General features: G+C 40.7%; 3 protein-coding genes across 3 annotated transcripts in view; all 3 read left to right on the forward strand.

Annotated features, from left to right (window-relative positions):
* Window positions 1-3312: 3312 nt before the first annotated feature.
* taf1b.L (TATA-box binding protein associated factor, RNA polymerase I, B L homeolog) lies at window positions 3313-64793 on the forward strand (the record flags this gene model as incomplete). The annotated part of the gene is given in 15 exon segments (NM_001085985.1): window positions 3313-3443; window positions 6381-6479; window positions 7930-8020; window positions 8613-8710; window positions 9624-9719; window positions 12985-13102; window positions 15837-16008; window positions 17608-17707; window positions 37284-37431; window positions 42424-42601; window positions 43572-43615; window positions 44721-44811; window positions 47740-47810; window positions 52434-52659; window positions 64236-64793. Coding segments are annotated over 15 exon segments (1749 nt in total). The 3' UTR covers window positions 64435-64793.
* Window positions 64794-92451: 27658 nt separating this feature from the next.
* On the forward strand, window positions 92452-119102 carry grhl1.L (grainyhead like transcription factor 1 L homeolog). The gene is given in 16 exon segments (NM_001095602.1): window positions 92452-92548; window positions 100007-100193; window positions 101049-101119; window positions 101212-101575; window positions 103266-103342; window positions 104309-104465; window positions 104807-104918; window positions 105265-105359; window positions 111569-111727; window positions 112233-112284; window positions 114105-114244; window positions 114517-114557; window positions 115108-115196; window positions 116549-116634; window positions 117108-117172; window positions 117510-119102. Coding segments are annotated over 16 exon segments (1830 nt in total). The 5' UTR covers window positions 92452-92528; the 3' UTR covers window positions 117625-119102.
* Window positions 119103-143045: 23943 nt separating this feature from the next.
* klf11.L (Kruppel-like factor 11 L homeolog) overlaps window positions 143046-144179 on the forward strand; it is an 8873-nt gene continuing 7739 nt past the window's right edge. Inside the window, 1 exon segment of the mRNA NM_001092541.1 lies at window positions 143046-143239. Within this exon segment, the coding sequence (NP_001086010.1) occupies window positions 143228-143239 (12 nt within the window). The 5' untranslated portion in view covers window positions 143046-143227.

A 144179-nucleotide genomic window follows, 5' to 3' on the forward strand; every position in this document is an offset into this window, starting at 1 on the left:
AAAGGCTGTGCAAAATAAAAAATGTTTCTAATATAGTTAGACAAAAATGTAATGTATAAAGGATGTCTAATATACAGCTACAACACTACTTCCTGCTTTTCAGCTCTCTTGGCTTCCACTGACTGTTATCCTGGTTACCAAGCAGTAACCAATCTGTGACTTGAGGGGGGGGGGGCAAATGGGTCATATCTGTTGCTTTTGAATCTGAGCTGAATGCGGAGGATCAATTGCAAACTCACTGAACAGAAATGTACCATGTGGCCCCCCTTCAAGTCGCTGACTAACTCAGAGTTATAGAGCTGAAAAGCAGGAAGTAGTGTTCTGGCTATTATGTTACACATCCAGTCACTCCAGTCTTTATACATTACATTTTTGCCTAACTAACTATATTAGAAATGTTTTTTATTTTGCACAGCCTATCTATTTACCCAGTTTTTATTTTCACGCTGAACTATTCCTTTAACACTGAGCACTTAATCTGCAATTTAATTATATTTTATATTTATGTGAATTGTATTTATAATAATGTATTATTAATGCAGTAAACCCTTGTTTGTTACTACTAATTTATTGTTTTGCTGTAGAGTGCTTTGCCCTCAAGGAGCCCTATACAAATAAAAATATACATACATACCTACACCTGAACTCTCTCAATTCCCTAACTGGCACACAATTGCCTCGTGGCTCTACCCCCAAATCCTCACTCCTCTTTGGGACAACAGGATGTCCTTGCTAACTAGCCTCTAGATCACTCACTGCTAGACTGAGCTCACACCCCACTACTAGCCTTTTACTAGTCCTGAAGGAAGCAGCTTCCCACCTGGTCTGGCCTAACTATATTCAGTCCTGCCTGCTTGACATTCCTAGGCCTAAAAGAGGAAGTTTTCGGCTTCTACCCACTTATATCGGTTCCTGAAAGGGAATTCCCCTACAAGCCAAACTTAAGGGTTGGCTTGGCAATATCTGCTGGCTGAACTGTAATGTCGTCCAAACTGTTTACATTTGAAATAAATCCTTACTTCGCCTCTTTACAAACTTATCTGTCAAACTCAGATCCAATAGAAAGATCTATAGCTATAAAATTCAAAAATGATTCAGGTTCTGCTGTGAGGTCCACCATTTGATAGTTATAACAAGATTATAAACATATGAAAACCTTGTTAAATTAGCAATTCGAAAAATCTCAGACAATACATAAGCATTCATATCAAATCGAACGGACCTTTCGAGGTGTTTTTTTTTTTTATAAATATCAAGTGGAGCAAATTGGAAGTCTCCCAAAATCCCATGCTAACTGGCCTTCAGGCTGAGCCCTCTACCCACAGCTCTGTGTACCCTAGGGACAGCCAGACCCAAAACCTCATGAAAATGCAGAGTCTCTGCTGCCTAACAAGAGGCAGTAATTGCAATTATTTGTAATTCGTTAATTCTTTGTTAAGGCAAGACTTGGAAATGTAATGATCCATTTTGCAAAATTTGACTTGGCTGCTTTTTAGCGTTTTCGGAGTTTAAGTAGTAAGATACCTTGCCAAACAAGCATATCTTTCAATGTATGGACAATTTTAGGTGGGTTTCATTAGACCAAAGTGTTGAACTTGATGGACGTGTGTTTTCCAACTAAACTACGTTATGAAAGAATCTTAATTTTTTTTTATAATATGCGGTTTGTGTAGGCATTCAGTCTCCAGAATTTAATATTTCAGAGAGTCACATTTTGCATCAACACCACAAGTCTTGTGTAAGTACAAACCATCTTTGCACACGGTTTATAAGTGATTATGATCCATTAGCCCATGCAGATTTTCTGTAGAAAGAGAGGCCTAGTAAGTAAGCTGGTGCACATCTGTAGTTAATATGCTGATTATCCTTTTTATGCAGTGATTATACTGGTATGTCTGTGGTTAAAGGGTTTCTATTTATTATTATGATTAACATGTATTTTTAGAGCGCCAACATATTGCACAGCGCTATCACGGTAAAACATTTTTTTTTTATCAAAATGCACCAGTTAATAGTGCTCCTTCAACAGAATTCTCACTGAAATTTGTTTTTCAAAAGAGCAAACAGATTTTATATTTAATGTTAAAATATGTCATGGGGCTAGACTTGTTACTTTCCCAGGTGCCCTCAGTCATATGCTCTGATAAACTTAAGTCACTTTACTGCTGCACTGCAAGTTGGAGCAATATCAACCCCCTCCCTTTCCTCCTAGCAGCATAGCAAGAGAAAAATTGGAAGATAAAAGGATATCATCTCCCTCACACCTGCATTGTTAAGTGCAGATATGAGAACAGCAAATAGTAAAATGCCAAGCCCCATAGCTCCCCATTTTTTATTGGACAGTCCAGATTTTGACAGCTAAGTCCGCAGTCCCTGATCGTTACTGAAACAGACAGGCTATTGTTTCTCTTACTCAATGTAACTGAAGGAGTAGCAGTGGGACAAGGATTTTTACTATTGAGTGCTGATCTTAGATCTACCAGGGAGGAGTTATCTTGTGTCTGGTTGCTGTAGGGTTGCCACCTTTTCTACTGGTGGAGACCAGGCAGGGCTGTGACACCAGGGGGCGTGACTGATGAAACGATAGCCGTGTCAATCATAGGGAATCAAAATATTAAATTCAAATTCCCGGGCTGTCCAGGTCAAAACCGGACAGGTGTCAAGCCTAGGTTGCTGCTATCTGGTTGCCTTCCCATTGTTCGGTTAGGATGCTGGGGGGTGGAGGCCTGGAGGGGGTTGTTATAGCACTCAAATTTGCAGTACAGCAGTAGAGTGACTGAAGTTTATCACAAGTCACATGACTGGGGGCTCCTGGAAAACTGACAATATGTTTAGCCCCATGTCAGATTTCAAAATTAAATATTAAAAAAAAAGAAATCAGTTTGCTCTTTTGAAAAAAAGGGATTTCAGTGCAGAAGTCTGCTGTTTTCCCATTACAGTGTCCCTTTAACAGTCCAATACACATACAAGCAGGCTCCAATAACCCTGTTACACCTACCAGAGAGCAGCCACAGATCCTCAGCCTCCACTGAACAGCAAGTGCCCCAGGCTCATCCGTTCTGCTACTGCTACATGTATTCTACTAAAGGAAAACCAAACCAAACTTCTCCAACATTTAATTCTGCCCAAGAATGAAATACTAACGTTTCCCAGCACAACCCAATACCGACTTAGAGGAGCTTAAGTCACTTTTTTTTATTTTTTTTTTTTTTAAGTCAGCCATTTAAAGAAGGCGCCGAATGTCACGTGTTAGAGACGTTCCACGCGTCTTAACGTCACGTGTTCGTGACGTCACCCGAGGCCTATTTGCAACTTGGAACCAGCGGCGATCGGGTATCTTTGTACAGATGCTGCCGGCGCCACATTTATTTGTCCCGTAGCGGAGAAAAGTATTTTAAGCGTGAGCTTCGGGCACGTCACGCACTATGGAAGCGGAAGATGGGGTGAGTAGGGGCGTGTGACGTCATGGCCAGCGACGCTCATCCAGTCACGTGTTGACTTAATGGCAGGAAAAGAGGCATTGGATTAAATGGGTCTCCCAAAGGCTGATAAGCGATTTAACCAGTGGTGTAACTACAGAGGAAGCAGACACTGCTGCTTCAGGGGCCCAGCAGCAATAGAGGACTCCATGAGGCCCTAATTAATGAGAAATAACATATATTGGTAAAACAGGTCAACCTCTGGATTAGGGTTGCCACCTTTTCTGGAAAAAAAAAATATTTTTGTAAATATCCTGTATATTTAACTTTTTTTTCTCTATTAATAACATTGGGATCAACCATCATTTTTACTGGCCAGGTGGCAACCCTACTCTGGATATGTTGGGGGCCCTAAAATTAATTAGTCTGGCCCAGTATCATCTAGTTACCCCACTGGATTTAACCCACTCGCTTGTCTCCCTTTATTTCTTTATTTGAGCGGAAATGTGTTGATTGAAAATTATACCCTCAAAATGAGTAGTTAAAGGGCACCCGTTGGGCAAAAATTATTCCCCAACCAAAGGTGCTGTCTAATAGAGCCCACACTCCAGTTAGGGTTGCCATCTGGCCGGTAAAAATTGATGGCTGATCCCAATGTTATTAATAGGGAAAAAAGATAAGTATATAGAAAGGCCTGTATTGTTTTCCAGAAAAGGTGGCAACCCTTACTCCAGTTGGGGGTTAAAAGTTTTTTTGTTTTTTTTTAAAAATCCACTTGCCAACACTTGACCACTCAACCTGGGAAGAAGCCAGCCATGTTTGGGCACACGCATCATGCGTAGGAAGGCCGGTATTTTTTTCAGAAAAGGTGGCAATCCTAATCATAATGAGTAAATGGTGAGAATGAGAATTGCTCTTTATGCGCGTGATGTCAGAAGTGCATTATGTGCATGCTCTATGTACGACATGGCTGCTCCCATCGGGAGCTCTCTCACAGTGCGAGTGTCTTAGTGCTGGTGGTGGTAGTGTTGCCACCCAGCTGTTATTTTACTGGCCTAGCCGGTAAAACACCTGCCAAGGTTGGGGCAGTTATTACAAATTTACCGCCAATTTAGTTGCCAGTAAATTTGTAATACCCTTAACAAAAGCCCTTGGCCCTCCAGTGGAAACTTACCTTTTTTTTTCCCGTCTTCTACCCATCACGCGACGTGGCTCCGCCCTATTTTGCATCACGGGCTCCGCCCCTTTTGTTCCCGCCAGGTTTACATTTCAAAACCAGACAGACTATAAAAGTAGCCAAAAATTTTTTTAAAACTAGCCCAAAACTAGTCCAATTCATACACTGCCAATTCCATTTCCCGTACCTTATACAGGTAACACATTCAGAGGTTTCAGACTTGAAGTTGAAACCACAGCAGGACTTCCAGGAGGTAGTAGTGTTAGTGGCAGGTCTGGACTGAGGATCAAAATAGGCCCTGGCATTTCAAGTACACAGAGGTCCAATCAGCCCCCCACCAGCCCTTTAAATACTGACTTTCTATTGCACCTTATAGCAGCAACTCTGGAATTTGCCAGAGCCCACAGATTGCCAGTCCAGGCCTGGTTAGTGGGCTTTCTCAGTCAAGCAGATTCCTCCAGCAGTAACAATCAATCCAGCACAGCGGAATGGGAGCTGGGGCGGCCCAGCCAGCATCACTCTAACTCAATTTATTAAATCAATTAAAAAATTGGTCGGGTTTTAAAAATCCAAACCCGCGGCAACTTCCAAAACAAGCCCAAATCCGTACCTTGGCGGGTTTGGACTTTTAAAACCCGCCAATTAGTTTTAAAAAGTAGCCCAATTTGGCTATAAACCTGCCAATCTGGCAACCCTGGTTCCTGCCCCCTCTACTGGTCGGAAAAAATTTGCTAAAAAAAGGTGGCAACCCTAGGTGGTGGGCAATTTTTTAAAAGAAAACTACTGTTAACCCTGAATGGAGTGTGGGCTCTATTAGCTTGCACCTTTGGTTGGGGAAAATATTTTTGCCCAACAGTTGCCCTATAAGCAACAGATAATTTAAATAATATTAAGTGGCATATTAAATTGCCAAACCATATATAATATATGAGTAAATATTGCCCTTTTACGTCTTTTCCCTTGAGCCCTCATTTTATGATACTCTCTGTGCTCTCTCAGAGATCACCTGCAGAGTTGTCAACTCCATCTATTTTATCGGGAGTTACCACATTTGAGTGTGTCCCCCGGTCTCCCATCTCCCCCAATCCCCCAATTTCTGCCGATTGATGGGAAAAATTTGATGTTGCGCATGCGCAGACTACTTTAGCGATGGCAGTGGAGAGGGTTCTGTGACTTTAGGAGATGTCACTTCCTGCGACACCACTTCCTACTAAGTCACACTCCCAGAAATTTCCATAGCAAATCTACTGGTTATGAAGTTCTACCCATAACAAGAAGAAGCTGGAAGCAAAAGAAAGAACTTTGTTTATTATTTGGCTCATGTGACCTAAAGTGTTTGTGTGCACCATGAATCGTAGGATCCCAGGGGGCGGCTCTGATTTGCTAAAATGGCAATTTTCTATTTATTTATCCAAATAATCAAAACTTTTAAAAAAACGATATCCTTTTTCTCTAGTGATAATAAAACAGAACCTTGTGCTTGATCACAACTAAGATAAAATTAATCTTTATTGGAAGCAAAACCAGCCTATTGGGTTTATTTAATGTTTACATAATTTTCTACTAGATTTAAAGTACGAAATCCAGATTATTGAAAGATCCGTTATATGGAAAGTCCCAGGTTCTGAGCATTCTGAATAACAGGTCCCATACCTGTACCACAGAGTCTGTATATTCTTTAAGTGTGCAAGCCCATTATAGGAAAACTACACTGAATTAGGCAGTGCAATAATGTGTACCCTTAACCTTGTCCTACCTTCTGTTTCATTTTATATCTTCAACAGAGAGGCTACAATGTGCCTTGCCCACAATGTTCTGAGATTAACTGGGCAATAAGTGATGAGGGCAGGTACTACTGTATGAGCTGTCACACTATCATAGAGGTATGTACATAGAGAAAACGCTTTTTATTCCACTTGACTTTTCTTTTCTTGCTCTTTTTCAGAATTGCCTTCCATCTAGATGACCCTTCTCTGTGACTTGTAACCCTATGCTTTACTGAATAATACTCTACAGTTCAGAGAGTTTATTCTAGGGTTCCGTTATTCATTAATACATATGCATATTGCTCCATTATTCAGGCGTAAACAACCCCAACTACATTTTGGACATTCTCATTGGATGCTCTTTTTATGCTTCTCCATTTATTCCTCCTGCTATCTTTATAGACCCTACCTCCTGTTAACTTCATTTATATGTTCTTTAAGGCTCAGAATTGTGTTATTTTATTGCAGTTTTATACTTTTGCTCTGGCTTGCATAATTAGCAGTTAGGGCTTTCTGTGCCATCTGTGTAGATTCTCACCAACATTCGCTCAATTTGTCCTCACTTTAGAAAACCTTAGCATGCTATTAGTATCCTAGAGTTTGGCCTTACTATGCACAAGGTGCTGCCAAATTGTTTATATCTTGACTCATTGTGTCATGTCTTAAAGGGGTGTTTCACCTTTAAGTTAACTTTTAGTATGTTATAGGATGGCCAGTTCTAAAGAAACTTTCAATTGGCCTTCATTATTTATAGTTTTTAATTAGTTGTAGTGATGGGCGAATAAATTCGCCTGCCATGAATTTGTGGCAAATTCCCGCATTTCGCCGCCGGCAAATACAGTTGCGAAAATTTGACGGTGAAAATTCGCCGGCATCAATTTCCGATTTTCACGATTTTTGGAATTGCTTGATTTTTTTTTTTAGTGAAAACATTCGAAATGCTCAATTTTTTTGTGAAAACATTAGAATTTCATGATTTTTTTGTGAAAACGTTAGAATTTCACGATTTTTCACAAATTAGTTTCGCGAATTTTGTGGGAAATTCGCAAATCTTTCAACGAAACGGGAGAGATTCACCCATCACTAATTATTTGCCTTCTTTGTGACTCTCTCCAGCTTTCAAATGGGGGTCACTGACCCATCAAAAAAAGCAAATACTCTGTAAAGCTACAAATTTGTTGTTATTGCTACTTGTAATGACTCGGCTTTATATTCAGGCCTCTCCTGTTCATATTCCAGTTTCTTATTTAAATCAGTGGTACGGTACTTTGGAATCTAGCAACCAGATTGCTGGAATTGCAAGCTGAAGAGCTGCTGAATAAAAAGCTAGTGCTTGCAGTAACTATTTTTCCTCCAGAGATTGATGGAAATTCTGGTTCTAAATTAGAAAGTTATTGGCAGATTTGTAACTGTCTGATTTGCTATTGCTAATAGTGAGCCCAGTGCAGAGGTCCTGTGATATTTCTAATGCTCTGGTCATGCACCTTTCTTCTATCTCCACAACTTCAAAGACCGTTACATATATGCAAACAAATCGAACACAAATTAGATTTGTCTGATCTTACAGAAAACCAGAGAAGTTGAAGATTCAGAAGTATTTGTAAACCTTGGCAAAATTCAGTATATCTCTAGAGGCCTCCGAAAAAAGAGAAAACAAGGTAAAGAAGTTAATGTACTACTGGAAAAGTGTTTATGGTAGTTTGTTATGAATTATGTGCCACATTTATTAAGATGTCTAAGAAAACGTATAATTTTATTAAACCATGACCAGTTGGCTATTTAGAATTGCATAGTTAAGTTGGGTTGAAAAAAAGACAGTCCATCAAGTTTAACCCCTCCAAATAAAACCCAGCATCCATGCACACACCCCTCCCTACTTTCATATAAATTCTATATACCCATATCTATACTAACTGTAGAATTTAGTATCACAATAGCCTTTGATATTATGTCCAAGGATTATCAACGGCCACTGTGTTAAACTAAATATTTATTACAAGCAAATACTAGTAACAAATAATCAGCCCTAGCAGGCTCATACCTACCAAGCACAAGTACAGGAATGTGCCATTGGGCCTGTACTATTGAAAAGAGGAAGCCTTCATGCATTGTGATGGATTAAAATCTGGTTCAAGAGAGCTCTGTACTTAATGGCTGACATAGACTCCATAATGCTTTGTGCATTTCTTTCAGGCAGGTGGAGAAACCAGATGACTTGTTTTTTCACAAATATTTGTTTCTTTTGTACAGAGAAGGGCTGGGAGTGGTACGTTTGTGAAGGATTTCAGTTCATTCTCATTAAGCAAGCTGAATCACTGCAGGCCTTGGGAGTGGCCCCTCAAATTAAGGTAAGTACTTATTTTTTTTTGGGGGGGGGGGAAATAGGACTGTTTCTAGTATTTTCAGTAGGGATGCACCGTATCCACTATTTCGGATCTGGCTGAATCCTTTGTGAAAGATTCAGCCGAATACCGAACCGAATCCTACTTTGCATATGTAAATTAGGGACAGGAAAGGAAAATGTGGAAGAATTTTTTTTACTTCCTTCTTTTGTGACAAAATGTTATGTGATAACCCATCCCTTTCTTAAGTTACGTATGCAAATTAGGATTTGGTTCGGCTAGGAACAAAGATTCGGCCGAATCCAAATCCTGCTGAAAAAGACCGAATCCAGGATGAATCCCGAATTGGATCCTGGATTCGGTACATCCCTAATTTTCAGCAAGGACTCAATGCAATTTATGAAGGGCAGTGGAAGTAACATAATGGCGCCAATACTTTGGTTGCCTCCAGTAAGGTTAATGGCATATGGGGTGTCATGTCAGTTGCTCCCGTCCAGTAGAAGAGAGAGGCTGTCCCTGATGGAGAAAATGCTCCTGTCCACTTTGCACTTTCCATTAAATAACATTAGGAGCAGTGACGGACACATTTTGACTGCCACTGTTTTCTTCCAGACAAACAGCAGCAGTTAAAACCCCCACATAAGCCTAGGGCAGAGGGCATATTGTGTGTTTTCTCTGCCAGCAGAAAAATCTCCCCTGGCACCTTCAAGGAACTGTTTTGTGTGCTTCCATTTTCTCATTCGTGAAAGGTAGGTGCAAAAGGCACCATAGGTGTATTGTGTCAGCTGCCTTATACTGTCATTTGTACCTATGTGGGTAGAATTGTCTGTGTCTATTTTGTATTCATCTGATGTCACGTGATTTACATCTGTTATGAGCATTATGCATAACATTCATTTTAACATTGATTTTACAATAGGATGAGATCATCTGTACATTCTGGAGGCGTTATCTTCAGAAGACAAATCAGGCATATGTCAAAAGGCCAGTTTACAGAAACACTCTGAATCTTAGAGTAAGTAATATGGAATATTTTTAAGTGGTTTATAAGGTAAATAAGGTAATATAACACATGTATGTCATACATTAACCAGCAACTACCCGAGTACAGTCATAAGTAGTGGAAAAGTGAAGCAATATAATATATAATATCTCCGCTTCAATCGACTAATTTATCCTGCCCACACATACCAGGTATAATGTCTGTCTTTCCTAAAGGGGAACTTTTGCAAGAAAATGTAACATACACTCCAGCATACTGATAAGAATCTTTCTTAATATAATCAATTTAAAATTCTGTACTGTTCCTGAAATAACTAGGTTACTCTTCACTATCTCCTTCTCTGCATCTGTGTTTCTTAATTCTCTTCACGCAGGAGTCAGATTTTGTTTGACAGTTAGATCTAATATACCTTTTTGGGGCTCCATTTCCTTGCAAATGTATTGGGTCTCACTCAAATAACTGATTCCAGCACAAACAAAATCTAGTAAACTAACTGACTCTGGCACAAATCCTGCATGTAGAGCGACAGGATTTCTCGTGATTGTAAAAGAGTGATCTCTAATACATTTTATAGGCAATAGGAGAACCTCCAAAGGCTGTAAGAGAACTAACTATCAATCCGAATCTGACTCCTGAATGAAGAGAGACAGATTCTGAGCAGAAGATAGTAAAGAGTAACTTGATTATTTCAGGAATAGTACAGAATTGTTAATTGACTTATATTTGTAATATTTCTTATTTTAGTGAGATGATCCTTACAGTATATAACATTTTTATTTTTGAGATTTGTTCCCTTTAAACTATCACACTATACATATAGGTGACTGCCATAAGCATTAAGAAGGTTATGTATTATAATGTGAAAATTTTGCATCATCTCAACCAGTCAGCAGTTGCCAGGCACCTGTTTGAAAACATCAAACATCTGATTGATTGTTGTATGTTAGAATTTTATTGAATAGTACAGCACTCTCTAATATATTAAACAGACTTACACTCTACCCTATAATTAGGGTGGTGCAGGAGATAAGGCAATTGGAAATTAATTAGTAGTATAAAGTATCTCAAAGTCTGCACTCGGTATTTAGTCTATAATTTGTTATATTACATTTTGATTCTTCTCTCAGCCACCTGATTCAAAAAGTTTATATTAGTACAAAATAATCACCTTTTATTTACCACATATATTAAAAATTCCACACATAAATATATATCAAATATTAATCAATATCAATAGAATGAATTGATTCATATTAAATTTGATTATTTGATGCTGTTAATCATCATTTCATATTTCAATTTGATAATTATGGACCAGTTGCTGTGAATATGATAATTCATTAGTTGGTTAATTTATTAATGTCCCGCATGAATTCATAAAAATGTCCACGTGTTCCTGTTAAAATTAAAACACTGGGGAAACGCTAGCTCTATTTTTTCCTTCCTTCTGCTGCTGTTAAGTTAATCGCAATGCCAATTTCTTCTGTTGCCACTTCAACAAGTCATCCTTCCAATTGGAAACAGGGTGGAAACAATTGTAACGATTAATGGCCAAAGTCAATCTTACCGACCCACTTGCTACAGCCACTTGGAAATATAGCAACAGTATGGAGTAGTTGAAACAGTTGCTTAATGGATATCTTGTGCTAAGATTTTTTCAAAGCCCATAATATATCAAGGAGTGCTGTGCTTCTCACTATTGCTAGAAAAATAGTGCAGAAGTAAATGTCGGTATACGTTACCGCTTCATAATAACTGAAGTGATTACTCCTGATTGTGCGCTTAACAGTCCGCGCCTCACACCTTGGCCATCTTGCGGAGCATTTTCATCGCCACATATAACATTCGTCTGGGCGACACTTGTACAATTGTCCTTTTTTCGGCTGAGGGTGTTTGTTATTTTGCGCCAGTGTATAGGGTAAAAGCAGGCAGAGAGGGGAAGCGTTTTTCCTCGTGGATGCACGCCACGTTGTATGTTACTAGACCTGCTTTTAGGGCAATGACACACAGGGAGATTTGTCGCCTGAAAAATTTGCTACCGTGGGTGACAACTCACTGAAAATGCCTTGCTTTTCACTAACATTGTAATCCCTGCAAGTAAATGACATTACTAGCAGTGATTCAGCTTAATTATGGGAAAATGTGGAAGCATCTTCCCGTGTGCCTTTGCCCTTAGATAATTAAGCCTTTCAGTGACAAGCTGTGGCTGGGCATATAGTTAGCCTGGTTATTTTACCTTCTCATCAGGTTAAAAAAACTTGACAGAAGGAAGAAGAGGATCACTTAGAATGGCTTTCTGTTGATTGGCAGTTTCCCTAAGACTGTGATCTCCAACCAATGAATCGTGAGCAACATGTTGCTCCCCAACCGCTTGGATGTTGCTCCAAATGGCCAATCACAGCCCTTATTTGAAAATGTTTCATGCTTGTGCTGCTCCCCAACTTTGTGTATATTTGAATGTCTCACTGGTAAAAAAAAAAAAAAAAGGTTGGAGATCCCTGCCCTAAGGTGTCCTTATCTGGGCAAATCCAGTATATTACTTGACTCATTGGCATGCAGAGTTTGAGGGGCCACACACCATACTCTAAAAAGTGCCTTAAAGAGATACTGACATCTGTCTGTTTACATCTATTATAATATTGGCTTTGCAAGCTACTTCTAACTTTGCCATAAAGTATTTGCATGATGCTTTTACATTACCTGTCTGATCCCCCATGTTCCTGTATGAGGGGGCTGCCATATTTGTGCAGCAGGAGTCCGTTAGCATTAGAAACTGTAACTGACAGGCTGAGATGGGACAGTCAGGTTGGCAAAGTCAGAGTGTCAGAGAGTCAGGCTTAGGAACTTCAACTAACAATTATATACAAAAACAAACCCCTCAGCAACAAATGATCAACAGGACCTATAGTTTAATGTACATTCATATGCTAAAATTCATTTTTTAGTGTCAGTATCACTTTAATGTTAAATAAGAGTTTCATGTACTGTGGAGTGGCCAATCATTCCCACTCTGTGTATATCTGTACAGACTTTGAAACATAAACAACAACATTTTTGGAAGCCTTACACCAACAATCACGTTTCTCATTCACTGCAGTTTCTTTCTGAAGTGATCAGAACGTTTGCTTTATGTCCATATAAGTACTTCTGAAATGGGTTCCATTATAAGCTTATCAAAATATGTTTGTGTTAGTACTGGTCAAGGGTTCTACACCATGGCTTGCATATGGAGTGTACTTCGCTCCTTTGTCATTCCTTCTTCTTCTTGATACTTTAGGAATCGGACAGCAGTGCTACTGAGCTGGATAGTGAGACAGACGAATTTTCTGATGGGATTACCACTGATGCTAGTGATAGGCTTTCTGTTGCAACTGAAGACATCGCCTCTGGATCAGGTAAGCCTGGAGTTAGGAGGACTTAACTTTTTTTTTTAAAGGGGAACTATTGCGAAAATGATACTTGAATACAAGCTTCTGCATACTGAAATAAGACACTTTCTAAATACAATCAATTTAATATTCTGAAATAGTCAACTTCAGTTTCACTATCCCTCTCACAGCATCTGTGAGAGGGATAGTGAAACAGCGGTTGGGTATCAGATATTCATTGACAGTTAGATCCAATATATCCTATAAAGGGGGGGGGGCTTCCTTTCCTAGCAGATGAATTAGAGCTCACTCAAATAACTAAATTCCAGTACAAACAAAATCTAACAAAATAACTGCCTTTTGCACAAATTCTGATGATTTTAATAGTGAGCTCTAATACATCTTCTAGGCAAAAGTAACCCCCTATAAGATATATTGGATCTAACTGTCAATGATTATCTGACACCCAACTGCTGCATGAAGACAGAATGAATAGAAGCAGATGCTGAGAGATGGATAGTGAAGATGAACTTGATAATTTTAGAAACGGTACAGAATTGTTAATTGTATTTAGAAAGTTTCTTATTACAGTATGATGAAGCTTATATTAAATTTACTTTACAGCTTTTGCGTGGGTGCATACCTCCCAACTGTTTTTTGCGGGACAGTCCCGATTTTGAAAGCTCAACCCACAGTCCTGGACTGTTACTGAAATGTCCCAACTTTCTCTTTGATCTCCTGCACTGAACAGCCAGAAAAAAGTTTTTACAAAGTTTTTAACTTGCTTTTGGAAGAGAGCCCAGAATACTGGCAAGCGCATTTTGATAATTTTGTAACAATTTAAAATAAGCAAAGAAGTAATTGTAACTATTTAAGATAAGCAGGTCTCTTGGGGAAACTGTACCTTGCAGCCTAAAGGGCAATATAGCTTCATTAGCAAAACTGTAATAACACATAAAAACTACAGAAATGTGTTCAAACTTTCATAACCTGCCAAATTTTGTAAAATGAACATGGTGATTAGGGGGTGTGGCCACAAAAACTGTAGTGGTTAAAAATTGACACTGTGCTTCGCGCAGCAAATCTTTTTGTCCTTCTTTCTATTTCCAAAATTTTGAGAGGTATGTGGATGTGTTTGCTATATTGGTGTATTATAAGACACAATAAAAATTTTTAGTTGCACAGTTCCTTACTTGTGCACAGGGGGTGCATTTTTGCTTCTATACACGTGAAAAAAAGCCATGTTACTTGCATTAGCCAAGGTGTTTGGCACAATATATTTATGATAGCAGGGGTTCTATTCTGTTACTGCCTTTAGAGATGAGATTGTCCTCTCAGGAAGAACTAAGGCCTATAACTAAAAGTGGATGCAAGTGCCAGGCATTCTATTACCTACTTGAAATAATTCATTTGTTTTAGTAGCTGTTGGCTCAGTTCAAATCCTACTTGAAAGCCTTAAAGGAGAAGCAAACCCTAAAGTTAAAAAAACCCCTACCCTACCTAACTGCTACCCCGGGCAAATGCCCATAAGTCTTTATTTACCGTCATTGCAGATTCTGTCCAGCGGAGTTCACGGGCGCCATCTTCTGTTTGGTAATCTTCGGGAAGTAAGTGCCGTATTGGCGCATGCGCAGTTGGAGCAATTATCTGTTTTGCGACAACTGCCCATGAGCCCAAGCGACAGGAGAAGACCCAATGATTACCGAACTGGCTGAAAATGGCGCCCACAAACTCCGCTGGACAGAATCTGCACCGAGGGGTAAGTAAAGACTTAGGGGCATTTGCCCAGGAAAGCAGCTATTCTGGGTGGAGGGGGTTATATGTAGGGTTTTTATAACTTTAGGGTTTGCTTCTCCTTTAAAAAGGTTGTTCACCTTTAAATTAACTTTTAGTATGACATAGAGAGTGATATTCTGATACAATTCGCTATTTGTTTAAATTTATTATTATTTGAGTTATTTAGCTTTTTATTCAGCAGCTCTCCAATTTACCCTAGCAACCATGTATCGATTGTGATAAGAGACTGGAATATGAATAGAGGGACTAAACAGAAAGAAGAGTAATAAAAAGTAGCAATAACTATACATTTGTAGACTTACAGAGGGTTTGGTTTGTTTGTGCACAAGAATGGGGGACCTGATGTCCATCCCCATGTCCTGGTCACACAATTAAATGGTTAAGAGAACTGAGGGAATATGGGGAGAGCAGCGATATCTAGAAAGTGCTGAATGGAAAGTGAAAGTAATTGTCTGCCCTGCCTCTATGCCTAAGGCATAGAAGAGGGGCAGACAATATTTGATTGACAGCTGAGATTTTTAAATGTGTTTACAACAGCTATGAACACTTTAATTAAAAAAAGAATTTGTATTTCATATTTAATTTGAAAAGGACTTATATTATACAGCTTTTTAGGTCTGGGTGACAGGTTCACTTTAAGTCAGGGATTCAATTAAAGGGCTGACCTTCGCTCATAAAACTGCCTTTCAAGCAAGCTTTATGGGAAGGCGACCCCCCACGGGTTGGCTCTTCACTGTCCTAGATAGCTATTGGCCTTAATTCCATGCAGTGCAGTAAAGACTGTTGCACAAGCACGAATGATAATTTCACTTTTACAGTTATTATTGCCTTAACTCTAGCACTAGGTATCTAACCTCTGGGGCATATAGCTGCATGTGAGATACAACAAGTGATTTATCTTAGGGAGGGTTAACTGAAAGGCCTTGTATGGGACAAAAATGTTTTTGTTTTTTTTTTTCGACAGAAAGTGCAGTGAGCATACAGTCTGGCTCTGTAGATGGTGTGTCACACACGAAGATGAGTAAAAATTGGAAACCATGGAATTACGTAAAGATGTCCATGCCTATGACGTTGGCATTCTGTTATCTTGCTTTGCTGTGGCTGAGAGCTTCTATAACACTCTCTGATTTATTACGGTAAAATATTTTGCATATGTCATAATAGAAAAAGTCATCTTTATTGAAAGGCAAATTAAATGTGGCCCTTATTAGAGTTAAAATCAAGGGGAGTTACAGCAGAGCTTAAAGCATTCCCACTGGAGCTGGGGGCTGGAAAAGTGAATGCCTGCTATATGGATAAAGGGAGTTACAGTTTAGCAGTAAGTTAGATATATCATGGAAAAAATTTTTTTTTTTCCAAAACGCATCGGTTAATATTGCTGCTCCAGCAGAATTCTGCACTGAAATTAATTTCTCAAAAGAGCAAACATATTTTTTTTTTATATTTAATTTTGAAATCGGACATGGGGTTAAACATATTGTCAGTTTCCCAGCTGCCCCCGTCATGTGACTTGTGCTGTGATAAACTTCAGTCACTCTTTACTGCTGTACTGCAAGTTGGAGTGATATCACGCCCCTCCCTTTCCCCCGCAGCAGCCTAACAACAGAACAATGTGAAGGTAACCAGATAGTAGATCCCTGACACAAATCAACAGCTGCCTGGTAAATCTAAGAACAGCACTCAATAGTAAAATCCAGGTCCCACTGTGACACATTCAGCTACATTGAGTAGGAGAAATAACAGCCTGACAGAAAGTAGTTCCATCCTAGGATTTCTCTTTCTGAAAGCACATGACCAGGCAAAATGACCTGAGATGCACCGACACACCAATATTACTAAAAAAGAATACACTTGCTGGTTCAGGAATGACATTTTATATTGTAGAGTGAATTATTTGCAGTGTAAACAGTGTAATTTAGAAATAAAAAATAAATCATGACAGAATCCCCTTAAAGGGATACTGTCATGGGAAAAAACATTTTTTTCAAAATGAATCTGTTAATAGTGCTGCTACAGCAGAATTCTGCACATTCATTTCTCAAAAGAGCAAACAGATTTTTTTTTATATTCAATTTTGAAATCTGACATGGGGCTAGATATTTTGTCAATTTCCCAGCTGCCCCTGGTCATGTGACTTGTGCCTGCACTTTAATAGAGAAATGCTTTCTGGCAGGCTGCTGTTTTTCCTTCTCAATGTAACTGAATGTGTCTCAGTGGGACATGGGTTTTTACTATTGAGTGTTGTTCTTAGATCTACCAGGCAGCTGTTATCTTGTGTTAGGGAGCTGTTATCTGGTTACCTTCCCATTGTTCTTTTGTTTGGCTGCTGGGGGGAAAAAGGGAGGGGTGATATCACTCTAACTTGCAGTACAGCAGTAAAGGGTGATTGAAGTTTATCAGAGCACAAGTCACATGACTTGGGGCAGCTGGGAAATTGACAATATGTCTAGCCCCATGTCAGATTTCAAAATTGAATATAAAAAAATCTGTTCTTTTGAGAAATGGATTTCAGTGCAGAATTCTGCTGGAGCAGCACTATTAACTGATTCATTTTGAAAAATTTTTTTTTTCCCATGACAGTATCCCTTTAACTATTCCTGTTCTAGATGCATATAATCCACTTGCCTCATTAGGCCCAGCACTGACCAACTTTATCCATGCAGACTGACCTTCACATAATTAAGGGCCAGATAATAATTATATTAAAATTTTGCTTTTTTTTTTGCACTGTGTAGATTTGTTTTTGAAAAACGCATTCCATACTTCAATGCACATCAATATCTGCCGGAAGAAATAAAACTATATGGACAAGATGTCAGAATATTCCGAATGCAGGTAGGTCTTCAAGCTGAAACAGGCATTGGGCTTTGCCTCTTACCATTTTGTTTTTTAAAATAATATTACACCAACATTGGATTAAAGGGGTGGTTCACCTTTAAATTAACTTTTAGTATATTATAGAATGGCCAAGTCTAAGCAACTCTTCAATGTATCTTCATTATTTTTTTTTTTTCTATTTCTATTTTTTAATTATTTGCCTTCTCCTGACTCCAGTTTTCAAATGGGGGTCACTGACCCCATTCGAATTTCGAATTCATGTGAATTTCTTAACTCTCATAAATTCAAAATTTGAATAGTCAAAATTTATTAATAAAATCAAATTTTTTGTACTCGAACAAATTTAAACGACCCGAAAACTTAAATCGAATTCGATCAAACTCGATTCAAATTTTGTGTCCCTGAAAAAAAACTTGAACGGCAGGAAGACTGCAAACTTTTCCAAATTGATCCTTGAACTTCCCCCATTGACTTAATTGGCTAAATTCAAATTCTTAAAGGGCCAGGGTATGATATAAAAATCAAATTGAGTATGGAAAAACTCCCTAGACGAATTTCACAGTTTTGACCATAAAAAAAATTTCATAATTTGAATTAGATTTTTCACTTCAACCCTTGATAAATCTGCCCATTAATGAGCTGCATTTCAAAGCAACCTGGGAGATCTCACAATGATAATTAGATAAACACTGCATTAGAATATAGGTTATCCATTTAATGGGAGAAAAAAGAACTGTGTGCGCCAGGAAGCCATAACATTATAAGAAGGGTTATGCACTTGCCATTTCCTCTCTCTAATGAGAGGACTGCATCTCGAGATTCTTTTAAAGCCCCCATCATGTTTTCCAGTAATTATGCTTTCTCCTCACCATTAATATAAGATGTAGTTTTGCAGATAAATACTAAATAGTGACAAAGCTACAGGCCTGGAAGCAGAAGTGTTATTACATGTCATCTTTCCCCAGATGAAAGCAAACTTTGGCTTAAAGGAGAACTAAAGCAGTAGCTAGAAATGTTGTACATTATGTTTTGTTATTTTGTATCAGCCCAAGGCAACTAAAGCCCTTTAGAAGTAAAAATCTGTGTCTCCAAAGATGCCCCAGTAGTTTCCCATCTTCTTTTCTGCTGATTCACTGCACAAGTTCTGTGCTGCTGTCACTTACTGAGCTTAGGGACCCACTCACAATATACAGTACACATAGAATAGAAATGTCACAATATAAGGCTGATTAGTAATTAATACAGATAATTACTACATGGCAGCACAGAAACCAGTGCAATTAGCATCAGAATTTAATAATCAGCCCTGTAGCATCAGCTTATATTACAGACCAACCTCATTTTCTGCTGGATAATTAGTGACGACCCCTAAGCTTAGCTTCTCAACAGCTGCTCAGAGCCCACTGAGCATGTGAGTGTCACAGACACTTTCCAAGATGGTGACCCCCTGTGACAAGTTTGAAGTCCTGGATCATTGCTGCTAATGACAAGCTGAAACTTTAGGCTGGTGCAATAAGTTCAGTATGAAAAACATGGCATTTTTAGACATATTTATTTTTAGTGTTTAGTTCTCCTTTAAATAGAATCAAAAGGCTGCAAATGTATAAACGTTGTACTTATTTACATGTTGTAAATAAGGGGGCTCAGTCTTATGCCCCTTTTCTCTAGTTTTGGTTGTGGTTGTAAAGGCTGGCGTAGGATCCACATATCAATAGAAGTGTTTATTGGTTCTTATTCCTGGATTTTCTCATTGTGTCATATCATTTACATAGCTACCCCTCCTGCTGTCTGTAATTATATAGGTGTATGTACGTTGTATTTAATTTGCCTTTTTTTATTGTACACACATGTAATTAATTTTTATTAACCGTGATCCATATTGTTCAACCATGTGGGCCTGGTGTAAGTATGGAATATGTCCGTGCATGTTGTTTAGTGCTTTCCTGGTTAATATGCAACAGCTTCCACTAGAGGGCATTAGATATCTGGAAAATTACTCCAAATAACTCCAAAAACACCTGCTATGAACTACTAACCAGAGTGAGGGCATGCAGTGAAATATTTCACACGAATTTCAGCTACTGCTGCATGTTTCTATGCCTTTCGTTAACGGACGATGCATTCCAAGCAGCATGCTGGTTTTTTTTTTTTTTTATTTTGTTTTTCATTTTGGTCCATAGTCTATGCTTCTTAAAGAAGAAGTCAATTTGGGCTTCCTTGTATGTACTGATCAGTACTATATTGGGGACCAAGGAGTGAAAGCGCCCAGTGCAGTCGTTCCCTATGTTTTTTTAGAAGTGGTAGTGGCTCTTTGTTATATCCATATGTAGGTGTATTTGTGCATTAAGGTGGCCATACACAGGCAGATTAAAGCTGCCGATATCTGTCCTTTAGACCGATTCAGCATCTTATCTGCCCATGTCTGGGGTCCCCCGATTGATACCGGGCCAAAAATCGGGCAGATATCGATCGGGCAAGTTTGATTTTTTTTTTTTTTGTTTGATGCAGGACGGCATCAGCTAGTGGATGCGGTCCTGCGACCCATCAGCACCCATTCACAGCCTAGTAATCCGATCGTTCGGCCCTAGGGACCTCACCAAGCGAGCGTATCTAATAGTGTATGGCCACCTTTACAGCTATGGGGGGCTGAGCTTATATCCCATAGGCAAAACACTATCATTATACTGAAAGAAGAAGAAAGATTGCCAGTGCATGATTTGCCTTTAAAAAAAAAAAGTATAACAAAAAAAAGGTGTTAGTACCACACTTGGGACAAAATATGTAAGCTCACGTGTCACATCAAGGCACAAGCCTCATTGTATAGGAGTCCTTCACTATCTATTAGCAGTCTGTTTGTAGTGCATTTAAAATCAATTCCCCCGGTAGTAAGACCATGGTGTACTTACCCTGATATTGACACCAGAAATGACATTTTTTTACATATATCCTAACATTGTATGTGAATGCTATTTATAATTTTGCCATAAAAGTGTTTGCCTGATGCTTTCTCATTACCCATAGGGTTGCCACCTGTCCAGTTTTGACCCGGACAGCCCATTTTTTTGAAGTGCTGTCCAGGTCAAAACCAACTGCCTGCCTGGTTTTCCAAATTAGGAAAACTAGGCAGGATTCCCTTAGATTGACGCGGTAATCGGCAAATCAATAATCACCACGTCATAGCCTCGCCTCCGGCTACGTCACAGTCCCGCTTCCTGCCTGGAGTTAGTTGGGAGGAAAGTTGCCAATCCTAATTACCCATCTGATCCTCCATGTTCCGCTATGAGGGGGCTGCCATATTGATGCAGCTGTAGTCTGTTAGCATTAGAAACTCTTAACAGACAGCTTGAGAAGGGACAGTCAGCTTGAAAAACAGTCAGGTTTAGGAATTAACAGTTACTTAAAAAGCAGTATGATTAGATGCAAATTGGGGAGCACCAACCACATCGCTTCAAAGCTGAAAATATTTTCCTGGACTCATGGTTTTTATGAAATTCTTTAGTAAAAGTAAAGTTTTAATTTGTTCCTTGGGTTATCGTATCCTATGATGGGGAGGTGCAAATTTAAGGGTTAGCTTTTTCTCTCTCCATTTACTTAAGAAGCAGCCCTGTCCGTGAAAAACGATCAATATGACCTATAGGTAGCTTTTAATGTACATAATACGTACATTAAACATAACGTAATATTTTGAAGAGTAGTTTTCAGTGTCAATATCACTGCCTAGCTCTAGTGACAAAGCAGGGAACTTTTATCCCCCAGCCAATTAACATATACCTGTACCTGTAAATAAACCCTTGGTTTAAAGGCTAAATGGCAGCTAAAGGCTAAAGGCAATATCTGGCTACAATTTGTACACAAAACACAGAAGAAATCGCAAGCGCTCAGTCTAACCCATGCTGTGGCGTTGACCAGCTGCTAGAAGCACTCTTGTGCCATCGCTCGGTCTAATCATTATCCTGATCCAAAGCAAAATCAGAAGTCTTGTCTCCACTCACTAACTTAATTTGTTAACGGCTGGTGGGCCAAACTGAACAGCAGCTGCCGTTGTTTCAGATTCATTATATTAGCAGTGTAAAAACTGCAAGGGTAGGGACACACTGGGCGATTTGGGGAGTTTTAGTCGCCTGGCGACTAATCGCCGCGACTTTTCTCCCCGAATGCCTCCCCTCGCTCTGCGCCTGGCTAAAATGAAAAATCGCCTGCGCTAATCACATGCGGCGATTCGTTTTCCGAAGTCGCCCGAAGTTTCCTCGTGAGGCAACTTCGGGCGATTTCGGAAAACGAATCGCCGCGTGTGATTAGCGCAGGCGATTTTTCATTTTAGCCAGGCGCAGAGCGAGGGGAGGCATTCGGGGAGAAAAGTCGCGGCGATTAGTCGCCAGGCGACTAAAACTCCCCAAATCGCCCAGTGTGTCCCTACCCTAAAACTAGAAATAAAATACTTCATGTTGCAAAAGTGCTCAGAAGAGCATTCTAAGCCGAGCCATTGTACATTCATTTGTGTGTATAGATCTCTTAAAGGGGTGGTCCACCTTTAAGCAGGGGCGATCCTGGCCATTTTGCCGCCTGAGGCGGCCTTCCTTTTGCTGCCCCCCACCCCTCCCCACGGCACTCACCTTTTCAGCACCAGAGGGGGTCAGGAGCGGTCCACGTCGCTAGTGCAGGGAGAGCAATTGCACTCTCTGCACTAGAAGAGCCGAATTTCCGGGTTGAAAAAACGGAAATTCGGTTCTTAGTTACCAGGAGCAGCATTTTTGCCGCCCCTGGCAACCAGGGGGGCGCTGCCACCTGAGGCGAGTGTCTCAACTCACCCGCCCCTGCCTTTAAGTTAACTTTTAGTATGTTATAGAATGGAAAGTTCTAAGCAATTTTTCTATTGGTCATTATGTATTTTTTTTATTTGCCTTCTTCCCAGCTCTCCCCAGCTTTCAAATGGGGGTCACTGACCCCATCTAAAAACAAATGCCCTGTAAAGTTACACATTTATTATTGCTACTTTTTATTTCTCTTCTTTCTATTCAGGCCCTCTCATTTTCATATTCCAGTCTCCTATTCATATCAATGCATGGTTGCTAGGGTCATTTAGAGTCTAGCAACCAGATTGCTGAATTTGCAAACTGAAGAGCTGCTGAATAAAAAGCTAAATAACTCAAACTTCTCAAACCATAAAAAATGAAAACCAATTGCAAATGGTCTCAGAATATCACTCTCTACAATCATACTAAGTGAATTTAAAGCTGAACAACCCCTTTAAAATTTCCCCCAAACTATCAAGTATGACAATATAAATGGCTGCACATTTTTTTTTATTATATCTTGTATTGTGAGCAGCTGAATTTCCATCCAGAATGCTGGGCCCTGTGTTAGGTTTGGTGAAATACTTCCATATTTGTTTTTGCAGAGCATCCCATACTTTTACACTTACAAAACTCTTATGTCGTGTTCAGCATAATAGTCTATGAGCAGCCAAATGATTGTAGCGTAGAGCATATTTATGTGTATACACGTTATATTTAGATAAACAAAGTATGTCGTTCTCACCAGTGTGTTCTGATCGCATTATGGATACTGCATGGGGCATGAGTAAAGACTGTGGGGTTTGCAGAGCAAACAACTGCTATTTGCAAAGAGCTGTCACACCAAAAACAATATGTAGGAAACAGTAGTACTTAGAATATATAAAGCTAAAAAGCAAATGGATCTGTGTGTTGTTCTACACTACACTTCTTAATAATGAGATTCTGGATCTTGCAACAGCAACTTATTTATTAAAGGTGTGGTCCAGCTTTAAGTTAACTTTTAGTATGTTACAGAATGGCTCATTCTAAGCATCTTTTCAATTGGCCTTCATTATTTTATTTATTTTTTATGTTTTTTAGAGTTTTGTTTTTAATTGCATTCTTCAGACTCTTTCCAACTTTAAAATGACCCCATCTTTAAAACAAATTCTCTGTAAAGCTACAAATGTATTGTTATGGCTAATTTTACTACTCCTCTATTATTAAGGCCTCTCCTATTCATATTCCACTCTCTCATTCAAATCAATACATGATTGCTCGGGTAATTTAGATGCTAGTAGGGATGCACCGAATCTACTATTTTGGATTCGGCCGATCCCCCGAATCCTTCCCAAAAGATTTGGCCAAATACCGAACCGAATCTGGAAAACGTTTTTTACTTCCTTGATTTGTGACAAAAAGTCATGCAATTAGGATTTGGATTCGGTTCGGCCTGGGAGAAGGATTCAGCCGAATCTGAATCCTGCTGAAAAAGGCCGAATCCTGGATTCCGTGCTAGCAACAACATTGCTGATACTGCAAACTGGAATGCTGCTGAATAAAATGCTAAATAACCTGAAAACCACAAATAATAAAAAATTAAAACAAATTACAAATTGTCTCAGAATATCACGTTCTAGATTAATAATACATTTATTTAAATACACTGCATGAAAGAAGCATGGCAGTGTCTTCTCACTCTGTGTGGAAGGGTTGCCAGATTTAATTTTACAAAACCAACAAAAAGTCCGCTACAAAACCAGCCGAAAACTAGCCAAGAGGCACTTCAAAAGTAGTCCCAAAATAGCACAATATGTGCAGTGAAAACAAAAGTCTAAAAAATAAATGAATATATGTAAAAATACTCCTTTTTAAAATTTTCACATTTTTGCAAATTTTCCCATGAAGCAAAATGGGACAGATTCGCCCGTCGCCAGGGATGTACCTACAGAGGGGGGCCCAGGAGATATATTGGCCCCATAAAGCCTTAATACTTATACAATTTCAATAAACATTGGCAAAACAGGTTAACCTCTAGACATTTTGGTGGCCAGCAGATTTTTACCCCAAAATTGTCTGAAATTGAGGAAAGTCACCGGAAAATGCGAGAATGTGAGTGATGGGAGACTGGGGTACAGAGCCCAAAATCTGGTAACTCCCGACTTCTACACAAGTCAGTCCCATTGCATGCTGGGTATTGTAGTCTTACATTAAACTTACATTAAAGGACAGGGAAAGGGCATTAACAAGTAAAGTTCTGTTAAAAGGCCTACCCATAAGGATGACATCCGTCCATGTAATTCCCCTCTTCAATAAGCTGTGTGTCAGTTCACGCTCAGCAGCCTACGCAAAACCACATTTAGAAAAGTCCCATGTTTCATCTTAATTTCACCAAACTCTTGATCATGCGCACTGTGTTAAAATAATAGTCGGCACATGTGCATTGGCAATCTTCGGGAGTGCTCCTTGGATTTCAAGAGAACTAGCGCTTACCCGTGTATTAGTGATTGTTGGATCAATACCCGGCGGGTGGCGGGTCCAAGTTGAGCACTTCTTCCAGCCACCTTGTACTGCCTGTCTGCCGGTTTCCGGCTTCCTTTTTTTATAGACTCGCGCTTTATCACCCCTTCCCTTTTTGTGACATAATTGTCGGGTCTATAAAAGGAACCCGGCAGTCGCGGACGGGCGCAGGCTCACGGAGGGCGGGTTGGGTTCAACCTCGACCTGACCATCACTACTGTGTATAGTCTTGCCCCCATCAAAAGCGCACCAATCGGAACTGCTTACTGTGGTAACCAAGGTGACGCGTAAAAATAGTTAACAAAAAGCACCAATGGTCCGAAACTTATTACTAAGTCCTGACTGTGTATTTCACAGCAGCTCCTGCATCTTGCAATCTCAATGCTTGCGGTCCAGGGGTAGGAATATTTTTGGCACATGCGCATTTCGTTTGCCAGCACCGTCTTGTTGACATCACTTTAAAGAACATGGCGGCGGTGAGTAAGACTAAATAGCATTAACTTCGAGTAGGCACTACTTGAGACAGGAGCATTTTCTGGAAAAATTATTTCAGCGACTAGGTAGACCAAGAGGCACAAAAGAATCAAAAGCCTTTCCTTGTCCTTTAAACTTGCCAGTTGGCAAATTGTTAAACAAAAACTACATTACCCAACATGCATTGGGAGACGTAGACTTGGCACATTAGATCAACAAAAACTTTGGCTGATTTTCAAAGTGCAAACCAGCCAAAGGCCCAAAAAGTAGCCCAAATCTGTACCTTGGCTACTTTCAAAACCCAGGAAACCCGTCAATCTGGCAACCCTGCTGTGTGACTGGCCCCACCTCCTGCTCCCTTGCCATAGCAAACTTTATTAACAATTATTGACACATTCTGTCGGATGCATGACTTGAGAGAGACTCGTGATATTTATTTTTATGAAATTGTGTACGCAAAGTGTACATGTACATACAGTGCTTTATTACATTGGCCTTGAATTAACTGCCTTTTCTATACTTTAGCAGTTTTATTCTTTTAGTTTAGTGTAAACCTTAATGCTTTAGGCATATGACTTAATAGTGAGCTGGGGCTTTTTTACTCTGTGTTGTCCAAATGTCATAGCTGATATTGCTATATGCTTCACAGGTTCTGAGTAATACAGATATGGGATCCGTTATCAGGAAACACGTTATCCAGAAAGCTCAAAATTGTGGAAAACAAACAAATAATTGAAATGAATTTTACCTTTTCATTGTAATTAGAAGACAATACCCTATACTTTATCCAAACTAGGATATACTTTATCCAAACTAGGATATATTTAATCCTTATTGAAGGCAAAACAATTCTTTTGGGTTTAATTATATGTTCAAATTAGGTTTAGATAGATTTATGGTACAGTTATCCAAGTTACGAAAGTCCTCTTATCTGGAAAACCACAGGTCCTGAGCATCCTGGATAACAGGTTCCATACCTTTGTGTTTGTGTGACTGCTGAATTATAAGATCCACCTGGGCAGGGACTCGTGACTGATTAAACATTCATTGTAAAGCTGCGTGATATGTCAGTGTTGTGTAAATGATGATTTATAATATCATGCCGTCTTGTGCCAAATCGGGTTCATCCCTCCCAGTTCTCTGGCGTGTATGAGTGTTTTCTGGTCTTGTATGTGTCTAAGTGGCACGCAATCTTCTGTCCGAAAAATCCTTTAGCTGTTCTTGAAATACAGCGCTTTGGATCCCATGCCAACCAAAGACCGTCATGGGATGTATGTATTTGTAGATACTTAATCACTTAAAGGACAAGGAAAGTCTAAAATAGAATAAGGCTAGAAATGCTGTATTTTGTATACTAAACATAAACATGAAATTACTGCACCACAAGCCTAATCAAACAAATGATTTATGCTTTCAAAGTTGGCCACAGGGGGCTGTCATCTTGTAACTTTGTTAAACATCTTTGCCTGACCCTGACCCTGCACATGCTCAGTGTGGTCTGGGCTGCTTGAGTTCTGCATGGCTGGTAAGTAAGGCTGAGGCTCCCCCTGCTGTTCATAAGTATGATTGTTTCCCTGCTCAACAGTTAGGGACCGTCTGATAATTCCTATCCACAGCAGTAAATGAAGGGAGAATTTCACTGCATACAGTCAGGTTTCTTATAAAAACGGTACACATTTTTTAATTTTTAATTAAAGTATATTGGAGATAGGTTTCTTTTTTTATTAAAGAAAGTAAAAATGGGATTTTATTTTTTTGCCTTTACTTGTCCTTTAATGTTAAGTATGTCAATGACTTGACTTAATTACCCAATGGAAAATGCAGATATATCACAGCCCTCACTCATCATGGGGAGGCACATTTATCAAAGTTTCAATTTCGAATTCATGTGAGTTTTCAAAAACTCCCATAAATTTGTAATTCGAACATTCGAGATTTATTTGAATTCAATTTGAATTTTAAAAACTCGAATGTCAGGAATGCTGCAAACAATTTAAAATTGATCCCTGGACCTCTCTCATTGACTTAAACAGCAATTTGGCAGGTTTTAGGTTCCGATTAGTTGAATTCGAGTTCTTAAAGGGACAGACTATGCTAAATCTCGAAAAATCGACCATAAAATTTTTTTTTATAATTCGAATTTTCAATTCGACCCTTAATAAATCTGCCTCTTAATGTTAAAAGACCAGTAACATCAAAAACATTCTAATTAACATCAAAAACATTCTAATTTTTTTTTACTTTTTTTTGATGTTACTGGTCCTTTAAGTTTGTCAATGACTTGACTTAATTACCCAACGGAAAATGCAGATATAGAAAAGCCCATATATACTGATATGTCACTTCTGATCTGGACTTGTCAGTGGGAGTAAAGTTTTTCAAATATCCCACTGAATATTTAAAGATTATCCTGTATAACCAGGGCCTTATTAATTTATTTTTCTTCTTGGCCTTATTTATATATAGGCATCCAAGGCCCATTCCAAGGGTTGCAGCTTTAAAGGTGTGACGCTCAGGTCCCTATATATTAAATTTAAAAAAAAATGGCAGGTACCGTCCTTTTTTGCATTTGGCACATGGGCAATAGGCAGATTGTATTGATCACCTAGGTTGGTGGCAGGCAGGAAAGCAAAACCACTTCTGATTGTATCCCTTAGGAGCAGATTTATTAAGATTCAAGTTGTGTTTTCCAAGAAAATTCGAGTTTTCGAGTTTATTTTTTTGGTCAAAATTCACATTTTCGGGTTAAAAAACCCCCCCTCTAATTTTAACTCTAAGATTTATTATACCCCGACCCAGGAAATAGCTTGAATCTGAAAATACACCATCTAAAACTTGTCCCCATGCACCATTTGAAGATGTTAATAACCTTCATAATGTTCAAGTTTTTTTTCCTGAGGGTTTTGCCTGAAACTTTACTCTGGTACTTTACTGATTTATTCCCCCAGACACCCCCTGCTCATGGGCTTAAAGGAAGTGCCATCAATATGGAGAAGCAATATGGGAGAACTTGGGCATCCTTTTAATAACAGGCATTATATAGCAGATTATAATGGAACCTGGAGCGGAGCTTTCTCTCTTTTATTGCAAATTTCAGTGAAAGTTCCTCCCTTTAGTGATGCCAGTCTACCTGGGCCAACAAGAAAAGATCGATGCAACAGTTAATCTTTCCATGGTCCGTTCTTTTTAAAAAAAGAAAGACAGTGTTTAGTTGTATCTTTACTAGAAGCACGTAGGCTACACCAGATAATAAAGGTTACGTTTGCTAGTAACGATGTATAGAAATCCGGAATGTTTTTGAGACACAAAAAATGTTGAACAGCCTGTTTTTCTGTTCTTGGTTGCAGTGAACTTTACGGTATTCATTGTGTCTTTAATTCCAGCATTCTTGGGCTCCTGTGACACAAAATATTGTTTGGGGCAAAACAGCATATTTTTTTTTCCACTTCTGATCTGTCCATCGTACTGCTCATATGGGGCAAATTCACTAACAATCGTAGTTTTGCCAGGCGCAACTTCGCCGCGATTCGCCAGGCGTAGTTACGCCAGTGCTTCGCAAATTCACTAAAATCCGAAGTTGCGCACAGGGGTTGCGTAAGGTTGCGAAGTTGCGCTAGCGTTGATTCGCTAAGTAAAGCGAAGTTACGCTAGCGAAGGCTAATTTGCATAGGGCGCCAAATTCAAATTTCAATGGAGGAATACGTATCAGCACTACAAATGCCTAGAAAACCTTCAATTCATCAAATAAAAATTTTATTTTGCCCTACACATGTGCCCACTGTCTAGGTAAGTTGCCATGAGTCAGGAAATGTAGGGGGGAAGGAGGGGAGCCCCAAAAAATTTTTCAATCTTTTTCAGCCTATCACCCATAATGTAGAAAACACGCCAGCGTTTTTTGGGACTTAGAAAAATTTTTTACTTTTTTTTAAACAATCCCTATCTTCTCTATTGCGCTTCGCCAGGTCTGAGGTGGCGAAGGAAGTCTAGCGTAAAGGGTAGCGTTCAGTACACTGCGCAAGTTAGTGAATTTGCGTAGTTACGTCGCTAGCGAAAATTCGCCAGGCGTAAGGGTGCGAAGTAACACTAGCGAAACTACGCCAGCGTTTGTTAATGAATTTGCACAGTAACGAAAATGCCAAACGCTAGCGAATTAACGCTAGCGTTCGGCGCTTCGGCGCTTAGTGAATTTGCCCCATAAATTCTGGGTCAGAAATAATGGACTTTTGTAATTGTCAGGTATGGTACTCATAATTGGCATTCATGCTGCCAGCAGCTCTCAGAACTGTTCAGGTCTGACCAACATCCAATCAAAATAAGACAGGCAACCACTTGATCACAAATACAAGCTGCCACAAGCAGTACCAATCCTAATATCCTGGTGATTCCCAAGTAATAGACCCAATACAACCGTCTCTCTTTCCCATAAATAAGGCAGCAATAAATAATGTTCAGGTGGACATATATTCTTAACAGTGGAGAAGAAATAGCTGTAATGAGCAGAACTCAAATTTTATATCCTGAACTTAGGGGCAGATTTATTAAGGTTCGTGTTGAGTTTTCCATGAAAATTCAAGTTTTCGAGTTGATTATTTCAGTAAAAATTCAATTTTTGGGTTAAAAAAACCCTCAAATTTTTCAAGATTTTTTATACTCCAATACCGGTAATAGCTTGAATCTGAAAACTGTCAAGATCATGTAGGAGTCAATGGCAGAGGTCCCTTCAACCATTTGAAGACATTAATAGCCTTCATGATCGATTTTTTTTTTTCCGGGAGTCTTTTGCCCAAAAAATCGATCTATTCTAGTTTTCGGATGGTTAACCCCAAACTCATTTATTTTGAGTTTTTTCCATTCAAATTTTCTTAAATTAGAAACCATTCGATTTGTGAGTTTCTCAGTTCATTCAAGGTATAAAGAAACTCTAAAATTCGACCTTTGATAAATAACCCCCTTAATGTACCAGCCCAGAGGTTGGTACATTAGCTTCTCATCGGCTGCCCTAAGCACACTGTGCATGTGCAGTGTCAGTGATGATCGTGACACTGTAATGAGATGAGACTGTAAATATCCTGTAGTTGTTGGTTGGAGTGTGTTTTAAGCCTCGGAATTTCAGATGCATGTACATATCTGTGTGAGCTTTGTGAGATGCTGTGATAGTTGATAGAGATGTGCAGGTCAGGAAAAACGTAACCCAAAACCTACCCTAAGTTACAAAACCTTAGCCAGCATCCAACGGGTCCTGCCATTGTAGAGTTGTGCCCAACTCATACATGTGCTCGGTAGGCTTCTTCTGTGCACGACTCTCTGGTTAAAAGATTGGGAATCTTCAGGGCCAGAGAAAGAGTGTACTTCCACCCAACCGTAACCCGCAATGATTGGCCAAATTTCAACCCGAACCTGTCCAACCGGGGTCAAACACACACATCAGGATAAGTAAACCTAAGGATTTGTGCCAGTTATAGTCATGCCCCCATATGTAATAAATAGCACGGTTTGCCCTGGAGCAGCAACCAAGTAAATTTACTCTAATCAGGTGACCAGTAAATGCTTCTTGCTGATTGGCTGCTATAGGTTACTGCTCCTGGGCAAACTTAGGCGGTATTTATCAAAGGGTTTAATTTTAGAGTTTTATAATACCTCAAATGAACTCTAGTGAACGCACAACTTGAATGGTTTCTAATCTTGATCAAGTTTTTGGGCAAAACCTTTCGAAAAAAAAAATGATGAAAGCTATTTATATTCAAATGGTACAAGGGACCTCTGCCATTTGCTCCTACATGGACGAGAGGAAATCGGAGGACCACTCACCAGATCATTTAAAAGTTTGTGTCTTTATTCATCAAACATTAAAATAAACGCATGACATTATGGGCCTGACATGTTTCGGGCTCTTCCGCCCTTCTTCATAGGCATAAAGAAAAGTTGACAAGAACATCCGAATATATAGGGCCATTCCACAGCACCCCCTAGTGGTGACTACCAGGAATGAACCCACAAACGAAATATACACAAATCTCATAGCAACAGAAAAAATGGGTGAAATTAAAATCAGCAATTCATATGAACAAAATATGGCTCCTGCATGACCGCGACAGGTTTTAGATGGTGTGTTTTCAGATTTGAGCTATTTCCAGGGTCAAGGTATAATAAATCTCTTATAATCTCTTTTTAACTCGAAAAATGTGTATTTTGACCAAGAAAAATAACTTGAAAACTCAAACACAACTCAAACCTTAATAAATCTGCCCCTTAGTGTCTTTTATTTCCTAATCCCATTAGAGTGGTGACATACAGCTGTCCTGCTGTGCCTCACTACTTCAGCCTTCTTGGAATGGGATTACATGACCATTGGAGGCCTTCAGGCCCGGACTGGCAATCTGTGGGTTCTGGCAAATGCCAGAAGGGCTGCTGTATGGTTCCATAGAAAGTTACCATAGAGCGGGCTGGTATGGGGCTGTTTGGGCCTCTGCGTACTTGGAATGGCAGGGCCTATTTTGACTCCCAGTCCAGGCCTGGAGGCCTTTGATAATGAGGTATGGCTGCAGAAATCTTCAAATAAAACTTGCACTTTACAGAGCAGTGATAGGCAAACCTTTGCACCAATATGTTCTTTATAAAATATGATGTAAGCATGGTTTCTCTTTGGGAATAATATGTGTTTGCTGCAGAATCTGAGATATTTTTCTATAAAAATCGTGACTGCAGGCTGAAATGCCTGTGTATCAGGTTTCAGGGAACAGGTTTATTCTTCATAGTCATGAGAAGACCTAAACCCCCCTTTTATCTGTTCCTCCTGGGGGAATAGTTATCAATAGTCTTTAACAAGGGTAAGCTGTTAAAGCTTGATACAACTGCAATGTAAATTGCTAGAATACTATGTTAGGGCAGGACTACATGGCCGATTCAGCCTCAATCCGACGCGCAAAATCGCAGGCATCACGTCGGATGCGACAGAAACAAGGTAAGTAATGGCAGTGTCGCATTGTTGACACGACTGTCGGATGTAGACGCAGCGTGCAGCGTCTGCATCCGACAGTCGTGACGTGACGCATCAATGCTGCTACACGATGCAAAAATTGAATTACTCACCTTGTTTCCGTCGCAGCCGACATGACGCCTGCGATTTTGCGCAGCGTGTCGGATCGCGGCTGAATCTGCCATGTAGTCCTGCCCTAATACACAGATTTGTCTGAAGATGCAGCATGGTTCACACCTGCCAAATTTCACTTTCTATGGAAGCTTCACATTACACTGACTCTTAAAGGGCAAGTCAACCCCAAAATAAAATACATTTGCCTAATAAAAGAAAACATAATTCTAGGCATCTTTCCAAAATACATTTATTAAAAATTTTCAGTACTTAGTTATTTGTAAAAATGTTTGCTATTAAAAGCACTATTTGCTTAACTCCTGCTTGTTAATTGTTAAACAATGTTGTAAAAGTCTTGGTTCCCCAGCAAAGGCAGGTCTGTTAATCAGTTACCTTGTCTTACATTGTATCAACAGTCTTTAGCCGCCAGGACAGAATAGAAAGGGACAGACACTGCTTTCAATAGCAACACATATTCAAATAAATTAAAAACCATTAAAAATGTGTAATGAATGTATATTGCAAAGTTGCTTAGAATAATATTTTTAGGGATGCACCGAATCCAGGATTCGGTTCGGGATTCGGCCAGGATTCAGCCTTTTTCAGCAGGATTCAGATTCGGCCGAACCGAATCCTAATTTGCATATGCAAATTAGGAGTGGGGAGGGAAATTGCGTGACTTTTTGTCAGAGAACAAGGAAGTAAAAAATGTTTTCCCCTTCCCGCATATGCAAATTAGGGTTCGGTATTCGGCCGAATCTTTCACGAAGGATTCGGGGGTTCGGCCGAATCCAAAAAAGTGGATTCGGTGCATCCCTAAATATTTTCTTTTATTAGGCATTAATTAAGTTTTTATTTTGAGGTTGACTTGCCCTTTAAATACAGCCTGAGGGTTGAGGCTCCCATTTTGGCCAGTCCCTGCACAGTAGTTGTGTACATTTTAGAATGGGGTGTAGTGTTTTCCTTACTCTGCCAAATATGTTCATATATGGATAGATATAGAGTCTGAACTCAAGCAGAGTAGAGTTTTACTTTCTCCCTTGAAGAATTTCCCACTCACAACTCCATGGGTTTATTTGAAGTCCCACCGTCAGCCTGGGTGAGGCCTCTTTATTCACCAGCAGGTGAGCAGGTAGTTTCTTTCAATCTTATTGTCAGCTCATTTGCCTGGGAGTAAGGCGTTGTGCAACAGAAACTGCGGCTTGTCCTTACTTGTCTCTGACATGACCTGATCGTAGAAACAAAACCATGATATATTTTGTGAGATTTCAATAAAACTTTTTTCCCACCGTTTCAAGACCTGCACATTGAACTATCCATTTCTCTTTCAAAGAAACCCCTCTTAATGAGCAACTAACACAAGTGCAGCTTCACTTATAATTCCATATGCAGAGTAAAACCGCTCCTGGAATTTTCCTGCAATGAATAGGGTTATTTGCTTTCTTTTCCTATAAGGACTATGTCAGTAGAATAAGAGAAGAAATTTTGTTCTATTAATTTAAAGCCTAGACTATCAGCCCACATACCTGCATTTAATTAGCTGTGTCCGTGTTCATTAGGGAGGAACTCCACGATGCGTTTGGTGCCGGCATGTCGCCATGCGACGAAACGCATGCGTGAATGAAGGAGAAATCGCAGGTAACAACTACATTTATCCGACTGTCAGATGAAAACATCCGACACGTTGCATGCGTTTCGTCACATGGCGACGTGTCGGCACCAACAGCATCATGGAGTTCCTCCCTTAGACTCTAAAGGGGCCATACACAGCTGATAAAAGCTGCTGACGAACCAAGCTGTCAGCTTATTGACAAATACAAGAGGTCCTCTGCACTCAACCCATTTTATATTTGACATTCTGTGCCTTGAGATACTAAAATGCCTTCCCCTTTAAACAAAGGGATTGTTTGTCCATATATTGCAGTATATTTAAGATGGCCAACTATGTCAGTCATCCCTGGTCTGGTCCAGTCCTACACTCCTACAATCATCATCTGATTCATTAAGAATTCTATTGCTTGATTATACATTTTATACAGGGACTACATTTTACCTGCAACTCACTTGCTTTCAAGGTTAAAACTCCCAAACATGGCTGCCCTTTTATTGGCCACCACTGGGATCACCTGTCTATAGCTGGGAAGGGTGGGAGCTACAACATGGAACAGGCCACTGCTCCTGTATAAACTATAACAAACAAGGGAAAACTTAGTCCCTGTGTTAAATGTATACTGAAGCAATAGTTCTTAATGAATCAGATGAAAATTGAGTGTAGGACTGGACCAGACTAGGTAAGATTTTGATGTAGTTGGCCATCTTAAAGGGGAACTATCGCAAAAATGTAAATTTAATATAAGCTTCAGCATACTGAAGTAAGGAACTTTCTCAATACAATTAATTAAATATTCTGTACTGTTTATGAAATAATTAAGTTTATCTTCACTATTCTTCTCTCTGCATCTGTTTCTCCTATATGATATATTGGATCATTCATCTGAGACCCAACTGCTGCATGAAGAGAAAATGAATATTCTGAGAGAGGAATAGTGAATATAAACGTGATTATTTCAGAAACAATGCAGACTATTTAATTGATTATATTTCAGTATGAGGAAGCTTATACAGTATTACATTTTTGTTTTTTTTGATAGTTCCCTTTTAAAGGAATAGTTCAGTGTGAAAATAAAAACTGGGTAAATAGATAGGCTGTGCAAAATAAAAAATGTTTCTAATATAGTTAGTTAGGCAAAAATGTAATGTATAAAGGCTGGAGTGAACAGATGTCTAATAAAACAGCCAGAATCCAACTTCCTGCTTTTCAGCTCTATAACTCTGGGTTAGTCAGCGACTTGAAGGGGGGCCACATGGTACATTTCTGTTCAGTGAGTTTGTAATTGATCCTCAGCATTCAGCTCAGATTCAAAAGCAACAGATATGACCCATGTGGCCCCCCCTCAAGTCTCTGATTGGTTACTGCCTGGTAGCCAGGGTAACCAGTCAGTGTAAACCAAGAGAGCTGAAAAGCAGGAAGTAGAGCTCTGACTGACTTGTTATACATCAAATCACTCCAGCCTTTATACATTACATTTTTGGCTAACTAACTATATAAGAAACATTTTTTATTTTGCACAGCCTATCTATTTACCCAGTTTTTATTTTTACACTGAACAATTCCTTTAATTAAATTGTAATATATGGACAAACAATCCGTTTTGTTTAAAGGGGAGGGCATTTTTAGTAACGCAAGGCACAAATGTCTCAATGTCTTAAATATATTGATAAAGGGTTGAGTGCAGAGGACTCTTGTATTTGTCTGTATGAATTTTGTGGTCACTGCCTCATTGCACCCCTCGCCTAATGTTTTTAAAAATAAGTGGTGAGCACAACTTTCTCTTGTTTGTTGGCAGCTTATTGGTCCATGTATGGGGGCCTCCAACAGGCCTAAATAAAAAAAAATCTGCAGATGTTTATTGGGCAGCTTTGATAAATCTATCGGGCAAGGATCTTTGATCCGATCCTCACCCTGATGGCCTGTATCGCCATCATAGTGATCTGATTGTTTGGCCCCTGGGCCAAATGATCAGATCAACCTGGTATCACCCACCTTGAGGTAGACATATTGAGGAAAGATCCTCTCATTGGGTGACCTCACAATGCTGTGGGTTAGCCTGAAGGCCAGTTAGGGAAAGATTTGGGTTGAATGCCCATTTGCTCCTCTAGATACACCTGAAAGCTAAGCTTCAAGGTCAGTTTGGTAAATGAGTCACTGATAATGTTTTCCTTTATCTGTAACCTTGTTGTGAGCTTATTGGGGCTATAACCAAAGGTTGGTCTTCAAAGGTGGACTCTTAACTGAAAAAGTGCAACAACCACTGCTCTCCTGTATATTGTAGGTAGCGATGCACAAATTGACAATTTCCCAACTCTAACCCTTCCCTGTCACATTCTTTTGCAACCCAGGCTGCTTATTCCAATGACTGCATTTCAACTTCTAGGGTGATATATGAACACCCCTGGACAACAACTGGACTAGTGATGTGCGGGCTGGCCTAATACCCACAGGACCCGTGGGTCGGGGCAAGTTCGGCCTTCCAAATGCCAGCTTCCAACTTCCAGTTTGAACTTTTATAGATGCGCGTCTCTCGCCCCGCCCCTTTTGTGAGGTCATCGGTGGGGCGGGTCAGCAGGGTCTGGATCTATAAAAGGAACCAGGAAATTGGGGGCGGGTAGAGGGAGGTCAGGTGCCTTCTACTGTTTCCAGCTTTCAAATGGGGGTCACTGACTCCATCTAAAAAAAACTATGTTCTGTAATGCTGAAAATGTATTGTCATTGCTATTTTGTCATAATCATATTTCTGTTAGGGCCCTCTCCGTTTCATATTTCAGTCTTATTCAAATCAATGCATGGTTGGTAGGGTAATTTGAACTCTAGCAATCAGATTGCTGAAACTGCAAACTGGAGAGCTGCTGAATAAAAAGCTAAATAACTCAAAAAACACAAATAATAAAACATGAAAACCAATTGCAAATTGTCTTAGAATATCACTCTCTACAATATATCATACCAAAAGTTAATTTAAAGGCGAACAACCCCTCTAAAATGGTATTCAACCAAAAATAGCTGTAACACATACTATATATCCTGAAACTCTTACTGCATTGATGAAAAGCAATAATGTTCCTTTAATATGCTAACATTGTCATTCTTCTCTAGTCCTTTCCAGTTTATAATGATATACTGAACAAGGCTTATGAACTTGGACACTATTTGGATTTGCCGCGGTTCCCTGAAATAATTAAAAATTGTTATTTACACCCCAATGTTCTATGCATGAAGTATCTGATGGAAGCCAACCTGCCAGGTGAGTGACTGTTCTATTATATTGGCTATAGATGGGGGGAATGATGCATTACTGTATATATATATGAAACACATATGGGGCATATTAAAGGGAATCTAATACCATCTGCGCACTTAGTATTACTAAACAGGCCAGACGAGCACTAACAGGATGGAACTACTTTCTGGCAGGCTGTTATTTCTCCTACTTAATATAACTGAATCAGTCTCAGTTGAACTTGGCTTTTACTATTGAGGGTTGTTTTTAGATCTACCAGGGAGCTTTTATCTTGTGTTAGGGAGCTGCTATCTGGTTACCTTCCCATTGTTCTGTTGTTAGGCTGATAAGGGGGCAAATGGAGGGGGTGATATCACTCCAACTTGCAGTAAAGAGTGACTAAAGATTATCAGAGCACAAGTCACATGACTGGGGGCAGCTGGGAAACTGGCAATATGTCTAGCACCATGTCAGATTTCAAAATTGAATATAAAAAAATCTGTTTGCTTTTTGAAAAATGGATTTCAGTGCAGAATTAACTGATGCGTTTGGAAAGTAAACTGAAAGGTGAACCACCATTTTAATAAGTTTGTCTTCTTTCAGCTGTCCCATACATTGTAATGTTAGGCCATGCCCTGTGCTGGTTTCCTATAAGAAGTCTATCCATTTTTTAGAAGATGATAATAAATGGCAGAAAGAAAAACAATAGATGAAACGAGGCATAGTATAGTCAGTAACACCTTTTGAAAACAGGAAAGCCCTTTAGCAGAAATATAATTATAAATGTGTCTCTCAAATACAATTCTGAATGCACATATTAGAAGCGTGGCAACATAGCTAGAGTTTCATGTTGAACTGGAAATACACCTACAGTTAGATGCACTGATAAGATCTCTGCTAGCCCAACTGCTTCAGGTCAAGCAAGGATCAGGGGTTGTCAGTGGCCTAATGCTCAAATTTGGCATCCCAGGAAGTCACAGCAAGGGGACTCAAACAAAGTTTGGTAGTTTGCATAATGTTCCAAAAACACTGGTTTAAAAATGGTCCAAACGTCTTGAATTCATAGGACAAGGAACTAAAATTCACAAAAAAGATTAGGTAAATACAACTGAAAAAAAATTTGAAGAATGTATTTCCTGCTCAGGGCTGTAGGTGGAAATGCACTCATTTCACTTAATCAAACCTGCTGCTAAACTTTGCAATATATGAGTGTAAGGCAAATGCACACTGGGCTTTTTCCAGACAAAATTAATTGTAAAGGTAGTCACACATGTCCGGATTTGGTTGGGCACCGATTCCAAATAAACATGTCTCCTGAATGAATGAAACCGTTTAAAGGAACAGTTCTGTGTAAAATGAAAAACTTGGTAAATAGGCAGGCTGTGCAAAATAAAAAAAAGTTTCTAATATAGTTAGTTAGCCAAAAATGTAATCTGTAAAGACTGGAGTGACTGGATGTGTAACATAATAGCCATATTAACACAGCTTCCTACTTTTCTGCTCTCTATATTTAAAACATTTTATATTTTGCACAGCCTATCTATTTACCCAGTTTTTATTTTTACAATGAGCTGTTCCTTTAAAGGAGAAGGAAATGCATATTATACTTTCCAAAAGTTAGGGACCCCCAAGCAATTGTATCTATTTACCTGACACCCCGGTTGGTGCTCCTATCAGCAGAAAATTGCACCGGCTCAGGGTTATTCCAGTGAGCACCACAGAGCAATTGTCTTCCAGCTTCGTCTTTCTTCAAATTTCCCGGGGCAGACACATGCGCAGAAGAATGAAATAGTCGACATTTTCCATTAAAGTTTGGCTTTTTTCACTACTGCACATGGGCACCCACGCAAAGAAAGAAGAAGCGGGAAGAGGATCGATCCGTGGTGCTCGCTGCAATAACCCTGGACCAGTGCAATTTTCTGCTGGTAGGAGCACTGGCCTGGGGTGTGAGGTAAGCAAATACAATCACTTGGGGGTGCCTAACCTTTGGCATCCCCAAGTATAACATGCCTTTCCTTCTCCTTTAAGAGTGGCCATATATATGTATGAGCACCTGTAGGATATTTGTCAATTTGCTCAGGGCCATTCGGTTGGGTAGCATGTGAGTCGTCTGACATTCATTAAAGGTGCCTATGCACAGGTCAAGTTTAACCTAGGTCCTCCAAGGCATGTAAGGGGCACTGGTACTTAGGGAGTCCTACCTAGAACATTACTATTATAGGACCCTGCTCACACCCTCAGGTGCACATCTGGTGACCCTGCACTTTCAAACTTTCAGTGCTCTTAGGCTTTTGCACTCGCGCTAGAATCCTGCAGCAGGTCGGGTACCCGCGGGTTACCCGAAAAAACCTGTGGTACCCTGCGGGTTGCAGGTAGAAGTTCCTGGTGCTAGTATAGACGCGGGTTGTCAGTTCTTCTCAATAGCGATTTTTACTCCTTTTTTCTGATCAAGTCTACTTCCGATGATGTCACTTCTGGTTTACAATGACAGCACTTCCTGATTCTTGATGGTCAGCGAGTCCAGGTTCTGGATAAGGTACTTGCGGGCCCAAGCGGGTAAGAATGCAGGTTGTGGGTACGGGTTCCAAAAAATGGACCCGCGCAGGACTCTATCTCAGGCCCCTTCTCTAGTTGCTGAGTATTTGTACATGACCTATTTAACTTATAAAATGGTTGAAAAACATGGCTGGAATATTTACCTTACTCTTGGTCCCAGGGGAGTTAAAAACTGTAAGGAAACGTTGACTCTGAATGCAAACATTAAAGTTGATAGCTATATATGATATTAAAGATGCTCACCCTGATTGGCACAAACCCATTTTTTCTTTTCTATTAAGATTTTTAAATTCTTTATGACTCTTCTTTTAGAACTACACCCGCCAACACCTGCGTGGTACAGTTAAGAATGTGGTTCGCCTTTGATTTAACTTTTAGTATGTTATAGAATGGCCAACAATAATTGGTCTGCATTATTTGTCTTTTATAGGTTTATCATATTCTGACTCTTTCCAGCTTTCAAATGTGGGTCACTGACCCCAATTGAAAAACAAATGCTCTGTAAGACTACAAATTTATTGTTCTAGCTACTTTTTATTACTTGTCTTTCTATTAAGGACCTCTCCTATTCATATTCTAGTCTCTTATTCAAAGCATTGCATGGTTGCTAGGGTAATTTGGAACCTATCAACCAGATTGCAGTTGTAAACTGGAGAGCTGTTGAATAAAAGGCTCTCAAAAATCACAAATAATAAAAAATTAAAACCAATGGAAAATCATCTCAGCATATCGATCTCTATATCATACTATTCAAAGGAGAACAACCCTTTTAAAATGCCTTATTAAATTGCTCACAACTCGAGTGATTTGCCAAATGGACACTAAATATGCATCCATATTGGTGCATTATGCCCAAATTGCAGTGGACGCAATTACGTTGGAATTCTGGGAAACAATGCTGTATTGTGGGCGAAAAGCTGGTGAATTGTGTCTTTGTACTATGTTCTACTTTTGTAAATGAGCCCCCATATTGTGTCCTTGTACTTGACATATTTTGGGACTAGACTGAGCTGCTTTTTACTTGCTTCTCTTCTCCTTCTCGCCAATAAATGTGTAGATGCCTGTCATGCATTATATGCAAAGTGTGAGCTTTGTGTCACGGGAAGCTGATTGCATATCAGTGTTTACAAGAAGAAACTGGGTTTTTTTAAGTTTATTTTTGTTGCAAGTGGTATAATTTACCTTCAGTGGTTTCCACCCATTTTCCAGTTACTGTTCTAAACCAGTGCTGTCCAACTTCTGTGGTACAGAGGGCTGGAATTTTTCTGGCCTACATGGTGGAGAGCCAATAATGGGAGCCATTGTTGACCACTCCCTGTTTTTAAACCACACCTACTTTAAACTACACCCATGTTACCACAAGAAGATCATGTCCACATTAATTGTGGTAGCACACCAAAAAACCAAATGTTTGTTGCTCACTGCAGGGTTTTTACTCATATGTGAAAAATGTAAGTCATATTAAAATATACCCTTAAAGGAAAACTATACCCCCCAAACAATGTAGGTCTCTATAAAAAGATATTGCATAAAACAGCTCATATGTAAAACTCTGCTTCATGTAAATAAACCATTTTCATAATAATATACTTTTCTAGTAGTATGTGCCATTGGGTAATCATAAATAGAAAATTGCCATTTTAAAAAATAAGGGCCGCCCCCTGGGATCGTACGATTCACAGTGCACACAAACATACCAACAAACCATACATGTTAGGTCACATGAGCCAATTAACAGACAGAGTTGTGTCTTTTGCTTCCACACTTCTTCCTGTTAGAGTTGTAGTATTTCTGGTCAGGTGATCTCTGAGGCAGCACACAGACCATCACAAAATGGTGGCTCAAGGCAAGAGATGTAAAAGGGCAATATTTACTTAAATATATATTCCAGTTTGGTGAGATTCTTTAATATGCCACTTAATATGATATGAACTATCTGTTGCTTAAGTGTTCATTTTGGGGGTATAGTTTTCCTTTAATTCCATGTGTCTCCACCTCCCACACACAGGGAGCAGGGGTATAGGGCAGGCAGAGTATGGCACACACACATGGAATATAGGACAGGCAGAGCATGGCACACCCAAGGGGCATAGGGCAGGCAGAGTATGGCACACAGGTAGCATAGTGCAAGTAACATATGGCACACACAGAATTTTATGAGAAGATTTTATGTTCGGCTTTTTCTCCTGTAAATAAAAAGTAATTCTACATTTGTAAAGTCCTTCCAGTGCAGCCATATCTGCTGTTTATAGTTGGACTGTAGAGCTGGCAGTCCTTTGTGCTTAGTTGTTATGGTGGTGTGCAGAAATTAACAGAAATGCTTGTATCACTCCATCTCTTCTGCTGTAAACCCTTCCCCTCTGCTTATCCGTTTTATAGTAACAATTCAAAATGACTTAATGTGTAACTTGTAGGTTAACCTGCTGATATAATTCTATTTCTAATTGTTGGTTTGAGCAGATGAACTACACCACTGGACATGCCAGGTAGCAGAGAAGACGGGAACTGATGATTTGCATCTGTTGACATTTGATCCTGCATGTAAAAAAGCACGGCATATCCGCTATGATGTGCAAGCAGTGGCTTTAATAATAGTCGTGCTGAAACTGTTATTTGCACTGGATGATAATACAGAATGGTAAGCTCGTGGGCTCCCTTAGGTCTGTAGCGCCAGTGATCATTAACAAGCTTGCAAGTCACTGAGACAGTTTTGTATTGAGGACTGGACAGAGTCTGGATCAGGGAATCTTAGTTTTGGGCCCTTTGATACCCTGTAACCAGGGCCTGGATGCATTGTGTTCCCGCCTCTTAATAGCCAGCAACTGTCCTTTTAATATACTTTACATATATACCCTATTATACTCCCAATTGCAACATCTACTTAGGTCAGGTATGTCTTCTTTATTCCATAATAGTCCTTTCATAGTAAGATTGGCCTGTATTGATTCCCGAAGTCATCGTTTTCTCTCGGAGACACAGTTGTGCCATTCTCCTAACAACCTATGGGCAACTGCACAAAGGATGCTTTGATTTGTGCAATTTTTAGCAGCTTACAGAAATCAAGGTCACTAAAGCACTAAATATATCCCCTTGTGTGTCATTGCCCTAACATGCTGCCTTCCATTGCCACAAGAAGAAGAAAGCAGCTTCTAAGTACAGGTATGGGATCTGTTATCTGGAAACCTATTATCCAGCAAGCTCTGAATTACCGAAGGGCCATCTCCCATAGACTCCATTGTATCCGAATAATTCAAAATTTAAAAAATTTCCTTTTTTTTCTGTAATAATAATACAGTACCTTGTTCTTGATCCAAGGTAAGATATAATTAATCCTTATTGGAAGCAAAACAAGCCTATTGGGTTTATTTAATGTTTACATGATTTTCTAGTAGACTTAAGGTATGAAGATACAAATTATGGAAAGATCCATTATACAGAAAACCACAGGTCCCGAGCATTCCGGATAACAGGTCCTATACCTGTACAGTGTTCAATAGCTCAAATGCCTCCTGTCTGTCTGTCTCATGAGAGAATCTTCAGTGATGCTTGTCCTAAAACTGCAGCTGTTCTCTTTGTGTAACTGCTTTATGAACTTGTTTGTTTTACAGGCAGTTGTCAACGTTTGCCGAAAGAATGAACCAAAGGGACAAAGGTGTGTAATGGAGTTAATAAATTGAACACTACTGTCATTTATTTGCATTTACCAATATGGAGGGGGGTGGAGTTGGTGGTGCTCGTGTGAACTAATAAGATACTTCATATGGAAAGTTTTAGGGGAATGGGAGGGGGCAGCTACATGTAATACTGAAGGGTCAGTAAACTTAAATTGCTCATTGCTTGTATATATGTATACAGTATATATGTATACAGTATATATATGTATAGAGCAGTGTTCCCCAACCAACCAGTAATTTGTGAGCAACATGTTACTCTTCAACCCCTTGGATGTTGCTCCCAGTGGCCTGAAAGTAAGTGAATTCCATACATGCCTCCATGGAGGTAAGTTTTTGTTGCATAAAAACCAGATGAACTGCCAAACAGAGGCTCCTGTAGGCTGTCGGTTCACATAGGGGCTACCAAATGGCCAATCACAGCCCTTATTTGGCATCCCCCAGGAACATTATTCATTCTTGTTTTGCTCCCTAACTCATTTTACACCTGAATGTTGCTCACTGGTAAAAAAAAAGGTTGGGGAGCCCTGGTATAGAGGTTCCTTGTCCTTAGGAAAATGTTCTGACATGGAAAATATCTTTGACTGGGGCCAGCTCCATAGTCTATGAACCATGGGCATAGTACAGGCAGTGCTGTATTCATGATGGACTTGCAGGTTGTTTAAGGACTTTTAAAAGTGGGTGCTATCAGCGCCATAATTGGTTTCCTTTTGGTTTGTTCTGTTTGTTGTCTCTAGCTTCAATGAGGATATGACTGTTTGTTTGCAGTTCAGCCTCACATATGACGTTGTTCTTGAACTCTTTGGTCACAGCCCTCTCTGACCTCCCCCCTTAACAGGGGGATTTCTTCCACTGTCAAAAGTGGTGGTACCCACCCATTAGGCATATTGGCAGCAGGAACAAGGCTTGTACCATAAAGCTGTAAGGCAAGGTATTGCCCACTTCTAAACAAAATTTAGTAATATATTGTTTGGGTTAAGCAGCACTTTTGGACATGAAGTGGATCTGTGATATATTACTGGCAAGTAATTGCTCCTGCAAATGAGACATGTACCTTTAATACATCATTCATTTTTATCCCCACAGAGAAACCAATTTTCGAATTCCAAAGCTGGTATCAAACAGTGAGGTCGTGCTATGAGAAAGCCCAGCAGGCGCTGGAGGAAGAATATGGCAGGTATTGTGCTTTTTGTATTTTAACTATATTAAATGATACAATACATATCACACATGCAGGAGATAAGATTTGCAGCATTGTACCCATAGTAACCCATATAAACCTGCCATACATTTCCTGAACTTATTCTCATGTCTGCAGACCAGTCAAAGTTATTTGCTGATTGGTTGTCATTGGTTTCCAGACATGTAAAGATCCGCTCATTTAGCAAGGTCACCCATTGAGCAGGTTTTTCACACATTTGCCCACCTTGAGGTTGGCAATATTGGCTGATCTGACTGTTTGGCCCCCAAGCTGGAGATCAGACCATAATTACTGCTATGCAGGCTGTTGGTATGAGCAGGAACGCCATCAGAAATCGCATGGCCCCATACGACAAAATTTCCTGGGCCCCCTGGGCTGCGCCCACCGCAAGCCCCACCTACAGGTCCGCCCACCCCACAGGTCTGCCCTCCACCACACAGTAAAAAAAACAAAAAAAAATATTGGTAGCTAGGGTTCCCACATGTTGATAAAAAATAAAAAGATATTGGTGGTCAGGGCCCCCCATTAAAAATATTGGTGGCTAGGACCCCACATGAGAAAAAAAAAATCGGTGGCCAAAATTGGTGGCCAGGGCCCCCCTCACATTATGAGAAAATTGGTGGCCAGGGCCACTTAAACGTCCATGCCTTCCCGAAGTCAGCAGCTCTCAGAAAGATGGGGGGCCCGGCTAATCAAGTAAGTGTGGCCGGGGTCCCCTTACCCTCGAGGGCCCCTACAACTCTCCCCCTGTCCCCCCCTGATGGCTGCCCTGGGTATGAGGACCACATCAACACACAGATGTGGTTTTCATTCTGCTGGGCAATTCAAACCTGCCAGATGGATATCTGGCTAATTTTCTGCCGCATATCAGTCAGGCTGGCCCTTTGCCTGGCACCATACACGGACATTTTAACAACCTTTAGATGTTGCCTTAATCTTACCTGTCTCATTTATCCTCCCTGGAACCTGCAATGGGATTTTGAGAGAGAGAAGATGAGAAAATGTAATTGGATTCTTAATAGTACAGTGCTCTTCTCCCAGAACCTCTGTGCTGTGAAGGCTCTACTATAAAAAGTATGAAGTATAGTATCATGGGAAATACCTCGCCAGGGACAGTAATTCCATACCTTTGGATACTTTGCAAAGCCCCAAAAGTATAAGAAGGAAGTGTAAATAGATACCTTTCTTGGTATGTACTATCCATCAAATATCTCAATACAATCCCTTATCTGATGACCATATACTGTATAGATATTACCCTTAAGGGGTATTGGGTGCAAGTTTCCCGTGTGTGCCTATCCATTATATTACCATCAATTATTGAACTCACAATGGCTGCTTGAGGCTGTTGCATGGGTCTCACTATTATTAATGTTGTAAGGGAGGTATATCCTCTTATGACATATTTGCTAAATAAACCTGTTGTAGTCTACTTCCCCTTGATAAATCTTCTTCTGTCCGTGTGGTAAAATCCCACGGTCTTATGACATGTCTTTATGGTTAAGGGTTACGGTTAAAACTGCAGCCCAGTGATCACGTCAAGCCTTCGCACTAGGGAGCTGCGTTTCAGAACACCAGGAGAGACACCATTTGACTTGGCTCAGTGTTTATTGATGGTAGTCCTAGATAATTTCCTTTTTCTCTGTAATAATGAAACAGTACCTTGTACTTGGTCCAAACTACGATATAATTAATCCTTATTGGAAGCAAAACCAGCCTATTGGGTTTATTTAATATTTACATGATTTTCTAGTAAACGTAAGGTATCGGGATCCAAGTTATGGAAAGATTCATTATCCGGAAAAGCTGAGGTCCCAAGCATTCTGGGTAACAGGTCCCATACTTTTCTAAAGTAGTGCTGTCTAACCCCCAAAGGGAGCTCTGTGAACAGCCAACACAAAGCAGCATAAAATATAGCCCCCGGGGTCCTTTTGGGTTCTTTTTGTAGAATAAAGCTATGTTTGAATTACTGCAATACACAAAGTATAATAGACATCTTTTATAAAGAGCTGACACATAACAGGTGGTGACGAGACTGCAGGGTTTGCTAAAATCCCTCCTTTTGAAATGGTGCATTTCTCCGTGTTTCAGATAACTGCTATTCCTTTTGTGCCATATTAAAAGTCACAGATCGGATTCCAATAATTACTATAAAGAATACTTTGTAATAGAAGTACCATACTTATGAATCTGGGAATGTTTGAAGCTGTCAGTAGTATAGCTAGCTCCTGGGAATCTACAGTTAATCCTGAAAAGTTTTGTTTAAACCCTCATTATGCATCCCCTCACAGGGGTTGAATAAGAGAACCGCGTGTAGTTTGTCTTCCCAAATTGACCGTTCTTGTGGCCCTTTTTGTCCCCAAAAATGAACAAAATCCAGCATGCCTGAAATTCCAAACGTGCTTTCAAAGTAGAGTAAGAAATAAGAAGTCAATGCGCTGCAGAACAAACAGTTGCTACTGGACTCCTTCTACAAGGCTACTGCACATAGCACTAAGGAGTCATGAAGGGCACAGGCAGCATTGTGGCTATGCTTTTTAGTTAGTAGGGAGCATATTCCCAGGAGGAATTGTTGCAACTATCCAGATTAGGTGAAAATATGCAAACAAGAAAAACTGTAAATCATAGGAGATTCCGCTAAGCTGGACTCCCTTGATTTGCTGACTGCTTTAAACCCTGGCCAACCCTTCCATTAGAAAGAGCATAAGCGTGACTTATTATTAGTATTATATTTACTTACTGCTTTTATTGATATGCCTTTGTCAACAAACCTAACCTTTCAGTTAATATGGGCAGCACCATAAAAGTGGTGGCAAATAGGAGTTACATCATCCCCCGCAGTAAGAGACCTAATAAAATGTATTTTCTACATGCTAATTTTTTTTTTTTGCTTTTTAACATAAGGTTCACGTGGAAAAGTGACTGCCTGTTGTATTACTCTCACACTTCAAAAGCTGTGCTTCAGAAGAGAAAACGTGAGTATACATACATACATACATACATACATACATACATACATACATACATACATACATATATATATACATATATATATATATATATATATATATATATATATATATATATATATATATATATATAGACGAATGCTTCACCGGCACTCACCCTCAGTACATCGAATCCCGGGTGCTCCTCAGAAAAGAACAAATAGATGCAATTAGGAGCACTCACGGTTGTAGTGATAAAAATATGTCTTTTTATTGGAGTGTTACACACTACCCCACATCAACGCGTTTCGGTTCACACAGAACCGTCGTCAGGACCACTGGGTGCATCCTGACGACGGTTCTGTGTGAACCGAAACGCGTTGATGTGGGGTAGTGTGTAACACTCCAATAAAAAGACATATTTTTATCACTACAACCGTGAGTGCTCCTAATTGCATATATATATATACACAGTCATAAAAAAAAAATTGGGAACCCCTCTTAATTCTTTGTAGTTTTGCTGATCATTGGCTGAGCTTTCAAAGTAGCAACTTCCTTTTAATATATAACATGGAAGCAGTAGTATTTCAGCAGTGACAGAGTTTATTGGATTAACAGAAAATATGCAATATGCGTCATAACAAAATTAGACAGGTGCATAAATTTGGGCACCCCAACAGAGATATTACATCAATACTTAGTTGAGCCTCCTTTTGCAAATGTAACAGCCTCTAGACGCCTCCTATAGACTTTGATGAGTTTCTGGATGGCGATATTTTTGACCAATCGTCCATACAAAATCTCTTCAGTTGAATTTGATGGCTGCTGAGCATGGACAGTCTGCTTCAAATCATCCCATAGATTTTCCATGATATTCAAGTCAAGGGGACTGTGATGGCCATTCCGGAATGTTGTACTTCTCCCTCTGAAGTCTATGTAGATTTCCAAGTGTTTTTAGGGTCATTGTCTTCACATTTCAACTTTGTGACTGATTTTTGAACATTATACTGAAGAATTTGTTGATATTGGGTTAAATTCATCCGACCTTCGACTTTAACAAGGGTCCCAGTCCCTGAACTAGTCACACAGCCCCACAGCATGATGAACCTCCACCATATTTGACAGTAGGTAGCAGGTGTTTTTCTTGGAATGCGGTTTTCTTCTTCCGCCATGCAAAGCACTTTTTGTTATGACCAAATAACTAAATTTTGTCTCATCAGTCCAAAATTACTGTGGCTTGTCTAAATGAGCTTTTGCAAGTAACTCTGTTTGTGGCGTGAGTGCAGAAAGGGCTTCTTTCTCTTCACCCTGCCATACAAATGTTATTTGTGCAAATTACGCTGAATTGTAGAACGATGTACAGATACACCATCTGCAGCAAGATGTTCTTGCAGGTCTTTGGCGGTGATCTTTGGGTTGTCTGTAACCATTATCCTCCTAACAATCCTCCGCTGAACAATCTTTGTTTTCAGATCTTTTGAGAGTTGCTTTGAGGATCCCATACTGTCACTCTTCAGAGGAGAGTCAAACAGAAGCACAACTTGCAATTGGCCACCTTAAATAACTTTTCTCATGATTGGACACGCCTGCCTATGAAGTTCAAGGCTTAACAAGATAATCCAACCAATTTGGTGTTGCCAGTAATCAGTATTGAGCAGTTACATGCATTCTAATTAGCAGTGTCGGACTGGCCCGGCGGGATACCGGGAAAATACCCGGTGGGCCCCGACCCTAGTGGGCCCCGCCGGGCCAGTCCCCCTCTCCCAAACTTTTTTTTAAAAATAATAAAAAAAAAATCGGCGCATAGTAGCGCCGTTTGCGCATGCGCGCCGAGCGCCGTTTCCGTTTGCGCATGCGCGCCGTTTGCGCATGCGCGATGCGCCGAGCAGGGATTCGCCGAACCAAGTAGGTAGCGGGGCCAGAGGGGGGCCGTGGACACCAGTCCCGGTGGGCCCCGGACCCCCCAGTCCGACCCTGCTAATTAGCAAAATTACAAGGCTACCCAAATCTTTGCACAGACAGTTTTTCACACTTGATTTAATCCCATACAACTGGATACTGCTTCACTAAAAATATTTGTTCAGAAAACACCCTAGTAAACACCCTAGTACACAGATGTTCCTGGGAAATGAAAGACACACCACTGTTATCTTTTTTGTTGAAACTAGAGTAAATTATCTTTTTCATATGACTGTATATAAATAATATACAGTCCAGTGTGTGGTGCTCTCCAGTGTATACTCGGCATATGCCTGGGTGCCGTCTTGTATATCAAGTAAAGTTTCTCCGCAACAGATGCACTCCATTGCTTCATAATGCTGTAAAAAGAAAGAAAACTTTGTCAACAATTCGGTCCCATTTTTGACCATGCTCAGCACAATGTTTTGGTCCCAGCCAGTGACCTCAAGGAATTTGCCAATCACAGCAGAGACAGGTTCCCCCCACAGCTCTTCCACCAGATTTAAACATAAATTTCTGCCATTGAGGCCCGGACTGGCAATCTGTATAATGGATCTTGTATAATATATAGGTTGATAGACACTTTCAGGTGGGCTTTATTTTTTACATCTATTATTTTTGAATTCTTGCTTTTCCTATTCTCTTTCTTTTCAGCGTGCAGTTTCAAAGTACTATATGATTAGCGGGGTCACCAACCCTGATAGCCAAGAAACTGATGCTCTGTGAAGCACTATTTTTTTATTCCTTGCCTATCTGTAGAGGCATTCTGATAACCATCTTCTATTCTGGTATGTCGTTTAAAAGCAAACCTCACATTGGCTGCTATGGTTTGTTCTACCTGGAGCACAATTTGCTTATTTCATAGCCCCTATCAATATCTGCAGCTGAATGCATATACCACCAATACACCACCAATATTTTAGGAGGAAATTAGTATCTGATGGTGAGTCACTGATTACAACCGATATCCATGTGCTATGGATATTGGCCTGTTTTGGAATATGCACTATGTCAGCCAGTAAATTGAGCCACCGCTGCTCTTCACGTCCTGATGTTCTGATCATTTCTGCACTTTGCACAAACAAATCAAAACAATAGGAAGCCGGCCATACTTTGTGTGCCCCTTGTACATTCTGTTTGGCCCATAGGTTTATTAGCACTCAGTGACCCATGTTCTTAAAGGAGAACTAAACCCCAAAAATTAATATGGTTAAAAATGCCATATTTTATAAACTGAATTTATTGCACCAACCTAAAGTTTCAGCTTGTCAATAGCAGCAATGATCCAGGACTTGAAACTTGTCACAGGGGGTCACCATCTTGGAAAGTGTCAGTGACACTCACATGCTCAGTGGGCTCTGAGCAGCTGTTGAGAAGCTAAGCTTAGGGCTCGTCACTAATTATCCAGCAGAAAATTAGGTTGGTCTGTAATATAAGCTGATGCTACAGGGCTGATTATTAAATTCTGATGCCAATTGCACTGGTTTCTGTGCTGCCATGTAGTCATTATCTGTATTAATTACTATACTTATATTGTGACGTTTCTATTCTATGTGTACTGTATATTGTGAGTGGGTCAGTAAGCTCAGTAAGTGACAGCAGCATAGAGCATGTGGAGTGAATCAGCAGAAAAGAAGATGGGGAGCTACTGGGGCATCGTCGGAGACACAGATCTTTACTGCTAACGGGCTGTGGTTGCCTTGGGCTGGTATACTGTAGAAGCACAAAACACAATGTACAACATTTCCAACCTACTTCTTTAGTTAAACTTAAAGAGAAACTGACATCAGAAAATAACATTTTTTTATCTATCACAACATTGTTTTTTAATGCTATTTATAATTTTGCCATAAAAGTATTTGCCTGATGCTTTTACATTACCTTTCTTACTGCCCATGTTCCTCTATGAGGGGGCTGCCATATTTGTGCAGCAGGAGTCCGTTAGCATTAGAAACTCTAACTGACAAGTTGAGAAGGGACAGTCAAGTTGGCAAAACAGTCAGGTTTAGGAACTTCAAGTGACAATTACTTACAAAAGCAGAACTATCAGTAAAAAACGATCAACATGACCTAACGGTAACGTTTAATGTAGATTAATATTTTGAAAATAAATTTTTTAGTGCTTTTAATGTTCAAGGCATCTCCAAGAAAAGTCAGACTCCTAATTTTAATTACTCCTAGCATATCTGTTTACAGAAGAAGGTAACACGTCGTCTCTTTATTATTTTAGCATTGCAGATAGTGAATTCACTTGTATTGCAATTGAAATGATGGGTGCTTTCACTTGTCAGCCAATCAAACGTCTGTTTCCCAATGACGATCGCTTGAAATGCAAAAGCATCAACACATACAGCTAGCTGGCAAATATGCAGTGAAAGTGTTCTGTCCCCTGACCATGGAGCTACCAATCTCTGCAAAAAAACAGAGCAAATGTTTTTGAAAGACCCACTGTGCCTTTGCCCTTAACATAATCTTAGTAAGGAAAAGGTTATTTTATTCCTAATATTTTGATGACTAGTATGAGTTTAATCACTTGTTAGAGTCCTATTGTTTTACAGTGTGATTGTTCATGTCTAAAAATGATATGAAATAGCTGCTGTTACTGAGAGATAACAATTTTGCTGTGGACAGGTGACCGTTACCTGTAGCGTGATATTGTATGAATTATTCGTTTTGTCTCTCTCCGCACAGAGATGTCAGAAAACCTGCACAGGCAGTTTAGCAAGCTGGCTGGAGCTGCACCTGACACTGGCAAGCAAGGCCCATCAAGTTTCTTGTTTAAATGGGATGAGCAAAACACAGACAGGATTTGTTTTCATGGACACAGCCTAGAGGCCATTCTGCAGCAAGGCGACAAACCAGCTACAGCAATAAACACTCATTATTGGTTGAACTCACTGAAGAAATGTAAATCCAGGTAAGAATTTTTTGTACAGTCTTTAAGGAATTGTTTGTACCATAACCAGTTCTACCTTGTCAGCAGGATAAGCAGATCAGCACAAGGCAGTACCCGAGGGTGTCCCTTGAATACTTTGGCCACAAACTGGGACATTTCTTTATTGCTTGTAGTTAAGGAGTGGTTCTGTTTTATAAAACATTGTTTTCAAATAGTACATCACAAATAATGATATAGTGCTTTATCCCTCTTCTGTGTGTTCTACAAGGTGCTTAATAAACCTTTTCTCAGGTACTTTCTAGCTGTTGCAAATTCATACATCCGTTGCAGGCTTTTCTGAGCAGCAACTTCTAGCCTTACTGAGCATGCCTCTTGAAGCGGCCTGTTCTAGACATCTGTTAAGAAATGGCAGCAACCAATGTTTCATTCAAACAGAATGTTTGTGGTCTACAGCGTCACCCATTCCCATTAGGAGAAAGGAGGTTCCGCCTAAATATTTGGAAGGGTTTTTTTTTTTTGTAACAGTGAGAAGATGTGGAATTCTCTCCCTGAATCAGTGGTACAGGCTGATGCATTAGATTGGTTTAAGAAGGGGTTGGATGGTGTTTAGCAAGTGAGGGAATACAGGGTTATGGGAGATAGCTCATAGTACAAGTTGATCCATGGACTGATCTGATTTCCATTTTGGAGTCAGGAAGGAATTTTTTCCCACTTTGAAGCAAATTGGAGAGGCTGCAAATGGGGTTTTTCTTTTGCCTTCTTCTGGATCAACTAGCAGTTAGGCAGGTTAAAATAGAGTTAAAAGGTTGAACTTGATGGACTTGTGTCTTTTTTCAACCCAACTGACTATGTTACTATTTGAAAACAAAAGTTTTGTTAGCTCTTTTAGTTTATGAACAGTGTGATCTTCAGGTTGAATTTGTTGTTCAACAACAGCTTCAGGCTGGTTTTCTATATCTGCAATGGGAGATCCTCCGAACTAGTTTGTAGGTCAGTAGCTTCTATAAATACTCTTGTGGCGTTTGTTCTTCAGCTGGAAATGTTTTTGCCGTTTCTCAGCTTGGGTTGGGAAGGTGGAGATGTTGTGTTTGGAAGTCAGTAATAGCTAAAGCTTGGATCTGTAAGCTCAGTAGCTGCTGATGAGACATAAGTAGGGTATGTAGGCGAATGACGGCTGAAGATGTTTAGGTTTGGTTTATAGGTAAGGAATCCGCAAGATGTTTTTCTACATTAGTAGCAGCTGGAAGTTCTAGGGTTGTTTTTCTTTTAGTCAGTGGCAGCTGAAGATTTGGATTGGTAGGTCAGTAGCAGGAGGAGGTCCTTGAGTTGGATGTGTTCTTTACTATAGATCAGGGGTCCCCAACATTTTTATACTCGTGAGCCACATTTAAATGTAAAAATAGTTTGAGAGCAACTCAAGCATGGGGATGTCAAATAAGGACTGTGAGTGTCTGTTTGATAGCCCTATGTGGACTGGTAGCCTACACAAGGCTCTGTTTGGCAGTACAGCTGGTTTTTATTAAACCAAAACTTGCCTCTAAGCCAGGGATTCAAAAATAATCACCATCTTTGATGCTACTGGGAGCAACATGTTGCTCACAAGCTACTGATTGGGGACCACTGCTATAGATGATCAGGATGAGTTAGGAGGTCAGCAGCTTTAAAGCAGTGCCGTGGATTTATAAATCAGAATCTGCTTTACAGCTGGTTTTGTTGAGCAGTAAGAGCTGCAGATTGTTATTTTGGGTTTGGGCCTTAGTAGCAGCTGGAGGCCCATAACTGCAGAGCCTCAGGTTGAACAACGGTTTACATTCTGTAGCAGTTCAATATAGTCAGGTTGGGATTGTAAATCAGTATCAACTTAAGATCCCACAAATGTAATGCACTGAAATATACAAGGATACCCATGCCTGCGATTGTTATGGCTGCATAAGCAGGGACGTAACTACATAGGAAGCAGACCCTGCGGCTGCAGGGGGGCCCCATGAGGCGCTAAATAATGAGCAATTTCAACATATATTGGTTATAAGGACAACCTCTGGTTATGTTAGGGGCACCTAAAATTAATTTGCTGTGGAGCCCAGTAACATCTAGTTACACCACTGTGCATAAGCAAATGGCTAGTCTGCAGATTCTATAATTCTAGGAAAAACTTTGGCTTTAAACTAAGAGAGAGCAGTCACTATTATGACATACTCCTTAGTGAGCTCATTGACTCAGAGCGTGTACTAATTCAGGATATGAAAGATAAAACTCTGCCCTCCTCAACCGAAAAAAATATAAAATTTTAGGGGTAACCCACTTAAGGAGGATGCAGCACAAATTGGTTATTTGCAAAATATTACAGTAATTATTTACATCACAAACCATAAAAATAAAGAATCCGTAGAAGAACCACTGTCTACTGGTATAATGACTGTAGCACACGCAACATTTTGCTTCTCTGAGAAAGTTCTGCACCTTCAGGCCCTGGGGCCCCTTAAAGAAAATATGAGTTGTCTGTATAGTGTTGAAGGTTTATCTCTTTTAAACTCCTATTATTTAAGCTTTTTTCATTAAAATTCAAAAGCTCATTTTTACATGTTTTTTGACTACACACAATTTAGAGCTCATTGTGGAGCAAGCGATGGATATGCTGCACATTTTAATCAGTTTATCAGTCTATAGAGAGCCCCATCTACTCAGGTATTTATGCTAAGTATAAGTCTTTAATTCCTTCAGCGTTCAGCTGAGATGATTGCGAGAGGGAAAGACAAGTAGCGTATTGGAGTTTTGGAGAAAGGAAAAGTCTGTAGTACTCTATGTGGGTAACACTGTGCTTTGAATCCATTTGCTGTAGTGATCATCTGCCATGTCTGGGGTTAAAGTAGTGCTCACTATATGTTTTTTGCAGTGACCATACTGTTATATAAGGTACATGCCTAGGGTCATTGTAGTGATCATTTTACATTTTCCACAGTGACTTTTTGCTTGGCTGGATCTTTAAAGGGGAAGGAAACCTCGTCGGCGCTAACCCCCCTCCCCCCCTCCCGTGTATTGCCCCCCCTCCCTCCTCCCCCCTGGCCTACCCCTCCCGCTGGGCAAATGCCCCTAACTTGTTACTTACCCTTCTGCGCAGGTCCAGTCCAGGGAGTTCACAGGCGACATCTTCTTCCACGCGATCTTCTTCCTGCTTTGACCTGCGTTTTGGCGCATTCGCAGTAGGAGCATTTCGCCGGTACGGATCTACTGCGCATGCGCCAAAAGTCACGCGCATGCGCAGTAGATCGTACCGGCGAAACGATCCTACTGCGCATGCGCCGGTCAAAGCAGGAAGAAGATCGCATGGAAGAAGATGTCGCCTGTGAACTCCCTGGACTGGACCTGCGCAGAAGGGTAAGTAACAAGTTAGGGGCATTTGCCCAGCGGGAGGGGTAGGCCAGGGGGGAGGAGGGGGGGGGAATACACGGGAGGGGGGGTGGGGGGTTAGCGCCGAGGAGGTTTCCTTACCCTTTAAAGGAGAACTAAAGCCTAACTAAAGAAGCAGGTTAGAAATGTTGTACATTATGTTTTGAGCTTCTGTACCAGCCCAAGGCAACCACAGCCCTTTAGCAGTAAAGATCTGTGTCTCCAAAGATGCCCCAGTAGCTCCCCATCTTCTTTTCTGCTGATTCACTGCACATGCTCTATGCTGCTGTCACTTACTGAGCTTACTGACCCACTCACAATATACAGTACACATAGAATAGAAATGTCACAATATAAGGCTGATTAGTAATTAATACAGATAATTACTACATGGCAGCACAGAAACCAGTGCAATTAGCATCAGAATTTAATAATCAGCCCTGTAGCATCAGCTTATATTACAGACCAACCTCATTTTCTGCTGGATAATTAGTGACGAGCCCTAAGCTTAGCTTCTCAACAGCTGCTCAGAGCCCACTGAGCATGTGAGTGTCACAGACACTTTCCAAGATGGTGACCCCCAGTGACAAGTTTGAAGTCCTGGATCATTGCTGCTATTGACAAGCTGACACTTAAGGCTGGTGCAGTATATAAGATATGGCATTTTTAGCCACATTCATTTCCAAGGTTTAGTTTTCGTTTAAGGCTAAATTGAGTTCCAGAAGGTTTGGCTTTGCATTTTCAGTGGAGCTGTACATGCAGTGAATTTTTTGGGGTGTCAGGTTTTTACAGTTGCCTTGTATTTTGTTGAGACAACCCTGCTTGGGATATTCTGTGCACCTTCCATTGTATGTTTTATTCTAACTTTTATAAAGGAGGAGGAGCCCCATGTATTCTCTTCTGTTTTGTCCTTATTGTGCCATAATAACTAGGAGTTGAAGGCACAACTTTTTTTTTTTTAGACAGTTCTTTAGTAGTCAGAATTGCTATTGTGCATTCCATTCCACCCCCACCCTACTGTTCCTTTAAGAATATGACATAGATTTTATCCTCTATGGAGGGGGGAGACACTGGATATGTGTAGTGATATTAAGAACTCCCAAGCTCATGTAGTTTTTGTTCAGGGGTATTTTTGTATAGAAGTAATACTCCTCTTCATGGTTTACATTACATTATAATCCAGTCTGTTGAATTGAGGTATTAAATGGTGCACAACAATGGCCTGTTCTCCGTGGTCACAAAAGACTCAAGTCGCTCACACGCTGCAGATTAATTTTCATCTTCAAGGGGGGACTGACGTACACGTTTTCATATAGCATGGAAGCCAAAACAGACCCACCGCTTCTTTCAACCGACTCGAAAGCTGCGAGTGTAGCCAATGTAAACAAGGGGAATGTAAGAGGACCAGTATCCCAGATTTGGTTCCCTCGGCGTGTCAGTTATGATTAAAATTTATACAGAGCTTCCTTTTTTCCCCACTAACAAAAGATGTTGTGTTTAAGCCTTTGTTTGGATTTCCTGTCTCTGCACCCCTTCCACGCCCAGTCCATTAGGAATTCCAGGTAAGTCCTTTGCAAGGTGCAGTGGGATCAGCGAGGAGGAGCAGACACCTTGCACGCTTTGTCAAATCCCAACAGATTTTTATGAAATCAGAAGTTAGTAAAAAAAAACAACAAATTTGTCAAATACAGGTATCTATTATCCGGAAACCCGTTATCCTGAAAGCTTCGAATTGTGGAAAGTCTATAAACTCCATTTTATCTTAATAATCCAAATTTTTGAAAATTATTTTCTTTTTCTCTGTAATAATAAAACAGTAACATCTACTTGTTCCAAACTAAGTCATAATTAATCCTTATTAGGAGCAAAACCAGCCTATTGGGTTTATTTAATGTTTCCATGATTTTCTTAAGGTATGGAAATTACAAATTACAGAAAGATACAGGGTTGGACGGGGGGGGGGTCAGGGCCCCCCTGTCTCTATCCCCCCACCCCTGCCGGTGCAAGCCTGCTTTGGGTCTTCTCTATTCGTTCTGGAGGGGATGTCAGGAGCACCGTTTCTGCGGAGAGGGTCTGGCCCAGTCCGACGTTTGAAAGATCCCTTATCTGGAAAACCTGAGGTCCCAAGCATTCTGGATAGCAGGTCCCATACCTGTACTCTTACTATACCAGATATTTACATGCCAATCTACCATAGCAGTCCCATTTGGTTACTGTACTTTACTTGGGGCCATCAGCCTAAATAAGGGTGCCACCCCCACAGTTTGGGGATCACTGCTATAAGCTTACAGTTTCACATTACAGAAATTAGAATGTAATGAATCCGTTTCACAGTGATATAGGCGCCTACTGTAATCACATTTTTATCTGTTTGTGTCTAGTCCCAAAACCAATGGCCAGTCAGACTATTAGAACTAAATCAGCACATAGCCAGTCAGAGCATTAGAATGTCACTGAGCTAAATGGCCTGTAGCCAATCAATGTATTAGAATGTCTACATGGCTAGAAGAAACTAAATTGGTCGCTTATCAGTAAATTAAAACTTTGACCAACTTGTAGATCCCTTTGTAAATATGAGCCTACCAAGTTGTAATGAAGCAACAATGGAGGAGGAGCGTATGTTGGCCACTTCTTGGCACAAATTTGTCTGAAGGTCTTTTTTTCTTTTCTTGTTGCCCCTAAACCATCCCTGTGCAAAGTCGGGGGAGGTTCTGACGCTATTTGGTGGTTGTCCATGGCAGTTTCATTATACAGAGAGTAATATGGGCAGAATCTCAGGATATTTGCTAGAAATACCCCCTAAAATGAGTCCACTCTCCTGCCGCGCATCCTAAAACTGTCAGAAAGCTTCCTTTTAATTGTAGTCCCTGATTGCTGGCATTTTATGCCAAGGTGTTTGCCTTTTTATATTTCATAGCAAGGGCTGCAGGCCGTGTTCTCCGATCTCGCCAAGCAAATCACCTGCACATGCATCTCAAGGCAACTCCTTATGTTCTTGCCCTTCTTGGAGTAAACTGGCAAATAACAAGTGTTGTTCTTCCAAGTGATCATTTTACAGGATAAAGACAACGGAAGCACAGGGTATTTTACGCTTGATAATGTGTGACACAAATCCCTTTAAAGTCTCTGAGAGCTTCAGCGTCATTCTGTAACGTTATTGTAGTATTGTAACCATAACTGTCCATATCTGTGTAATAACCATAACGTGCTCTTGTAATAGTGTCCTTATGGATTTGCTCTGCACTTTTACCATTTTACCCTTTACCTTATTAATCAAAATCCAAATATTTAAAGTATTTAAATTTAAAAAAGTCCGACCAAACTAGAATCCACAATTGGACCTTATTTATTATTAAAAAAGCTCAATTTAATCAGATCGTGTAAGAACTAGATAAAATAGAGCTAAAATCCCAATCGTGTGGGGTTTTTTTGTATTTTTTTTACTTTTTCCCGAAAAATCTGAATTTTTCCGATTTTAACTCAGATAGTCGGATTTTTGGCCTAATTCCAGCATAGACCTTCCAACTTCCAAATAGAATAGGGACCTCTCCCATTGACTTATTTACAACCTCGGCAGGTCTGAGAGAGTGTTTTCGGATTAGGACTTTTTCCATCCTCGGGGTATACTAAATCTAATTTTTTTTTTTCCCACTAAAAATTCTGATTTTATAATAAAAAAAACTTGATTTTTTTTCGAGATTTTTGGATTCAGACTTTAAAGGAGAAGGAAAGCTACCAAGGCAGTTTATTGCCAATAGATTAGCCACAATAGTGCAAGCTATAACACTATATTTATTCTGCAGAATGCTTTACCATACCTGAGTAAACCGCTCTAGAAGCCCTCTCTGTTTGTTTAGGTTAGCAGCTGCCATATTAGCTTGCTGTGACATCACTTCCTGCCTGAGTCTCTCCCTGCTGGCCCATAGCTCTGGACTCAGATTACTGCTGTGAGGGGGAGAGGAGCAAACTGAGCATGCCCAAGCCATGGAGGTTTAAGATGAAAACAGAAAGTCTGATACAGAAGCCCATGAGTACACAATAGAAGGAAAGAAATGTGGTGTTTCTTTTGACAGAGGACTCAGAGCAGCATTACTTTGAAGATTTACTGGTGTATTTATTTAGACCTTTCTGATAAAGCTTACTTAGTTTTAACCTTTACTTCTCCTTTAATAAATAATCCCCTAACTGGCAGGCAAGGATTAAAGGGGCCTGAGCACCAGCATTTCCCACCATACTTCCCAGACAGGGGAAATTTCTAATGTACTATTTCATGATGATGTATCTAATGTGTCATTCCATCATCTGCTGTAGTGTGCGCAGGTGTACAGACACACTCAATAGAAACTAACATCTCCTGGTGTGACACTGGCCTGTTGTTTGTTTAAGGCACGGTAAATGGAAAGTGGAGCTCACAGAATAGGTCTGTTTTCCCTTTAACTGCACAGGCTAAGTGAGCTTTGTTCTGTTGTTTTTTTTAACTTCTTGGACCTTATTCATTTGTATACCATTACATATTTACCGTGACACTGGTGGTTGGACAAATGTAAACACAGTGTTGTATTACAGGTGCTTTGTGTTGCAGGTGCATTCTTCTACATGAACACATACCTTCCAGCCCTCGACAAGAAACACTATTGTTCACGTGTCCCCGTCTGTTGCCAGCACCGTTGCTCCTTGCCATTTAAAGGGGCACTTGTATGAGAAAAGCCTTAGGAGAAGGACACAAACACATCGATTTCTGCAGAACCATGAAAGAACCATTTAAAGAAATCCAAACTTCTAAGGGTCGAATTTCGAATTCATGTTTTTTTAAACTCCCTTAGATTCGATTGAATTCGAAATTTATTAAAAAAATCTGATTTCTAAAACTCGGACTAATTTAAAAACTAATTCGATTGGAATTCAAATAAACTCGATTCAATGTTTTTTCTCCGAAAAAAACTCAAATGTCAGGAAGGCTACAAACAGCTCCAAATTGATCACTGGACCATTGACTCATACAGAAATTCGGCAGGTTTTAGGTGGCGAATAGTCAAATTAGCATTCTTAAAGGCCCAGAGTATAATAAATCACAAAGATCGAATTCGTTTTTTCTTTTTAAAAAAAACGCAAATTGAGTTAGGATAATTCCCTAGTCAAATTTGACAGTTTTGACATAAAAAAAATTTGAAAATTAGAATTTTCAATTCAACCCTTAATAAATCTGCCCCTTAGTTTTGGTCGTAAATCTGCTGTAACATTATTATTTCTATTTCAAGGTGACCTCTGCCATGCAGCCGATGGGCATCACAAGTCCCAGGGAGAATGTTTTTAACCCATGTCCATTGGCTGTGACTAACCAGTCTAAAACTAGAGCACAGGTTAGCAGAAAAACTTGTAACTGTCATTGACTATCCTAACTAACCACAACAGGGAAGCTCCTGCTTTTAGCATATCAGTTATCAGTATGAGTAACCAGAGATGTCTGTTCCAGAAAGAGGTCAAGGTTTGTTTTACATAAAGTCTGGTTAGCGGTTTTGGTTTGATTTTGAGGAGTAAAGTCCACAGATTGCAGCTTACACCATTGTCTTGTATCTATCTGGTGCACGTGATGACTCCGGAGTAGCTTTAGTTCTCTCTATTGTTCAGGTAAGGTTCACCTTATAGTGGTTGAATGACATTTCCAATTCTGTGACTTTAGTGCAGTGATTCCCAACCAGTGGCTCGCCAGCAACATATTCCCAACCCCTTGGATGTTGCTCCAAGTGACCTCAAAGCTGGTGATTATTTTTGAATTCCAGGCTTGGGGACAAGTTTTGGTAGTATAAAAACTACATTGAGTCTCCTGTAGTCTGCCAGTCCACATAGAGGCTACCAAATAGCCAATCACAGCCCTTATTTGGCATCCCCTTTCTTCATTCCTTTGTTGCTCCCCAAGGTTGGGGACCCCTGCCTTAGTGCAAGCCTCCACTTGTGTATTTGTGATTCTGCTACAAAATATTGCATTTAAGGTCATTATATTTTTAAAGGGGCATCAAAATCTGTTTGTTCTATTTGTCTTGAGGCCTAGAGCGTAATGTACCAGTCCAGGGGTGCAACAGAGAAATCCATGTCTCCAACATTGTCCCCTGTAGCGCTATATCTGATTTTTGTCATCAACCCTGATGTCAACTTCTCTGGTCCATGACCAGATACCTGTTGTGAGTTTGCTTATAGGGCCTCATCTTTTAACATGTGTCTCAGTCACCAGCTCTATCATATACTCCCAGAGCAGAGGACCACTGTATTAAAGCAAGAAATATGTCCAATCGCCATCAAGATGCTGCTAAATTATAACCCTATCCTAATATAGTTGCTCTTTTCTACTTTAATCAGGTGTGTTCATTATATTCCATCATAGCCCTTGCCTGAGTGGAGTACTGTGGTTCATATGGGTGATCTACATGTTGGCCAACTCTTTCTTTTACAGTTGTCAGGGTGCCAGAAGCCAAGCAGTTGCCCGTTGTAGGTTGGCACAAAGCCCAAGCTGCTCATTACTTTAGTTTTAAACAATTATCATCTTGTGTTTATAAAGTGAGTACATATGCAGCGGGGTTGTACATATTATTTACACTGTAATCTCAGGTATAGTTCTTCATGAAAGAAGAAAGGAATGTGCATTGAACAGAGAGATTCAGATAGCCCATTGGTGTAAGAGCTTTAGTGGATACAAATAGTGGCAATTGCCTAGGGCATGTAGGGTAGCTATTCTGTGAATTCATGACAAATATAAATACCCCTGTTCATGGCATGCTCATATCATGTTTAAGTGGGTTGGAGGGACTGTATGGGGGTTGATTCTCTGACTTCATGCTAGGGCAGCTAACTGGAGAGCACCGGCTGAAGATCAGGGGATTGGCCAGTGAGATGTGGCCCATGATACCCATCAGCAACACTTCCTGATGCAGATTCAGCAGCCAATGTACCTCCATCTTTGTGGATAACAGAGTTATGTGATTGCAGAGTTTAGGATTTAAGATCAACCCAGGAAACAAAGTTATAGTTGAGCTGTAACAAGCTGGAACCATAGACCTTTAGTCTTTTTTTAACTGTGTAACAGTCGGCCTGGTATTTTTGTAAGCTTTGTGGACCCAATTAGGGGCTAAAAGTGCTCTTGTATGAGGACCACATCAATATGTCAATGTGGTCCTTGTTGGACTGGAAAATCAAACCTGCCCGATTGATATCTTTCTAATTTTCGACCAGATGTTGGTTGGGCAGACCACATACATGGGCCTATAAAGACGTTTTTACTGGCCCGTGTATGGCCACCCTTATGTTTATAACCGCAAGTCTCATGCTACATGTTTATAGTTAGTGTCTATGCTTTGATTTTTACCAAAGGACTCCTGAATTTTAGATAAAGGCCAATTCTGAGCTGTTCATGGCCACTGGCTGTGGATGGAAACATGCATGGCAGGTATCTTTAGCAGGGCAACATTTCACATACAGAAATGGTGTGAAAAAGAAAGTGTTGTGAACTCTTTGCAGTGGAAATTCCCTGCTCTGTATCTTACCCGTGATCACTGAGTAACAGAGGTTCCTAAAACTACTACAAGTCCTTATCTCTACCATCACAAATTGCAAGTGACGGCCTTGTGTGTGCTTTCCCAAAGCTGCCTTCTTCTAGTTTGGCCTCCAGCCTGCTACATGCCAGCTTCTAGAAACTGTGCAGGAAAGTTGGCCAATGAGTAGGAACAATAATGCAACTGGGGCTGCAACTGAAACAACATCTTATGCTGATCTATTTTACATTGCGGTAGCCTTTGCAGCAGCTTTCTTTCTTCTATCTACTTCTATTCCCATATGCTTTCCCATCTACATTTAATTCATATATTTCATTATCTTATTGGGCAGTTGTTAGGGCTGTGCTTACTGCAGACTTATTGATAAAAATACCCAACTGTCCAAGGCATTTGTTGGGTGCCCTGCCAGTTTCAATTAGTAAGTGTATTTGGAAAAGTGTCTCTCTCCCAGGATCTGCATGGAATACCTCTGGGTGCTCCAGTGTCCTCCAGTTTATTGGCCTATGATGAAAACTGACAGTAGTTGATGAGAATATGATGGAGACCTAGACTGTAAGCTCTGCTTGGGCAGGGCCTGATTTGATGTATGTATGCACAGAGAATATATGTATATATTTATGCTCAGAGTATACATTCATCTTCTGGGGAACTTTTTTTTTCCCATAGGATTTGCCAGCACTCCGAGCTATACGAACAATCCAACTTTCCTAGGAGCTACCACTTTATCGTGTCCCTGTTTGCCTTCCTGCTGAGAGTGGAACATTGTGTCGTCCATCATGAAGTGTGCCTTATAGAAGAAACATTTTTTCAGGAGTTTCAAGGGAAGAAGAATAAACAGAAACAAAAGCCCAGAAAACAAAATTAAGATACGACAGACTCCATGTATGATGTTTAAGGGGGTATGATGTTCTGGCGGGCCTGACGAACTGATATCTGGATGATAATCGGGCAGATCTCACTTGGTCAGATGAGGACCACCTTGGAATGTTGATGCTGTAGCAATAATACCAGTGTTGCTCCTAATTAAATATTATTGTCTGTTTATAATGACATGAAAACCTTCATTCATGTATACATGCAAATATGGAGAGAAGAGTTTTTTGTTGTTTTTCTTAACAAGGAAAGTCTATCCTGTTAATAAGAAGTGTTTATATATATTTTTTGTTCACCATACAGTCCATTTATGGAGCTTCTCTTCTAATAAAATGCTTTGTTATTTTCTTACTTGAATGTATTAAGACAAATGGGAACTGTGATATTGTTTATCTCTGCAGAGACATTCTTCAAAGTTACCTCTAGCCTTCCAGTGGTCATAAAGATGCTTTGGTGTAACTCTACAGAATCAGCTGAGGCCACCTTTTTAGGCACCTGCGTGTGCTCCAACATGGCCATTCGCATCATGAGCTCCCTCCTGGGAGATTTGAAATTCCTTTCAGGCTTATTAATGCAGCCCTCATACTGCGGGTTGTCATAGGTCACCAATATGGCCAGCTTCTAGAAATATGCCAATATTCCAACACACCCAACTGATGAACCATAATCTATGGAACTTGGAAAACAGTTGTGATCTTCAACCACCATACCCTATTGATAATGTTTTATTGGTACATATATGGTCAGCTTTAGGGTGGTGGCACGTGCAACGTTCCGAGGAGATTAGTCGGCCATCATCATATCTCCTCTTCGTCGGGCGACTAATCTCCCGTACACCTTGCATTATGATCAGTCCGATATCGGTGAGCATATTGGGGAGAGATCCGCTCGTTTGGCAACATCTGTGTATGGCCAACTTTAGATACTCCTGGAAGCCCATCTTGGATGTCAGTTAGAAGAAAGTGTAAATAGTTCTTTCATGACTTCTAAGCTATGTTTATAGTGAGGTGGTGAGCATGTCAGAGCCTTAAGCCGTCGGTCAGTATATTAAAAAAAATAAGGAGGTGGATCAGATACTTTATATTGATCATAGAGTGGTGGGCCAATGACAGCATTAGGAATCTCTTGGGATTGCTGATCGCCAACAAATAGCAGCATAGAAAGCTCTGCAGCAACAGCTTTTACTGAGCACAGATGACTCTGCAGCCAGGAACCCCATGTGGTTGAGATGAATAGTCAAAGTTTTGCCTCAAAAATGACAGCCATAGACTTCCAACGGGTGAAAAAAATTGTCGTGTGACGACAAAAAAATTGTCTCACCGCCTCGCTCAGCTCTAAATAAATTCCGCACAAGTCCACAAGAATCCAAAATGATGTTGAGTAACTATTCAAAGCAAAGGATATTTCAGGTTCCAGTGCAGAGGTATATAAACGCTTTGGGGGAAAAATAATCTAGTGAAACCAGGAGGACAATGTTTAGTGATAAAATCTATTTTAAACATTTCCCTATACCTAGGAGAGGGTACAGAGAATGGCAAAGATGTTAAAAGGTATGGAAAATCTTAGGAAAGACTGGTGATGTGATAACTATGTATAAATATATAAGGGGATCATATAATAATATCTCTAATGCTTTATTTACCAGTAGGTCTTTCCAGCTGACACGAGGTCACCCATTCCGATTAGAAGAAAAGAGTTTCCGCCTAAATATTGGGAAGGGGTTTGTTACAGTGAGAGCTGTGAAGATGTGGAATTGTCTCCCTGAATCAGTGGTACAGGCTGATACATTAGATAGATTTAAGAAGGGGTTGGATGGTGTTTAGCAAGTGAGGGAATACAGGGTTATGGGAAATAGCTCATAGTCCAAGTTGATCCAGGGACTAGTCCGATTGCCATTTTGGAGTCAGGAAGGAATTTTTTCTCCTCTGGGGCAAATTGGAGAGGCTTCAGAAGGGGATTTTTGCCTAACTGCTAAAAAAATACAGCCGCACCAACAGGACTTTTATGAAAACACACAGTGCTTTTTATTCAACGTTTCAGCCTCATACGGACGGCCCAGGTATGAGGCTGAAACGTTGAATAAAAAGCACTGTGTGTTTTCATAAAAGTCCTGTTGGTGCGGCTGTATTTTTTGGATATAATTATCATGGACATTTGACCAGCACACAGGCGTTTTCTCTTTATCGTTGTGCACCAGATTTGTTCTTTATATATATATAGATATAGACATAAAAGGTTGAACTTGATGAATGTGTCTTTTTAGCCTAGGCCAGTGGTTGCCAAGGTTGGGGGTGGTATTTCAAATTTACCAGCAATGCACCTGATACCATCCTTCTGCCCCTTTACAACATTGTTCTTTCTCTTTACTATACGTCACTGTTACGCACCCTCCATGTCACCGGACAAAATTCTCGGATTCAAATCTAGCAACCCAACAGTTGAGCCATAGCCCATGCTATAGTGCAGCGATCCCCAACCAGTAGCTCGTGAGCAACATGTTCCTCACCAACCCCTTTGATGTTGCTCCCAGTGACCTCAAAGCAGGTGATTATTTTTGAATTTCAGGCTTGGAGTTTAAGTTGCATAAAAATCAGATGTACTGCCGAACAGAGTCTCCTGTAGTCTGTCAGTCCACATAAAGGCCACCAAATAGCCAATTAAAGCCCTTATTTGGCACCCCAGGAAGTTTTTGCATGCCTGTGTTGCCAGAGCCGGAACTAGTGTTAGGCAGAGTAGGCACGGGCCTTGGGTGCAAAGCTGGGGGGGGCGCCAGGCACGTACCCTCCCTTTCTCCTAGCCCGGTCGCCCCTCTCCATCTCTCAAGCCGGCTGTTCCCGGGTGAGAGGGAGTGCGTGTATGTCTATTTGTGATCCCATCTATTTGCATTCCTATCCAAAGTGTGCAGGACTATCCTCGCGTGGGCTCAAGGAGGCACGGCCGGCCAGGTTGCCTAGGGTGTCTTTCTGGCCTGGCCCGGCACTATTTATTTTTGAATGTGGCTCATGGGTAAAAAAGGTTGGTGACCCCTGCTATAGTGTGAATAAGGCTTGATAAAGTGCCCCTGTTAAAAATAGCAGGTGACTGAAGGCTGGTAGAATGGCCTTTTAAACCTCATCAATTTGCAACTGTTACCACTGACCTACAATAAGAACTGACACTCTATCCCTCATTGTTCTATTCTGCGGTGGTTTCTGAACAGTCGTGAGTCACAAACTATTGTACAGAAATAAAAAAAATAATAAATCAGCCTCATAATTAAATGGGTTATTTAAGGATACTTCGTAAATAAATGTGCACGCACTCCTGCAGCCATGGCAATTGAGGTTAAAAGTAGTAACTTTATTCCATCATGTTAAAAAGTATGCGTCCTAACGCGTTTCGTATCAAAGGATACGTAATCATAGGCACCCCTTTCCACTCGGTGAGAATAACCCAGTGGCTTGCTTTTTGCTTTTTTCTATCTATTTGAAGTGTTTAGGTATCTAACAGCATTAAAGCAAGTTTATAATGGAGGTCGTTAATTAGTTAGTCCATATAGGGATTGGAGCCAGCCACCCATTTTTGTGTACGTTTATTTAAGGATACAAAATGTTCCTTTCCTGTTAAAAACCAAGTAGCCTGTTAATAATCTAGTGACTGGGATACAGTGTTTGTAGTGTATTCCTTTACACCTCACACCTGTACCCCCCAGTGTATGTATGTAGGATGTATGAATATGCTGGAGCCAAAGTCTACAGTCGAGCCATAGTCCCTAGGACTCATTCATCATGTGAACTGATCAAAGTAGGAATAGTCGGAGCAGCACTGGGAAACTGGTAATTCTCAGAATGTTTATTGGCTCCAAAGGAACCCTGAGGCATCAGTGCTGTGTGCCAAAGAGATTCTGAAGCCCATCTCCCTATAGCGTGCTACAACTGGCGCCACATTGCTGCACAGGCAAAGCAATCTGTCTCCCCTTCTAACTACTCCCCCACGCCTCACCCCTCCGCAAAAAAACTCACCCCCCACTTCAGGACAATATGAGAATAACATGAGAGAAGTTGGGAAGCTGCTTCTGCCAGAGACACCGACTTTCAATGAGAACCTTCATACACCTTAAACATGCACCTACCTTTGCACCTACCTTTCTAACTCATGACTTTGTGCCTGTAGCCAGACACACCTGCCCAGGCCCGGATTTGCAGCAAGGCCGCATAGGCCCAGGACTAGGGCGGCAAAAAATAGGGGCGGCATGCTGCCCAGCCGCATTATGGGGACGTTCGCGTCCCCATTCAACTACACCAGCTGCGCCGGCGTTTTTACGCCGGCGCGCTGGGAAGGCGGGCGCTAGGACCACGCGGTCGCCTGGTCGGACCGCACGGCCTAGGGGCGGGCGGGGAAGAAATCCGGCCCTGCACCTGCCTATCACGTGAGTAGGAATCACTAACACAAGAGAAGCTATTCCTACATGTGTCTCTTATTGACACCCCTTGTTTGTACCCATCCCATGCACTACGGCATTTATATTCCATACCAACAGGCACTACAGAAGATATTCTCTGTACAGGTATGGGATCTGTTATCTGGAAACCTGTTATCTAGAAAGCTCTGAATTATGGGAAGTCCATCACCCAGACACCCACAGACTCCATTTTAATCAAATAATTCCAAATTTTTAAACAAATTTCCTTTTTCTCTGTAAAAATAAAACAGTTTCTTGTACTTGATCCCAACTAAGATATAAAACAGAAATGGGATCCATTATCAGAAACCTTTACATTTTTATTTGTATACCTATACTTGTACCTCAAACCACTTCTATCAAATCTAAGGCTTCTATCATCAAGCAATTTAGGTCCTTGCACATTTCACACGCACCCTGATCTGCTCAAAACAACACCTAGGGGCACATTTACTAAGCTCGAGTGAAGGATTCGAATGGAAAAAACTTCGAATTTCAAAGGTTTTTTTGGGGTACTTCGACCACCGAATAGGCTACTTCGACTTCGATTCGAACGATTCAAACTAAAAATCGTTCGACCATTCGATAGTCGAAGTACTGTCTCTTTAAAAAAAACTTTGACTACATAATTCGGCAGTTTAAACCTACCGAGGTACAATGTTAGCCTATGGGGACCTTCCCCATCACTTTTCTAAGCATTTTTTGATTGAAGAAAAATCAGTCGATCGATTAAAATCGTTCAATTCGAAGGATTTTATCGTTTTACTTCAATCGATCGAAGTATTTGCGATAAATCCTTCGAATTCGATATTCGAATTCGAAGGATTTAACTTCGACCCTTGATAAATGTGCCCCCTACTCTCCATTAAGTCCCCATATATTTTGGGGTGGGAGATTCTGGGCTGATTAGTAGGAATTGGGGACAATGGGAGGTATATTGTGATGGACGAATCTGACATTTTTTTGCCAATCATTTGGCGAAGCGAAACGGCGCAATAATTTGCAAAACGCATTGAAGTCAATGTGCGGCAAAATAATTTTGACGCGTGGTCATTTTGACGTGACAATTTTTATCCGCCGGACTATTTTGTCCTAATGCATTAAAGTCAATGGGCGTCCGAATAATTTTAACGCGCGAAAATTTTAAAACAATTAGAACACCAGCTAATTTTTGGGTGAATTTTTTGTCGCAGTTTCGCAAAAACATTCACGGGCAGCGAAACGCGGAAATTCGCAGCAAATTCACGCTTATCAAACATGCCACTGCACTGAAATGAAGGTTTTCTATTTGTATTTTGTGCACTAGATACATTGGCTGTGATTATTCCATCCTTGTATTGAGTACAATGCAGCAGAAACGTTTAGTTGCAGTAGTTCTTTAAAGGACACATGTGCTTATAAGCAATATAATAACATTTGATACACATTTTATAATGGGTAGACAGAGTGATACATCAAATTAATATTGTTTTCTGCCAATTGATCTGAACAGGGAAAAAATTGTCATAGGATCTGACATACACTCCATACAATTGCCTATAAGGGCCAATGCATCTACTCATCCTCTTACACCACCCGCCAGACTTGCATGGACACCATGCATCGATTTTGCTATTTTAAGTGAATATTTTTAAGTGAATATTTTTCTATATACTGTTTATAGTTAATGGAATTCATTGATATAATTTAAAGGGGTCGTTCGCCTTTAAATTAACCTTTAGTATGATACAGACAGTGATATTTTGAGACAATTTGCAATTGGTTTTCATTTTTTATTATTTGTGGTTTTTTAGTTATTTAGCATTTTATTCAGCAACTCTCCAGTTTGCAATTTCAGCAAGCTGGTTGCTAGGGCGGAATTACCATAACAGCCATGCATTGATTTCAATAAGAGACTGAAATATAAATAGGAGAGGCCTGAATAGAAAGAAAGAAATGAAAAGTAACAAGAACAATACATTTGTAGCTTAACAGAGACTTTGTTTATTTAGATGAGGTCGGTGAAAGCTGGAAAAAGTCAGAAGAAGAAGACAAATAATTCAAAAACAAAGAAAAGACATTGAAAAGCTGCTAAGAATTGTCCATTCTATAACATACTAAAAGTTAACTTAAAGGTGAACCATCCCTTTAATATTTGATAATACTGTAGATTTCCTCACTAGGTGGTACATGCAGTAATAACCTTATTTGAAAATCCTTGGAAAATGGCTTTACTGTATATTGCCTTCATTTACTTCATTTAGGGAACTAAACCCTAAAAATGAATAGGGCTAAAAATGACACATTTTATATACTGAATTTATTGCACCAGCCTAAAGTTTCAGCTTGTCAATAGCAGCAATGATCCAGGACTTCAAACTTGTCACAGGGGGTCACCATCTTGGAAAGTGTCTGTGACACTCACATGCTCAGTGGGCTCTGAGCAGCTGTTGAGAAGCTAAGCTTAGGGCTCGTCACTAATTATCCAGCAGAAAATGAGGTTGGTCTGTAATATAAGCTGATGCTACAAGGCTGATTGGTTTCTATGTTGCCATATAGTAATTATCTGTATTAATTACTAATCAGCCTTATATTGTGACATTTCTATTCTATGTGTACTGTATATTGTGAGTGGGTCCCTAAGCTCAGTAAGTGACAGCAGCACAGAGCATGTGCAGTGAATCAGCAGAAAAGAAGATGGGGAGCTACTGGGGCATCTTTGGAGACACAGATCTTTACTGCTAAAGGGCTGTGGTTGCCCTGGGCTGGTACAGAAGCACAAAACATAATGTACAACATTTCTAGCTACTTCTTTAGTTAGGCTTTAGTTATCCTTTAGTGTCAGAATCTGACATTAGGAGTCTATGGCCAGGAAATTTAGATAGAGAAACCTAGCTGCCATGTCAAGGCATTCATATACCCCCCTAAAGAAAAAAAAAGGTCTTTAAGCAGAGCAAGAATATTTGGTTTGACTAAGTTCATATATAATAAAGGATAGCATTTACAGCTTACTAATTAAAAATTAAAAGTCTTGCTTTAAGACTTATTCAGACTAAGTTCCACCCTTCCAACGTAGAGCACACACACACCTCCATTAACAGAATCCCACCAACCTCCCGAATATTAGTATAATTTATATAAAATAAAGTCTAAAGGGAACTGGCCTACTGATTCATGCAACAGGTGCAACAGCTATATAGCGCCATCCACTGGCTGAAGATGGTACAGCCGCATAAGGGCTCCCTTATCCTATTCAAAAGGTCTTGCATTGTTTATGACCGTGGGGGATTCCGTGCAACTGTGTCGCTAGGAAATATAAGCCCTCGGCATGGAGACATCACTGTACAAATATCATGACTACAGAAAACTTTCGTAGGATGTTGAATCTGATCTGAAAGGAAACAGGAAGGCAGTTAAAGGATTAGAAAAATGATAAATGAAATGCTGTGCATTAGGCAAATAAACCTGACAAACGCATATTGTATAGAACAATGTCTTTACATAGAACTAATAGCAGAATGCAAGAGCCATTGCTATAGGGAAGTGGCAAGGGACCTGGTAATTGAGGTCAACTCATCACTTGGCCACTGTAGAGAATAAACCAGAAGTTAGTCGCTCAGGAGTGGAACAAACAGACACAGCCCCGAGTATGAGACCATGACATTCAGGGTGTAAGAGTCAGATAGAAGGTGCAAGTAGTGTATGTGTATAGGTGTATAATGAGGAGGGAGAGGCTGAAAGGATGCGTGACGGAGAGACACTGGGGCACAAGTATTTACACAGTGTGGGTGGTGCTAATATCACTTGTACTAAATGTCAAACAGTGCACAAAGCTGAAAGGCCTGCGGCTCACTCACTTGGCTTTTTTTTCTGAGAAAAAGAATATTAGCCCCCAAGAGGAGGGGTTGTGTTGCCTACAATATTGTCCAACAATTTGTTTTTGAGCTCAAGCACAAGCTGAACTTGAAGCCATGTTGGCCAGTCATGCCGCCATTTTTATTCCTCTGGGATACAGGTCAGTGCTGTGCAGACATACAGGCCTCTGGGAAACCAGAATGGCAGAGAAATAACAATGGTTGCAGGTTGGAATGAATGCACTGTGGGTTCCCACTGGGTAATTCTAAAATTCACTAAAAATCACAAAGACGCACATATAATACAATGTCACGCGGCCGAGCCTGTATTGGCAAATGCCAGAGAAGCTGCTGTAAAATGCCAACCTCTATTCTCCTAGTCTGTTCACTTTATACTATAATCAATTATTCCATCTATTTAGCTTCTTTGTTCTAATAGAAATAGGGAATGAAATAGGTCAAAAGTTTAGCAACATGAGGGCCCCCTGACACCTGGACCCACCGGGAGTTTGACAATTATGAACACGAGCCAGGTATGGGGAGCATCACAACTCAGTCACATTTTCACCTCCATGCTGCACGTAGCATCCGTCCCCCTCCGGATCAATCCATAGAATTAGAGCAAAAAACGGAGCATTCGGGGTGATATGTTAAAATCTTCAAATTTTAATCATCCAGGTTAAAAGAAATAACAGCGTGTCAAGTTCACATCAGATCATCCGCTTTACGCGTTTCATGGCATCTCGCCACTTCATCAGAAGTACGCTTCTGATGAAGTGGCGAGATGCCATGAAACGCGTAAAGCGGATGATCTGATGTGAACTTGACACGCTGTTATTTCTTTTAACCTGGATGATTAAAATTTGAAGATTTTAACATATCACCCCGAATGCTCCGTTTTTTGCTCTAACCCACCGGGAGTTTTCCTGGTATCCCGGTGGGCCAGTCCGACACTGATGCATACTGTTTCAAAGAACTGTATTGGGAATGTCTCTCTTCCAGAGTAAGTGAAATGAAATCCAGATCAGCAACTGTAATTGCAGAGTGCAAAGGCACAATATCAAAGTGACCAACCGCAATGTGCTCTATAAATATATCTTTAAAGGTCTGCAGAGACATACCGTGAATTCCTAAACGTTCTTACAAATACGTGCACAACCCAGGGTGACATTGGGGTAGACAGAATAGGCGCTTGCCTATTGAGCAGTGGCAGGCGGTGGGGCAAAAAAATAGCATTCTGTGGCCAGAACAATTTCAAAATTAATTTTTCAGAATCAAAAAAATTGATTCTTAACTATTCCACAAACAGAATTATTAGCTGCCATCAGCAGCCCGCTCATATATCTCCTACTAAAGCGATCCTATCCATGTTCTATCCATACTCTTGTCTTTGCCCAGTCCTGTTCTCCAGCCTGAATTTTGGATTATTTATTGATCATATGGGGACTTCTCTCCTATATTAGTCCTTTAGCTTATCTACCCACTACTTAGTTACCAGAAATAACTCTTATTCCTGGGGTTCCAGGGGGAGTCAGTTCTCCATTTTAATTGGAACAGTTAACTCCAGAATCCCAAAAACAATATGGCTAATTATCATGGCTGGTTGAGTTCTCCAGCTTTGTAAATATCCTATGTGGAGCTGGTGGTCCATGTAGATCCAAGCAATGACATAAACACATTTTATGGGTCATGGGATGGCCAGGCTTTCTGTTTGCCAGTCAATATCTGTGAATTCTCACTGGAGTCAAGCAAGATTTTCACCATGAAATGCTGTACAGGCAGATGAGGATTATTTCATAATGTCCATCTTTTATTACTTTTCTTTGTTCTTTATAATAAACTTCCTTCATGTTGCAACCACATAAGGAATGAAGCTGGTCACAGGTATTCATCACTTATAGCCATCAATAATTATAGAATTGCTTGTCTGCCCCAACAAAGGCAGATTAAGTCATTAGCTGTTTATTAGCAATAAATTAATAGCTGTTGAAAGTTGATTGAAACACAGCATTTCTCAGTGTGATGATCATGTTTGAAGCCTTCACTGAGCTCGATTCTAAAGAGATGGAAAGAGAAATCAAGTAGGAAACATTGTTCCAGTAACCCTAACTGTGACTGTTTGAGGAGCATCAGTGAGCTCTACATGAAGCCTGGACCAACTGCCAGATATTGGCACTAAAAAGATACTTTTAAGAACTGTAAAACGTGGTGATATTCTGGTAAGCGTTGCAAGGACAATGAGTTATGAACAAGAGGCACCACAAAGGGCAACAACAGTAAATTCAGCACAGGGAGGCCCCAAAGCTGCTTCAGGATCCCAGTTTCAATGTCACTGCAGACGTTTCATGCAGCAGGAATTTTAATTACAAACCTCTACAGGACAGGCGCTAATTGGGCCACACATTACTGCGTTCTCATATTTGTAGGTAAAGCCACACTGTGGCATTGCTTTGTGGTATTCAACCAAAATGTCAAAAGGTAAACACAGATCCAGGGATTTTTCTTTTATTTAGAAATCTCTGTGTTGATAAGTGCATCAGCAGGCCTTGATTTATTTCATCCACATTTATTAAAGATATTTATTGCCAACCCGTCCTGACTTTTGCCCATATGTATCTATATATTTGTATATTAGGTGAATTTTGCCTTTATTCAATGTCTTTGAATGCCTCTTCACAGCTTGGTATTTACCAATTCTATGGGCAGAAGATACTGAGTGCAGTGCTGGGCGTAAACTACAGAGTTGCTCGGGGTCCCCAGCATGCAAACTATGGGGGTGGGAAAGCCTCCGTGCCACCCACCTACTGCACCGAAGGATACAAGCAGTGCTGCTTTCAGCATGAGGTGCAAGCCTTTGTGCCCAATTCTAGGAGGGCAGATAGTTGTGCCTCGGAACACAAAAAGAGGGTTAGGCGAAGGGTAAAACTGGCCATAGACACAAAGACTTTCCCACCAACCATTCATATCAAATAGAGTAGTAAAAGAACAGATCAGCCGTTGTTCTGCCCCTGACAGCAATTGTACAAAAGTTATGTCTGACAAAAGCTTGTGACAGTCTCCCACTGAAAATCGTACGATCGGCAATACACGCAGAGATATTATCAGCAGCCGACAGAAATCTTTTAACCTGTCCGATCGACCAAACGACCGATCTCCGCTGGCCGAAAAATGTCCGGACTCTCCACACGGTCCGAAAATCGTCCGAATCCTCGATTCCTACGATCAGATCTTTGCATCAATGGCCAGCTTAAAGGAAACAGGGAGCTTTGTGCCTATTTTTGCACTTTGCTCCTTAAGTAAATGAGGCCTATTGCACCTTGTTTAATAAAAAAAACAGAAGAAAATCCCCCCAAAAACCCCCTATTACGCTTTCCCCCTAAACAACTGGGACTCATTCCTTCAGAACGTCTGGTTTCATGCAATTCACATTACAACTCTGATCTTTTGTTTTGTGCACACTTTACTTTCCAGTTAGCTGTTATATGATAGAGTATTATCTTAATTAATGGGAGGCTGTTCCTTCTGAGTGTGTTAAAGTGGACTCCCTTGCCTTGGGCGATTTAGGCATAGCTGCCTGTCTAGTGACGATGGCTCCGCCTACCCCCATGCAATGACTGCCCTTCATTAAAGCCTGATCTCAATCAGGTCAGAAGAAAGAGAATGTACAGAGTAAAACACCCAGAGTTTCATCAGAATGTAATAGGCACGCTGAATGACTGATACCAGTGTGGGAATGGTGTAAATCCCATTATGGACAACTCCCATTCTCCAAAGCCACTTAAAAACAATTCTCTTTCACTTCTTTTTGGATTTAATGAACACGTAAAATTTGTTGCGCTTTAATTTTCTTGAGATAACCTGAGATTTCCAAAGAGGTCAATAAGCCAACTGAGCAGGTTACCTGAGTATGATAGCAGGCATTCCAAAACAAGTGCCTTCTAATTGTAATATTAACAGGTTTCGAGGTTGTTGACTGTATCCACAAGGGATTCCCAAAGTCAGGGGTGGATTAATGCATAGGCTATACCCTAGGGTCCCATCTAGCTTTTTTTTTCAATTATTATTTCTATTTGTGCTGCTGGGTTCGGTTGGGCACATTGTGCATTGTGTCACTGTATGTAGGACAGTATGAGCTGTTCATCTTAGAGCGGTTCTGATAGGTTTCCCTGTCTCTTTTGTGCCATACTCTGCATGCCCTATGCTCCCTGTGTGTGCCGTACTCTGCCTGCCCTATGCTCCCTGTGTTGCAACAACAAAAAGTTTTTAAAGATCTTATTTTCGCACACTGTAGATTGCTTCATGTAATATATTAATCAAAATTAATTAATCCTCAGAGAACCCAAAAATTGTTGATTTGATTTTTTGAGGTTTTTTAATTCCAAGTACAAAAACAGTGAAAATTGCTGTACAAATATCAATTTAATAAATACAATTAATTATACCACAATTCATGTATATATAGCACCATATATGGTTTGCACCATATTTTTAAAAGAATAATTTAACTGCTAATCTTAGATCTTGGGACCTTTGGCTCTTCAGATCGGCTCTGGAAGTGCAAGCTAGGACAGCTCTGCGAGCAACGTAACCGCCACAGAGACTACACCGATAAGGTGGTAATGTATACTTGGCGTGTAGCCGACTGACAGTCAACCCTATACTTACTACCTGAAATTTATGTGAGCCGGTCATACTACTTATCTATCTGGATTTTCAGCGCAGTATTTCAAAAGGCACAGCTCTTCGTATTTACGGCTGCAAGTGTTTTGAATATATTTCCACACTCTGCTACATTGTTTCTCATTATCAGCAACAAAGTGAATATGTCCTGCATACAATGTTTAAAACCTCTAACAAGTGCTTCATTGTGACTTTTACTTAAGCAGGTCAATACCATGGACATAAGTCAATTTGACAAACAAGGAATGCTGATCCAAATGATGCGTTTTTAAAACGTCTCCTCCAAGCCTCATTATCTGCATAATCTAAGATTAGCAGTTAAATTATTCTTTTAAAAATATGGTGCAAACCATATATGGTGCTATATATACATGAATTGTGGTATAATTAATTGTATTTATTAAATTGATATTTGTACAGCAATTTTCACTGTTTTTGTACTTGGAATTAAAAAACCTCAAAAAATCAAATCAACAATTTTTGGGTTCTCTGAGGATTAATTAATTTTGATTAATATATTACATGAAGCAATCTACAGTGTGCGAAAATAAGATCTTTAAAAACTTTTTGTTGTTGCAACTAATTATGTTTATCTTACGCACCGCCGTATATGGCTTTGTAAGCTTCTATAATTTTAAATAGTAGTGTGCGCTGCCGACATATATACAACCCTATGCTCCCTGTGTGCCATACTCTGACTGCCCTATGCTCCCTGTGTGTGCCATACTCTGCTTGCCCTATACTCCCTGTGTGTGTCATACTCTGCCTGCCCTATGCTCCCTTTGTGTGCCATACTCTGCCTGCCCTATTCTCCCTGTGTGTGCCATACTCTGCCTGCCCTATGCTCCCTGTGTGTGCCATACTCTGCCTGCCCTGTGCTCCCTGTGTGTGCCATACTCTGACTGCCCTATGCTCCCTGTGTGTGCCATACTCTGCTTGCCCTATACTCCCTGTGTGTGCCACACTCTGCCTGCCCTATGCTCCCTTTGTGTGCCATACTCTGCCTGCCCTATGCTCCCTGTGTGTGCCATACTCTGCCTGCCCTATGCTCCCTGTGTGTGCCATACTCTGCCTGCCCTGTTCTCCCTGTGTAAGCCATACTCTGACTGCCCTATGCTACCTGTGGAATGTGAGCCTGATAGGGTTTTTTTCTGGGGGTTTGTTAGCATTTGAAAATTGTTGTTAGGGGCCGCTAAGGTGTTTAATCATGGCCTGGGGGTTTGCTGTTTTATCCACAGGGGAGGAGGAGGCATATGGATTTAAGGGTATGTTTTAATAAATGACTTTTCACATATGAGTGATATCCCTGCAGTGAGTACCAACCACTTGTTTGTGTTATTGTGGTAATATGGGTGTGGTTTAAAGTGGATGTGGTTTAAAAACAGGGAGTGGCCAACACTGTCTCCCATTATTGGCCCTCCCCCATGTAGGCCAGAAAAGCTTTAAGCTCTTGGTACCACAGAAGTTGGACAACACTGCTATAGAGCTTTCACCCAAAATGTTGAAAAAATAAATTCCCCAATCCACTTCACAACCCCAGGGCTGCCATCAGAAATCACAGTGGGCCCCATACAACAACATTTTCTGGGCCCTGTCCAAGACCCCACTCACCCCCACTCCGCAGTAAAAAAAAAATCAACATGAACGGTAAAACATGAGCTCTGAAGACCCACTAGTGACCAGGGTCTTCCCTACAAAGTAAAAAAAAAAACATTGGTGGCCAGGGGCCCCATAGAAGATTTAAATTCAGGGGTTTAATAAATTTGTTTTAAAAAATTGGTGTTCAGTGAAACTTACCTTCAAAGTTTGGCATGTAATCTTCTTCATTCTCTGGCTTTCTTCATTCTTTGGATTTAGCTTTGTCTCCTTTCAGTGGCTTCAGCCAAGTCTTGCTTGGATTCAAGGGGGGGACGGCTTATCTGGAAAGTGCAGCACAGCTGGGCCCCGCTTTATACCTGAAATCTACCAGGAAGGGACAACTGTTCAACTGACCACTCACATGAGTATCTCCTAGAGTATCTCTATAGATCCCTATAGCTATTTGACTGTTGGTCCAGGTCCAAGATCGGCTCATGTGGGGACCTCGGAGACCTGTAAATGTTTTAGTTAGAGGCAAAGATGGGCATAAACTTGTGAGAGTCACTTCTTTGGTGAGGATACCCATGCGCTGATCATACATCAAGTCTACAGAGACCTGTTGGATAAGGACCACACACACATCAGTGGTACCTGGTCTGAATGGATATTCAATCCTGTTCAATAGATATATGGCAAACACTCTCAGTGATGGCTAAATAGCATCTTTGTGATCTGTTAATTTTATCCAAGTGTTTAGGGGTGGTGCACACTGGGAGATTCAGAGAGATTTAGTCGCCCGGCGACTAATCGCCTCTTCTTTGGGGCGACTAATCTCCCTGAACTGCTTCCGCCTGCTAGAATGAAAAATCGGCTGCGGCATTGCACTCGCGGCACTTCGTTTTCCGAAGTCGCCCGAAGTTTCCTCGTGAGGCAACTTAGGAAAACGAAGCGCCACAAGTGCCGTGCCGCAGACGAAGACAGACGGAAGACAGGGGAAGCAGTTTGGGGAGATTAGTCGCCCCAAAGAAGAGGCGATTAGTTGCCGGGTGACTAAATCTCCCTGCATCTCCCACCGTGCCCCAACCCTTAAGAAGATAAATGGCATGTCCAGTGTCATTAGCTGATAAGCAGTATATCCAGGTGTTAATAGAGTATGTATGCAAAGAATAAAAAAGTGTCATAACTTCAAACCAACTACATTGTGGGTTTCACCAGTTCTCTGTGCATTTAAAGCAATCATTTATGGGGCAACTTCTCTGTGTGAGCGTGCAGCCTATCAACGTCGTGGCTAAAACAGGGTGCTCCTTAATTAGCAAAGAAACTGAACGTCTGTTCCATCTGACTCACAGGTAAGTATCTTCCAAACCTGGGATCACTGTGCTACTGCTTTATGGATTTTTTCCTCCCCTACAGTAACTTGGATACACGTTGTGCATCTGCCTCATCTAAGGGAGATGGGACAGAAGGGCTTGTGTCTTCTCCAAAGCCTTTAAAGGGATGGTTCACCTTTACATTACCTTTTAGTATGTTATAGGATGGCCAATCCTAAGCAACTTTTCAATTGGCCTTCATTATTTATTTTTATAGCTTTTGAATTATTTGCACTGACCCCATCTAAACGCAAATGCTCTGTAAGGTTACATAAGTGTTGTTATGTGTAATACTTTTAATGTTTATGTTTCTATTCAGGCCTCTCCTATTCATATTCCAGTCTCTTATTCAAGTCAATGCATGGTTGCTAGGTTAATTTGGACCATAGCAACAATATTATGAAAATTGCAAACTGGAGAGCTGCTCAATAAAAAGCTAAATAACTCAAAAAACACAAATAATTTTTTTTTCTCAGAATAACACTCTCAACATCATACTAAAAATTTAATACAAAAGTGAAGAACCCCTTTAATCAGTATTAAGATGTATTCTGTACAGAGCATATGTACAAACATAACTTATTGTTAGGCAGAAGCCCTAAGGCGTTGCACACAGAGAAGTTTACACAGTTCTCCCATACCTGAAGATAGTTTTTCTGGCTACTCAGATCATATAGCACATCTGTTCATTCCTCTGACAGTTGGATTCAATAAAGACCCTATTGCAGCGGCCTCTGTTCAACTTCACATATGACTTTACAGTGGTTTAGCCTATTGAGGTTCTACAACTGTGGGGCTGCCCCTCAGGGGGTCTCAGAGAAGCAGAATTATCAGAATCAATGCAGGGGCTTCAAGGAGAATTTAACCCCCATATAATAAAACCCATTACCCCCTACCCTACATAGTCCCCCCTTCCTGCTCCCGCACGCACAGGTAATAAGTCCAGTAATTGCCCCATATGCTGTAATTACCCCTCGTTTCAGAGTAAGTGAAGCAGAGCTCACGGGCGCCATCTTCTTTTCTTCTGTAATCTTCGGGACTATCAGAAGATGCTCTAATAATAGAAAGCAGCTCCCTCATAGGTATAAATATGTACTAGTAGTGTAACTCTTAGCCATGGATCAAACATCTTCATCATTCCAGCTGGACTAGATAAGTATGGCTAATTGCTTATTGGTTGCTAAGGGCTTCTGTAATTGTGCAATTTACACCACGACAGTAAATGACAGCTTTTTGTGCCTTTTGTGTCATTAGAAAACAATACAGCTATGTTGTTACTAGGGCTGTCTTTTGTGGTGGTGGAGCCTGGGGCATAACAGACTTTGTAGGTTCTTCTATTAAGTAGGAGTATTCAACCTCTGGCCCACAGAGTAGGTCCAAGTAGTATTTGTGGCCAAGGCAACGCTACATGGCTTGGTTCTAACTCTCACTCTGCTGTGTTTAGTCCTCACCGAGAGGTACATTAGCTCCGTCCTGTCGCTCTCTGGTCTCACCCTCATCAACTGATCATAAACCCTTCTATTGAGCCCCCCAGCTGGCACTTGCCTCTTCTGCCTACCCCTAGGTCTGGCCCTAATGGCCCATTAGCTGGGCAACTTGGGTTTAACTGCTGTTATCCTACCCAGCAGCCACAGTCCCTTCCCAGAGACTATTATCCCCACTGTTACTATAGGCACCATCTCTCCCTACTATACCTGCTATCCCACAGTCACACTCCCTTCCCAGAGACTATTATCCAACTGTTACTATAGGCACCATCTCTCCCTACTATACCTGCTATCCCACAGTCACACTCCCTTCCCAGAGACTATTATCCCACTGTTACTATAGGCAACATCTCTCCCTACTATACCTGCTATCCCACAGTCACACTCCCTTCCCAGAGACTATTATCCACTGTTACTATAGGCACCATCTCTCCCTACTATACCTGCTATCCCACAGTCACACTCCCTTCCCAGAGACTATTATCCCACTGTTACTATAGACACCATCTCTCCCTACTATACCTGCTATCCCACAGTCACACTCCCTTCCCAGAGACTATTATCCCACTGTTACTATAGGCAACATCTCTCCCTACTATACCTGCTATCCCACAGTCACACTCCCTTCCCAGAGACTATTATCCACTGTTACTATAGGCACCATCTCTCCCTACTATACCTGCTATCCCACAGTCACACTCCCTTCCCAGAGACTATTATCCCACTGTTACTATAGGCACCATCTCTCCCTACTATACCTGCTATCCCACAGTCACACTCCCTTCCCAGAGACTATTATCCCACTGTTACTATAGACACCATCTCTCCCTACTATACCTACTATCCCACAGTCACAGTCCTTTCCCAGAGACTATTAACACCAGGGGCGATCCTGATTGTTTTGCTGCCTGAGACGACCTTCCTTTTGCCACCCCCTCCCCACGGCACTCACCTCTTCAGCGCCGGAGGGGGTTCGGGTGGTCCACGTCATGCTGGAGGGGTCAGGGACAGTCCACGTTGCTCAATTCCGCTCTCTGCACTAAAAGAGATGGATTTCCAAGTTGAAAAACTGAAATTCGGCTCTTAGTTACTTCCTTCGCAACAGATTTGGCCAAATACCGAACCTAATCTGAGTCCTAATTTCCATATGCAAATTAGGGGTGAGAGAGGGAAAACATTTTTTACTTCTTTGTTTTGCAACAAAAAGTCACACGATTTCACTCCCTCCCCTAATTTGCATATGTAAATTAGGATTCGGATTCAGTTCAGCCTGGGAGAAGGATTCGGCCAAATCTGAATCCATCTGAAAAGGGACGAATCCTGGATTCGGTGCATCCCTATTTGTTACCAGGAGTGGCATTTTTGCCGCCCCTGGCAACCAGGGGGATGCAGCCGCCTGAGGCGAGTGCCTCAACTCGCCTCATTGGCGGAGCGCCCCTGATTATCACATTGTTACTATAGGCAGCATCTCTCCCTACTATACCTGTTCCAGGTAGGGTTGCCACCCAGGCCGGTATTACAAATTTACCGGCAATGTAGTTGTCAGTAAATTTGTAATACCCATAACAAAAGCCCTTGGCCCTCCACTGGAAAATTACCTTTTCTCTGTCTTCTGGCCATTGCGCAATGTGGCTCGATCTCCTTTTGCATCACATGTGACCCCGCCCCCTTTTGTCACGGTCCGCCCCATTTGTTCCCACCGCCACCACCCGTCAGTAAAACTTTTCTGAAAAGGTGACAACCCTAGTTCCAGGCAGAGCTGGATTTATAAGGCGCCCTTGGCTGGGACCAATTGTCAATCACCTTTTCCTCTTCTGTCTCCCCCTTCATATGCGTGCGCAGAGCATAGGGATTGGTGTACAAGAGATTTGAAGAGTTATGTCCACATGTCCCAATGCTTCTGAACCCATTGCTATGTGGCTGGGTGACATGCCGCCCCGTGGCCTCTGTGTCCTTTCCACCAATCTGCCCAGGTTCCAAGATAATGTGCCCAACTGGACTAAACAGACTGCTGGCATTACACTTGCAAGCAACAAACCCATTGCCTACTAACCTTATATCTAAGGAGTGTGGAGAACAGTATTTTGTGGCTACGTAACTTCCATTATGAATAAAAAAACAAAAAAAAAAGAAAGTATTTACAAAAAATATTTCTAAACTTGTTTCCTCCTGCTTTTGTTTGAATTGCTTCCTTGATTTTACCTTTGTTTGTCATCAGTCCACTGGCACTTGCAAAGTCGACTGTAAATATAAAGAAAATGTTCTTGCAAAAGGAAAAGTAACAAAAATCTATTTGTTATTATTTCAAATATTATTTAGCTTTGACAAATATTGGGAAAACATCTTTCTCTGTAGCAATGTGCGCTGTTATTTTTGCATAATGATGTTTTTCATCCTGTTGGTCTGTAGAATGGTATTTGACCTCACCAGACCCATGTTTGTCACCATTTAAATACTAAAACAACCGTATTTGAAACTGCTTATCAGTTATTTGCTATGCAAAGTGGGAGCCTGGGGACATTCAGGTTTTAGTAGGACCGTAGGTACAAACAATATTATTGTTATAAATATAAACATTTTTCAACCTTCTGCAGCAATCAATTTGTGTACAAGTATAGGATAAAAATGTACATTATAGCAGAAGATATTTGACGTTTTGTTTCCCGTGATTACTCTTGGGTACAGCGGATGTTTCCTCTCCAGCGGCTAACACGGGAATCGCTGCTGGGGGAACATTCACAGTGCAAAGTTGCCCAAAGGGTGGTGGCATACAGGGAGATTTAGTCGCCTGCGATAAATCTTCATTACTGAGGGCTAATCTCCCCGAAGTGCCTGCCCACAGGCAAGAATGTGAGTCGCCGACAGAATGGCATTATCGTTGCTTCGGTTTTCCAAAGTCGTTTCCTTGTGAGCTAACTTAGGAAAACCGAAGCAGCACTTATGCCATCACTTTGGCGATTCACATTCTTGCCAGTGGGATGGCATTTCGGGGAGATTAGTCGTCCGCAGTAACGAAGATTTATTGCAGGCAACTAAATCTCCCTGTGTGCCACCACCCAAAGACTCTCTCGAGTTGCGAGGAATCTTCAGGCTTCTTTTGAAAGTAGCTACACCCCAGACGCCATCCCCATGTTAGGAGTTGAGCAGAAATAAGGGACATTGTATTATCCACATTAAATTGCCTCTCAACAAAATGTCCTGTTCTTTAAGAGCACTGGAATCGTTGTTCCCTTGTCGGCTCATGCGCTTTGTCACTTGAAAATGGTCACTGCTGCTTAAAGTTATTGAGAGACAAATAATGTTCAAGGGCAGGGGGAGGGCAATTCCAATCCTCTTCAATGTACAGGTGTGTTTTGGTGCTTTGTTGGACACCCAAGAGACAATTTTGTATGGGCAACAGATCATCCCATGTGCCATTACACTTAAAGGGCAGGTCAAACCCAAATTAAAAATTTCTGAGCAACACATACAAATTAATGAAACACCATAGAAAATGTGTAATGAATGTATATTGCAAAGTTGCTTAGAATAATGTTTTTTTTTTATTTTGGGGTTGACTTGCCCCTTAAAGGAGAAGGAAAGGTAAATTACAAATAAAGTTGTATACATTGCCCACAAAATGGAGAGATACTTACAGGAATAGTTGCTCTATACGTTTTCCCCTGTTTCTGTAATCCAAGATCGTAGTACATTTTTTTGCAAGGTGCATATAATAGTAAATCCATCCCTCTCGCTATCCAAATCGGCTCTAATAGGGCTCACACATGCGCAGTTTAAATTTTGTAAGCCCTGCGCATGCGTACCATATCCTTTACTTCCCGCATGCGAGCGGGTCATGGGGAGGACTAAATTTAGCGCATGCGCACTTCACACAGGGAGACACAGGACATGACGCGCACTCGGCCAACATGGCGGACGCAAAGTTTGTAAAGGGCTAAAACTTCAACGGCACAGTGTCAGTGCGGGAGACCGAATTGGGCAGCAAAAGTAATGCGGTTTAGGAGAGGCACACCCAAGCAACAATTAAAGATAGGTGTAAAAAATTACCTTTCCTTCTCCTTCAAGTGCATGTATTAGGGCTGCTTCCTGTAGCCAACTTCATGAATGGAAGCATCAAAACTCAACATTTTGGGCAATTATTATCTGTTTGGGATGCCCTTATGTTAGGGGTAAGGCCACACTGAGCGTTTTGGGGAGATTTGGTCGCCTGGCGACTAATCGCCTCGTCTTTGAGGTGACCAATCTCCCCAAACGCCTTCCCTCACTCTGCGCCGGCTAAAATGAAAAAACTCCGGCGCTAATCACACGCGGCAATTCGTTTTCCGAAGTCGACCGAAGTTTCTTTGTGAGGCACCGTGTGTGATTAGTGCCGGTGTTTTTTCAATTTAGCCGCAAAGACATGGCGATTAGTCGCTAGACGACAAACCTCCCCAAAATGCCCATTGTGGCCTTACCCTAATAGGAAGTCAGTCACAGAGGCTACAGAGCAGTTTTATGGTCAATGCTACATATGTGACAAAGCCACAAGAACCTTGGTCTAGGGGAGCAAGTTAATGGGACACAATGAAAGGTCTCCTGTGGTTATGTGCTTGATGGTGAGAGAGGGACAGGGTGCTCAATGTCCATGGTTAAGATTCCCAACTGCTTGCCTACAATAAGAAAAGCAAATACATATACACTATGCTATATGGAGAGTAATTGACACCCTGGCATTTTGGCAATATAATAAAAGAAGCCATAATGAGAAACCATTAGCAGAAGTGTTAGCAGCTAGTTAACCTGACAGAATGGCAGCTCTCGCCCCTCACCTTCCAAAAATTGTGTTTTATTTACGGTCAACAAAACACCATTGTTTATTTTTTATCATCTCCAGTGTTTGTTATTTTCCTTTGATACCTTATCTACTCTGGAAATCATGACACGAACCAAAAAGGTCCTGTTTAAAAAACAAACAAACTGTCCGTCTCTGCTGGACGTAACATGCTGGAAGGGAGTTGGACAAGGTAAATTTACTGAGTTTTACACCTGTTGCTAAACTACAACTGGGAACATCTGTATGAAATGGATTAATAGATTGTCAAGTCCAGGGAACTCTTCCTTGGGGGTCGTTCTCCTCAAGGTGTTCTTTATAGCTGTCATTCTAAGGGGGTTGTTCCAAAAAGCTAGAAGGGCTGCTGTAAGCTGCCCCAAACTGCTGTCTGTATGGGGCTTTTTGAAACTTTAAAATTCTAGGGCCTGTTTTAAATCTCAGGCCAGGTATGTATTACTCTCAAGGTGCTGTTCATAGCTGGCATTATAGGGGGCTCATTCCACTTAAGGCCTTGACATGCCAAGGGGGTATTTGCTTTCATAGCTTAGGACATATTATTCTTCAAGGCTGATCAGATAGATACTTGTTGGCTAAATATGACCTTCCAATGGATTGTTATGCTTTATACCAGCCTGCTCAAGGGTTCTGTAGACAGACTTATATGGCATAATTATTTTATTATATCTTGACCAACAAACATCTATTATATTGGATCATTGTGCTAATGTATGGAAAATGTTGGACTGCACTATGAACAGCTATCTCTTGTTGGTAATTTTCACTCATGTACCCAAAAATACCATTCTGAAAATAATCCACCACCATGACTTAAAGGGATAATGTCATGGGATAACATGTTCTTTTTCAAAATGAATCAGTTAATAGTGCTGCTCCAGTAGAATTCTGCACTGAAGTCCATTTTTCAAAAGAACAAATAGATTTTTTTATATTTAATTTTGAAATCTGACATGGGGCCAGACATATTGTCAGTTTCTCAGCTTCCCCCAGTCATGTGACTTGTGCTCTGATAAAATTCAGTTACTCTTTACTGCTGTACTGCAAGTTGGAGTGATATCATCTCCCCCCCCCCCAGCAGCCTAACAACAGAACAATGGGAAGGTAACCAGACACCTCCCTAACACAAGATAACAGCTGTCTGATAGATCTAAGAACAGCACTCAATAGTAAAATCCAGGTCCCACTGAGACACATTCAGTTATATTGAGTAGGAGAAACAACAGCCTGCCAGAAAGCAATTCCATCCTAAAGTGCTGGCTCTTTTTGAAAGCACATGACCAGGCAAAATGACCCGAGATGCACCTACACACCAATATTAGAACTAAAAAAATACACTTGCTGGTTCAGGAATGAAATTCTATATTGTAGAGTGAATTATTTGCAGTGTAAACCGTGTAATTTAGAAATAAAAATGACATAATAAAAATCATGACAGGATCCCTTTCAGCTGACCATACTAATAAAAGCTGATGAATCTGTCCATCCAGACACTGTCAGCAGGTTATTCAGGCTGTAAATGCTATAAATGCCTGTGTACGATGAACCCACAGGACTGGTTGTGCTGGAAAATCGAATACAATTAGTTGAATGTGACATTTTCCACAAGTAGAAGTGTTAGTGAGCTAAAGATCACATGTTATTATACTACTTTCCAATATATTGGCTGGTTGGACCTGTTTGTAAAGTCTGGACCAAGTCTTGTTCTTCTTGTGTGCTGGAAATTCCAGATGCCTTTGTGCTAATGGTCCTGTCATTTTGTCTTGTCAACTTTGTGTGACCTTGATGGGATTTGTGTGTCGAAACAAGTGGGAAGAAGGGAATTTCCGACATCCTGCAGGAGGTTATAAATGTATAACAAGTGCCCATGGGCAGGGGCGTAACTATAGAGGAAGCAGACCCTGCGGCTGCAGGGGGGCCCAGGAGGTATAGGGGCCCCATGAGGCCCTAATTCATATAAAATTTCAATAAATATTGGAGAAACAAGTCAACCTCTAAACATTTTGGGGGCCTGAAAAATAATTTGCTGTGGGGCCCAGTAATATCTAGTTACGCCACTGCCCATGGGTAGATAATCAATAGTTCAATACATTCTGCAGATGAAAAATGTGTCGCAGAGCAACTATTGTAAGCAGAAAAGTGGTGGAAAGTGCAATAATTCAACATTTCTTCACTTGCAGGCAGTGTAGGCAGAGCACCTGTATTATTTATTATACAGTAGGATGACCATTGGTTGTTAAAGAATCCTACAGTGAACTTTATATAAATACCTAGACCCGCTTCAAATGAAGATATACCTGGACATAGCAGAATTTTGTTTTTAACAGTAACCGCAAGTTAGGGTAATGGCACATGGGTTATGTAGGTCACTTTAAGTAGCCCATAATGCATTGGCGCCTAAAAAGATTTTGCTGTGAGGACTATTAAATTTTATTGGTGAATCTATTATGGGTTGCTTGTAGGGTTGTCACCTGGCCGGTATTTCACCGGTATGGTTGATCCCAATGTTATTAATAGGGAAAAAAGATATATATATATATAGGAAGCCGTTATTTTTTTCTAGTAAAGGTGGCAACCCTAGTTGCCTGCAAGATGGGCAGGGGGTGGATGAAGGACTTTTAGGTAAAAAAACCATAGTAATTTATGGCCCTAGAATTTTTTCTACACATATGCAGACATCTGACAAGTTTGATTCTATTGGATCTATTTATTTTTGTGTTATACTGGCATTTTAGAGTGTGTTTGCTGCATTAAAAAAAATATTCCAGAGAAATATTTTTCAAGGACAATATTTTTCTAATGGTACTATCGAATGGGACTTTCCAATAAAAGTCTGTTAGATTGCACAAATGCCCAAAAAGAGACGTAGAAAAAATTACAAGAATAAACTATTGGTTTCTCCATTCAGGGAGGCTGCTCGGAGATGGCAGTTCAGAATTGTCAAGTAAAAGGTCAGTTACCAAAACAACCCTCCTCTCCCCCAGGTAGCACCCCAGGCATTAATTGCAGTGACAAGGCGCTTTGCATTGACTCCTTTGGAGAGAACACGGATATATTTTTCAGTGGAGCCGATAGGGATCTAATGGACTGTTTTTGTTTATCTTGTCCATTTTTTCCTTGGGGCTATTAGATAAAAGCTGGGGGAAAACACAAACAGAGACACCGGGATAATCCCCGAAAGCAGAGAGAGAAAGAAAGAGAGGGAGAGAGGATACCTTGGAGTCAGCAGGCCCCCATCTGCACAAGGAATAAGTTCTACTACAGCAATTAATTGCCCAGGTTGTTAATGGGGTGACCCTGGCAATAAAGGGTGCATGGAGCTATTGTGAAGCCCAGTCTCAGCGGGGAAAATTGAAATTATCACGCCATGGAAATTCAGGGCTGGAATTCCAACATAGTTTCCAGTGCCTCCTTCTCTATATCCACAAAGGCCATAAAATGATGGTGATGCCCTGAATTAGGGCATTAGTTTTCAGACTTTCTGGGTTCAGTTCTCTGTGGGTCATTGTTTGCTCATGTCCCTCCTTATTTCATATCAGTCTTACAGATGGATGAAACAAGAGTGTGAGAATAGCAGTCCCCACTATAGACTCATTCTTGAGATCAAGCTGCTTAAGGTTGGGTCGCACAAGATGTTCTGCAGCAGCTGAAAATTTAAAAGGGTTGTTCTCATTTGGGTTAACTTTCAGTATGATGTGGCGAGTGATATTCTGAGACAATTTGCAATTGGTTTTCATTTTTTATTAATAAGGTCTAAATGATCCCAGCAACCATGCATTGATTTTAATGGGAGACTGGAATATGAATAGGAGAGGCCTGAATAGAAAGATGAGTAATAAAAAGTAACAATACATTTACGCCTTACAGAGCATTTGTTTTTTAGATGGGGTCGGTGACCCTGTTTTAAAAGCTGGAAAGAGTCAGAAGAAGAAGGCAAATAATTCAAAAATGATAAAAAATAAAATAAACAATGAAGACCAATAATTGAAAGGATTGATTAGAACTGGCCATTATATTACATAGTAAAAGTTAACTTAAAGGTGAACCATCCCTTTAAATGGTTAAAAATGACAGCTCTCTTATGTCCATACACTATAAGATCCGCTCATTTTGTGACATTGCTAAACGAGCGGATCTTTCCCACGATATGCCCACCCACAGCAGTGCTATATTCCGAACGTTCGGCCCTAGGGCTGAATGATCGGATTACAACAAGTAGCAATCGGCTCCATCAGGTCGATGCCTAAAAAATTAAACATTCCTAGTCAATATTGATCGGGAAGACCCGTCAGAAGCCCCCATACATGGGCAGATAAGATGCCGAATTGGTCTAAAAGAGCGATATCTGCAGCATTAATCTGTCCATGTATGGCCACCTTTAGAGGGAAAGGGGCCCCATGCAATGCAAGTAGGTTGGGGTGGAGATGATATAAAGCAAGATTGTCCAGTCTGCAGCACCTCTAGTTGGACACCCTCAGGGGCATAACTATAGAGGAAGCAGACTCTGCAGCTGCAGGGGACCCAGGAGGCCCCACAAAGCCCAAATAATGAGCAATTTCAACATTTACTGGTAAAATATGACAATCACTGGATACAGGGGAGAAACTACAGAGGAAGCAGACCCTATGGCTGCAGGGGTGGGCCTAACTCATATACAATTTCAATATTGGTAAAAACAGGCCAGACTCTAGACATTTTGGGGGCCTGAAAAATAATTTGTTGTGGGGCACAGTGATCTAGTTACGTCACTGTCTGGATATGTTGGGGCCCTAAAATTAATTTGCTGTGGCCTGTGGGGCCCAGTGACATCTAGTTACGCCACTGGACACCAGTCCAGCTGTCAGTTGAGTGAGAAGCTGTCAGTTGCAGTGAGAAGCTGGCAGTTGAGTGAGAAGCTGGCAGTTGAGTGAGAAGCTGGCAGTTGCCAGGGCCGGATTTACATAGCGGGCGCCCCTAGGCCCACTGCTGTTTGTCCCCCCTGTCCCCTACCCTTTATTCATGCAAATTTTCCTGCGCATCCCCAGTGTTTTTGAACCAATGTGGGTGTGGTTGGGCAGCGTGCCGCCCCCCTAAAATCCTGCCACCCTAGGCCCGGGCCTAGGTGGCCTTCCCACAAATCCGGGCCTGGCAGTTGCAGTGAGAAGCTGTCAGTTGCAGTGAGAAGCTGTCAGTTGCAGTGAGAAGCTGTCAGTTCAGTGAGAAGCTGTCAGTTCAGTGAGAAGCTGGCAGTTGCAGTGAGAAGCTGGCAGTTCAGTGAGAAGCTGTCAGTTGCAGTGAGAAGCTGTCAGTTCAGTGAGAAGCTGGCAGTTGCAGTGCAACAGTAGTTTGAGGGCTGCAGGGTGGACATGTCTAATATATACACTATAAAAAAATCTAACAGTTATTGCAAAATATAATAAGCATCTAGCCCAAGGACTTCTATAAAGGTCCCATGACTAATACCCTTGTTTCTATTCTCCAATCGCAGCTCGAGCCATATCCCTGGTCCATGTGCCTTGTGTAAATAGCCTCTATACATAAAATACCCGAGGGATGCTGGGAGTTGTAGTTCTTCCCAGCAGTAGCAGCAGTAGCCCAGGTGTAGGAATGCCGCGCTCGGTGACAGAGCAGCCAGGAAAACGGCTCACCTATGGAACGTACGCGTTCACCAATCATCCGCTCCCATCGCGTCCACGCCCCTCCCAAGAGGCGCAGCTGTAGCCAATCAGGCGTCTCCCAGCTCCTAAACCTCCTTCTCAATCAGAGCCAAGCTCAAAAAGCCAGAAAAGCCGACTAAACGGGTTTGTGCGCTCCGGCTCCCCCGACACACGCGCCGGCAGATCTGATCGACTGTCCCAACTAGAAAGTCCAGTTCCACCGACCCGAGAGCATCATGACACAAGACTACGACAAGTAAGTGAGCCAGTCCGTGTGTATATTTCTATATATGAGCTCCTGGGGTCTCCCCTCTCCCTTATAGCAGGTCTTATACCTTGTGTTTATTTCATGGGCAGAGAGGGCAATGACGCCGACCCTCTAATGCACCAATTGCCCCATTTATACCCCAGGGATGCCCAGCAGCAACGCTCATTGCCTATCCCTGTGTCCTATCCCTGTAGCGCAGCACCTGCTGGTCGGACATCCCTGCTTTAACTACCCACCCCTCCTCTTCTCTAACTGCTACTGGAAATCCCTTCAGTCCATGGAATAGGTGTCTCTGTTATTGGAATTGGCTGTGTGATATGGCAGCTCCCCCCCAGGATAGGTATGTACTGAGCCCAAGGATCTGGTGTATAGATGCACCTGCTGCACTCACTCTGAATTCTTCATTCCAAGGGCAAGTGTGAGAGTAATCTTTGCCTTTTGTATATTCTTAACCATTGTGTGTCAGGACTCAGATTATTATAGGGGCACCCTGCCAGGGTTAAGCCTATAGGATCTGTCTTACTGACATGTAGGCAGCCTGATGAAGCCTATAATGCTGCTAATTATTGGATTAGGGATATGGTGCACAGCTAAACTCCTAATTTGTATTGTCTAGAGCAGTGATCCCCAACCAGTATCCTGAGAGCAACGTGTTGCACTCATGGTCCTCAAAGCAGCTGCTTCTCTTTGAATTCCAGGCTTGGAAGCAAGTTTTAATTGCATAAAAACGAAGTATAGTGCCAAGTAGAGCCTCCTGTAGACTGACAGTCCACATAGGGGCTACCAAATAGCCAATCACAGACCTTATTTGGCACCCCAAGGGGCTTTTTCATGCTTGTATTGCTCCTCAACTCTTTATACATTTGAATGTGGCTCACAGGTAAAAAAAAAAAAAGTTGGGGACCCCTGGTCTAGTCCTACCAACTGCCTGAATAGTGACGCCTCTGTCTGTTTCTTTACTAGACCCTACAATGTGTCAGCTCAACTGGCAGGTAATCACTAGCTGAGGGCAGACTTTCCTGTAAGGCTTTGTATTGTCTGTACAGCTACCTGGTCATCTTTTCATTTGTTCCTTATACTTGAAACTTTATTATTTATGTTTGGTCTCATGTATAGCCTATTTGCTGTATCATTCTATTAACAAAAAAAAAAAATAAATATATAATATATATATATATATATATATATATATATATATATATATATATATAATATATATATATATATATATATTATATATATATTATTGTAGCATTTATATTGTTTAAACATATGCCTGTGTAGCGTCAGGAGTGTACATCAGTAACCTAAGGTAACAGAGCTCCAGTAAGTAGATGGATCTGATGTCGGGGTCCTGGATAAAGTTATGTCCCAGCTGAGAAAATGGCGAAGAGAGTGAATGTGGGTGAAACTAGACACCTGTAAGGCGTTGGCCATCTAAGCAGAATAGGCTCAGAACAATTAGTGTCTGCCATCAGCTCCTAGTCTCTTTAAATCCTTAGAAACTGACACAAACATGAAAAGGGTAGGGTCGTCTTTTCAGTAAATTCCCTGTCCGGCCAAGTGATTGACTGCTGCAGTGTGAATGAGAATGCCATGTCCTTCCCTGCTGAGAGCCTAAAAGAAGAAGTGTGGATTAGCCGAAATTAATAGAGGATCATTAAATCCCACCCGTATCATTAGTAGATTCCAGACCCCTAGTATCAGTTGAGCCAGAGCCGGTTGATGTGGATCATTCATAGTAACTGTCATTGGGTCTAATGAATGTAAGAATCCCACCTTGCCTTCCTGGTGCTTTAGTTCCTTTCTAGTAATCTCCTAATGCCCCAAGGCAAACAGGTAAGTGAAAATGTAAATATGATTTATTTCTACTTAGTACACATATAGGACTTGTTATCCAGAATGCTCGGGCCTGGGGTTTTCTGGATAAAGGATCTTTCTATAATTTGGATCTTCACACCTTAAGTCTACTATAAAATCATATAAACATTAAATAAACCCAATAGGCTGGTTTTGCTTCCAATAAGGATTAATTATATCTTGGTTGGGATCAAGTACAAGCTGTTGTTTTTATTATTACAGAGAAAAAAGGAATAATAAAAAAAAAATAATAATAATAAATCTGTAATTGGGAGCTTTCTGGATAACTGCTTTACGGATAATGGGTTCCATACCCTTATCTCCAAATTGGGCCGAACCCCGAATCCGTCACTAAAGATTCGGCCAAATACCGAACCGAATCCTAATTTGCATATGTAAATTAGGGGTGGGAAGGGGAAAACATTTTTCACGTGATTTCCCTCCCTGACCCTAATTTGCATATACAAATTAGGATTCGGTTCGGCCAAGCAGAAGGATTCAGCCAAATCCTGGATTCAGTGCATCCCTTATATACATACATATATATTTCGTATATTCTGCAATTTTTCTTCAAATTATATGTGTTTTACTAGTACAAGTATAGGATCTGTTATCCAAAATGCTTGGGACCTGGACTTTTTCAGACAAGGGATCTTTCCATAATTTGGGTCTCTGTACCCTAAATCTACTAAAAAATAATTTAAACATCAAATAAACCCAACAAGCTGGTTTTGCTGCCAATAAGGATTCATTATATCTTAGTTGGGATCAAGTACAAGGTACTGTTTTATTATTACAGAGAAAAAGGAAATCATAATTAAACATTGATGAAAATGGAGTCTTATGGGAGGAGGCCTTCCCTTAATTCTGAACTTTCTGGATAGCAGATCCCATACCTGTAACACCTTATCGCTGTGCCTGCTGGCTAAAGCTACTATTCCTGCTGGCACCCAGTATATGCTATGTATTCCACCTTCTGTTTATATTCTTATTAAGTCAAAATGTTTGCACACTCAAAACAAAACAATTGGACATAAGGGTGGTTTGAAAAAGTAATTTTTACTATTGTTCAAGAAAACATTTTACCTGGATAATGCCATACAATACATGGCGCAATTTATACAATGTTAAAAAGTAGCATAGAAAATTAATCACCCATTAGTCTCATGTAGCAAGCAAGAAATCAGCAAGGATTTCTTGCTGATTTCTTGCTTGCTACATGAGACTAATGGGTGATTGATTTTCTATGCTACTTTTTAACATTGTATAAATTGCGCCATGTATTGTATGGCATTATCCATGTAAAATGTTTTCTTGAACAATAGTAAAAATTACTTTTTCAAACCACCCTTATGTCCAATTGTTTTGTTTTGAGTGTGCAAACATTTTGACTTAGTATTGATATTGGTTACCTTTGGTAGGGGTAACATTTGTTTTTGCACCTCCTGCTAATTTTTGAACGTTTTTGGTGTGCCCTCCACCCATTATTAACTATATATGTTTATATTCTTATGAATGACTTATAAATGCACATAGTGATGTCATCGGTTAACATCAGTGATGTCACTTGTGTTCACATGACTCAATGACACTTGTATTACACTATATTAACTGTGAGTTTCCTGCTGTGTATGAAATCGGCTTTGTCCTTTTTAAAGGACCATAACATTTTTTTTTGGTTTTGAATGTTTTGTTCCTTGTGTGATGATGCATCAGGATAATATTGTGGTTTCTGTAGATAAGGGCACAATAAAGTTCTGATAGGCTGTCTGTCTCGCTGATGAACCTTCAGCTCACATTTATTAGGCTGGAAGGAACGTTGGAATCCATCAGCTTCGCTCTGTACTCTGTAATTAAGAGAGGCAATAAAAAAAATCACTTTAGTCAACAGTCGCTGTTAAATAAATGGCAAAAGAAAAAAAAAAAATGGAACCCTCCCTAAAGTTTTGTGTGGGAAATAAGTTTCTGCCAAACCTGAGACTGTGCTCCTCTGTCTGAGTGATCACCCTGGCTCCTCGCACGCCTTATAACACAGCAGATTCCCTTCCAGGCATTTATGAATTTCAACTGAATGTTGCAATGGGGTGGGACTGCCACAAACACCTGTTTTTCTACCTGCACTTGGGAAAGTAGAGCAAAACAGAAGCTCTGACACTCTGTCTCTGGCTGAGAGCGCAAGGGGTTAACATTACTCACACTGGGGAATCTTTTATTTTACATTAGTCATAACTAGGGCTTCCTTGATTTTTTATTTCTTTACTGTAAATACTCAGTAAAACATACGGGCATAGGGTTTTTTGTTTAAAAGAGTACTGATGGTCGCAGGTGGGGAACATTTTAAGGCAAGTTAAAGGGGGATTGCCTATGACTAAGTGCTAAGGGGTAAGCATGAAACGCGTTGGGCTCCATGTGGGGAAATGCTATGCATTTTAATATGATATAATAAATTACTTTTTTATCAGCATGCATATAGAGTAATAATTCTTTTTTGCAAATTAAAGGGGGATAACCATCCAAAAACAGTTATTTGGCATTATTTCTAAGCCTCTTTCCAATATACATTTATTCCGACAGTTTATATTCTCTGCATTTCTGATTCCGACACTTTTAAAATTATTGTAAAAAGAATGTGTATTGAGAAAGTTGCTCAGAAATACGTGTTTAAGCATGGAGTTTCCCTTTAACGTCTCCCATTCTAATATTATTTCATCCTGTTTTGGGGGGGAACAAGAGAAACTATACTCTGTGCTTCCTGCAGTGTCTCTTCTTCTTAATTGGGTTGTTCACCCTTAAATTAACTTTTATTATGATGTAGAGCAGCGGCCCCCAACCTTTGCCCCAGGGACCAGTGTAAAGCCCTAATTTTTTGCAATGACTGGGGGGATGTCAACCGTGCGCCACAACAAATGCCGTGGGTGCCCGCGTCAAATTCCGTGGGCGCCAGTGTCAAATTCTGCTGTCCCTGAAGGAATCATCCCTTCCCTGAGACTATTTTCGTGGGCGTCCGCGTCAAATTCGGACTCGGTTTTGCGGCCCAGTTCAAGTATGTCAGCGGTCCAGCGGTTGGGGACCTCTGATGTAAAAAGTGATATTCTGAGACAATTTGCAACTAATTTTTTTTTTTTATTTGTGGTTTTTGAAGTTATTTAGCTTTTTTTATTCAGCAGCTCTCCAGTTTGCAATTTCAGCAATCTGGTTGCTAGGGTTCAAATTACCCTAGCAGCCATGCATTTATTTGAATAAGAGACTGGCATATGAATAGGAGGGGGCCCGAATAGAAAGATGAATGATAAAAAGTAGTAGAGCCTAAAGGATCTGCAGTCACAGCAGCAACCCCAGCTAAAATACAGAACATTCTTACTGGGTGAATGCAGCAGCAACCTAATCCAAGGGCTATTGATGAAAAAATAAAAGGTGAGAATTGTGTGATTTACACGAGAGAGAAAGAGATCCTGCTAATAACATGGGAACCTTAATCGGCTAATTCTGCAAAACAACCCAGGGCTTTCTTGGTGTCATTTTGTTTTTCTATGGAAAATTCAATATTCAGGAACAAGAGAATTCATAATGATCCCGGAATTAACTTCTGGGCAGTAGGGACAGGAAAGTGGGCTCCTTTATAGGGTTATTTCCACAATCCTTATATAAAATATATGGGCTTTAGAAGGTTTTTTTTTTTTTTTTTTTAAATTCCCAGAATTCCACCCCCCATTATTTTAGTGTATTTTTTTTTGTATCCCAGCCAGAGTCGATACATTTTTTTATTGCCATGCAAGTGCTTTGTGGATTTTATATTTCATTTAAATTATCTCAGAATGGCATCTTTCAGCTTGCTGATTTTTATTGGCCGGCAGGGCGCTGTGTATTTGATGTGTAAATTTCCTTATGATGACATAACTGGTGAACTATTGCAGCAGGGAAATTGTTGTACAGAAGTGTGTGTAAGCGGAACACTGAGATTTAGTGATTTGTCTGTGTTCTGTTTGGTGTTGTTAGAAGTTTAACATTGGTGAAGGATTCCAGCTTCCATGATGTCTTGTTGCTGGTGGGGCTGAGGGTTTAATGGATTTTATTATAGTTTAACACAAGTTGAGCTGTCCAACCTGTAAACCTTCGGCTGTCCCTGACGGAATCATCCCTTCCCAGAGACTATTATTCCGCTGTTACTATAGGCACCATCTCTCCCTACTATACCTGCTATCCCACAGTCACACTCCCTTCCCAGAGACTATTATTCCGCTGTTACTATAGGCACCATATCTCCCTACTATACCTGCTATCCCACAGTCACACTCCCTTCCCAGAGACTATTATTCCGCTGTTACTATAGGCACCATATCTCCCTACTATACCTGCTATCCCACAGTCACACTCCCTTCCCAGAGACTATTATCCACTGTTACTATAGGCACCATCTCTCCCTACTATACCTGCTATCCCACAGTCACACTCCCTTCCCAGAGACTATTATTCCGCTGTTACTATAGGCACCATCTCTCCCTACTATACCTGCTATCCCACAGTCACACTCCCTTCCCAGAGACTATTATCCACTGTTACTATAGGCACCATCTCTCCCTACTATACCTGCTATCCCACAGTCACACTCCCTTCCCAGAGACTATTATCCCACTGTTACTATAGGCACCATCTCTCCCTACTATACCTGCTATCCCACAGTCACACTCCCTTCCCAGAGACTATTATCCCACTGTTACTATAGACACCATCTCTCCCTAATATACCTGCTATCCCACAGTCACACTCCCTTCCCAGAGACTATTATCCCACTGTTACTATAAGCACCATTTCTCCCTACTATACCTGCTATCCCACAGTCACACTCCCTTCCCAGAGACTATTATCCCACTGTTACTATAGTCACCATCTCTCCCTACTATACCTGCTATCCCACAGTCACACTCCCTTCCCAGAGACTATTATCCCACTGTTACTATAGGCACCATCTCTCCCTACTATACCTGCTATCCTACTACTACACCGTTATTCCCACTGTTTTTATAGTTGCTGCTGTTCTGCCTTAAGGGGCAAGGAAGAGATGTGTACTTGTGTTGCTGTTAACATGTAAACACTACTGCCTCTCAGTCTGTAAAAAAGAGTAATAAACACCGCTTGGTTGGTATAATACTTGATATATTGGTTTTGTACACTGTAGACAATTACTTGGCACAGTTGGCAGTGATTTCTGCAGTATTTGTTTTGCCTTGTTCATCTTGGTTAAATGTGTATTTGTATTTACCATATGAATGTTATTTCCCTTTTTTGTAGGCTTGGATTTTAGGCAGCAGTCCGTTTAGTGGAATTTTCTGGTTCATATTAGTATTAAGTTGACCATACATGCCCCATATTTGACCAGCCAGTGTGACAGATTTCTAAGACTGTACTGTCTTCTAACCATCGGGGTCCAAAGTGGCCAATTATACAAGAACCATGAAAAAAATGAAGACCAATTGCATATTGCTAAAATACCTCGTCCAGTCATATTGCACATTTATTTGGCATTTACTGTAGACTCTATTCACCAATTCTCCTTCAAGCTCAATTCTTTCTTCCTTCCTACTAAAGTAAACGGCCGGTGTTGGTGCTTCAGAACGATGGGCTGTACCAGCAGAGGAGATCCTACACCAATGAGGATGAAGCCTGGAAATCCTTTCTTGAAAACCCTCTCACAGCTGCCACCAAAGCCATGATGAGCATAAATGGAGATGAAGACAGCGCAGCCGCCTTGGGACTTTTATATGATTATTACAAGGTACTGACCTCCTGCACAGGGTTTCTGTTATTGCCGGACCACAGTTGTCCTGCTGTGGTTTTAGAATATTGTGGTTGTCAGACTAATTGGCGCTTAGGGGCAGATTTATTAAGGGTCGAATTGAAAATTAGAATTTTCGATTATTATTATTTTTTTTTATGGTCAAAACTGTCAAATTCAAAAAGGGAATTATCCAAACATGATTCAAGTTTTTTTTAAAAAAAAAATCGAATTCGATTTTCGAGATTTATCATACTCTGGCCCTTTAAGAATTATAATTTGACTATTCGCCACCTTTAAAGGAATATTGACACCAAAAAATTAAAGTGTTTTAAAGTAATGAAAATATAATGTAGTGTTGCCTGCACTGGTAAAACTGATCTACTATTATTTATATAAACAAGCTGCTGTGTAGCAATCGTGGAAAGTTGTGTTTCTGAAGCAAACACACCAGTTTTACAGGGCAACACTGCATTCAATTTTTACTAATTAAAAATACTTTCATTCTTTGATGTTACTGTCCCTTTAAACCTGCCAAATTGCTGTATAAGTCAAAGGCAGATGTTTGCAGCCTTCCTGACATTTGAGTTTTTTGCAGGGAAAATACTTGAATCGAATTTGATTGAATTTGATTTGAGTTTTCAACTCGGTAAAATTATTTGGAGTTCAAGATATTTGATTTTCTTTTATAATAAATAATCGAATATTCGAATTTCGAGTAAAATCGAATTCATGCGAGTTAAAAAAAAAAAAAATGGCATGAATTTGAATATAGATAAATGTGCGTCTTAATGTTGTAGCAGTGTTCTTGCAGTTGTTTGCATTGGATTCATGAAATAATGTTGAATTTGGCAGGTTCCCAGGGAAAGGAGGTTGTCGGCAGCAAAGCAGGAGCACGACCATGCGGATCATGAGCACAGCAAAAGGTTTGCCCCATCTCTCCTTGGTTTTATAAACCATTATCTCAAAGTGCCGTTGTCATTTGTGAAACGCTCATTATGTATTCTCGTTTGTAAAGGAATGGTTTGCCTCAGATCAATGAACAAGCCCTGCTTCCAGATAACCGAGTGCAGGTACTGAAGACGGTGCCCTTTAACATAGTGGTGCCCCTGGCCAACCAGGTGGATAAAAGAGGTCACCTGACCACGCCGGACACAACAGCTGCAGTCTCCATCGCTCACCCCATCAAAACCGAATCCCAGAGCCATTGCTTCTCGGTGGGTCTTCAGAGTGTGTTCCACACGGAACCGACAGAACGGATTGTCGCCTTTGACCGAACTGTCCCTTCTGACCACTTCACCTCTAACAACCAGCCCCCTAATTCCCAGAGGCGCACCCCTGACTCCACATTTTCCGAAACATATAAGGAAGATGTACCAGAGGTAGTAGATTTTTATCAAACTATGTTTAACCCTTAATCAAGGCTTGTGCAATGTAAAGCCACAGCTACACCATACCTTCTCCTAACTGGCTGCACCGTACCTTTCTTAAAGGGATACTGTCATGGGGAAAAATGTTTTTTTCAAAATGCATCAGTTAATAGTGCTGCTCCAGCAGAATTCTGCAATGAAGTCCATTTCTCAAAAGAGCAAACAGATTTTTTTTATATTTAATTTCGAAATCTGACATGGGGCTAGACATATTGTCAGTTTCCCAGCTGCCCCCAGTTATGTGACTTGTGCTCTGATGAACTTCAGTCACTCATTTCTGCTGTACTGTAAGTTGAAGTGATATCGCCCCCTCGCTTTCCCCCCAGCAGCCTAACAAAACAATGGGAAGGTAACCAGATAGCAGCTCCCTAAAACAAGAGAACGGCTGCCTGGTAGATCTAAGAACAGCACTCAATAGTAAAATCCAAGTCCCACTGCAACACATTGTTACATTGAGTAGGAGAAACAACAGCCTGCCAGAAAGCAGTTCCATCCTAAAGTGCAGGCTATTTCTGAAATCACATGACCAGACAAAATGACCTGAGATGCACAGACACACCAATATTACAACTAATAAAATACACTTGTTGGTTCAGGAATGAAATGTTACATTGTAGAGTGAATTATTTGCAGTGTAAACATTTAGAAATAAAAAATACATCATAAAAATCATGACAGAATCCTTTAAAGCATCTACAATTATACGTTCCATAGGGTTGCAAGGCACTTCTTGAGGCTTAAAACACAGTGTCTGAAGCATCATATGTTTTTAGAAAACCTTTTCACTTCCCGTGGATAATTGATGGGTTATATAGTAGCACCAGCTGGATCAATAACCTATATTGACCAATCAGCACTTGGAATTGACTTGTCTAGTGCAGTTATAAAAATGAAAGCAGACCTCTGATTGGTTTGTGATTCTGGGTTGTCACAGTCTACTCAGCCGGACACGAGGGTGATATACATGTTTCTGTGGTTTTGTCTTTAAATAAAACTTGAGATCCAAAAGAAAATCTCTAGTTAGAAAGCCTTATCAGAAATGAGTAGTTAATGGTCCAACCAGCCATAAAAGCTAGAGGTTCAGTGCACACAGTATTAGTCTTGAGCATTTCAAGCAGAAGCGATATGTATGTGCCCATAGCACTACCTAATGAATAGGGTCATTATTCTGTTAGCTGGCTTACATTTATCTTCTTTATTTTCCTTTCATTGCAAACTGGGCAAGGAGTTCCACTTGTCGACTTGGCCTTTCTATACCAAGAAACTGTAACACTGCATAGAACTCAACACGACTCCCATAATCCTCAGCCAAACTGTTTCCCCTGTCTGTGTTCTTTCCTGAGACTTTAATAATCATTCGGTTATGTTTTAACTAAGTCTCTCTTGCAAATATGAAGTTTGAAATTCCTTTCTGCAAGTGTTAGCATGATAATAAGAAGGGAATTTTCTGATTTTTGGTTTAATGAGGCAGGGAAATGAGAGAGATGTATATCGATATCACAAAGCAGGGAACCTGGGCTCTGCTGTTTGTAGTGCTAAAGCAAACACAGTAATGCCTGAGCTCTGCTCTATTTGCTCTACATCTCTTTTTTGTTCAGGTAGAGTTTTTATAAGAGTGTTTTTTTTTTTTCTTTTCTTCCAGGTTTTCTTTCCACCTGACCTGAGCCTACGAATGGGCAGTATGAATTCTGAAGACTATGTTTTCGATTCTGTTGCTGGGTAATGTCTAAACACTGTTTCACGTGTGTTTCTATAATCGTATTTTTGCTTTCACTTTTAGGGCAGAGACATGCTCAGATTCAGGGATATTTGTCGCCCAGCGACAATCCTCCTCTTCTTCGGGGCAACTCATCTCCCCGAACTACCTCCTGTTGGTTAGGATGTAAATCGGAGCGGAGCACTTCATTTTCTGAAGTCGCCCGAAGTTGCCTCAAATGAATTTAGATTCTAGCAGGTGGGAGGCAGCTTGGGGAGATTAGTCTCCCTGAAGAAGAGGTGATTTATCGCCGGGCGACTAATCTCCCCAAATCTGATCGTTTGTCTCTGCCCTTATTTTGTAGAAACAGCTTGGTGCCGGTGAGAGGCGAGGTGGATGGGAGCTGTTGGTGGGAGCAAAGGGTGGGCTGCACTTATTATCTAAAAATAAATTCTGTTTAGTATAGTTTAAGTTTTATGTTTTTAACTAATGGGGAAATACATATACCCATAGATGGAATCTATGAAGAACACACCTGTTTGATAAGAGATACAGGAACCTGTTATCCAGAATACTCTGGACCTGGGGGTTTCCGGATAATGGATCTTTCTTTAATTTGGATCTCTATACCATATGTCTACTAGGAAATGTAAACATTAAATAAACCCAATAGGCTGGTTTTGCTCCCAATAAGAATGGATTATATCTTAGTTTCGATCAAATACAAGGTACTGTTTTATTATTACAGAGAAAAAGGAAGTCATTTTTAAAAAAAAATATTATTTGGATAAAATAGTCTATAGGACTAATACGGAGCTTTCTGGTTAATGGGTTTCCGAATAACTGATCCCATATCTGTACTATATATGAGAAGAAGCTTATCAGAGGCAGGGAAATAGTCTTTATCCCACAATTGCTTTCTAGATCTAGGCATTTGTACAATTGCCACTAACCGTTAATATGATATCCTTTTTTATTTTCTTATCCAGGAATAACTTTGAATATACCCTTGAGGCATCGAAATCCCTCAGGCCTAAACCTGGGGACAGCACGATGACGTATCTGAACAAAGGCCAGTTTTACCCCATAACTCTAAAGGAGATTGGCAGCAACAAAGGAATACATCATCCAATCAGTAAAGTTCGGGTAAGTGAACTCAGACCAAGTGATTTGGTCCGTCTTGTTTTTATTTATCTTGCTAGAGAGGGCAAATAATTTAAAAAAAAAAAAAATGTATAAAAAATAAATAATGAAGACCAATTGAAAAGTTTCTTAGAATTGGCTGTTCTATAACATATTAAAGTTAACTTAAAGGTGAACCATCCCTTTAAGCATCATGTCTTTTTGGGGTCAGGACTCCGGGCAGGCTGTAGGTGTACAATATAGCAGCTCCAACTTTCTAGCTGTAAACTGCGGGGAAAAAGCAATGTTGTGTATGCTGACGACAAGTGCTCTGTATCCTTATGCTTTTCGTATTCCCCTTTCAGAGTGTGATTATGGTTGTATTTGCTGATGACAAAAGCAGAGAGGATCAGCTCCGCCATTGGAAGTACTGGCATTCACGGCAGCACACGGCAAAGCAGCGATGCATAGACATAGGTAAGCCCTTCGCTAAGATCTTGCTTTACGGCTGTTTCTGACGTTGTCTGCCTGGCTGGGAGTCTTTGAAATTAGACCACATGCATTTTTTGAGGTTTATATTGGACAATACCTGTAAATGAAACCATATATCTGTTTCCTTTAAAACTCTACGTAACGATTCATAGAAGGGATCGGTCTGTTTTGGGAGATGGAAAATGTTATAATTGTTCATCAGTCCCTACCCCAGCGGAGCTTACAATCTAAGCTTTTATTATCAGGAGTCAATTGACTTGCCTGTATGTTTTTCGAGGTGGGAGGTACCATTTGGTGTTCTGCCGTCTAACCTTCTTGTCTTGTTTTTCAGCCGACTACAAAGAGAGTTTTAACACCATCAGTAACATTGAGGAGATTGCCTACAACGCCATTTCTTTTACCTGGGACCTGAACGATGAAGGAAAGGTAAGCATTCAGTCTTCCTTGTTATTATTTCTACTTCTGTGACTTGTGAAATGAAGATTTGGGCGTGTTGCATTTATTATCGGCCTACGCTGTAATTATCTCCTATGTTTTCCCTCTATGAATCCATAATCAGAATCCAGCTTCAGACTAATTACAAACAACATGCTTAGTAACTGTTTAGTTGTGTAAACCGTCACCTTGCTGCTCTGGAAAATGCAGTAAATATTATGTTTATTAATATTATTTCCAGCAGAAGGGCATTTATCCAATATACATAATTAAAGGGACAGGCTGTAGAAATAATAATGTTATACAAAGAAATCGTATAAAGGTCAGAAGAAGTTTGGAAGGGGTGCTGGTGTGTGTTGAGGTCATGGGCTGGGAGGGCGTTGCCAGAGTCAGGCTTACATATGGCACACAACCTGCTAGAAAAGAATTGCACTAGCCCATGGGTAAACCACTGGGTTTTAGACCGACCTGCACAACACTAGAAACCAGGGAAGAAACCAAGTTTAAAGGGCATGGAAAGGCAAAAAAATAAAATCCCATTTTTAATGGAAATGAAAAAGAACCCTATCTCCAATATACTTTAATTAATAAATGTGTACCGTTTTTATAAGAAACCTGACTGTATGCAGTGAAATTCTCCCTTTATTTAATGCTGTGGATAGGAATTGTCACACGGTCCCTAACTGCTCTGGGAAACCATCATATTTATGAACAGCAGGGGGATCCCCCGTCTTCCCAGCCATGCAGAACTCAAGCAGCTTTGTTTGTTTCCCTGTAGAGCAGTCGGCGACTGTGCAGAGATTTGTATTGGATTTTGTTTTTGCCTTTACATCCCCTTAACTGTTTCCAACTCCAGCTGCATGGAGCCAGAGTTAAACAGATAAACTGGGATTCTACAGTATTTGGAGGATTATTTTGCTGCAGCCACTGATTCTGCAGAGTTGGAGAAAGTTTGTATTAAACAATACAAAAACTATAAAATCCACATTAGATTACATGACAACACAGGACCCAGTACAGTCTGTATACTCTGATTATTAATCAGTCTTGCTGCTTCTGGCAGATATTATTTGACTTGTGCTGTTTTTACAATCTATGACGATTCCTAAGCAGCCCAGACCACACTGAGCATGTGCACAGTCTTGGTCTTGCAAAGATGTTTAACAAAGTTACAAGAAGGTGACCCCCTGTGGCCAACTTTGAAAGCATAAATCATTTGTTTTATTAGGCCTCTGGTGCAGTAAGTTTGTTTAGTATACAAAATACTGCATTTCTAGCCTTATTCTATTTTAGACTTTACTTACCCTTTTTACATTTTCATGGAATAACCTTTAGGCTACACTGGAGATTTCCAGACTTGGTTTACTTGGTTTACTTCCCAGCAGAAGTTGAGAAACTCTAGTTTTTGGGTTTCCAACTTTGAAACCAGACAAAGGTTGAATCTACATCATTCAGATGCAGACTGCATTGGTTTCTGTGTAGCCATGCAGCATGCATCTAAATTGATTGCTAATTAGCCATGCAGGATGTGGGTTCATTATGTGTCTTGTTTTAAAGGGGCCTTAAGGCAAGTCAACTGTACTTTAAAACATTGAAAGCATTGTTGCCTCTATTATGACACCGACTTTCCCAGGGGAGCTCCGCAGCATTGAGGATGGATGTTCGTGAAAGGGTTAATTGGCACCTTGTAAAATCAGTCAATGGAGGTTTTTAAGCTGATGCGAGGGGAGATATCGCATTACCTTGTTGATTTGGTTATTAAGAAACATTGTGTGGGCTTCTGCTGTAATAAAGAGACCTCTTGTCCCAAAACAAGGCATTTGCCTAAAACACCTTCCCCTAATAGAGCGGAATGGAAAGTTGTTGTTTTCATTTTTTTCCCAGCAGAGACCAGTCCTTTTGGAATATTTCTTTCTCCTTGTTTATTTTTATTTTTTTTCACATGGAGTTGGTTTGTTTGAGGTATAATGAAGTATATTATTCCAAGCCGGCTATGTACACAGCGGTCGGAATATGCGCCTCGCTCTTCCTGAATAAAGCCTTTCTGGATAGACCTGGTGGGAATGTTTGCTAACAATGGATCAGGTAGAACACACACCAACTCCGGAGCCCAAAAGAAAAGGAGTCGCCCATGAATGGTGGCATAAAGCTGACATTTAGTGGCGGCAGCCATTGTTGACAGCTCTGCTGGAAAGCCACAAGCGTAATGTCTGGGAGAATTCATAAGCAAACAGAGCGAAGATTTGTTCAGCTCCGGTTCCCATTATTTTATTGTATGGAAGGAATAAAGGGCAGTTAAGTGCATAAGAAATAAAATCCTGGCCGAATGCCTGCACATTTTTAAAGGAGAAATTCCTATAAATGCATATTAAGCATTGATTTTTAAGGATGCACCGAATCCAGGATTCGGTTCAGCATTCAGCCTTTTTCAGCAGGATTTGGATTCAGCCGAATCCTTCTGCCCAGCCGAACCGAATCCTAATTTGCATATGCAAATTAGGGCCGGGAGGAAGATAACGTGGCTTTTTGTCACAAAGCAAATTAGGATTCGGACTCTGTTCGGTATTTGGCCGAATCTTTCGTGAAGGATTCGGGGATTCGGCCGAATCCAAAATAATTGATTCGGTGCATCCCTAATTTTTATGTTATGACGTGGCTTGATGCTCTTATTTGACAAGTTCAATATATGTAATTTTATTTTCTGGTGATGGGATCCCTCTGGGGTTCATAACTGTCCTTACAACCCCCTGGAAGTCGCAGTTAACTGCGCTGAGCCGAATGCTCACCATGTAACTACTTAAACCTTGTAATCCTTTCCCTCATCCTATACTCAAGATGCCTGGAAAGTGCAATTAATAAGGCGTATCCGGGCCCTGTATTGTGAGTTGTAGAGAAAAACCAAATCACACTAAGGCCGTAATCACATGCTACAGGATTCTATGGAGGGGTTAAGCAGAACTCTACCTCCAGTGTGGAATTATGCCAAAAAACATTACACTTGCAGGATTAAGCAAAGCAAATAACCCGACCCTTCTCTGCCTCGGGGGACAGCAGCACTGTATATCTTCAGTGTGTCACAGGTTACTAAGAGCAGCCACCAAAGCTGTGCCTTCAATCTTCCTTTTCATTTACCCAGAAGTTTTATTGACCATATTCTGCTCACCCCATATGGTTATCCAGTAAGAGTCATAGATGTAATTTGGACATTAGAAGCTGAAAGAATGTAAGGATTCTAAAGAGACACAATTTAAATGTATGAGGAGAACCAGTCTATAGGCTATTTAAAAAAACATTTAAAGGGATAAAGAGGGGCAATAAAGTATATTAAATCTGTGCAATATGTGCCTTCCATACAGGGTCACATAGACTGTTGGTGGTTTGTGGGTTATAGTGCCACAATGTAATAGTTGTACCACCATCAACACCATTAGCATCTTCAGTAGAGAATCTGGCTCTCTATTAGGGCCCCTATTAACAACAGTTCGTCCCCAAAATAACAGTGTTTTTCTGCAAATCTGGCTGCTGAATTTGAAGCATGCTGTACAAAGTTACAATGATGAGAGCGATTTGGAGATATGTCTAAACTCTGAATTGCTTCTAAGAAGTGGTAAAACTGGTTAGTGAAGTCACTTAAAATGACATTTACAGGTATGAAGCCATTGGCCTGAAGTAGGCCCAACCCAAAGGAGCAATCTGTTAAAGCATCTTCATCTGGTTCCACCAGATTCTTTCTGTCCTGTCCAACAAAAGCAAAAAACAAAGCAAAACAAAATAACCCGGTTTCTCCTCATTCTTCGGTCCCGAACTGAAAGTAAACATTATTTCTGCTAAGTGCTGCACCTGGGACGTGGATGTAGAAAAAGAAAAAATAGTTGTCTCCTGGCGTTTACCGTTTGAATTTGTTACTTGGAGTGTGTTTGGGTAAATCAAAGTCCCCCAGCTGACCTATTAAAGGTTGCATCATGCAGCTATTCCCTAGTCATTATCCTCATCCAGATATTGGTCGTTATACATTGGTGTACCTTGGATTTGCTTCCTCTGACTTGCTAAGCTTCCTTATCCCAGTCCCTTAGCTAACTCTTCTTATTGTGGACTCAATCGTATACACAAAAAAATAGGTTTCAGACCACTCTCTAATCTGAGTGTTTTGTTAGGCTTATTCTTTGCAGGTGGAGAAGTTTCTAAATGCTAATATGTATCAGCCTGTGTCTAAATATTACACATATATTTAGGTATTGTATTCCTATATTACTGCTCCGTGCATTTTTACATTTTTCTCTTAGAGACTGATATTTCTAAAACTCCTCTTTCGCCGCCCTATATCCTCCTGCCAGAGCCTTTGTTGTCTCGCCCCCGTGTAGTCACACAAGTGCTGCCTCTCCCATACGTGTTTGTCAGAGTGAGGTGAATACCTGACTCGTTAATACCACAGAAGCTGGCGACGCCTAATACTCCATCTGGGTGGGTCGCTCCTGCGGTATTTCTCTTAAATACAGGCCTTGATGTTCAGAGATGCAATACAAAGCCTTTTATATGGTAATTTGTGCTGGTGAGGGCAATGATTAGGTGCTGATACATCTGGGCCTTTGTTTCTATCTCTTCTGTATCATACTCTTCCTCTGTTCCTCCATTTGTTGGCTTCTCATGTGCCCAGGAACACTGCCCAGAAGTCATGCAGGCGGCCATTTTTTTAGTGTCTGATCCAACTCATTCTAATATTGTTTGAATGTGGTTCTGTTCTGTGATGTATGTTGGCACTTTATAAATGCCTTGATAATAAATTATCAGTTACAATAGAATACCCAACCTCTGTCTACAAATCCCAGCACAGGGGTCGAGCACATTTTACACCATTTTTCACCCCACACAAATTTCTTCTCCCTCTGAGCTTGTCCCGTTGGCTGGAGTAGTTGAAGCAAGGTTTTGTGATTGTGTAAAATAATGACATTTTTTTGGTCAATCGGGAGATTCTCAATTAAGGAGTTACACCTCTACTAAATGTGCAGTGGAAACGTATGCATTAGGACTAGACCGATGCCATTCATGTTACACTTCATTTTAGGCATAAAACCTTTTACACCGTTTTATAAATAGAGCCCTCGGCCTGTCATGCTAAGTTACCACAGGTTGAACCTTTCCTCTAGTGTTTTGCGATGCTGTGAGCCGGGTTGTCAAGTCTAAGTTTAAAAACCAGCCAAAGTCGGCTACAAAACCAACACAAAACTAGCCAAGAGGCACTTCAAAAGTAGCCCAAAATAGCACAATATGTGCAATCAAAAAAGTCTAAAAAATAAATGCATATATGTGAAAATACACCTTTTTCAAAATTTTTTACTGATTTTTCCACAATGTAAAATAGGACAAATTCGCCCGTCACCAGGGATGTAACTACAGAGGGGGGCCCAGGAGGTATAGGGGCCACATAAGGCCCTAATACACATATAATTTCAATAAATATTGGTAAAACAGGTCAACCTCTAGACATTTTGGGGGCCAGAAAATTTTTGCCCAAAAATTGTCTGAAGTTGAGGAAAGTATGCTTAAGAGTGACGAGACACTGGGGTACAGAGCCCAAAATCTGGTAACTCCCGACTTCTACACAAGTCAATCCCATTGCATGCTGGGTATTGTAGTCTTACATTAAACTTGGCAAACTGTTAAACAAAAACTACATTACCCAACATGCATTGGGAGATGCAGGCTTGGCACATTAGGGCAAGAAAAAACTTTGGCTGGTTTCCAAAGTACAAACCAGCCAAGACCCAAAACGTAGCCCAAATCCTTGCCTTGGCCAGTTTGTACTTTCAAAACCCGGCTTTAAATTAGTAGCCCAATTTGGCTGGAAAACCGCCAACCTGGCAACCCTGGCTGTGAGGTAAACTAATTGGTGGCAGCTCTGACTGATCCCAAAGGAGACAGCGCCCTCATCAAAATGAGGCTGCCTGAAGCAATTACACCCATTATATTATTATTATTTATTTATTTTTTTTAACCTTTAAATAAAAAAAAAAAACATTCCAGTTCCCTGGCATCGTTGCACATTAATTTTGGGGATGCTGTTTTAAACCATGCTCTATATGGCCTGAACCATATCCATTGTATTTGCCTTTCCTATTGGAAGAATGTATACAGACATGCCTGTTTCTATTTTCTTTTTTGGCTGTAGCCAAATGTAACGTATTTATCTATTTTTTTGGCAGGTGTTTATATCTGTGAATTGCCTGAGTACAGATTTCTCCTCCCAGAAAGGCGTGAAAGGGCTGCCTCTGAACCTTCAGATTGACACGTACAGCTATAACAACAGGAGTAACAAGCCAGTGCACAGAGCCTACTGCCAGATTAAAGTCTTCTGTGACAAGGTGAGGCTCCTGCTGGTCCCTGATGTCCGAACTACCACGTTGCACAGTTATTCACCAACCGGAGCAGATGTAGTTCCTACTGAGGCAGCTCAGGTTTTGTGCCGTGCTGCTATTGTTATTATGCTATAATCATATTGCTTGTGCCATGTAAGCTCTTTCCAGCATTCTAAAACGGTACATGATTTACCATTAGAATTTTCTTGTTAAATATACATTTCCAAGATGTTTAACGGACATGGGCACCATATGGCTCTGGAAGGTTCCACCTCTGACCTACAGCCAATGTAAAGACACCTGGCACCAGCTGTGCATCTTCTAGTCTACCGGTGGAATGGAGGAACCAATGTCCCATGGTGCCATCCAAATATAAACTCCTATGTATCTTAATAACATTTACTATGGGGGGGGGGTGATATAGGGCAGATTATGAGTATCCAAGAGTTTTTTTTTATCCTCCCTTTTGTGTGATTTTTAGCCCTCACTTTTCTCTCTCTCTGTGTTGCAGGGGGCAGAGCGTAAAATAAGAGACGAGGAACGTAAACAGAGCAAGCGAAAAGGCAAGTGTTCTGAGCCCAGCTCCCAGATCAATACTTGTAAGTAAAAATGATTGAAGCCTTGGAAATCATTTCACTTACAGGAGACTTGTTTGTTCAGCTTTAATGTCGGCAACTCCAGTATCTGTTATTGGGGAAAGGGTCCCAGGCCTGTGAGCTGCTTATAGCATGGGTGTGAGACGGATTCCTTTATAGCAGGGTCATGTTCCTCCATGGATATCTAACTCTCTATGTACAGGAATTCGTTATTGTCATTCTGATACCGGGGCTGCTAATACTTGGACATGTATGGAAAAGACAATAATGTGATAATGCTAAAGAGCACACAGGGTTTATTTTTCATTTTAAATAGTCTGAAAGCACAACTTCTGCGAATAAGTTTTACACACGAGTTTTCTGGGGAAATGCATAGCACCCCTAGTGGCCATATCAGTTGTTTATGGAGCATACCAGTACAGCTCCAAGCATGTATCTACAATACAAATACAGTATATAAGCAGCCTTGAAATGTGTGTCCTCATAGTTTGATTATCTATTATAAAATAAAATCACTAATGGGGAAAACAATTTCTATAATTATAAAACTGGATGATTTAATCATTTTCATCCTGTAACGCAGGAACATTAGTCTGTTGGTTCAGAGTCAACAACTTTTTTAATTTAATTCAGTTATTTTGTGTAGTGCAAAATTGTTTTAACTCACCTGAGGCTAAAAGTATCTCCGTACCATGCAGTTTTATCTAAACCGCTATTTTGTCAGTGGCGATGAGAATTAGTTGGGTTCTCAAAGGTGGAAAAAATACCCCTCTTTGACATGAACTCATTCAGTTATGTTAAAAAAAAAAAACAAAAAAAAAAAAACAAAAGTACATACATTTCCAAAGACATATCAGTTTTTTTTTTTAAAGGTTATGTTTTATATGTTTTAATAAACATTACAAAAAAGAAAAAAATATATTAATATACCAATAAACATGTGACATATCATTGTTTTTAAACTGATATAGATGAATGAGAGGAAATGATGATAGTCTGCCTCTGACTTATAGGAACCATTTCCCCACCCCCCTTTAGGCTCACAATGTTCTGCAACCACTCCCTTGCCTTGTTCCATTGGGAAGTGATGGATTGTGGGATTTGAATTCCCTCTACTTTCCACAGAATCTTTCCGCCACCCACTATGGAAAACAGAGGGACTTCAAGTGCCAGAATCCTTCACTTCTAAGGGCTATTCCACACGGGGAGATAGCCTTGCGTTTGCGGTCGCGGCGACAAAGCGCCGCGCCAGTCGCCGCGACCGGCGCAGGCGACAGTTTTGTATGGGCGCCTATGTAAAAACGCCTGTGCTAACCACACGAGGCGATGCGCTTTTCAACAGTCGCCTGAAAATGCCTCGCCAGGCTTTTTCAGGCGACTGTTGAAAAGTGCATCGCCTCGTGTGGTTAGCACAGGCGTTTTTACATAGGCGCCCATACAAAACTGTCGCCTGCGCCGGTCGCGGCGACTGGCGCGGCGCTTTGTCGCCGCGACCGCAAACGCAGGGCTATCTCCCCGTGTGGACTAGCCCTAAAAGGCACAACTGAAGTGAATGAGCTCATGTAAAAAAAGGGGGTACATTTTCTCTAACCAATGAACATTTCCCATGTCTCTGCCCCGAGTAAGCATAAGGGTGTGGATTACTGGCCCCTACAGTGCCAAGTCTCTGGTCAGTTTGGAGCCATGGTCTGAGTGGGCGGCATTGGGCTTAACTTGTATAGTAATTAGTTATAAAGACTGTGTGGCTGTTAATTCTATTAACTAGAGCCTTTTCTTTCCTCCTATAGTCCAGGATGTTAAAGTGGGGCTTCTTCCAACTCACAAGAGGACTGACATCACTGTGTTTAAGCCTATGATGGATCTGGACACTCAGCCTGTCCTGTTTATCCCAGATGTCCATTTTGCCAACCTCCAGCGCACCACCCATGTAAGTGTGAAGTTCTTTTGTTGCATTTGCACTACACACCAAAATAAAATATTTACTTACGATTTTACCTGTACAATATACAGGATCAGTTCTAGTAACCCATAGCAACCAATTGGCAGGCAGCATTTACTGGTCTGTTTAAACACAAACCTCTTACTGGTTGCTGTGGGTTTCCAGTCCTGGAGCACTTCATAATATAGGACCCCAATTGTTTGATAAACTGTGCCAAAAATAATGGTCCTTTTCTTTCTTTCTTTTTTTTTCTTCTCAAGGTTCTTCCCATTTCTCCGGAGGACATGGAAGGCGAATTGAAGTAATTAACCCTTCCTTACTTTCCAGACCAGTATTTGTAAAATTGGCTTCACGCTGCTTACTTGAGAAAGGTCTTTGTAAAAGGGATGCCAGTCCTATAACCCTGCAGATGTGAGCTGCCAGTGTCCTCTAGAAGTTCCTATTTTATAATATATGTTAGAGCAGAGATATAAAACATGCAGGCCTCCAGCTTGGGTTGAGCTGTCAGGGGATGCGGATAAGTTGATGAGTACAGCTGGAGGCTGCAGTTTGGATATGACTTGTTTGGAGGATTGATGGTACAGAATATACTTAGACTTCTGCTAGGAGAGTACAGAAAACCATAAACTGTGGCCCTTAACTATGACCTCTGCTTAATCAGTGGGTCACAGAGGGGAGCATCTTGGCCTAAATCCAAATTAAATCATTGGTATCCATTTAATCTGTGATCCGCATTTTCATTAAAACAAAAAAAATGACATATTTAAAGAGCAGCTAAAGAATGTTTTGTGTCTATTAATTATACAGGTTTTAGCTTTGTTGCAATTTATGTATTTTATTGTCTTTACCAGCCCTGGAATGAAGAGATTGCCCTTCTCCCCTGAAGAAGATTTCAACACACCCCCTGCTAAGCTGCCACGGGTGGATGAACCAAAAAGAGGTAATTTTGTCTTGCTCTTCATTATGCCTGCAATATAGTTCTTGGCTGCTGGGACACTATTGGGCTGTAGATTGGTATATGAATATTTTCAGTGGAAAAAGATGGTTTTGGCCGCTCTAGACTCACCCCTTGTATGTTCAAATTAATTCAGCTCCATTCTGGTGAACCGGGTGCTCAGCCACCAGCGTTCCCACTGTAACCAGACTTACCAACATCACCTGACGCGTTTCAGGAGCTACTCCCTAGGGAGTTGCTCCTGAAACACGTCAGGTGATGTTGGTTTGTGACCTGTTGCAATAAACCACCATTTTCTCTTTTAACCGGAGTGCCGCCTTTCCATCCTTTTGCAAGTATGAATATTTTCTGTTTCAATATGTTTATTGACATAAATAAAAAAAAAAGCAACTTGCGTAACAAACAATGCAAAAGAATGTACATCACCTCTGAGTAAGTACAATCAAATACTGGGATCATAATACAACTAGACGATGGTGTAAATAAAAACAAAAAGATTATCATAAGTCAAATGACTGTCCATCAATGATCGTTGAAACAGAGCAAACTTGCATTACATATATTTATGAACGTGGGCAAGTATGAATATTTTCAGCTGTGTGTAGGAGTTTATAGGTTCACTGTGTATAGCTTTTAGAACAAGTTCTACATAAGCATAATTCCCTACAGCAGAGCACCGACCATTATTAGTTGTTTGGAGTCACTTGATCAGTTTATGTGCCTTACCACAATGGTGAGCACCTTTTTGGGCAACTTCCCTTGGCATTTAACTGCATCTAGCAAAATAGACTTTCATTGTATCCTAATGAGTTATTGCAATAGATTATACATTTGGGCTCTACCAGTCTACTGTACATTTGTAGGTCTAGGGTTGTATTTGTTGGAAGGAGATTGCAAATTTAGTCATTCTAAAAGGGTCACTATATCATGTATACCACTCTTGCAGATATATATAGTGTAGATGTATGATATCTGTACAGGGGGCTATCCACACCCCAATGACGTCATACTATGTCCCTTGAAACTCCCAATTTGGGCTTCTTGTAATTGGATTACACTCTATACCTGTAGAGGGTGATAAGGAGTTAATGGCAAGACTGCAGGCTGATCCAGGGACACCTTCATGGAATCTTTGGAGAAATAGAGGGACAGTTATTTACTGATCTTTAACGTTTTCATTAGGCAAAACCTTAGGGCAAATAAAAGTAAACTTTGCCTTTTTAGAAACATGGCTTACAATTCACTTACAGCATAAATAATACCAGGTTAAACACATTAGCTTGTATTTGGGTAAAGATACTTTGCTGTGGATATTGATTAGACTCTGTTTCTTTCAGTTTTGCTCTACGTCAGGAGGGAGACGGAGGAAGTTTTTGATGCTCTGATGCTTAAAACACCAACTCTTAAAGGATTAATGGAGGCTGTAAGTATTGGTCTATGGTATATAATGATGTTGTACTCACGGCACCCATTGTTGGGTTGATTTTCTCATATTGCCAGAGGGCCGTTGCCAGTAGCCTCCCATAAGCAACTGCTCTTATTTTCCAATCTGTAGTAGACTGTTAAAATGTCATCGCTGATTAATTTCTATCGGCAACTGCAGTTGGTAAATCTTCCCTGTAGCCCACGTTTTTTGATACAATCATTAATTTTCGATTGCTATACATTTCTCCTCTCCTGGGAAGATCTGTGATTTTTTTTTGGCCAGATTTGTGTGCTGTGCCAATGGGCTCTACCTTTTGCAGAATGTTAATTTGGCTAAACAAAGCCTCACCCAGTTTATTATATTCAATGAACCTTTAAATGATAGATATTCAAGATTTAAGAAGAACAAATCTACCAAAATGCTAACGTTGGATTAGCGTTAAATTCTGGTTTTAATATTTTTTATTTTAGGTCTCTGAAAAATATGAAGTCCCCATTGAAAAGATTGGAAAGATTTTTAAAAAATGTAAAAAGGGGTAAGTGTCCCAGTGTTGCCTGTTGCCGAATGTATCTATCTAAATAGGTATTTTTTGTGTTTAAATATTAATTTAATTCATAGTTTGGGATATTTTTGTATGTATGAAAAAAAGATGGAATTGCTGCAGGAACAGGTGAATAGAAAAAGCTTTGGTTGCCTTATCTAAAGCTGCAGAAAGGCCTTGATCTAAAGGCTGCCAGGGACACTCATCTAGGCCCACAGATGGTGTATGTAAGCAAGTCATGATTATTGTAACTTACCAGGGGGGTACAGCGGGAGGTAGTGGGGTCCAGTAAATGAAAAGATTAAGGTCTAATAGTATCATCTCTTCCTAGAATCCTGGTCAACATGGATGACAATATAATAAAGCACTACTCCAATGAAGACACATTCCATCTACAGATTGAAGAGTCAGGTGGCTCCTACAAACTGACGCTCACTGAGATTTAGGCATTCACTAAAGGACCCCAATGGACCTACACTTAAACCAATTAGTGACTTGCTTTGGGGAATAAAATCCAAGCTTGGTTATATAAGCTGAACCATTGACCACCGCCTTCAGTGCTTCATGGACTTTGCCTGCTGGGAGAAACCACGTTCTGGGCAATGTCATAACGGCTTACCCCACAAGTGACCAATCACAATCAGATTGAGAATATTCTGTGTCATTGGGAGTTTTGCCCAAATGTGTTACAGGAAGCTCTGGCAGGAACAAGTGAGAATATGGTGAACTGGTGAAGAGAAGAGACCTATCCACTAAGAGTATTGACCCAACTAAGCTGCATTGCCTTGGAACAGCAATTATTGGCATATTACAAATATGAACTTTTAATATGCATTATATTGTTTCTCTATATAGAAAACCAAGTCAGGCTTGAAGTTCAGTCTATCCTTCTCTTTATCTATTGAATGGCACCTGTGCATGCCAGGATGGGGCATTTACACTGCCAGAGGCACCTACAATGTCTTGCAATGTCAGGGCAGCCAAGGCTGTTGCTTCTTCTTTCCGTGCAACTTACAACTAACTGCCTTGTATGTGAAGAACAAAAATGTGGGTTTTACGATTGTAAATAGAAAGTGCAATACATTTTTTGTATTTGTAAATGTGTAAATATATTTTCATATTCCTCATAAATAATATATAGCCATTTTTGGGATGTGTACATAGAGCTTAGATAGGCAAGCTCTGTGATAAGGATGACAAACCGCATGCTTTCTGGAAAACTCATATTTTGAGATGGAGGGGAAGAGATGCTCAGCGTTGATTATTTGCTTCTTTGCTAAAGTATGGTTACAATCTTATCTCTTATGGATAAGGGCAGTTTATAACATTAGTTGATGGGATACTTTCCCAGAATCTTGTAACTACCGGTCAGTCTCTTTCCATGAGCAGGTGTCCGGCGCAATTATTTAGGCAGACCTTAATGTGCTGAAGCTCCTCAAATCTCCTCTTAAAAAACATCCACTGGGAACCACAACTATTGGAAGTCTGAAGCCTTGACAGGATCTTACTTTCTATCTTTCCCTTTAATTCTAAAATGTATTCATCTAGTGACGTCCAAGGAAAAAAAATGCTATTTGACATACAGCATTCCTTTTATTAAATTATTTCAGGGGGTGGTGGGAAGGGGCATTTTTATCAAGTTGCCATCTGAATGACTGTCTCAGTAGAGGCAAAAACCATTATAAATGAAATTTTATGCATTCTGTAAAATAGATGTCGACATAGTATTCATGGACAACTCTAGTTAATGTTTAGATTTGGTTTTGCCTGGCATAGACACCAACGACCTATTGTGTTTCCGATTAGACCGTCTAGAAAACTGTATACGCTATAAAGCCAATTCTGGAAGAGAAAAGTTTACAAAATACCTGTATTTTAATTTCCTGCTGTCGCAGAAGCTATATCTTGGTTTTACAGGTACCTTTGATCCATACTGCAGGCTACTGTCATATGAGAGTATTTTGTAATGATCATAATTCACTAAAAGTGGTAAAAACCAACAGATATTTGTAAGAGGCAAAAGCAGTGTTCCCTGGTAGGACATAAGTGTGTTGCCTCCCATATCAGATTAACCCACAGATGGTTCAGCATATTGAAACTCAAGTTTGGAATTATGATTCCAAAACATAGGCATTTAACTCTTCAAATGAATTGAAAGCTTTCAAAATATATATATATAGGAATCTTCCAAAAATCCCCTCACCTTTTTATATATACCTTTTCCTGTATGGCGTTGACTCTTTTGCAAAGTTCTGTACAGAACATATTAAAAACGGGGAATATTACACAAAAATGGTGCCAGGTGTAAATCCATTGTAATATATTCCCTCGACAGTTAAAAAAAAATTTTGAAACCGCTTATTTTGTTCTGGAAAGTGTTTTGTTAATTGCTTATGAATATATTTTATATATTTAGTTTAACCTAAGTTACTTTCTTGAACTTCAGGGATAGAACTTTAAAAAATCCAAACAAACAGAAAAAACACCAAAAATAAGTATTCTTACATTTTTCCTTTCCAAGCTGCTTATAATTAGTAAGGGATGGCTGGGGAGATATTAATGTACTACTGGTAGGGTAGGAGGGTTCCAATAGCAATTAGTAATTGAATCCGAACGTAGTGTTTTTTTTGTTTTGTTTTTTTTTTTAACCTATTATTTGACCTCCGACAAAGCTGGATTTTTGGATGTGTTTAAACACTAGAAAAGCAAACACATAGCAATATGGTAATTGTTCATGTTGCTTTAATGCACCTGTTCTAATAATGGAATGTCTTTATATCCCGTACTTGAAGACAGGGAGACATAAGAACAAGAAATCCAATAACGTTTCCAGTTGTATGACCAGCATTGTTACATGAATATCTGAGCAGTTGGTGCGAGTGACTTTTTCAGGGTGACTTTTTCATGAAAACTCCTGAGCCACCGTATTTGGGGCTCTGTAGTCTTAGCTTATATATGTATAGTAAGGTATTTTTTCCTATTTCTTTTTTTATTAATTATGTATAAATTTTAACTGGCAAAAATACATTTTATATTCCTGTTTTTCTGACGTTTTGCGTTTTATTTCGCTTGTTTAGCTGCACCTTATTGGTTATTTAATATGTGTACTAAACTATACACGTTTCTCTTTTTCACCTATTCGCATAATGTATCGCCAAGACTTGGCCACATGCTGAAAATGAATCCTGATTGGCCCAAGTTATTGTAGCGTATCCACTGTCAGCCTTTCACATAGACATCCCATCTAGTTGCACATATTCACTACTCCAATTGCTGCCATATAGATAGATGTATATAGATGTAGTTGGAGTATTGGTTAAATCACTATGATATAAATCTAAATATTAGAAAAATGGGACTTCAACTCCAAATGACCAATTCACCATTACAATATTAATTTGGATATGGAATTACAAAATATTCTGAGAGTAAAAATAAAAGGCAATATTTCTTTGTTTACCACCATGCCATGAACTGGTTAAAAACATTTAAAAATCAAGGACATAGCGCTGCATAAGGACTGAGGGATCCCTCTCCACTGACAAACAATACAATGATGAATTAAAAGTTCGTAAAGTGGAACTGAGCCACTCAAAATAGGGAGCTGATAAAAGCCATCCTGGGTGGCTTAATTGTTTGCAATCAATGAAATGGGTGCACCTGGAACAAGGTTCAATGCTGGATAGTATTGTATCAGTTGTTACAAAGTTGGGAAGAGTTTGCTGGAATAATTATTATTCATAACACTCCGATGAGGTGTGGGCTAATCAGCCCTAGCTGTGTAGCCAAGTCGGTATGAGGCTGTTGTATTAAACTGCAGCCTCTTGAGAAAGCCACGTTTTGTAGCGAAACGGCTATTGAGATACAGCGCGGCTGAGCTGATGTCCCGTCCTCCACTGTTATCTGTGGGACCCTGGAATGCACCTGCGCAAGTACATGCATTGATCACATTGGATTGGAGGGAAGGAGTCTGGAGCCAGATCGGTTAGCCTGCTACAGTCGGTAAAATTCACTGGAATTGGTGATACCCGGGGCCCCCTTTGGGTTATTACGTCCAATAGGACACCAACTTTTAGTGTGGCCAGAGTGACTATTCGGCTGTGAAGGGGGTCTTGAAACTGTAACCCGCATTTGGATTATACATTTTACTACACGCCAATGCAGCGTCATTCTGACTCACAGACTGCAGTCTAATACAGAAAGTAAGTAAGTAATACTTTGAGTATCAGGGCTGGTTAGCACTTTCACTATGGATTCAGAGGGTGCTTATGACATAATTATTGCTCTTAATTTTCAAGTCAATATTTGATAATGAATAAGATAAAAATCACATATATGCAAATATATCTACAAACCCCCAATTACAAGAAGGCAGAGTCGGCCTGGGCCAGCGGGACACCTGGAAAAAAAACAGGTTGGCCCCGCTGGCCCAGATCCGCACCCAGAAACTTCTTCATGCCGTGACCTCCCTTTGTCGGGCAGTCATGGCAAAAACTTGCGTGCGTGCATGCATGCGCACACATGTGGCGCAGCACGTCAGCATGCCGGCTCAGCAGGGGAGGCCGGAGGGGGACCTGGGATAGCAGCCCTGGTGGGCCTCAGGCCCCCCAGTCCGACCCTGCAAGAAGGCCATCTCACATGGACTCCTTTATAATCCAATAGTTCTAATTTTTAAAAATGATTTCCTTTTTTTCTGAAATAATAAAACAGTAGCTTGTACTTGATCCCAACTAAGATATAATTAATTTATATTAAATAATTTAATTTTACGGATGCACCGAATCTACTATTTTGGATTCGGCCAAACCCCCGAATCCTTTGTGAAAGATTCAGATGAATACCGAAACTAATCCAAACCCTAATTTGCATATGCAAATTAGGGGTGTGAAGGGGAAAACATTTTTACTTCCTTGTTTTCTGACAAAAATTCACGTGATTTCCCTCCCCGCCCCAATTTGAAACTTTCCTCAAAAACTCACATTTTTCGGTAAATACACAAATTGACCGATAAATAACTCTCTAAAAGTATGGACAGATCCCTTATTTGGAAATCCCCTGGTTCCAAGCGTTCTGAATAACAGGTCAATACCTGTATATGTAGCCTACAGAGCAAAGTTGATTTTTACCAACTTTAAAACACAGGAACCAAGTTTTTGATGTAGGAATGTTTGCCCACTTATCCTTGAAATCAATTTTTTTTCTGAGATCTTCTTGGACCAGTGTGTTGCATGTTTAATATCTACCCACAGATTCCCAATGATTTTTAAGTCAGGGGACTTTGGGGCCAATCCAAAAACCTTCAGCTTTGCTTTTCTGTAAGGAGCTCATGGTGGCTTTATGGGGTATGTTGCCTTGTCATAGGGCCTGATCCCCTTTTTCAACTTCTTCTCTTATTGTTTCACACATCGACATCCAGAATTTGCTGTAACATAGTAGTAGTTAACTTAACGTAGTTAAGTTGAGTACCGCAGGTCTCTGTACTAGGTCCCTTGCTTTTTAACTTATTTATTAATGACCTGGAGGTGGGAATTGAAAGGACTGTTTCTATTTTTGCAGATGATACTAAATTGTGCAAAACTATAGGTTCCATGCAGGATGCTGCCACTTTGCAAAGTGATTTGTCTAGATTAAGACGTATGAACAAGTTTTTAAAACCTCAGAAATTCAAGATGTCACTTGCCATAATAAAGTTGGTGTTCCACACAGGTGATTAGTTAGCTTCTCTCAACTTAAAGGATGCATATCTTCACCTTCTTGTAGTAGAGGAATATCAGCGTCTTTTAGTATTTTCCCGGGAAGGTCTCATTTTCAATTTCATTGCCTGCCTTTCTACCTTGCCAAGAACCTGCACCAAGGTGTTAGTGGTGCTCATTACCAAACTGAGGAAAGAGGAATTGGAAGTCTATCTTCTAATTGTAGCAAGACATCCAGAGACGCTCAAGAACTAGGTACTGTTGATGAGGTCAACTCTTATACATTTTGGTTGGGTTCTGAATGAAGAGAAGAGTCAATCAGTATCCACACAGATGATTATATTCCTGGGGGCTCTCTTCAACACCAGGCTGGGATTGGTTCTTTACCCCAGCAGAGAATTCTCGAATTACCTCTGAGCTGAAGCGTCTCGAGAATCTCAGTACTTTGAAAGCCAGGGAACTCCCTGAGTTTCTGAGTCTTCTAACTTCTACCATCAGTCTCGTGAAGTGGGTGAGGTAGAGAATGAGGCCTGTTCAGAGGTGATTCCTGGCTTACTGGAATCGGTCAGAAGAAGAGTTGAAGTGCAAGACAAATCAATGGCAATAGTCTTAAACTGCAAATATTTTATTTAGGAAGTGAAAATCACTACATGTTTTGGGTTAGGCCCTTTATCAAGTGTGCAGGAACATACAAGGAAAGAACATTTAATCATTCTATGACCTTTCACTGGAATCAGTATCTCAAGGATTGGTCGCAGAAAATCTATCTCTAGTTCAAGTCTCATCTCGTATGGTAGCAGGACCCAGTGAATTTTTGCATGAGTTTTTCCCCTGGTGGAGTCTCAATGGAAAAAGGTTTTTACCGATGCATCCGGCACAAGCTGGAGAGCCCAGACAGAAGGAGTGCAGAAGCCCAGGGGGTGTGGAAGAAAGATTTGTTACACCTGCCATCAAACATTTTGGAGTTGAGAACGATTCCGAAAGCATTGATGGGCCTGTTAGTGAAGATTAGGTTGGGCAATGCCTCGGCGGTGTCATATATAAGGAAGCAGGGAGGCACAGGCAGCATCATGCTCTTAAAAGAAACTATTCCAATAATGGCTTGAGCGCAGTCCCATTTAATGGACATCACAGCCATCCACATTCCACGAGTCTTGAACTTCTGAGTCGGATAGTTATAGACAAGGGGGAATGGGAACTGAACTCAAAGGTATTTCAGTTGATTGTGGCTCACTGGGGCCTCCCCAGATATATCTGATGGCCTCGGATTTCAAGACCAAGACTTTCTTCTCCCATTTCCATCGACAAGAGCAGTGGATGCTCTTTTACAGAGTTGCGAAAATCTTCCACTAATTCCAGAGTCCTGAAGAAGATATTTTTTTTGTAGGCACCTCTCTTTAAATTTAAAAACCATGATTAAAAGAAATTTTTAAATATCTCCTGTTTACGCCCCCTATTGATTGCGCCTTAGGCGGGTGCCTACCCTACCTACCCTACCTACCCCTAGTTCTGGCCCTGAACTAAACTGGTTAGTGGGATGGAAGACTTAAATTTTGAGGGTAGACTGTCAAGGTTGGGGTTGTTTTCTTTGGAAAAAAAGGTGCTTGTGAGGGGACATGATTACACTTTACAAGTACATTAGAGGACGTTATAGACAAATAGCAGGGGACATTTTTACCCATAAAGAGGATCACCATACCAGAGGCCACCCCTTTAGACTAGAAGAAAAGAACTTTCATTTGAAGCAACGTAGGGGGTTCTTCACAGTCAGGACAGTGAGGTTGTGGAATGCACTGCCGGGTGATGTTGTGATGCTGATTCAGTTAATGACTTTAAGAATGACTTGGATGATTTCTTGGACAGACATAATATCAAAGGCTATTGTGATACTAAGCTCTATAGTTAGTATAGGTATGGGTATATAGAATTTATGTGAAGGTATGGAGGGTGTGTGTATGGATGGTGGGTTTTCATTAGGAGGGGTTGAACTTGATGGACTTTGGCTTTTTTCAACCCAATTTAACTATGTAACTATGTAACTATATATGAGGAATTGCCTGTCAGGGGAACTGGCAGAGAACCCACTCACTTTATGAGTTGGAACCAACAAGCAAAGTACAGGCAAGGATAGATAAAAGCCAGTGGCGTAACTACCGGGGGAGCCCCGGCAGTCACGCGCCCACTGCAGCGCCGCACGTAAGAGGGTGGGGGGCGGGGCCCGGCTGCACGGCCCGCACCAGGGCACGCACCAGGGCCCGCCCCCACCTAGTTCTGTCTCTGATAAAAGCTTATGCAAGGTATTGGCCAACAGGTCAGGGCAGGCATCAAGAATTGTAGTAGGCAATAGATGAAAAAGTCAAAACCAGAAGAACTCACAATTACATGCTTAGACAGTAGCTGAGAAATCAGTAGCTGGTTTTCGCAAAGTACAATGCACGACCATATGGCCACCAAAACCCTGACTGGGCACAGTCTGACTACATATATTAAAACAGCCCACAGAAATGTCACTTTACCCTTTACATCATCCAACACTGGCTCAGACCAGACAATTCAAGCCTCTCGTGGCTTTCCATAAAGCAATAAAACCATTACCTTTTTTTTAGCTTAATAAACACTGCCATCATGTGGTCCAAATAGCATACAGGTATACTGAGCAGCATAAATATTACAAAGTTGCAAATGTATGTGGCAACAGATTTATTGACATCAGAAGTCCAGTAATTAGTCAGCCGAGCACTTAAGTGAATCATGAATCCACCTGAAATAAATAAAATAAAAAAGCTTTTTCCAGAAGAGTTGGGATTTTGGTGTAAAATATAAATCATCTTTTAAAAATTCCATTGCAAAAACTATTTAAAGGGGTTGTTCAATGCAAAATTTTCAAAGGTTTTCAGTTTTTTAATGATTTTATTTAATCCCATTTTTAATATATACGCAATTTAAAAAAAATAAAATAGTTTATTCAAAGTAGACCTCTACCAGTATACAAATTTTATTTTTGATAAATAGGCCTCCCTGCTGTTTTTCCCTATTTTGTTGTTTCAAGAGCTGATGCAACACTGTCGGAAACATGCCCCACACCCATCTTTTTGGAACGTGTTACTGGCATCAAATTCAAATAGGGAAAAGAACATAAACACTCCTTGCTGATAGTGCTTTGGCTGGAATCAAGCTTAGAACCCCAGTACTGCAAAGCTAACCATTGTGCCACCATACTGCCTACAATTACTAGTTTAGAGGGGAAGTAGGATCAGATTTGTACAGGGCAAATATTTGGATTTGGTGGCAGGCCCGGACTGGCAATCTGTGGCTTCTGGCAAATGCCAGAAGGGCCGCCATAAGATGCCATAGAAAGTCACTATTTATTGGGCTGGTGAGCTGATTGGGCCTCTCTGTATTGGATTGCCAGGGCCTATTTTAACTCCCAGTCCAGACCTGTTTGGTGGGCTGTAGTTTTTTCTGCTAGGGCAGCTGTAGGTCTGAACTGAGATTCAAAACAGCCAGTTTGAGTGTGGGCACATGTGGCAAATTTGTAGTGAATATAAAGAACAGCCCCTCATTAAGGGGATCATGTCATCGGAAAACATGTTTTTTTCAAAATGCACCAGTTAATAGTGCTACTCCAGCAGAATTCTGCACTGAAATCCATTTCTCAAAAGAGCAAACAGATTTTTTTATATTCAATTTTGAAATCTGACATGGGGCTAGACATTTTGTCAATTTCCCAGCTGCCCCTGGTCATGTGACTTGTGCCTGCACTTTAGGAGAGAAATGCTTTCTGGCAGGCTGCTGTTTTTCCTTCTCAATGTAACTGAATTTGTCTCTGTGGGACATGGGTTTTTACTATTGAGTGTTGTTCTTAGATCTACCAGGCAGCTGTTATCTTGTGTTAGGGAGCTGTTATCTGGTTACCTTCCCATTGTTCTGTTGCTGGGGGGAAGGGAGGGGTGATATCACTCCAACTTGCAGTACAGCAGTAAAGAGTGATTGAAGTTTATAAGAGCACAAGTCACATGACTTGGAGCAGCTGGAAAATTGACAATATGTCTAGCCCCATGTCGGATTTCAAAATTGAATATAAAAAAATCTGTTTGATCTTTTGAGAAATGGATTTCAGTGCAGAATTCTGCTGGAACAGCACTATTAACTGATTGATTTTGAAAAAAATGTTTTTCCCATGACAGTATCCCTTTAAACAGACTAATGTGAAAGTATTTTTCCTCTTAGCCACTAGGTGTCAGTGTTGCTAACATTTTATTTCTCTTCACTGTTGTGCTTATTTGTGCTCTGTTGATGATGAAGTCTCTATGCATTTAATCTGCACAAGAACTGCACAATTGAGCACACTAAATATGAGTGTCATAAATCTAGGTGCTGATTTACATTGTTAGACTGGGCCTGCTGTTGTACATCTTAGTTTTTGTACCCAGATGTATAGATAGTACTCACTCTAAGGGGGTTATTTATTAAAGTCCAAATGCCAAATATTTGAAAACATTTTTTTACTATAAAATCCATGGGGGAATAAAACCTAAAATTTTTCGAGATTCATTAAACCCAGAGACTGCAAAAAGTCAGAATCCCAAAATCCGGCATCTCAGACCTGCCGAGGTTGAATGTATACAGTATAAATCAATGGGAAAGGTCCCTATACTATTTGGAAGTTTCTGTAGTCTGCACTGGAATTAGCCCGAAAATCCAACTAAATCCAACAAATTCCGGCTTTTCAGGAAAAAAATCTGAAAAATACGTACGATTCAGATTTTCTCTCTAATTTCTCGTGATTTTTAAATAATAAATATGGTCCAAACAAAACAAATCAGATGTCCATAGAGAAGCCCTGTATAAACAACCCCCTCCACAACCATCACCCAGCTGCAGTCTGTTAGCTTGTGAGAAAAAGCAGCTCATAATAGAAAGGCCAAGAGGCTTCCCAGTGGGCACTGATTTAATTGCGCTCGTACAAGTCAGGAAGTAGAATGTGACTTTAGTTTCAATTTCAGATTTTGCCATGTTTAGTACAAGAAATCACAAAAACCATAGATATTTCATATTTTAAAACTCTAGGCAGAACGTATGTTCAGTATAAGCTCTATTTATTGAACCAACGCTAAAAAGGGGGGTATACTTTAAGGTCAGTGAAGTTTGTTTTTATAGCTATTATACATACATGTTCATTGCAGCGATACTGTGGATGGTGCTGCAAGCAGAGCAAAGGATTAATGTCCTGAAGTGCGAGTAGAGAGATAAGGACTATGTACTATGCCCAAACTGTAATCTCTTGGCAGTCACCTTCACTGATATCCAGTAAACCTGTAATCTAGGAAATTATTGATAACAAATGCTAAAGGAAAAGAAACACTGATTTATTAGGGAATTTGCTGTATTTGGGTTTGACACACAAACGCAAAGTGTGTTGCAATATAAATGTATATCGTGCAAAACCCAGCATCGTTTGCTAAGTGTAACCATTTTTATATTTATTGTTTCTTCTTTGGAAGTGTGTGGGGCTGTTTCTTTTTACCTTCACCCCAGCAAAGCCAAACCAACCAGTAGCTGGCATATATAATGGGGCAGATTTACTAAAGCCTGAAGTGGCAGTCGCTAGTGAAAATTTGCCAGAAATCCAATCCGCAGGGAGATTTGCCAATTTACTAACGGGCGTAGAAAACAATTAGTTAGCGTTAGAGTACATCGCTAATGAATTCTCATTACGGCAAACAATTGTTACTGCGCAAATCCACTAAAGTGCAAATTTTACAGGACATTACCTCTTTCGCCAGAGTTTCCTTCACCAGCTTAGACCAAGCGAACTGATATTTACTTTATGCCAGGTCATGGGGAGTGCCCAGGTGTAATCTAATAAGGACTCCTCCTGCAGCAATGTTTGCACAAAAGACAAGTTGCCAAAAATGTCTTCATCAAAGAGCCATTTTTTAATAAACGAGAAAAAGCTGAATACTGACCACCATGGTATAAAGGGGCTGTAGTCATCCGTGCAGATCCCTTAGCCTGGCATCTTCACCACCGTAGGAGCCACTACTAAGGGCTTAGAACTCTAAAAAAAGAATGCTATGTTGAAAAACCTATGCCTATACCTTCATTTAGAGGGAGCATCAGTGTCGGACTGGTCCACGGGATACCAGGAAAACTCCCGGTGGGTCCAGGTGTCAGTGGCCCTCATGCTGCTAAATATTTGGCCTATTTCATGGCCACTCCCTATTTCTATGAGAACAAAGAGACTAAATAGATGGAATAATAGATTATAGTATGTAAAGAAAAGAGACCAAGAGAATAGAGGTTGAGTGAGGAGTGGAAGAATAATAGTACTGAGAGCGGGCCCCTGGTCCCAGGTTTTTTGGTGGGCCCCTGGTGTCCCAGTCTGACACTGGGGAGCATAGCTGCTACTTTAAATTATTGGGCCAAACTCCACTATGCACCCAAGAGTTGTAAATGTATCATTAAATTGGCCATTGTACCTGGGGCTGTTCATGGGTTTGTATAGCAAACACCTTCTTCAACAGGATAAATCTTGAGAAATCCAAGTATACTCAGTGGACACTTAGTCATAGGCTCATATGCCCATCTAGGCACAAAACACGTTAGGTTTATATATGTCCTAATCAAGTTTGTAACCTGTTCTTTGTACCAGTCAATATAGTACGGACTCTGTGCATCCTACTACAGTTCCTCTGAATAATATAGCTACATCCAGCACACTGGGTAAGGATCATGCTAGTATAGGTCCTACAGAAAAATCATCCTCTCCCACTTTTTAAAGTGGACAGGGCTTTTAAAAATGAGTTACAGGTATGGGACTTGTTATCCAGAATGACTGGGGCTTTCCAGATAATGGATCTTTCTGTTATTTGGATCTCCATATCGTAGAAAATCATGTAAACATTAAATAAACCCAATAGGCTGGTTTTGCTTCCAATAAGAATTAATTATATCTTAGTTTGGATCAAGTACAAAGTACTGTTTTATTATTACAGAGAAAAAGGAAAGAAAAAATGTGGATACAATTGGGAAGTCTATGGGAGGCGGCCTTTCTGTAATTTAGAGCTTTCTGGATCATGGATTTCCATACATGTACTATATTTGAGGTCTCAACCTAAAATGTAAATTTTTCTTCATCCAGAAATGTTTATTGACAAACAGTAAAAGATCCCAAGGTATAATGTAACGGCTCTCTGTGTTTTGGTCTCTGACATGTAATGAAACAATGCAACTTCTGACTATGTTTGTTTCAGTATCCATTACAGCTTACTTACCCTTGGGTGTCCCAGTGTTTGCATGTTCACTGACTTGTCATTGTGTTTCTTGCAGTCATCAGAGCTGCTGCACCTTCTCTGTAGGTCCCATGCTTTTTTCTTGCACTTTTCATGCTTTGTCTTTAGGCCTGATCAGCATCATTGTGTTATTTTCAATTTTTACCTTTTCTAGCTTCAGCCTGACCTTGATTGCACCTTGATTTCTAGGACCTGCCCAACCTTGATGACTCTATTATTAGAGTGACCTTACATCACAGTATTTTTCAGCCTGTTGGCCTAGCCTTCTCTAGATGTCTGCCTTCACCCAAACTACCAGACTGAGGTTTCTTATCACCATCAAAGGCCCGTCCTTGTGCTTAAGGCTCCATGGTCCACCATTTGCTGTGAGCCTCTCTTGTCTCCTGCTGCCACTCATTATTATACCAGGAAATAATCTTTTTAAATATTTTATCACAGCCAGAAGGTTATTTATTGCCCTTATTTGTAACAAACATACCAATTAGGCATGCAGAGGATGATGTGCCTGATGAACTCTGCCCACGTAGAACAAGGCCAAAATGGCACTCTGGCCCAGCAGCAATGTTTCTATGCAAGTTTGTCAGGTGTTTGCAGTATTTCCAAGAAATAATTAGAAGCAATAAAACGTCTTATTCACTGAAGAACTCGCTTATTATAGGCAAAGTCCACTTGTCTATGAGTAATCGCATTCTGTTCTGCTCCCAGCCTGCAATTGAATCTGGTCGTAGGGGGTCAATATAAATATTTTTTTTTTGTTGGATAAGAAAGGAAGTGGAATGAAATCCTGGTTAATACCTGGGCCCCCTATAAAAGCCTGCTTCCCCCTCTTTATGAACTACATCCCCGGGGACCCACCAACCATGTGCTACTGATTCAGGTCCTCTTCTATGCAATGGCCCAATGAGCATGAAGTCAGGTCCAGGTTCGCTTCTATTACTATATAACTGAATTGAGAACATACAAGATAGTGCCTGCCACCCGCTGTGATGCTCTTACAATAAAGAGAGTAGGGAGGCCTAGGGTTTTAAGCAGGTTTTTGTTCTTCTTTAAACAATAGTAATAGCCAGGGCTAGAACTAGAGGTAAGCAAAAGAGGGATGTGCCTAGGGTGCAACAGTGGCGGAGGCACTAGATACATACCTCTTCTGCCTGCCTACCTCTAATTCACATCATTTTGGGGAATATGCTGTGCTTGATAGTGACAAGGGGTAGAGGGGAAGGGTGTGGGTGTGTGATGAGTCCCTGCTTGCCACCTCACGGGGGCACCATTGAGGATGGGGCTAGTCTTGGGCACCCTTGCTATTTGGCCCAGTAAAAAAAAAGTATTAAAGGGAGGCCTTAATTGGACATAAGACTTAGAAACCACTATATTAAGGAGTCATTGTGCAATTTGTCTGCCATTCCCTATTTAAAGCGAACCTGTCATGAATTTTATGGTTTACTTTTTATTTCTAAATTGCACTGTTTACATTGCAAATAATTCTTTTTTTTTTTAAATCTTTATTTTTAATAAAGTGAAATTCCATCCAGCATCATAGAAAAAGAGTCATAAATAGTCAAGAAGGATGTCTTTTTCTTATTAAACATGCAAAGTGTTAATGGAATTTCACATAGGTATTATCTTATCATTCCTAGTTTGTTATTCTTGTTGATATCAATCAATATCTATGTTCATTTCAATTTGCAAATAATTCAAGCTACCATTTAAAATTTTACTCTCGAACCAACAAAGGTATTTTTTTTAGCATTAATATTGGTGTAGAGGCAGCTATTCCATTGTGCCTGATTCTGAGCTTTGAGAAGGAGCCAGCACTCCAGGATGGAACTGCTTTGAGACAACTATTGTTACTCCTCTTCCCATTGTACTTCAATACAACCCAAGTCGTGCTCCCCAGCTAGTGGTAGACATGAGGCAGGTTTTTTCCTACTTGGGTGCTATTCTCATGGCTACCACTAGGGAGCACTTTTAGCAATGCAAACAAATCCTTCAGCAGAAGTGTCAACTAGCTGCTATCTGGTTAGCTGCCCATTGTTCGGTTGCTGATGGGCTGCTGATTGGCTGTTGGGGAGGGGAAGCGAGGGGTGATATTACTCGAACTTGCAGTGTAGCAGGAAAGAGTGACTGAAGTTTATTAGAGCACAAGTCACATGGTTGGGGGCACCTGCAAAAAGGATATTGTGTCTAGCCCCATGCCAAAATTGAAAATGAAATGTTACAAAAGCTGCTTGCTCTTTTAAAAAATGGATATCAGTGCAGCATTCTGCTGGAGCAGCACTTTTAACTGATGCATTTGGAAAAAAACATGTTTTCCCATAACAGTATTTTTCTTTAAAAATGAAAAAAAACTTTTATTGCGTTTTATTGTTTGATAATTTTGAGAAATTGTTTAACTAAATTAAGTTTTAGTTCTAAAATGCAAATTTTTTTACACATTACACATTAGTAAAACATGAGAATTACTGAAGTTATACATTTGCACGTTATTCAGCAGTGAGGAAGCGGATCATAATGATGAAGCTCAGTAACGACACGGCAAATAATCTGTTTTATTTTGGGCTGTAGGTTTAGGGAAGTGACCTCTCCCTGATGGATTCAGGTCTCTGTGTTGTTTTCTGCCCCGCTATGTGTCCTGGGTGTACAGGATATTTAGGTTGGACATGAAGTTTCAGCATAGGAACCTCACACATCTAACGCCGAATGACAAGGGACACTGGCCAATCACAGCATGAACGATATTTATGGAAATTTGAAGGTGGTGTGAAAGATTTTTGAAGCTGATTTAATTTAAAAAAGGGAAAACAGCTGCATGTGTTAAATAGTATTATTTGTTACTATCCTTTATTTATATAGTGCTGACTGGTAATCATATAAATCAGTCCCTGCTAGGGTGGCCACCTTTTCTAGAAAAAAAATACCAGCTTTCGAATATATTTATCTTGTTTCCCTATCGATAACATTGGGATCATCCATCATTTTTACCGGCCAGGCCAGTAAAATACCGGCCAGGTGGCAACCCTAGTTGAGCTTACATTCTAAGATCCCTATGACAGTAATAAAGCAAACACACTAGAGCCAGCCGAGTGCCCAAAGGCCAAATCACCCCTCACACTCCTGCTTGCTCGCTCCCTTCTGCATCCCTTGCTTGTTTGAGCACTCTTCCGCTCTGGAGACTTAGCGTGCAGAAGATTTAAGCAATGAAATGGGGCATGCCGCCTTTTAATTGGTGCTGCTCTAGGCCCAAGGCCTTTGTGGCTTTCCCACAAATCCAGACCTGAGGGCCAGATTCATCAGCATCCAGCAGTTAACTATATGGGTTTATATAAAGAAGCTAAACATCAAGTTGATCACCAGAAACATGTGAGGGATCATGTGCTCATGACCTCTTAGTGCTCATTTGCTAAGCACTTGCACCCCCTAGAGCAGGGATCCCCAACCAGTAGCTTGTGAGCAACATGTTACTCTCCAACCCCTTGGATGTTGCTCCCAGTGGCCTCAAAGCAGATGCTTATTTTTTAATACCAAGCTTGGAGGCAAGTTTTGGTTGTATAAAAACCAGATGTACTGCCAAATAGAGTCTCCTGTAGGCTGCCAGTCCACATAGGGGCTACCAATAGCCAATCACAGTCCTTATTTGGCTCCATCCAGGAACATTTTCTGTACTTCTGTTGCTCCCCAACTCTTTTTAAGTCTGAAAGTTGCTCATGGGTGAAAAAGATTGGGGATCCCTGCCCTAGACACTACACTCTGGATTGAGTATCCTTCCACTCCTAATTTGCTCTTCTGGATTTCACAGAAGGAGGGGACAACATCTATGTGCCTCCCCCCACTAGGGTTGCAACATTTAGGTGAAGTATACCGGCCTGGCTGGGGGGGCACGTTCTTGGGTTGGGTCATGACATTGAAGGGGCAGTGTTGTGATGTCAGGTGGGTGGAGCCATGACATCATGGGGGCAGAACATGTTGAGGAGGGGTCTTTGGTAAGTATAGGAGCTAGGATGGGAACAAAGTAGGGTTGCCACCTTTTTTGGAAAAAATACCGGCCTTCCTATATTCTCGCCGTTTTTTTTCTATTAATAACATTGGCATCAAGTATCATTTTTACTGGCCAGGCCGGTATAATACTGGACAGGTGGCCCTAGGAAAAAGGGGCAGATGAGAAGCAAACTGGGGATGGATTGATTATTACAAATTTACAGAAATTTACTGGCAGGAACGTTACTGTTAAATTTGTTGGTTAAAAAAAAAAAAATGTTGGTAAAGGCTTTAGCATTGTAAATGGGCCCTGTGGTCTGTTTTTTTTCACTGAATCAGTCATGCCATTTAGTGATGGGCGAATAAATTCACCAGGCATGGATTTGCTGCGAATTTCCAAGTTTCGCTGTCTATGAATAAATTTGTAAAACTGCAGCGAAAATTCACAAAATTATTAGGATGCCCATTGACTTTAATGCATTTTGACACAATAGTCACGCATATAAAAATTGTCGCTCGTGTCAAAATTGACGTGTATCAAAATGATTTTGATGCCCATTCAGGGTTATGTAATAAAAGGCACTAAGTTTGCCCAGGAGCAGTAACCCATAGCAACCAATCAGCAGGCAGCATTTACTGGTCACCTGTTTAAAAGCAAACATCTTATTGGTTGATATGGGTTACTGCTCCTCTGCAAACTTAGTGCCTTTTATTACATATGGGGGATTGACTACAATTTGTTTGGCAATTTTATTTTTTTGCCGTTTCCCAAATTTGTCCCAAATGGACAGATTCGCCCATCACTTATGGCATTACATAACCACTTTGCAGTGAAAGAGAGCGATTGTCTCTCTTCCTTGTCTCTGTTCTTAGGATGCGCCAGGTAAGGTCTCCACTTAATCATCTGTAGATTATGTTCATGCCCTGACCTTTACCCACCCTGACCTTTTTGCCCAGATTTTCTTTTCTTTCCTTCCTGTGCTCATTAGATAAGTTTAGAATCAATATACTGTATATAGTTGGGACTTTCAGAGATGACCTCGTGGAGAAAGCAGCAACTCTGAAACAAGAGAGCTTGGGACTGCAAAGAAGTTATTGGGTAAAACATTTGATATGAGGCATAACAAAAGTGGTGAAAAGGTGATACCTTTATTGGCTAACTAAGATGACAATCGTAGCAAGCTTTCAGAACATTTCAGTTCCTTCTTCTATCAGCTTTGAGCAATCAGATCATAATATAGGCTTATACAGATCCATCTAGAAAGAACCACATCAATGGGTCGATGCAATCATTGTCAAGAGGGATTTTTCTAACATGCCTGATGGATATGGGGCCAATTTTTGGCCAGATATTGTTTGGACAAAGCCTTTTGGACTTGGTCTGGAGGGGCTGAGGCATTGGAATGTGTATGGTCAGCTTTAAAGGGAAGTCATAACCCAAAGTCAAATCGTACAACGCGATGGAGCAATGGAAAAATAAATGTTTCTGTGTGCACATTCTCCTTGCAATGTATGTTGAACCTATTTATGTTTGAGTTTTTACAAGCAGCTGACAATGCCTGTGGCTACACGTGCTACATACACCCTTTCCCCGCATAATCCTGCATTCTGATTGGTTGCTAAACAATGTAGCAGCGGCACATAGCAGGAAGGCACACAGGCTCAGTGGAGGAAGGTTTGTACATGTTTGGAAAAATACTGGTGTTTACGTGACTGCCAAAACCCACCTGTTATAGGAGCCTGTGTTTACGAATCTGGTTTAAACGTTTATAATTAGGAGCATTAGTCCCCATTGCAGTAACCTTTTACCTACATTCTATATGTCAACAAGACTGATTTGCCGGGTTGGGACTAAATGAAAAGAATACATATGCCAAGGCCCTGTTATGCCGGAGACAGATCCTTTCCTTTCCTTTCCACACCATTACTAGCCCTGACTTGTCCTGCTGTTTTTAGAGGGGTTGAAAATATGCTAAATAGACAAAACAATATATTGTGCAAGACTTTTGTTTAAATCTTTGTAAAGGAGAAGGAAAGCAGGTATTTTATTGCCAATAGATTGGCTGAGTAAACAGCTCTAGAAGCTCTGTTTGTTTAGGATAGCAGCTGCCATATTAGCTTGCTGTGACATCACTTCCTGCTCACTTATAGCTCTGGGCTCAGATTACAGCAGAGTAGGAAGGGGGGGAATAGGAGCAAACTGAGCATGCTCAAGCTCGGGGAGAGGAGGTTTAAGATGAAGGCAGGAAGTCTGATACAGAAGCCCATGTGTACACAATAGAAGGAAAGGAATGCTGTTTCTTTTGACAGAGGACTTACTTAGTTAGTTTTAACCTTTCCTTCTCTAATATGCTAGAGCTGAGCAGCAAAATAAAAAGAGAAAAGGAAAAATAAATAGCTTGCTATAACTAGAGTTTTTTTATTAATGCAAACAAGGAAAAAAACGCGGCTCTGAGTGTTAAGTACTTACAATTTCTAATAAAAAAGTCGAAGCTCACCTTGTGTAAAAACCAAATAATTTCGGACGTTAAGTGCAGAACTTCGCCGGGTTTTCGGCACAGTCCGCACCAAGGTTTCTAAAAAAGCTCCCCACCGCGTAAATATGCTAGCGTCATGTGCCATTGCCTAAGCGGTCGTACCGCGCCGAAATAAAGCCCTGCCCTACAAGGGGGCCCTGTGGAAAGTGTAGCTTAGGGGCCTCACATGTCCTTAATCCGCCACTGCCCAGTGTGACATCTGAAAGAATACCCATTTGGTTCCCTAGATACTTCTATAAACATATCTTAAAAGTCAGTGAGTGGGAGATGTGGATTGAACTCTTATTTCAAGTTGTTGTTCTCTCCAAAGTGGCCAAGCATAAAGGCCAGTTGAGGTTTTAGAAGAATACCCATTTGATCTTCTACATAATCCATTTTAAATGTAATTAGGGGGAGATGTGGTGGTAAACCCAGGGAGGCACATTTATCAAGGCTCCAATTTGAATTCATGTGAGTTTTTTTAAACCCATAAACTCGCATAAATTCAAAATTCGACTAGTCGAAATGTATTATTAAAATCTATTTTTTTCCAACTCTGACGAATTTATACGACCCGAAAACTCAAATTGAATTAGAATCTAATTCGATCAAACTCTCCAAAAAAAAACTTGAATGTCAGGCAGGCTTCAAACGTCTCCAAATTGATCCTTGGACCTCTCCCATTGACTTAAACAGCAATTCTGCAGGTTTTAGGTGGCGAATAGTCAAATTAGAATTCTTAAAATGCCAGAGTATGATAAATCTCGAAGATCGAATTCAAATTTTTTTAAAAAACTCAAATCAAACTTGGATAACTCCCTAGTCTAATTTGACAGTTTTGACCATAAAAAAAACCCCGAAAAATTCAAATTTGACCCTTGATAAATCTGCCCCTTAATGTTCTAAGGGGGCCCTCACCCAATTGTTGACCTCAAGGGGGATCAAACCAAAAAATAAGCCAAAAACTGCTGCTTTAGTCTTGCAGGTTTGCTGCAAGCCTTAGTAAACTAATCAGACCCCCATATACAAATTGCATTGTTCCACTCATAGGGGTATATTTATCAAAGAGTGAAGTTAATAGTGAAGTTCCGCCACTAGAGTGAAATTCCGCCACTCTCCATTCATTTCTATGGGATTATATAGGCGTATTTATCAAAGGGTGAACTTTCACTTTCACCCATTGATAAATACGCCTTTCAAAATCCCATAGAAGCTGCGGAATTTCACTCTAGTGGCGGAACTTCACTCTTTGATAAATTTACCCCCTAGTGTCCTAACTGCCACCTTTCCTAAAATACTTTTAGTATTTTATAGAATGGCTAATTCTAAGCAGCTTTTCAAGTGGCCTTCATTTTTTTCTTTTTTTTTTTATAGTTTTTGCATTATTTTCCTTCTTTTTCGGACTCTTTCCAGATTTAAAACAGGGGTCACTGACCCCATCTTAAAAACAAATGCTCTGTAAGTCTTTTTTTATTACCCATCTTTCTATACAGGCCTCTCCTATTCATATTCCAGTCTCTTATTTAAATCAAGGCATGGTTGCTAGTGTAATTTGGACCCTAGCAACCAGATTACGAAAACTGCAAACTGGAGAGCTGCTGAATAAAAAGCTAAATAACTCAAAAACCCCAAATTATAAATAATGAAAACCAGTTGGAAATTGTCTCAGAATATCACTCTCTAGGTCATACTAAAAGTTAATTAACAGGTGATCAACCCCTTAAATAATAACATATCTGAGACTTTAATAGTCATTCTATATTTAGAGTCGTTTACTTATCCCTGGGCTACTCCATCCTTTGCCCAACATTGTTTTTCACAGTGTTTCTGCCACAGGGAAACCCTTCCTCAGCCGCTTGTCTGTGTCATGCCGAAAGATGAAGTCACTAAACTCTGTTTATTCTTTCTCCTCACCTAGTGGTTGTTGGCTTGTCTGAACGACACTCAACTGCCAATATTGCTTCCCCAGCTGCCAGACATGATATAACTACCTACCCACCCAGGGATTATTTAAATAGACACGTTAGGATGTATTTATCTGGCTGGGGAGATAAATAAGAAGAGCTGTTGGTGTTCGTTGGCAAAAGACAATTGCAAATTGTTTAGAAAATGTCATTAACATAAAAACACAGTCCAGTACTTGCCCTGGTTATAAAGCAGTGACAGATTATAATAACTTGCAAGTAAAGAGTGTTGTATTTATGTTTTATGTGTCTCACACAATAGAACACACCCTGGCATTACTAGAAAGTGGATTAATATTAACCAGCTTAATCACGTAGCCTTTTTCCACTGCTGCGTTATCACCTTGATACTGACATTTATATGGAATGACACCAGGTGACTTATTCAATCATATGACTTTACTAATTGACAGGCGAGCTGTGCAGGATCAGTGCATAGGGCTGAATGTGAACATGCTGAAGGGGTGAATCCCCTTAATTACCCTATAGGATCTCCATAATAGAGATTTTTGTGTAGGCTAGAACAATGTCGAACTGGGGTACCTGGGGCCCAATACTATGTACACAATCAACCAGAGCCTAAAATGAAAGTGAATCTTGCTTTCTGCATTTTTAGGCCCTTTGCCACACCCTTTAGCCATAATTACCAAGACATGAAAGTAATATCACAAAAGGAACGGACAATAAGAATATTAAACCCAGACATGGCAGTAAGACATGGTCAATGAGTATATTAACTCCAGTCATGATAGTAGGAAATGGCCAATGAGCATATTAACCGCAGACGTGGCAGTAAGAAATAGTCATTGAGTATATTAACCCCAGACATGCCAGTAAGAAATGGCCAATAAGCATATTAAACCCAGACATACCATTAGAAAATAGCCAATGAGCATATTAACCCTAGACATGTCAGTAAGAAATGGCCATTGAGCACAGTAACCCCAAACATGATAGTAAGAAATGTACAATGAGCATATTAACCCCAGACATGCCATTAAGAAATGGCCAATAAGCATATTAACCCCAGACATGTCAGTAGGAAATGGTCAATGAACATATTAACCAGAAACATGCCAAAAAGAAATGGCCAACAAGCATATCAACCCCAGACATGCTATTAAGAAATGGTCAATGAGCTTATTAACCCAGGCATGCAAGTAAGAAATGGCCAATAAGCATATTAACCCCAGACATGTCAGTAGGAAATGGTCAATGAACATATTAACCAGAAACATGCCAAAAAGAAATGGCCAACAAGCATATCAACCACAGACATGCCTAAAAGTAATGGCCAATGGGCATATTAACCCCAAACATGCCAAGAATAAATGGCCAACGAGCATTTCAACCTCAGACATGCCATTAAGAAATGGACAATGAGCATATTAACCCCAGACCAGCCAGTAGGATTACTGCAGAAATGGATTATGATGACATGCCAGTGAGTTCACTACAGAAAATGCACATAAACACATTAACCCCAGACATGTCAATAAGATCACTGCAGAAAATAGATAACTTGAAAGCATTACCTCACTCACTATAAGCCTCTCACTGGTACAATGAAAAGAGTACTCCAAGATTGCCAGTGGTGCAGTTATGAAACTACCCCATGTGTATCTGTGGTATGATGAAGACAATACTCTTAGCTAACTATTGGTGCAGTGAAGGCAGTACTTCTAGTATGTCACTGGTACAATGCAGAGAATACTAAAATAATGGGAACATCCATAAGAATCTAAGGAAGTTTGTGACAAATTCAGATGACAACAGATTTGTGGGTAAAGTCAAGTTTGTGCGGAGCTATTTATGAAGTGTTGCATAATGACATCTGGCTCTTTATATCACAGCACTGCACAGCTGCTCACAGTTACGCCTTCTGCATGAAGTGCAGTCATTTCCTGCGACTGTACCCCCACCAGAAAGACTTCCCCCGACTGCCATATACACTGGGCAGAATACGTTACTTCTTACATTTCTATGAACTGAGATGATACATAAAAGCACACGTGACAGAATGCAGTGACGTCTCTCAAGCAATTGATGTGTTCTCTGGCCTAGCACCATCTGATCCAGTGTATATATAGTGAATAAAGTACCCCCTCTTGTAAAATATAAGGATATTATAAGTTACCGAGGAGTTTCATGACCATATAAAAGTACGAGGCTGAAGGCCTTCTAATATCCTCATATTTTGCAACTGGGGGTACTTTATTTATTATAATACACAAGTTTCAGTGAGTCATGTGACAGAAATGACATCAGAACTCACCGTTTATAACTAATGACATCAGAACTCACCGTTTATAAGGATATAAATTACAAGATATTCATGGCTTTTGTGTATTATACCCTTATATTTTACAATAGTGGTACTTTATTCACGATATAACTTTATGTACAATCTTTGGCTGCTTGTGAATAGATCGCAGGCAGCTTATTGTGTCACCTCTATCGATAGCCAACAACATCTCCCTTTGTAGGGAGTATGGGAGTTAATGGGGTTCATTTATAAATGTAGGGGAGCACATATTTCCATTCTTGTTATACCTGTGTGGTTGGGCCTAGAATTATTTGCTTGTGAGCCAGAAACAGGGCTGGACTGGGCAAGTGAACCTCAGACCTCATGGGCCCACTGACCCAAGCCTGCTCCCCCTGGAGTCTGGAAACCCTTCCCCGCCTCCTCTCCTCCTATAGCAGTGACAACGGAAGAAGGTAAAAGCCACGCATCACAGGGGGTCTGCATGTATATTGGGAGGGGGGGCTTACGGTTGCAGGCAGGCCCCAGACACCCCAGGCTGACGCTGGCACTGTGGTACTATGTATAGACAGCCAGGCAGGAGGTGAATATGGAATGCAGCACTATTCATAGAGAGTCAGGTGGGATACAGGACGGGGGTACTTTATTCACTATATATACACATTGGAGACAAACATGACTGGAGTGTACAGAGAGCCAGGCGGGAGGCGCACATGGATTGCAGCGCTATACATAGAGAGCCAGGCAGGAATAGCACATGGATGCAGCACTATGAATAGAGAGTCAGATGGGAGGAGCACATGGATTGCAGCGCTTTGCATAGAGAGCCAGGCAGGAATAGCACATGGATTGCAGCACTATTAATAGAGAGTCAGATGGGAGGAGCACATGGAATGCAGCACTATGCATAGAGAGCCAGGCGGGAGGAGCACATGGAATGCAGCGCTATGCATAGAGAGTCAGGTGGGAGGAGCCATTGGATTGCAGCGCTATGCATAGAGAGTCAGGTGGGAGGAGCACATGGATTGCAGCGCTATGCATAGAGAGCCAGGTGGGAGGAGCACATGGATTGCAGCGCTATGCATAGAGAGTCAGGCGGGAGGAGCACATGGATTGCAGCGCTATGCATAGAGAGCCAGGCAGGAGGAGCACATGGATTGCAGCACTATGCATAGAGATTCAGGAGCACATGGATTGCAGCACTATGCATAGAGAGCCAGGCAGGAGGAGCACATGGATTGCAGCACTATGCATAGAGAGCCAGGCAGGAGGAGCACATGGATTGCAGCACTATGCATAGAGAGCCAGGCAGGAGGAGCACATGGATTGCAGCGCTATGCATAGAGAGCCAGGTGGGAGGAGCACATGGATTGCAGCGCTATGCATAGAGAGTCAGGTGGTAGGAGCACATGGATTGCAGCGCTATGCATAGAGAGCCAGGCAGGAGGAGCACATGGATTGCAGCACTATGCATAGAGATTCAGGAGCACATGGATTGCAGCACTTTGATGAGAGTCAAGCAGGATACACAATGGGGCATATTTATTAACATTGCAAACAAGCAGCAGCATGTACAGAGCATATAGATTGCAGCACTATGTTTAGAGAGCAGCACGTTGTTAGTGGGTCACTAGGTTCAATGCCTGCGTTCCATTCGCCTCTGGTTGAAAGTCCTAATAAATCTGAGAATTTAGTCCTGGGTCACAGAGTTTGTCCCTTCCCAGTTGCCATATATAGCGGCGGCCCAAGAACAACACAGGGGACAGAGACAATGCGAGCTCTAAAAGCGATACGCGTGTGTGTAGGATTATTTGGAGGAATGTGGGCGGCTCCCTGAGTGACGGGCAGGCCTGTCCCGGACTCTCCTCCAGACGCTCCTCCCTTTCTCAGCGGTACGACCTTTCCCCTACTTTCCAGCTCTCTCAGTTCACCCCGGCTCTGACAGACACGTCCCGCCCTGGGTGCATGTCTACTGCACGAGCTGATCACGCTCCACGACCTGCCGCCATTGGCTGGAGCGGAGGCCGGTTGCGCTCTCATTGGCTGTCGTCTCCCTTTCCTCTTGGAGCCGCGTTGTGTCCTCGCCTCGCTTCCTCCGCCCCCTCCTCCTCCCCCGGTGCGGCTGTGAGTGAGTGAGTGCTGGAGCCGGCCCTCCCATGCAACATGACGAGCTACATCCCCAATGCAAAGAAGGGGAAGCTTGTTATTGCTCATCAGCAGCCTGGCTCGGGCGGGCGGTACCGGGACCTGCTGCTCCATTGCCAGCCTTTGTTACAGAGCAGGAGTGTGTGAGCCAGTGATTACTGTCTGACAGAGCCCACAATGCTGACTGTGTCCAGTGCCGACATGCACGACTCGGTAAGTCCTCTCTGTCCCATCCCTGTGTGAGCTGAGGCTTCCTATGAATTCTTACTGGTACCCTATATATGTGTGTATAGGCACCCTCCTTATTCTTACTGATACCCTATATATGTGTGTATAAGCACCCTCCTTATTCTTACTGATACCCTATATGTGTGTGTATAAGCACCCTCCTTATTCTTACTGATACCCTATATATGTGTGTATAGGCACCCTCCTTATTCTTACTGATACCCTATATATGTGTGTATAGGCACCCTCCTTATTCTTACTGATACCCTATATATGTGTGTATAAGCACCCTCCTTATTCTTACTGTTACCCTATATGTGTGTGTACAGGCACCCTCCTTATTCTTACTGATACCCTATATATGTGTGTATGGGCGCCCTCCTTATTCTTACTGATACCCTATATATGTGTGTATGGGCACCCTCCTTATTCTAACTGATACCCTATATATGTGTGTATGGGCACCCTCCTTATTCTTACTGATACCCTATATATGTGTGTATGGGCACCCTCCTTATTCTAACTGATACCCTATATATGTGTGTATGGGCACCCTCCTTATTCTAACTGATACCCTATATATGTGTGTATGGGCGCCCTCCTTATTCTTACTGATACCCTATATATGTGTGTATAGGCACCCTCCTTATTCTTACTGATACCCTATATATGTGTGTATAGGCACCCTCCTTATTCTTACTGATACCCTATATATGTGTGTATAAGCACCCTCCTTATTCTTACTGTTACCCTATATGTGTGTGTACAGGCACCCTCCTTATTCTTACTGATACCCTATATATGTGTGTATGGGCGCCCTCCTTATTCTTACTGATACCCTATATATGTGTGTATGGGCACCCTCCTTATTCTAACTGATACCCTATATATGTGTGTATGGGCACCCTCCTTATTCTGAGTTACC

This window comes from Xenopus laevis, chromosome 5L, assembly GCF_017654675.1.
Source record: "Xenopus laevis strain J_2021 chromosome 5L, Xenopus_laevis_v10.1, whole genome shotgun sequence".
Taxonomy (NCBI): domain Eukaryota; kingdom Metazoa; phylum Chordata; class Amphibia; order Anura; family Pipidae; genus Xenopus; species Xenopus laevis.